This window comes from Syzygium oleosum, unplaced genomic scaffold (genome assembly GCF_021117445.2).
Source record: "Syzygium oleosum isolate NSW1041296 unplaced genomic scaffold, Sole_v2.1 Sole_v2.44, whole genome shotgun sequence".
NCBI lineage: Eukaryota > Viridiplantae > Streptophyta > Magnoliopsida > Myrtales > Myrtaceae > Syzygium > Syzygium oleosum.
This window is the reverse complement of record NW_026607528.1, coordinates 64,692-179,746: the sequence shown is the minus strand read 5'-3', so window position 1 is coordinate 179,746 and position 115,055 is coordinate 64,692. Positions and strand designations below refer to the sequence as shown.

The following is a 115,055-nucleotide window of genomic DNA, read 5'->3' as shown; positions in this document are numbered from 1 at the left end:
TTTTTTGTGGTTCTCGACACATTAGTTGTTCTGGCGAATTTGCAATTAGTGTAATGAAAAGCAGAACTTTCGTCGTATTGTATGCTTAACCATTGTCACTAAGAGCACTCGTTGATAAGACCTTTTTTATCTTATGGTGGTGCCGAGCAGGAGATGTAAAATTGGGGTGACGACATCATGAGGCTCGTGAATTCAAGTCATGCACTCGTCTGGGAAGCGTTTATAATAGGTCAATGGAGATCATTGACTTTTGTCGTATAATATGTTGGAAAAATATTAGATATTATAAAAAATAAGAATTATTGGAAATCTGTTGGAAAAGATAAGAAAATAAGATCAAAATATCTTAGGAGTGTAAGCACTATCCTTAAGAATAATTCCGCCCCTCGGAGTACAAAACTCGGTGTGACAGGCTCCAGCTGCTATCCTCCCAAGATACAATAGACATTCTTCTTTATTCCGCACAGAATAATAGAAGGAACAAGACAACCTTATATGTATAACCCATCAAGTAAAGGAAAGATATGAGAAAAGAGAGCCGATAGAAACCGTTATAAATAAATTGGGAATTATTGAAGGATAAGATGATCGTTATATAGCAGTTATAAAATAATGAAGAGTTTATGAAGAAATAAATCAAATGTTACATTTATAATGAAGAGTTTATGAAGAAACAAATCAAATGTCACAAAACCGTTACATGGCCGTTAGAAGGCCAATATACGGTCATTGCAAAACCATTACAAAATATTAGCTTTCATGACGGTCATAACTACTATCAAAGCCGAGACTTTCAAATATTTTAAAATTGCTGAAATATGCAACAATCCTCCACATATTTAAAAAAGTTTTGAAAAGAAAAAATAGAATAATACTAGGTTATTGGAGTGTGATGCATAGTAATTGGTGCTTGTTAGACTATGAACCAAACCTAGAATTAATCAAATATAATTCACAAAATCATTGGTGACGTTTGAAACTTCTATGGACCAAGAATTTCTTTTTGTGAATTATAATTTTCACCAATCACATTACACTCCCATAAATTTTGTAATTCAACGCGGTTTTGCGATAATAAGCCATGCATGTGCTTAGTTTATTCATAAGTGCTTTAGAGATTATTGCTAGTAATTCTCATAGGAGCGGCCCCACTCCATACTTTTATAGGTGATTCCATCAAGTATATTCTGTAGTTTAAGACACTACCAAATAGCTAAGGAATTCATTAAGAGCTTAGCTCAGCCTCTTTTTCCTTGCAGTCTTGCACTATGCTCACCTTAGATTAGACAGAAAATTTTAATAGTGCATCACTAGATCAACAAGTGACTTGTTATTACCCATTTGAACCTAATTCACGGGATTGCTGATCACATGGGTCGGGTTACCATTATTGTTGATTTTCTTCAACTGGCTTAAGTCCCATTCCCCTCGATGTATAGTCAGAGGATCGGCTAAAATCACTTCTGACTTTACATAATCAATGGCCATAATTCCATCTTTAAGCAATCGTTTTACCACATCACATCTCAATCAGACGTGTCTCTTTTTACCATTAAAAATTTTATTCTTTACAATGCCTATTACCACTTCACAATCACAATGCATAGACACGAAAGGTGTCAGTTTCATTCCCAAAGGGACATCTACTAAGAAGTTTCTCGACTACTCGGCCTTTTTTCAAATGTGAGTTTGATAAGGACATTCTATTTCCTAAGAACTTGAGCAGTTCTCAATCATTAAGATAAATATTTCTTTCTCCTTCACGTACTAGAGTGCAGGAGGATAAAGCATTTTGTCTGTACATGTATGTCTAGTAACTTTTGAGTCTACCGCCCATTCTTTCACATTAGCCACAATATTGACTTGGGAAATGACCACGGCAATTATGTCTTTAGAATCATATGCTTCAACCATGTCGAATTTTGATTTAGCAGGATTGCCATTTCCCCCACAATTTTGGTTGGTTGATTTCCAAGTTACAACACATTCACCACTGAGCACATATCCACTAGTGAATTTTGTCTCTTCTGAATTTAAGATCTAGTTCGCATCATCATATCCTTCTATTACAGCGGGATATCCACTATTTATAGTTTTTTTTTTTAAAGTAACCTCTCCACATATGCTCTTGAGTAAGTATTAGGCCACTATCACTTCTTATGAATTTAAGACCCAAAATAAGATTAGCTTCTCCCAAGTCCTTCGTATCGAATTTAGAAGTCAAAACATATTGTTTCATTCACAATATCAATACATTACCAAAAAATGCGGTAAAAAATCTTGATTCACACCTTCAAAAGAGTTCTAAAAAATTAATGACTACTTTAGATATTTTAGGCAGAATAACAGAAGGTAAACAAGAAGAAACAAGCAAATTATCAGTATACTCCTAAAGTCAAATAACACCTATTTCAGAATTTATAGGCACAATGAAAGGTAAAGAGAGGACAATTTCTGTGTTAATTTCAGTGGTAAAACACCGAAATTACACATAGACAGCATCCATTGTTTCACTGAAAACAATTATACATAGCCTGGTCCAACATGGACAAGCTCTCCTCACCCTTAACTTTCAGATAAGATTACGTGGAGGTGGAGTCAAAGAAAAAATTGAAGGGCAAATTCCTCTCATATGAATCTAATCAAACAGGACACAAATAGTTGAAATCTTACTTCGACAATAATAGCAAAACTTAAAACGAGCGAACCAACTGAAGAAGGGGGAAACATAATGAACTACAAATGTTTGGGTTGGAAATAACTTAACTACTCCCGTAATCCTTACGAGTGATTTCTAGTCTATTTTTAGGTGCTTTTGTAATGAAATTACGGAATATTTATTTCCACATGGCATTCACGCGACAATAAATGCAAAGAGCAACCACAAATAGAATTTACTGCAACATTAACATAGCTTGAAATATTTTGCTGAGAAAATCAACGGGGACGATGTATGGTGCTTAGACTGTCTCAGCGGCCCATGCCACTGCGATAAAAAAATGGATGATGGGTGTAAACCAGAAATATACACACGTAAGGTTACTGAAAATCCAAAGAGCGAAATGTTGGACTTAGCTTATTTGTTGGAGACGAAATCCTTCAAGCGAGATGAGCATGTTCCTATAATCCCTACTTGAGCACCATCAAATTCCACGAGACACCATCACTAGTTCTTCTCTAAGACAATTCATCGAAAATCTTCCAAGCAGTACTGATAATCCCGATACTACACGGAGAATCGAGGTGGCTGCCTTGAACTCCATTCGGTAAACTCTCATAATCTGTCGCCCACATGCTATTGCTCAGCCTCACCTCCACTTAACACGAACCATGCCCAAGCTCGCCGCATCACTTCTCATGTTGAGACATCACTGAATTGCGTTGGGGCTCACACGTTGTAAAGCACGCTAAAAAATTATCTTTAATACTGTTGAAAAAAATTAGATAATATGAAAAAAATAAGAATCGTTGAAAATCTGTTAGAAAAGATGAGAAAATAAGATCAAAACATCTGAGGCGTGCAAGGCACTGTCCTTAGGGACAATATTTTCTCCTCAAAGTACGAAACTCAGTGCGATAGGGCTCTGGTGGCTATCCTCATAAAGTACTCCGCACAGAATAATAGAAAAAGCAAGCACAATGTTATGTGTATAACCCAACAATGAAAGAAAAGATATGAGTAGACAAGGAAATTGTATTTTATTTTGATGTCTCTCTCTTTTCTCTCTTTTGATTGTGGTTTGAAATTTTTAATTAATTTTATATCAGATGAAAGAGAGAACCGTTAGGAAACCGTCATAAATAAATTGGTAATTATTGAAGGAGAAGATGGCCGTTATATTACCATTATAAAATAATGAACAGTTTACGAAGAAATAAATCAAATGTCACAAAACCATTATAAAGCCATTAGAAGGAAAAACCATTAAAAAATTATTGGCTTTCATGGCGGTCATAATTACTATCAAAATCGTTATTTTCAAATATTTCATAACTGCTAAAATATCCAACAAAGTATGCTTAACAATACCCTAAAAGTTGCTCGTTAACTAGACCCTTTTTGTTTTATGGATGGCGCCGAGCGATATCGAGAAGGGAGTGACGAAATCAATCGAGCACGTGAATTGAAGCCATGCATTCGCAAGGGAAGAGGTGAAGTCAATGGAAAGTCACTGTACTTTTATGGGCCGCTTGTGGTAATTGGGCATATGAATAACGATGGTAGTACACTACTAGGTTCCGTCGTGCAATTAGTGAAACAATAATGCCAAAACGAAATAAAGCAGCCTGCAACTGATGAATTCATTGAACCGTTCCAGGTTGGTCTGAGGCATAACATCGGATCGCGCTTTCAAAAGTTTAGTCGAGGTACACTAGCAATATGTATCCGCGATCGTTTCAAGAGTCTCGTCCCGAAAATCATCGATTGAAACGGGACGAGAGGCGTTGTCGTGATTGGATTGGATTACTCAGGTGATGTGATTAGTCCGCACACTCGATGCCTTCCAGTAACATTGCACCAGTGAATTCACCCATCAATGCCCACTTCGTCGAGCTAGTGGTGAACGACTCGAGAAACACGCATTGTCATTGCACACTCAAGAGACCGACACGTCTCTAGTTTGGAATTCGTCGTGACTGATATTTCCAGGACACTTATTAAGCGACTAATTAAGGAAATTATTACAATTCTCTATACATCAATCGTTCTCTTGAAATATATAATTGAAGTATCGAAAAGCGAAATTTTTGCCGTGTAGGCTTAAAACCAATGCTCTTTGAACAGGGGTTAATTCCCTAAAAAAATCCTCAACTTTAGGTATGGTCCTACTTTTGCTCCGAATTTTTTTTTTATCTCATAAAAAATCTCCAACTTTAACTCTAGTCCGGCGTGTTCAAAAATTGCCATCGACTTCTTCAATATTGTCAACATCATAAGGTGAGAGTGTTGATGAAAATGCATGTTTTGATAGTGAATTTCGAGTAAATTAATGGCGGCTTTTTGGATTTGTGGGCAGATTTAATACTCGTGAGATAAAAAGAAAAAAGTTAGGGATAATATTGAGACCGAAAGTCAGTGGAGTTATGAAATCATCCAGCTCACGAATTGACGTCGTGCCTAAAAGTCAGTGGAAAGTCATCGACTTTTATGGCCCCCATGTGGTAATTTGGGCATGAATAACGCGGACTGAGAAGTGCACAAGAATTCGTCACGCAACTAGTGAAACAATAATGCACAAACGAAACAGAGCATCCTGCGGCTAATGAATTCAATTAACCAACCCGGGTTGATTCGCACGTAACATCGTATTGCGCTTTCAGAACTATAGTCGGCATATTCGGGATATCTTGCTCCGATAGTTGTCGGTTCGAACAAGACAAGAGACTCCTTCTGTAGCGATCAGATTGGATTAGTCGGGTGAATTATTTAATCTGGGCACTTAACAGCCGAGTAAGTTACTCAATCGGTCATAAACTTACTGTATGGATGCCAATTAATTACTAAACTTTTTAATTTTGTCGATTAAATTTCGATGTAATTCTTCTGGCCAATTTTCGCCAGAAAATGGTTGACGTGGTGGCTGTCCGATATGGCACACTGCCACGTCGGTTATTTTCTTGCATAAATTAGTCGGAATGACTACATTGGAAGTTCACATAAAGGTTTAGAACTAAATCTGTAAATTTGAAAAGTATAAAATCGAATTGGTATCCGTAATTTTGTACTGATTATTGGACAATTTCCCTGCTCAACACGGTCCAATGAAATCAGACAAGTGAATTCGACCAATGATGCCCACTTCATCAAGCCAGCATTCAACAACTCAGGAAATTCTGAGTGATTTTCATGGACTTCATCGCGTCCACGAAGTCCATAGAAATTAAACTTGTGTTTTGGTTCTCACGTGAACTTCTGACATACGTGCGCCAGATCATTCTGGTTTTATGACCAGTGAATTCATTTTGACCTGCATAATTTAAAGGAGAATTACTTCCGATGAACTGGCATGACAACGCAGGGCAACTTTACAGATTTTCGTTCTCTTCAATTTTCTCTTGGCTTGGTAAGTTAACGTAGCAATTAAAGGCGCGTTCATTTTACGAAAAATAAATAATTTAAAAAATATTTTCCTATATCGTTTACAAAAATAAATTAACGGAAAATATTTCATTATGCACAAATATGTTTAGATATAAACTGTTATTAATGATGAAAATATACTTTATTAACTAATTATTTCAAGTTATATAAGCGATTATTTTTAGTAATATGCTTTTCAAATTGTTCGTTTTTCGTAACACAAATTGAGCCTAAATCATCCTGTACGAGATAAAAGCTAGAGACATCAATGAACAAGTGAAAGGACTCAAGACTGATGTAAATACAGTTGTCCGGTGACTTGGTACACATCACTGAAACGACGGGCCAACGGCCGGTTCGTTGCATTTGAATGCCTTGGTGACTGGGTTTGGCCTGTTCTTTGCATTTGAATGCCTCGGTGACTAGGTACGCATCCCCAAAGCTGTCAAGTAACGGTTCATGGTAATTTTTGGACTTCCTAATTTTGCCTTTCGAGGTTGGAGGGTCTTGTCCTTTCGTGAATCTGTTGAGTTGTGGACCATCGAGACGGTTGGCCTAATTGTGAAGAAGTTACTTGTCATCCACGAGATGAGATTCGAGTTGTGAGTAAGTCACCGAACGCGTCGTGTTAAGTTGGGTAGTTGTAACATACTTCTTATGGAGAGACACTCTGGCCCGCTAGCATCTCGAGGGGGCGGGGAAATGCCCTGAGAGGGTCACTTACACCGGTTGTCCCTCCTCACCCTTTTATTCATAAGGAAATGATTTTTAAGTCATGTTTTCATATAATTCATTTTATATAAATCAACATCGTCTTCATTTTGACAGGCCACTAGAATGTTGTGTATAAAATAGCTTATTATTAAAGGAGATTTAAATTTGTCATCTCTTGCTCTAAAACCTACACATACTATGCGGTCGACGTAAATCGTCATTTCAAAAGCTTGAAACGACATACGATGACATTGTTACCTTCTCATTGACGTATGCCTTCTCGTGACACAATAACCTTTGCGACGTTATACATTACAGATTCCCTCTCAAAACACTAGTCACAAGTTCTCTATTCCTGATGAATTGAATACCATCAGTCCAATTGAGGATTTTTATCAATGCCTGAGTTGTAAATCATATTCTCCATCTGAAATTGAAAACATTAATACCCGCTACAAAATAAATTTTGGTTTGTTTCGGAGGAAACTTCATGATATATGACAATGTTTTCCGGAAAATCATTTTCCTAGGAAAATGTTTCCCCTTTTCAAATCGGGGAATTCATTTTCCTAACTTTAAGCATGCATATTTTCATTGACCGTACATAATTTTCGGTCGATCAATCATTTTCGACATATCAAACACATAGGAAGCCTCCTGACTCTTTTTTTGTTGTCCTTTTCCACAGCATTACGGATCCACTACTGGGTCCTTTTCTCCTCTTCCTTCTTTTTTTCTGCACAGGACAAAAAATCTAAGTGTAGTTACTCTCTGGGGGAAGAACATGTACAAACTAAGGGGTACAACGCGCTCACAGCCCAGTCAAAACGAAGTAAATGTGTGGACAGGTGGGGGGGACTTAACCGTGCGTGTTGTTTCTTTTTCGACTTTATACAAAGGAGAAAGTTATGCTTCCAAGCCACGGTCTCAAAAGTCACACCGAGTCAAGGGGCACGAAAGGCACAAAATGAATAGCTCTCTCTCTCTCTCTCTCTCTCTCTCTCTCTCTCTCTCTCTCTCTAATGAGTTGTCATGGCGATGGTGGTCCTGCTTCATGGGTTCGAGACTTGAGAGAGTTGGTCCTTTGGGATGGTACCCTCGTCCGGGGAGAACTTAATTTGGATGAATTGTGCACTCTCTTCTTTCGGCGATGCTGAATTTTACATTAAGACTATGGTAAGTTGGGACTAACAAATTACTATCACTGGAATTTGTTGTCGGCTAAGTTCGTATACCAGAAATGAAAAATCAAACGTTAGGAAAACTAACCAGAAAGCGATGCAACCAATAAGCGGAATGTTGATCCAGGCGACGAAATAACGTCGTGTCCTTAAGGCAATTTGGCCCTCAATCGACTGCGAGAATATTGGACAATCGTCTCCCCGGATAGAACGGATCTCGTTCCTCCGGCGGTACGTATTCGGAGGACTCCTTCGAACGCAATTTCGCAGAATAATCGCACGAAATGATGAAGTGAAAAATGTCTAGAGTGCGTCGGGAAAATGTCTCGCGGGAATATGAATGCTACGAAGTGTCACTTTTCCCGAACTCAACTGTTCGGTCATATTAAAGTGGCGAAAATGAAGAGTTACGAGCTTCTTCGTGAACAGTAGCGAAGAAGGTTCACTTGAACTGGTTTGGTTCGTGAACAGTCACGAAGGGCTTCGGTTTTCGTTCGGGCAAACCGAACCTCACGAACAGACATGTTTGTTTGTCCAAAATAAATAAATCAATAATTTCTAAACAACGTGTGTCTGTTCGGAAAATAAAAATAAAAACCGATAGAGAATGGACCCGGACCCCAAACCGAGCCGAGCTGGCCGGACGGACGGCGGCGGCGCGGGGGGGACCGACCTAGCTTGGCGTAGGTCCTCTCCCTTCCACAAAAGTGGGGTACCCCTTGGGGCCCAAATCCATTTGTGAGGCTCAACTATTTGAATCCATCTCTCATCTCTCTTTTATTCAATGTGGGACACTTTCATCCGCACACTTTTCATTCAATTCTATGGGATTTGGACGCAAAAATCTCAATAATCCCCCACATTAATGAAAAGTTATGATATCATGACTCTTCGTGTATACATGAGATGCAATGTACGATTAGTCCATGAGAAAACGTTGCATCAGGATAAGTAGTCTGAGACTTTGAACTTTCCTTAGTGAAACCTATCGGACTTACTCGGTCAATCAGTAAACTTGATGTCTTTGAACTGTCGACCTTTGGTGTAAGCCTAGACAATAGAAATCACACAACTGTTTCTCAAACAAAATTGGTTCTCACTGTTGTGTTCGTTTTGGCCATGAACACCGCCTGGTCTCATGAGTGTTTTAGAGAATTCGGCCTTTTCAATTCTCACAGAAGCGGCCCTCACTTCACACTCACATAGGTGATTTCTGAACATATAGTATATCACATACTCAATTCAGAATCATTAAAAGCTTTTGCTTAACCTTCACCTATTAGTACTGTCTTAATCCGGGAATGAGTAAAAAATTTGACAGTACTCTACACTGTCGTCATAACTTAGTTGTCCCTTTGAACCCAGATCTTGGGATCTCCAGTCAACTAGGTAGGGTTTCCGCTATGATGACTTGTTGATAGGCCTTAAACCCATTCCCCTTTTGTCAATGGATCCGCAATATTATCTTTTGACTTCACATAGTCAATGGTGATAATTCCACTAGAAAGAAGTTGTCTTACTGTGTCATGTCTTCGACGTATGTGTCGAGACTTACCGTTATACATGACATTCCTTGCCCTTCCTATTGCCGCTTGACTCACAATGTATACAAACAATGGCGACCTTGGTTTAGGCCAATTAGGAATATCTTCCAAGAAATTTCGAAGCCACTCTGCTTCTTCACCGGCTTTATCCAAAGCAATAAATTCCGATTCCATAGTGGATCTAGCAATACAAGTTTGTTTGGATGATTTCCAAGACACTGCCGCTCCCCCAAGTGTGAATTCATATCCACTTGTCGATTTTGTGTCTTTAGTGCCGGTTATCCAATTTGCATCACAGTATCCTTCAAGTACCGCCGGATATTCTGTGTAATTCAAAGCATAATCTTGAGTATGCTTTAAGTAGCCCAATAAACGTTTCATAGCTTTCCAATGATTTTCATTTGGACTAACTGTAAAACGACTTAGCTTGCTAACCGCACAAGCTATGTCCAGCCTAGTACAGTTCATGACATACATTAGACTGCCTAGTATACTAGCATACTCATTTTGAGCCTTACTTTCACCAGTATTCTTTGAAAGATGTAAATTAACATCTATCGGAGTCTTTACTGGTACAATATCTAGATTCTTGCATTTTTCAAGAATCGTCTCAATATAATGGGATTGTAATAGAGCTAATCCTCCAGATGTCTTATGGATTTTAACTCCTAAAATAACATCTGCAACCCCCATATCTTTCATATCAAATTTACTTGTGAGCATGCGTTTGGTCGCCTTAACAACCTCACTATCGCTGCCCATTATAAGCATGTCGTCTACATATAAGCACAAAATGGCAAAACCATTATGAGTGTTCTTAACATATACACATTTATCACACTCATTAATCTTAAAACCATTCAACAACATGACTTGGTCGAATTTAGCATGCCATTGTTTCGGTGCTTGTTTCAATCCATAGAGTGACTTGATAAGCCGACACACTTTCTTCTCTTGTCTTGGAACAATGAACCCTTCGGGTTGTTCCAAATATATTTCTTCTTCCAAATCCCCGTTTAAGAAGACCGTTTTAACATCCATTTGATGGATTTCAAGCCTATACACCGCTGCTATGGCAATTAGCATCCTTATAGATGTAATTCTAGTAACAGGTGAATAAGTATCAAAATAATCAAGACCTTCTCGTTGCTTGTATCCTTTTACTACAAGCCTAGCCTTATATTTATCAATAGCATCATCCGCTTTCATTTTCCTCTTGAAAATCCACTTACATTGTAGTGGTTTATTACCAGTAGGAAGATGAATCAATTCCCATGTATGGTTTGACAAGATGGATTCAACTTCACTATTGATAGCTTTTTTCCAGAACGGGGCTTCTGGCGAAGTCACAGCTTCTTTGAATGTCTGAGGCTCATTCTCTAACAGATACGTTAAGAAATCAGGTCCAAAAGACGTGAAAGTCCTTTGTCTTTTACTACGTCTAGGTTCATCCTCCATTGGATCACTTCTAGATATAGTATCTCGAGGCCTCTTATTATTATCAATTGGCTCATATACTATATTATACGGAAATATATTTTCAAAAAACGAAGCGTCCCTTGATTCAATAATCGTATTAACATGTATATCTGGGATCTCTGACTTGTGAACAAGAAAACGATATGCATTGCTATTCTGAGCATATCCGATAAAAACACAGTCAACAGTCTTTGGTCCTATCTTAACCTTTTTAGGCTTAGGAACCGCAACCTTAGCCAAACACCCCCACACTTTGAGATAATTCAAGTTAGGCATTCTGCCTTTCCATTTCTCATAGGGAGTTTGTTGTGTCTTTTTGTGAGGTACTCTATTTAAAATAAAATTTGCTTTGTTAAGACAGACTTCCCCACAAATTCTGCGGTAAACTGGAACCTGTTCAACAATGCATTCATTGTTTCCTTTAGGGATCGATTTTTTCTTTCCGCCACACCATTTGATTGTGGTGTATAAGGAGCAGTCATTTGGTGAACGATACCAAACTCGGTACAAATTTCCTCAAAGGAAATTCATATTCACCTCCTCTGTCACTCCTTATCATTTTAATTTTCTTATTCAACTGAGTTTTAACTTCGGACTTATAAGTTCTAAAAGCATTCACAGCCTCATCTTTGCTACTAAGCAAATAAACATAATAATACCTCGAGCAGTCATCTATAAATGTGATAAAATACTTATTACCACCTCTTGACGGTATTGATTTCATATCGCATATATCTGTGTGTATTAAATCTAAAGGTTCTGTAACTCTATTATCTACAGAATGGAAAGGAGGCTTAGAAAATTTAGATTCAACACACACTTGGCATTTCTCACTTGGACATTCAAACTTCGGCAACAGTCCCATATTCATTAATTTCTTTATCGACTTATAGTTAATGTGTCCTAATCTAGCATGCCATAAATTAGGAGACTCAAGCACATAAGCAGAAACAACTTTAGTCATAACATCATTGGGTACAATAGTCATTACATTCAACTTGAAAAGACCATCACTAAGGTAACCCTTTCCTACATACATCTCATTCTTGGAGAGTACAAACTTATCAGACACAAACACCAGCTTGAAACCATTCTTGCTAAGAAGAGATCCGGACACTAAATTCTTGCGTATGTCTGGCACATGTAGCACATTGTTTAGTGTCACAACTTTCCCAGATGTCATCTTTAGAGCAATCTTTCCGACACCTTCAACCTTACAGGTTGATGAATTACCCATATAAATTTTTTCATCACCCCCCACAGTTGTGTAGGACGAGAACATCGATCTGTTTGCACAGATATGACAAGTTGCTCCGGTATCAATCCACCACTCCTTGGGGTTTCCCACCATATTACACTCGGATATCATAGCAGTTAGATTGATATCATCAACACCATTGGAAATTTCTTCCACCACATTAGCCTGAGTTTTCTGTCTTTTCTTGGCTCTGCAGTCTTTGGCTCGATGTCCAGACTTGCCACAGTTGAAGCACTTGCCAACGAACTTCTTCAGGCCTTGGGTGAATCCCTCTCCAGACTTGCTAGGCATTTTCCTCTTCTTGTTAGGTTTCGATCCTTCTTCAACAACATTGGCCTTTGAAACCTCTAGGTTCTTCCCAACTTTCTTCTCAGAGAGTCTATTGTCTTTCTCAATCCTCAACCGAACAATCAAGTCTTCAAGTGACAATTCCTTTCTCTTGTGTTTGAGATAATTTTTGAAATCTATCCAGGATGGTGGCAGTTTTTCAATGAATGCAGCCACTTGAAATGTCTCACTTAGAGTCATTCCTTCAGCATAAATATCATGCATAATCACTTGAAGCTCTTGAACCTGACTTAAGACGGTCTTTGAATCAACCATCTTGAAGTCCAGAAATTTACCGACAATGAATTTCTTCAATCCGGCATCTTCGGTTTTGTATTTCTTGTCCAGACTATCCCATAACTCCTTAGCCGTTTTTAGCGGACTATAGACGTTATAGAGAGTATTGTCCAGACCATTGAGGACATAGTTGCGACACAGGAAGTCAGAATGATTCCATGCATCCACAGCAGCCAACTTTTCTTTATTTGTCTCTCCAACGTCCAATTTAGGACCATCCTCATTGAGGAATCTAGCCAAGTTCAAGGTCGTGAGATAGAACATCATCTTTTGTTGCCATCTCTTGAAATCCATACCATTGAACTTTTCTGGCTTTTCTCCGTGATTCGGAATAGGGTTGACCGGAGTCGAAGTCGAAGCCATTTCTGAAATACAAATACAGAACATATTCACAAATAGAATCGGAAATATATGACTACGAACAGAATCTTTTGTTCATGAACAGAATTGAAAATTTCTAATATGAACAGAAACGAAAAACTTGTTCATGAACAGAATTGAAAATTTTAATACGAACAGAAACGAAAAAATTTGTTCACGAACAGAATATACAAACAGAATCGTATTCCTATACGACTATGACAAGGAACATACGAACTATACAAAAGTTCGACTTAAAGGAACGGCAATCTAGATATTTGACAGAAAAAGTCAATGAACAACGCATAAGAATATACGAACAGAACCGAAGCAAATTCGTCTTAAGATTGTTGTCGGCTAAGTTCGTATACCAGAAATTAAAATCAAACATTAGGAAAACTAACCTGAAATCAGTACAACCAAATAAGCAGAATGTTGATCCGAGCCCAACGAAATAACGTCGTGTCCTTAAGACAAATTTGGCCCCTTAATCAGTACCCGAGGATATTGGACAATCGTCTCCCAGAATAGAACGGATCTCGTTCCTCCGAAGCGGTACGTATTCGGAGGATCCCTTCGAATTCAATTTCGCAGAATAATCGCACGAAATGATGAAGTGAAAAATGTCTAGAGTGCATCGGGAAAATGTCTCGCGGGAATATGAATGCTACGAAGTGTCACTTTTCCCGAACTCAACTGTTCGGTCATATTAAAGTGGCGAAAATGAAGAGTTACGAGCTTCTTCGTGAACAGTAGCGAAGAAGGCTCACTTGAACCGGTTTGGTTCGTGAACAGTCACGAAGGGCTTCGGTTTTCATTCGGGCAAACCGAACCTCACGAACAGACATGTTTGTTTGTCCAAAATAAATAAATCAATAATTTCTAAACAACGTGTGTCTGTTCGGAAAATAAAAATAAAAACCGATAGAGAATGGACCCGGACGCCGAACCGAACCGGACGGACGGACGGCGGCGGCGGCGCACGAGCGCGGGGGGGGGGGGGGGGGGGACCGACCTAGCTTGGCGTAAGTCCTCTCCCTTCCACAAAAGCGAGGTACCCCTTGGGGCCCAAACCCATTTGTGAGGCTCAACTATTTGAACCCATCTCCCATCTCTCTTCTATTCAATGTGGGACACTTTCATCCGCACACTTTTCATTCAATTCTATGGGATTTGGACGCAAAAATCCCAACAGAATTACGAGTTAGGTAAGACGTACAGGAGTGATGTCGGTCTCTATTACTAATGAATTTCAATTAGCGGAATCCAAAAAGGCTGGTCTAAAATGGAGAAATTGTTAGACGGTCTTGGGTCTCTCTCATCCCAAAAGTTAATTCAAAAAGTAAGGTTTTCCCTCACATTTATAAACTGACCACCAGCTTCTTCCACAACCGATGTGGGATAACCCCAACAATCTCCCCCTCACACATTAGGTCTTGAGTCAAAACCTTAACAACTGATATCTCCCGTATAATTGTTAAGTCCAGACTTCTTAGTAACTTTAGCTCTGATATCAGTATTGGGTGGTCTTGGGCCTCTCTCATCCCAAAAGCTAGCTCAAAGGATGAGACTTTCCCTCACAATTATGAACTAACCACCAACCCCTTCCACAACTGATATGGAATAACCCCAACAGAAGCCGCATGCTATTTAGTAAACAGTCAAAAAAACATTTGATATGGATGGAGTTACAAGAAGGGCAAAATTGACATGGAAAGCTCTTTCATAATGTTGTACGGGGTAAAACCCGTTTGAGCATACTTCAGGCTCATAATCCATCCTTTTTATGGGTTCTTGAGGGTCCTTTATGAGGATTCTTTTGTCATATATATTAGGGTTAATACACGTGTTGCGCGTGTCAATGTACTTAGATAGTTGGGGTGTGATTACCTAGAATACGTGAGGAAAAATTATTTAAAAAGTCCTAAACCTATTAGTCATAAACATTTTAATTGTGCCAATTGAGTCCTAAACTTTTTCACGTTTTGCCAATTGAGCCAATTCGGTCAATTTTGGCAAAAATCGCTGATGTGGACGCCAGCAGTCTTACGTGGCATGGCCAGCACTGACGTGGATAATTATTAATAATATTTTTAATATTTTTCGATTTTTTAATTTTCTTTTTTTTCTTTTCTTTGTTTTTATTCCCCAACTATGGTTAGGTGAGGCGAGGGCATCGGACCCTTCGCCCAAATCCAAGCGAGGGCCGACACCCTCGCCTGTTGGCTGACGAGGGCCGTGACTCCTCGTCTGGTCTGGGTGAGGGCCACGATGCCCTCGCTAGCCACAATTGGAGAAAAAAACAAAGAAAAGAAAAGAAAGAAAAAATAAATAAATAAAAATTTTGAAAAAAATATTAAAATATTATTAAAATTTGTCCACGTTAGCGCCGGCCGCGCCACATAGGATTGCCGGGATCTACGTTAGCGATTTCCGACCAAAATTGGCCAAATGAACTCAGTTGGCAAAATCTGAAATGGTTTAGAACTCAATCGGCAATACTATTCCGATCAAAAGAAATTGGCATGATTAAAAAATTTAAGACTGAATTGACAATAGTGAAATAGGTTTATGACTTTTGGATAATTTTCCCGAATAGGTGGTTGTAGTCGTAGGGGTAGTGCCAGGTATTTTTAGAAGTATGCGAGTGGGCCAAATGTCATTTAATTTCCCGATGGAGATATGTTTACCTAGGAAAATGAGAAGGTCCGTCACCTACCCTTCGCCTTGTATAAAGTTTATGCCCTTGATCTTCAAAACCATCAAACATAAACACAAAATGCAGTTCATAATTCCCTCGAAATGTCGAAATGTTCTTCATGAAGAATGAGGGTTTCCATTGGATATAAAATGGCAAAATCGATAGGATTGAACTCTTAACAAAAACATTCATGTAGACATAGTCGTCTCATGCGATGACAACATGCGGTTTTGCTCTGCGTAGATGTTTTTTTCCTGGTCGATATTTTGGTGAATCTAACCTTCGTAACCATATACAATAAATAATGCATGACAATTATCTCCCACCACAATAGTCTTTACTATCTTTGACTTCTTTCTACCCTTAATGAGACGGGGTCCCAGCCACCATGACAATGTTTGCGTGTCATTTTAGTGGATTCAATCATGAATTTTACATTCAGAACATGACAAAGGCATCAGACTTTTTGCATACACCACCATAAAAGCAAAGCTTATATTTTCCCACCGGTCCTCTTGATTAATGGATAACAAGATAAGTATCGCCCATAAATGGATTCCTCCAATCGGAGATGTAGAAAAAGGCAAATCCATAATGAATTGTATGCATTGTCGTTATCATCGAGTGGCTTATGGAGAGAGTTTTTTTTTTCTTTCTATTTTTCCGTCAAGTAAATAGATAGTGTGAATAAATAAGCCAGTCCGCCATAAAGATGATGATTGGGGTACGCATAGGAGTATGCTTTTGACACGATTACAAGGGTCTCACACCTATTACGGAATTTTCGGATGGAATCACTGACTACTCACCTTATCCATAGATGTCCAAACCCATCCTGACAAATACCACAAGAGCACCGCAGCTTGATACAAACCCGTTCGCCGACACAAGAATCCCATGTTGGCCTAATATCCTAAAAAACCTCGAACTTTAGTTTTTGCCCAATTTTACCTTTTGTCTCATAAAAAACCTCCAACTTTAGATCTTGTCCCAATTATACCCTAAACTATTTCTTATCCCATAAAAAACCCCCCAACTTTAGGTCGAGTCCCAATTTTACCCCAAACTTTTTTTTTTCTAATGAAAACCCCTCAACTTTAGGTTCGGTACTAATTTTACTCGAAACTTTTTTGTCTCATAAAAAACTCCAGCTTTAGGTCCAGTTTCAATTTAACTCTATTTTTTTGTCTCATAAAAGATTACAAACTTTTACATGAGTCTCAAATTTGCTTTTCATTAACTCTCCGTCAAAATCGCGCTTAGTGATTTTGCACTCAGTCTTTGATCTCCTGTGCTTTCTCTCACGTCAGAGAGCTTGCGCTTCGGACGCTCGAACAGCTCGTGCTTTGGATTTTTCCATCTCTCAGTTGTCAACAAAAAATTTTGGACAGAGGGTTAATGGGGACAGATTCGTGACTCAAGTAAAATTTTGTGATTTTTTGTGAATCTACAAAAATTTTAGGGTAAAATTAAGATTGAACGGTAAAATTGGGACAAGACAAAAAGTTTGGGGTTTTTTATGAGATAAAAAAAAGTTTAAGGTAAAATTAGGATAAGACCTAAAGTTGAGGGTTTTTTATGGAACAAAAAAAAAGTTTATGGTAGAATTTGGACATAATCTAAAGTTTGAGGTTTTTTATGAGACAAAAGGTAAATTTGAGATAAAAGCTAAAGTTTGAGGTTTTTTAGGGTATTAGGACTCACGTGTTACTATCGCAAGTGAGTTTGCACTCGAACTCGTGACCTTGCAAACCAAGAGTTGCGATCCCGTACCATTAAGCCATTATTGTTACCGACATTTATTAGAAGTTTGAAAAAAAAAATTCGCGGTACCTCAGCACCACTGGCCAGAGTCATTTGATCCAAATCTATATACATCATACACGGTAGTTAGAAATAATAAGGGGAGGTGGCATATAGCCCCTACCATTTATGGGGTAGGTTAACAATTTTATTGTGGAGTTTTGGGTGGATGAAGGGGGCTGACCCTTTCAAGGGGGTTGGATTGCAAAAAGCTGTGTGTACTTGCCTCCCCTTTTATAGTTTGCCGACGGTTTATTACTTTAGTACAGAAAAGAAGAACACAGAGACACCCAACTTTTCAAACTCCCCCCAGAGCTCACTCTTTATATTCCGCAAGATCCTACACTCCATCATCGTCAGCACCAGTCCGATCGTGACTTAGATTTTCTCTCCCTGTCTGCGTCTGGACAAAGAAAGAAATAAAGAAACAAGACAGAAGGAGATGAAGATGGTTCAGTCCAAGAAGTTCCGGGGCGTGAGACAGCGTCACTGGGGCTCTTGGGTTTCCGAAATTCGCCATCCTTTGTTGTATGTTACCTCCTCCTCCTCATCCTCTACCTCATTCTTCTTCTTCTTCTTGTTCTGCGATATTGCTTCGTCACCACATTTCTGAGTCGGCCTCATTCGCCGACAATGTGTTGATGACCAAAATATTCAAGCCCCCATAAGTTTCTGGTAATGTTCTGGTTTTATAAAATGATTCGAGTCAGGCAGTTGGGAACTTGACTTTTATCGCGTATAATGAGTCAATGACAGTCCAAAACACAAAAAAAGAAGTTTCTCGTTAGGATCGTGAATATTCATCATATATCAGTTCATTTCCCACCATGGATCTATTTATCATGCGTGTACTCTCAAATTACAGGAAGAGAAGGGTGTGGCTGGGGACGTTCGAGACAGCCGAGGAGGCGGCACGAGCCTACGACCAGGCCGCCATCCTGATGAGCGGCCGCAACGCGAAGACCAACTTCCCAATATCTCAAACCCCGAACGGCGACCCGAAAACGGGCGATGGCGGCAACAGCAACGCTGCCACCGCCAATTCCTTGTCTTCCTCGAAGCACTTGGCGGAGATCCTCCATGCGAAGCTCAGGAAATGCAGCAAGACGCCGTCGCCGTCCCTCACCTGCCTGAGGCTCGACACCGAGAACTCCCACATCGGCGTCTGGCAGAAGCGCGCCGGCCAGCGCTCCGACTCCAACTGGGTCATGACCGTACAGCTCGGCAAAAAAAATGCCGATGCCATTGGAGAGTCTGGAGACCCTCTGCCACTTCCTCATCCTCTTTCCACTTCTTCTTCCACTTCTTCTTCGTCGTTGCCGTCGTCGTCGTTACCGCCGCCGCCGCCGCCGCCTTCGGAGTCGATGGTGAGAGGGGGCTTGGACGAAGAAGAGAGGATTGCCTTGCAAATGATTGAAGAGCTCTTGAACAGGAACTGCCCTGACCCTCCTTTTGGAAACCCAGCGGAGGAGGAGGATAGTTTTTATCTCTAGTCCTTTAAAAATGGTAAATTTAATGTGGTTTTATGATATAAATAACAAATGTATCGTGTATAGAGTATTGCAAGAATTCGTCATACTTTTGGAAATGATAATTGTAATGTATTGGTGAACATAATGATGCTCGAGATAAATAATGTTTATAACGACTGAAATTGGGGGTAGATGAATAAATTGAGGGAATTGTGGGGATGTATAAGTAAATATGTTAAATTGTGGGGCAAAATGTGTGGTTTGAATGCAGGAAAGAAAAGGATGGGATGGTTATCATGGTTATCACTTGACAGCATTTCTTATAATTTTGTTTCTTTTTGTTTGTTTTATTCAACTACCATGTCATATATTGCGAGATGTTATGCTACTGCATGCGTCATTTGGCTTCTAGGAGGTTATATTAAGGTTTTTTATGATTTCGAAATATTTTCATATACCGCTTGACAACGAATCTTATATATTATTTATATACACGTGGTCTTCCTTCACATACTGACTTAAACTTTTGAGTTAGATTTCATAACATGGTATCAGAGTTATTGTTATCATAAGAAATGTCCAAAGAATAGCGTTGCATCAACTGTGATTGTGGCTTAAGTTTTTAAGTTGAACTTTTTAACATAATATTAAAGCTATTGTAACGTGTCATGACCTCCCCAAGTGCGGCCATCAAGGGGCAAATTTAGGTGTCAATATAACGCCAGCTGCACCGGTCGCATTTCCTACCGTCCAAAAAACGGGTCTTATATGCTCTTATATACAAGTGATTTCCCTTTATTTATAGGTTTAAACTTTTGAGTTGGACAGTCTAACATTAGCAATCACATCCTCTAATTTTATTTTATATGACTAGATCATTCTACCAGTAACATCATTAAGATTTATAGTGTCATTTGATGCAACTACGTGACCAAAAAATTGATCCGGTCTAGCCGCTGCAGCCTCCCTTTCAATTCGTTTTCGACTTCCCCCCTTAACTAAGCATGTTAAATAAGTTAACTAAACGATGATAATTACCCACGTTTTTCTTAGTGGAACAGGATAATAAAATTCTTCCTATATATTTAAAATGAAATGGTTTTCTTGCATTAATTTTTTCTTTGCACGACGCATGCCATGGTGGTCAAATTGCCGCATTAACATTGCCATGAAAATATTCTGAATAAATTTGCTTGCAGCTGAAAATTTCGTGGGAATGTCGTTACTGGTCCAGCCAGCTGAATGTCCGAGACGTGGGTGTATAACTTTGCCGAGATTTGACGAAAGCTCTCCTCTCCCAATTTAGGCGTAAATCTAAATCTGGGAGCTTTTCACTTTTGATCTAAATATAGATCTGGAGTTTCTTAGAGACATTTGATATGTGGTGGTTCAACATGTTATTGTTGTCTTCGTATGTTAATGGTGTTGAGGACGCTAAACTTAAGCGCGCACTGCAAACCGTAGTTTTTAGATGGGAAGAGCTCGGCATGTGCCCATCACCATTGATGATTCCGATTATCTGCTGCTGATTATTTTTTTTATGCTGTGACAAATCTAGTATTTTGGGATGCAAGCGTTCTTATAGCTGCAAGCTATGCTATTTTGTTTTCTGGGTTTTGTTTTGTTTTGCGACTTTTTTGGGATTTGCTTTGCTTAGAAATTTTCTATGTTCTCTCATGTTTGATTATGACAAATGAATGAAATTTTCTTTTGACAAAAAAAAATATCCTGATAAAGTTAATAATGAAAGATTAATTAGATGATTTGGTTTGAAAAAAAGAAAAAGAAGTCAAAACGACGAAATTGCAAAATGCCATAAACTATAGAATTAAATCTAGACTTAACCTACTTTCATCGCCTCGGGGGAGGTATGTATAAGTGATGTCAATTGCGACTTGTGTCTAGTAATATTCGAGCGAATTGGTAATCTCGATCATATTAGATGAAATTAATGTTGGATTTAATAATTAGGCCAAGATTTTGTGGTGCACGTAATTGATTTAACAGATTACTTCAATCACATATTAAGATAAAGCAAGATGCAAATCACCGGGTCCTTCTGTAAATCCACCAGCTCCTACACAGTTTTCGTAGGACGAAGATCCTTTATCATGCGCGATGTCTCCATTGGTTGACAAAACTCTCAACCGTCGGTGCATTGGGCCATAACTTTTACAGCTACCCTTTTTCAAATTGATCGATGATTTGAACGAACGAGACGCCAGCAATATTGCAATTACTAATTATTAGAGGATCTCATCCCATTCCTGCATTATGACGAGCTCGCTCGATCAATGAATTGATCGGTCATTCGTATAACAAATGCATCAAATATTTTTTTTCATGCCTTGATTTCCTATCGTTGAATATATTCAAGGGTTAATATTACGAAAAATCTCAAACTAGTATACTTTTGACAAATCTACCCCAAACTAATTTTTGGGTCAACAAAAACCCCAAATCGGTATACTGGTGATAAATTTACCTAAAACTAATTTTTGGGTCATTAATTCATCATAAACCCCAAACTGTTACATTCATGACATACCTACCCTTCATGCCAAATTTTACCGTGAAATTATTGAGCTTCATGATACATGACAATAACTCAATTGATATGATAAGCCCACTTGAAATATATATATATATATATATATATATATATATCAATTTGAGGTCAATTTGTCATTAGTCCACTTTAATTTATGGTAAATTTATTATAAGTGCATTAGTTTGGAGTGTTTTGTAATATTAACTTTGTATTCAAAAGGGATTCACGTTATTGTTGTTGTGGTATACACGTAAACTGTGTAGGCAAACGTCCGACAATAAGTGTGAGGATGACCCAGGTAGGCGGTTCCCACCCTAGAATCGGGAACCGCCCGCTAATCTTTTGACTCACCCGGGAACCGGACCACGGTGGTCCAATTCCTGGGTGGGTCCATGAAACCGACCGGGGAGGCGGAGAAGGGGTAGGGAGTGGCGGAGGAGGAGGGGAAAGGCGGGCACGGATCCTCGAGTGGGGTGGAGCAGAGGTAGGAGAGGGCGAGACGAGGGGTGAGATGAGTACGACGACCACGAGGTGGAGCGGGAGTGGAGGAGGGTGGGGAGAGCAGGGGGAGCGAGAGTCGGGTTCTTACGAAAGGGTCAAATTCAGGCGTCGAATGAAAAGAGTGAAAGATGGTGGAGAGAAGATCTACATCTCTCTAGAGAGAGAGAGAGAGGATGGACGCAAATTGTGAAAGGTAATAATGGACATTGGTTCGAGGCGACTCGCTCCAACGAGGCAGGCTGTGAAAGATGATGGATGCAAACGGTGAGGTATGTTTAGAAATCAAGAACGGAGAAATTCTCCTTTGAAGGTTCTTGGAGCCCAGCTCAGCGAGAACGAAGAAATGGCCATGAACGTGTAGCTCTATTTAGAGAGAGAGAGAGAGAGGGGGGGGAGAGAGATCTTGCAAGGGTCTACTTTTTTTCTGGAAGAAGAGAGAGAGAGAGAGTGCCGTATTAATTGAAGAGAGTGAGGATGCAGGAGCTTGAACGAAGAGAGAGAGAGAGAAGAGGAGACAGAGCTGCTGGACGCATAAGAAAGAGAGGAGAGAGCGCTATTAATTGAAGAGAGAGAGAGGATGAGGGAGGTTTGAATGGAGAGAGAGAGAGAGAGAGAGAGAGAGTGAGAAAAGTGGGAGAGAGTGATGGACGCGCAGAAGAAAGAGGAGAGTGAGAGTGCCGCAGTAAATGAAGAGAGAGAGGAAAGTGGAGAGAGATGATGGTTGATCCGTGATCGTGTAAAGACAGAGGAGAAAGAGAGGGGGGAGGGGAGAGACAGTGTTGTATTAATTGGAGAGAGAGAGTTTAGTATTTTTCCTTTTTATCTACTCTACTCTAATTTTTAATTCACTTTCGGAATTTTTATGTTAACAGAGCATAAGAGTCAAAATTCGCATCTGAAATTACACGTCTTCACCCCTACTCCCTTGATAAGTTGTGGATTCAAACTCTCCACCTTCCCCCTTCCCAAATAGGAAGGGTGGCCGCCGAGACAAACCCCAGTGATTGAGTCTAGTACTTAAAAGCTTAAATTTAAGGGTTAATACTACGAAAAATCCCAAACTGATATACTCCGTGATAAATTCATTCAAAACTATTTTTTTTACCACGAAAAGCCTCAAACTGGTACACCTGTGACAATTTTTCCTCGAACCAATTTTTTTACTACCAAAAACCCCAAACTGGTACACCTGTGACAAATTTACTCCGAACTAATTTTTTTACCACCAAAAACCTCAAACTAGTACACCTGTGACAAATTTATCCTCCGTTAATTTCTGTTAAATTTTACTGTCAAATTGCTAAGTTTGATGACACGCGGTAGTTAACGGGTGTACCAATTTGGGGTTTTACCCCTCTGTTTGTCACAAGTTTACCAATTTGTGATTTTTCGTAATATTAATCCAATTTAACTGACATTAACGGAGGGTAAATTTGCCACAAATTTACTAGTTTAGGATTTTTAGTAGTCAAAAAATTAGTTTGGGGTAAAATTGTCACAGGTGTACTAGTTTGGGATTTTTTGTGGTAAAAAAATTGGTTCGGGGTAAAATTGTCACAAGTACACTAGTGTGGGGCTTTTGGTGGTAAAAAAAATAGTTCGGGATAAATTTGTAACGAGCGTACCGGTTTAGGGTTTTTGGTGCTCAAAAAATTGGTTTTGAGTAAAATTGTCACAGAGGTACCAGTTTGAGATTTTTCGTAATATTAACCATAAATTTAAATATATATATATACGTGTACTGGTCCGGTCCGGGTGGGCAGGCGGTCGATTCCACGCCTGGAACAAAAAATCGACCCGGTACCCACCGGTTTCAAGAAATAAGAACCAGAAACCGGATCGATCCCCGAGAAAATCGTCAGTTCTGAACCGATTCGATCCAGTTATTTTGCACATCCCTATTCGACAACCCGTTTTGTCGCTGGTGTAGAAATGGAAATACGAGGATGGGGGGGTATGCGGAGATTGATATTGACGGACACGACGAAAAGTCTCCCGGCAGCAATCGTGCACTCGTCACTTCACTAATGTCGTGTCCTTTCGTGTGTTGTGTGGGTGGGGCCATATTTAGTACCCCTACTTTGCGGTTCCCGCATGTTTCCTTTCTCGTGTCTCTGCGGTCAAGAAAGGGAAGCTCCTCTGTTCATCAACACCTCACATCTTACGAGTGCAAAAGGAAGCAAAAAGGTGATTGCGATTTCGAGTCGTTTCTCCAGCGCGGGTGGACAAAATCAAACCCCCCTGCCGTTCGGATCTTCCCATCATCAACGGTTGTGGAGCCTGAGCTATGTACCTCGAATGTGATGGAAGGGGTCACTGAGAAATGGTCGGTGACTCGGAAGTTATCTGGGAATGGAGGAAGTCATGAAGACGTGAGAGCAATCGAGTATGGAAATTGCACACGGGCATCTATAGGGCTGAGCATGGTCCGGACGAGCGGTTCTCACCCTGAAATCGAGAACCGCCCATTAATGATCGGTTTCGAAAAATTGAAATTGGGAATTGCATGTTGGTTCCACAGATCCACTCGGGACCCAGACCACCGGTCCGATCCGGTTCCCGAGTAGGTCCATGGGGTACCCAATCCCAGCATATTCACAACCAGACTACAAACATGGTGACCAAGTGCATTCCCTGAAATTATCTGCTAACAAAGGCTCGAGTAAGCAGAATCACAGTTAGAGCAAGAGCAAAAAGCAACAACAAGCCAAAAACCGACAAATCCCGAACTAAACTTCAACATAATTTGAAGTACCCTAGGTCGGAAATCGAATTCACCAACAATAGCCAAAAGAATGAGTACCCTCAAGCAGAAAATTTCACTCGGTTGCGAGTCTGCAACTCAACGACAGAGTTGAAGGCGAGGCGAGGCGAGGCGAAAGCCTAATGCGAAGGAGATGCGAGATATGAGGGAGGGCCGAAGGTGAGGCGTGAGTCGATTGCAAGTCCGCGACGCAATGACAGAGTTGAAGGCATGACCACGTGAGACTCTCACGGTAAGAGTGAGATGAGGCTAGGCTTTTTTCTTTTATTTCTATTTTGAGGATCGTAAGACATGAGTAGGACTGTAGGATAAATGGTAAAAGGCAAGTGAGAAAAACTCACTTTCACTTAAAGTAAATAGTAATCTTTTAATATATATATATACACACCGGTCCGGATTGGTGGGTAGACAGTTCCATACCTGAAATTAGGAATCGGACCAGTACTCATTAGTTCCAGTAAATTGGAATCGGGAATCGCCGAATATGGGCCGGTCTAGTTCGATTTTGGGCAGTTCCCAGTGCCTCTACACACTCCCTAGTCTATCTAGTAACCGTTTGGAGGAGATTCAAGATCTATAAATGGAAAGAATGCAAAGGAGGAAGACATGCCAAATTCTCGCATGGGCTTTCTTCGTGCTCGTCGCAAAGTCCTTTGATTTTAGTTTCGATTTTCGAGTCAAGCTAACGATCCGTAATGTGTTTTGTGAATATCGTAGTAATGTCCGTGCTGTTTCCATTTGAGCGTCAGTAGTTTCCTTTATCGACTTCAATCCTAGTCATTTCTACGTTCCAATGATTTTTTTTCCTCGGCAATAATTGCACTTGGTTTTTCTCCCTTTGATTTCATTTTCCTCGCTTTAATTTCCTTTATCCTATGCGCCGCCCCTTTATTTCGCTTTAATTTCCGCTAATTCCACTCAAATTTCCAAGCAATTTACTTTTCTTTGTCAAGTAGGTCGATTTCCATGAACTCTATCCATACATTGTTTGTAGGAGGTCGCACGACTTGCACACATTCAAACCATCAAATCCATCTTTGAAAAACTTGTTTTGCGAAGGTTTGATAACTCTGTAGTCGACTTAGAACCCAAAAAAAAGTTCATTTTTTGTTTCTCCAATAGCCTAAAAGTCAGATTGTCCTAGAGAGATTTAGCTCCAACCCCCTTATATCAATTGTCATGGGGTTGTATTAAGATGTAAAGGGAGAATTTCAAATATCATCTCCATATTTTGCACCCAATCAATTTACGTCTCCAACATTAAAACGTGTTGCTGACACTGCTAGAAATATTGTGCATGTGCAAGAACAAAGAGAATGACTAATGATTGCCATGCGAATGGGGGTAAACGGGCCTTTTTTCTTTGACAAGAAAATCCAATTTAGGCATCTAAATTCTAGGCGCAGAGAGATATCTTACTAATCTCATATACCAGATAAAATGCGACTAGAGCTCGAGTAGATGGCCCAAATATAGAATGGTTTGCATTTGAAATCATTGGACATCGAACTTGTGCGCCGTGCGCCTAATTCACACATAAATTTCCGTGCTTTAGTAAAAGCAACACAACTCTAGGAAAGATTATTACTTGAAGCCAATTCTCAGTCTCATTCGTTACTGATCCAAACGCTGTCATCTGAAATGGACTTTCGGAATTAGTGATCCAATTTTCTCTATCGATTAAGCTTAGCAATTTTTTTTCAAGTAGAGTTTCGAATTGTGGGACTCTTCTGCTTCTTACTTTCCTGCACGACAGGCTAGGCTGTGCTGTTGCGCAACTGACGAAGCTTTTCATGATTCTGACTAGCACCTAACCATTTGTCTTGATAATATCTGAATGCCTTAGACACTCCAGTCTCAACTTGTCACATGGGTAGCTGTGGGATCTCCTCAATGCCTAAAACTCAATTGACGATTTCCGAAATCGAGCTGTCGCATTAATTCACGTTTCGTTTCCCTGTTTTCTTATGCCTTTCGTTCGTTTCGTTTTCCCGTTTTCTTATGGTACGAGGCAGGGAAATAAGTGCCCCGAGGACCTTGGGAAGGTCGGGTCCAGGTGGTAATGGCGAAGAGACATTCGATGTACTCCTGATTCGAATATAATTAGGGAATAAAAAGACGATTAAAGAAATAAGCGCAAAATTATCAAGCTAATGGTTATTGCACATATGTAGTAAATGTACTTCGTTGTTTTATTAGCACGTACAAGCGAGCTGTTCGTGAATTATTATGCGCGTTCATTTCCCACTTGAATGGGGTCCCGAGTCGTTAACAATTATAACCCATCAGGTCCTATGCATTTATGTGATTGATCAATTACCCGAAACTTTGTATGCCTTTAATGGTGAGAAGATTGTCCAAAAAGTCCTAAACTTATTGCATTTTTGCCAAAAATTACAAAACTTGTTTACGTCAGTGCCGGCTGTGCCACGTAAGATGGTTGGCGTCCACGTCGAGGATTTCTAGCCAAAATTGACCGAATGGGCTCGATTGGCAAAACATGAAAAGGTTTATAACTCAATTAGTAAATTTGAAAGGTTTAGAACTGAATTGGTAAAAGTACAATAGATTTATGACTTTTTTGGATAATTTTCTCATTTTATAATTCTTTTTATACTTGGAAAATAACATTAGATGTGGGTTTTTTCGAATGCATAGGAGGGAGAGCAATGAGTGTGAGATTAGATGAAAGTGGGTTTTGGGTTTTTTACCCACTCCCTACTGTATCCCTTTCAAAAAAGATTCTTAAATTATTATATGATGCATCTAATTTTTACTTCTCTTTTTCATTTTTCCATCACTTTGTTTTTCTTATTCTCATTTGTTAGTAAGTTAATTTTGGAAACATAAGTAAGTTTTAGCGTTCAAAAACATAACCACAATCGCTGTTTCATTTTCCCATTTCTTATGTCTTTCGTTCGTGTTCGTTTAACTTAATTGTGGTGACATCGAGTCCCCACGCCTAGCCCCAAGTCTTGTATCGTGGTACGAGGGAAACAAGTGCCCTGAGGACCTTGGGAAGGTCGGGTCCATGTGATAATGGCGAATAGACATTAGATGTACACATGATTCGAATATAATTAGTGAATAAAAGAATAATTCGAGAAACGAGAGAAAAAAAAATATCAAGCTAAGAATCATAGCGTATATGTAACTCGCCACTTTAAATTTTGTACTCCTTTCAAAAGGACTTTCATATTTTATATGACGCATCTAATATAAACTTTTTTCTTTTTTATTTTCCATCACTTTTTTTTTTTGTCTAATGTCCATTTTTTATTAAATGGATTTAAATCTTAACACATAAGTAAGTTCTAACATTCGGAAACATGATTCTACATAAGCTAACGTATCGTCAAAAGATTTAGGACTAAATTGACATAATTGAAAAGTTTAAAATTAAATTAGCAAATCATCAAAATGTTTAGGATTAAATAGGCATAATTAAAAGGTTAATGACTAAATTGGCTGCCATACAATAGGTTTAGGAATTTTTGGAGAATTTTCCTGAATTGAACAAGATCATCCCGATTATGTGAAATTCAATCTAAAGGAAAGAATGAATTCCCGTTAGGTAATTAACATGTGAACTCATTAGATATCATCTTTTTTTGCTTTGCTATGTTAATTCATCATTTTCTATATGCGATCTGATGGTCGCGAAAACGGCACCCCAAGATCTCCATAACTAGAATCTAGATCACTGTAATAGAGAAAAAGGGATTCGCGCACCTGATTTAGAATCCATCGTTCTTGATGTGGAATAGCGACGATCCTCAAACTCAAGCACTTTTCCTCTACTGCCATCTGTATCACTAGCTCAATGAGACTGCCCCTCATAATAGCGTTTTGCTCCTTATATGAGTAATTTGTGCATCAGGGTTAGAGAAGAGACTTGAGCATTATTTATAGAGTTTTCAGCTACATGCCCTCTTATCACAGTTTAGGTTTTAGTTGGCCCACACTAACTAGTCATATATTAAACTAATTAAGAATTTTTATATCTTACTTCATTAGACCAATCCCGTAAAACAGTAAATTATAATTTTAATTAATGTAGCCCACATTAGAAAAATTCTTACACAATCATCTTTATACTTTATAAGCGCAATTGAACGGATGGAAATGATCGACGACTGTCTCGTCTTATGTAAAATACATACATTCTAAAAAAATAATCCGATTCCTTATATCATTATTAAAGTTTAAAATGTAAAGTATATGGTGCTATCGTTATGAATGAGCTGGTAGGGTGCATTCTCTACTCTCACCCACTTTTCGTTAGTTACTCCCGTTCACTATTATCTCTTTTTTAATGTTTTTCTTCCCTTTTTCCCCCTTTTCAATCACCAATGCATCTTTTGGCCAAAAAAAAAAAGTATTACTACAATAATTGATCTATTCTAGATCCTAAATGAGATGTTTAAAGGGACATATCACATATGTGACTTCCTTCCTTTTTTTCTTTTTTTAATTTGTTTCCCTTTTAACTTTCATTTCACTATATTTACTTAAAAGTACAGTTAAGAATTTTTTTGTTGATAATGTATAAGTCTCGAACTTTCTATTTAAGATCCTACATAGAATATGTTAACACTATTGATACATAACGTTGAGATTTTTAATATAATAATTGCATATGCCTTATACAGGGAAAATTGTCTAAAAAGTCGTAAACTTATTGTAGTTTTGTTAATGTCCTAAACATTTCAATTTTGCCAATTGAGTCCATCCGGCCAATTTTGGCAGGAATTCACTTAAGTGGACTTCAATCTTGCCACGTAAGACCGCTAGCGCTGATGTGAACAATTTTTAATATTTTTAAAATTACTTATTTATTATTTTCTTTTTTCCTTTTTTTTCCTCTTTTTCTTCTTTATTTTGTTTACTGTGGCTGGTGAGGGCTAGATTTGGGTGAGGCTAGCCTCGCTAGCCGTAAGCGAGGCTGCCTTCCCCCGCAACCGGCAAAGCTGGTCTCGCCCATGGCCGTGCACTACGCACCATAAGAAACGGAGGCCACGCGTCATCCCTCTTAGCTTCGTGTCCAACCCTTCTACTTCTGCATTTGCCATTGTCAGGATGGCCTTTGCATCACGAAGGTGGTCGCGACCCTTGTCTAGAAGGCCATTGCGGTCGTGGGCGAAGGCGGCCTCGCCTACGACGGGCAAGGCTAGCCTCGTTCATAATGGCCCCTCCCAGTGGGCAAGGTCGGGCCCTCCCTTGCCACATTAAAAAAAAAATAAAGAAGGAAAAGAGAAGAAAAAAAAAAGGCAAAAGGAAAGAAAAAAATAATCGAAAAATGTAAAAATATTATTAAAAAATTTCCATGTCACTGAATTTCGGCCAAAATTGGCCATATGAACTCAATTTACATATTGTTTAAAGGTTTAAGACTCAATTGGCAAAATTGAAAGGTTTATGACTGAATTGGTAAAATTGCAATAGGTTTAAAATTTTTTGGATAATTTTCCCGCCTTATACATTATCGTGAATTCAGTATTTGCATGGGAGACACGTAATTATTAATTATCTTATTTTTTGACTAATCAAGTCAACGATACTTTTAGAGTTAATACTGTGCCATTTAATAGATTATTCCTTTGGTTTTATTGTGACAAAACATGGATAACCGCAGAAGCAATCATTTTAAGAAGTCTCCCAACTCCATATTTGACATGTGGTCTAAGATGTAGAGGTAATTTTGAAGTTATATTTTCATTGTACGTTATAAAACCATCAAAACTTTTCTTCGAAGAAGTATTTGGATAAATTGAGATTTATAGAGAGTGCTACAAATGTTGAAAAATTAAAAAACGGTAAGCAACCTGCAATATCAAACTATAAATAATCAGTGTATTGCGTATTGCATAAATTCGTTATACTTTAGAAAATAATAGTTGAATGTGTTGGTGAGTACAATGCTAGAGATAAATAATGTTCACAGAGACTAAAGTTTGTGATTTTTCTTTCATTTATTTTTACAACAAGCGGTCATTTCTAGGAAAATATTTTTCAAATCATCGATTCTTCACGAAACAAACGGAGCACGAGATGTTATTCATCTGAAAAAATAACACAGAGTATCCTAAAATAAGTGGATTGGCACAAGACGAGCTGTAGGTTCCAAAATTAGAAATTGGTATCAAAAGGATGGACAATAAGATGGGGCAAATTGATTATGCGCCTTAAAATCAAATCCTATTAAGTCTAATTGCTCATTAAGTTAAAAAATACCGTCTTATTTGAAATATTCTTTCTATTAGTCTCAAAATCCAATTAGACCTCATCGATAGGATGGCAATAAATTGTTTATCCAAATCGCGCATTATTTAAAAAAAAAAATTTGTACTGGAAATTTATCATTTAATACTTTAAGAAAAATGCTACTTGGCAAATTTATTTTTGAATGGTGATCAGCATCCACTCTTCCTTACGAGTTCCGATAGAAAGGTTCGAGACTTTTTGTTCGTGTTCTAGGATTAGGCTTGCTTATTCTTTTTCTTTTCTCTTCTTTTTACATGCTATGTCATTGAGATGGACAATCATCCTCCATCGATGCCGAGTTATTTTACCGCAGAGTTATTGCGCGAAGTGGGGGCGTGAGAGGTGGAGACAGAGAGTCCGGGGCAAGTCGATGACCACCACCAGCAGTCCTGGCGACGGTAGCGTGATGTAGCCAGATCGCCGTTGCCTCTCTGGTAGTCGGGTCGGAGGGCTCGTGCTTGTGACGAGACATTGGCCTTGTCCAAATTGAAGTTAGAGGATTGATGCAACGGAAAGGCATTTGGGTCTTTTTTTTTTTTTTGTTGCATGTCTGTCCTATTTCTAACTCTTCTCTATCTGACTTCGCTCTGCCTCTTTGCAAAGTGCAGTAGTCGAATTTCGTACTTATGATACTAGCGTCCCCACCCACCAATTCCCTTATCCTTGGGCCGCGAGCTCTGTGGGTGCATTTGGGTCGTGTTCGTCGACGGGACAATGGGCTCGAGGCCCAATAAGTGGAGAGGCAGCAGGCGATGTGCTTGTTGAAGGGGACATGGGTGGAGCCACGGCCTTGGACATGCTGTTCATTAAGGGTGTTGAAGACCAAGAGGCCCGTTTTTGGGCGTTGAGCTTGATCAGGCGGGATCCATCGCGTGGTCCTGGATGGCGGGTCCGAGAGTGACATTGGCGGGTCGAGAAGTGGCAAAGTCGGGGCAAGCCGCCCCCCGCCGAAGAATCGCCGGAAACCTCGCGATGATGAACCGTGCGGCGGCACGGAAGATGCCGCTCGCAAGAACCGTGGCCGAGCAGAGTCCGAGGATTCATGGCCCCGTGCTGGAGTCCGAGGCCATCGGAGGAAGCGACGGCTCCATCGTCGGTCGGGTGGTGTACAGTGACGGTATCAGACTGGATCGGGCCGGTCGCAACGGGTGCTTCGATGCAAATCGTCCAAAGGGGTGACAGAAACAGTGCCATGTATCTGACGGTTTAACCAAGAAGATCCAACGGTGGTTACTAGGAACAACTTTTTTCCCCCTAATTTCCTTTAAGAGCATCAATTTTACTTCGGGTCGCAATTCTCATCCGGACTTCTTTTTTTTATTGTATAGAATATATGAACAATATTAGCTCATATTCCAATTCTAGATCAATTATTTTTAATGTAAAAACACACAAACTTTTAGTCTGTACCGAAATTTGGCCATTGTCGAGTTCTCATTGTATGTTACTCAAATTTTTTTTTTTTGTCTTGCATAGTGATGTGCAAAGTACAAGTGGAACGACACGGTGTCATCGGGCAGAAACTTGATGATGGCCAAATTTGGGTACCAAATGAAAGTTTGTGTCTTTTGTAAGAGAACAAAAAGAAAGAAGAAGAAGATTTGGGTACGAATTGAGACTCGATCTAAAGTCGGTATTTTTTACGAGACAAAAAGACAAAAATACGGGCCAGAATATGAACCCTAACTAAAATTGGTATCGCTTTACGAGACTATAACAAGTTTAGACCAGAATTAAGACCCGATTTAGCGCTTTGAAGGGAATTACACCCTTTTCTCTCCTAGTCCTCAAAATTTGAAGGAAAAGGAACATAGGACAACTTAAATAATAATTTATGAGAATATATTTAGTGTTTACTGCAAAGTTTGAAATCTATTGAAGATGTCCGGTCAACGAGCGATCCATACCTCATTTGATCATCTATTACGAGGGAGGGTTCTCAATTTATTTCTATCATGCACATCCTTGTTTGCAGATATACTGAAGGATATTTTCCCATAAAAATTAAATTACGAACAAGTTGACCCGAAAAAAATCATTTTTATAAGAATATTATTCGTGTCGAACGAGGAAAAAATTATGTGAGACTAAAACGAAGCTTTGGATTGGAGTGTTTGTCCATCATAGATAGATTGTAGCTCTGTCAAATGAATAAAATAAAAAAACATTTCATTATGATTTTTACGATATTTTATTTCTCGGCGGTTTTAGATTGCGTAGGTAAACAACGACTCATAAAATCGCGTCGCGTCCTTTGTTATACTAGTTTCTTCGTTGCTTAGCTAGACGATCTTGTTAGTATCATTTCATAAGAAATTTATTCGTATTGAACGATAATTTATATGTGAGGCTAAAAGAGGCTTTTGGATTGGAGTAATTGTCCATAATAGGTAGATTGTAGCTATGCCAACCGAATAAAATAAAAAGATTTCATTACGGTTTTATAGATTACTTCGAGTCTCGTAATCTTTTAAATTAGACGAACGACTCATAAATCTATGTCGCGGCGGTGACGGTCCTTCATTATGTCAGTTTTTTTTTTCTTTTTTGGGGGTCATATTTCATTATCTTAGTTTCTACGTCGCATGGCTTGAAAATATTGCCGGTTCTGATTGCTCAGCTAAATAACCTCGTAATGTAATCATTCGATCACCCTGTGTGACGAAAAATCGTTAATCAGAGCGTTGGAACCTTCGCATTCCTCCGTAATTTTTTTCCCTTTTTCTGTAATTTAAGTTAAAAGGGGGTGCTTTTTTTTTTGTTAACTCAAGTTTAGTCCTATGATACATAAAAAAAAAATAAAGAGCGACCTCTATAAATTAACCCGACTTCTCGTTATATTTTATTCATCCGCGTGATCTAACGATCCTTGCGAAGTGGGTCAACGTAGGACGGAAGTACCTGATAAGGGCGGGGCCAAAACGGCCTTACAAAAGGCCAGGCCCACCCCGGCGCGGCGCCCCGCCCCCCGGCCCACCGGGGGAGGGGGGCGCGGCGCCGTGCCAGCGTGGCGGGGGCCCGGTAACTCGCTTTCGGGTTACGGGTACAATCGCCGGGCCACCCGAGCCGGCGGAGCCGAGCCGTGGATAAATCTAGGGGTCAGCCCCACCAGCTCGACCCGTTATGATCTGACGCGCACGCGCCGACGGCGACTTTTCTTTTCGGAGGAATCTGCGAATCTACCCGAGCATCAAATTAATGTCGTTGAAACAAAGATTTGAAGGAACCCGTGGGCCCCCCCAACCCCCACCATTTGTTTTATTTATTTTCTTCGAAAAAACGATAATAAACGGAAACTAAAAGCACGACTCAATTGACTCTCCGGAGACCGCTCGGACCGCTCGGTGGCTCGCCCCCATCGGCACGGCGGCTGCGGGGGAGCGGCGGAGCGAGAGGAGGAGGGGGCGGCGGCGGCGGCCTGAGAAGGAGGGGGGCGGCGGAACGTGTCGTGCCGGAAAATTGGGAAAAAGGTCGGGGAAATAATAATAATGATAATAATGATAATAATATAATAATGAAAAGGGGGGGATTTGGAAAATCGAGGACGGGCGGGGGGAGGAGAATATCCGAGCGGCATATCCGAATCTTCCGAGGATTATGCTCCGTACTCGTGGAACTCTCCGAAGCCTCCACGTGTCAGGCGCGCGCGGGGCCCGCCGCCCCCCACTCCCACCCCCGCGGGGGAGACTTTTCCTTGCTTCCCCGGCTCTTTTTTTTTACCCCTCCATCTCCCATTTGACTTTGTTGTTCTTGTTGTTTTTTTTTCTTTTTCTTATCTATTTGTGTTTTTTTTGTCGTCGTCGTCGTCGTCCGAATTTCGTCGAAAACAAAAGCTCGTCGTGCTCACATTGTTAAGCTAAGCAATCGAATCAATGAAAGAAAATATCTCTCCCCATTGTTTCGCCGAAGGGCGGCATTTTTTCGCATTTTTTTTAATTTTTTTGTTTTTAGGTATTTGATTAAGGGTCGATCCGGTGAAACAATAGCGGACAAATTTTTTTTTTTTTCCATTAAATCGTGTTTAAGCGTTAAGAGAGAGTTCACGACGTGGTCTTTGTCGTCTGTTACGGGGATCACATGGGGTGAGATGTGCCCCGTACCAAGTAAAATTTGGGGGGTTATTTATTTACTTACTTATTTATTTATTTTTTTAACTAGGAGAGAGAGAGAGAGAGATGAGGTGCGGGATGGATATTCCAGATTCTTTTGGGATTATACCACGCGTCATAAATATGCCAAGACCCAAGAGGGTCCCGCTCTCGGCTCGGCGCGGCTCGGCCCATCTCGTTCGAGCCGCCGGCCAAACTGTCGGCTTAGCCGCTTTCTCATTTTTCCAGCTCGGTCCTCCGCTTTTTCTGCTTTTTCCGAAAAAGAAGAAATAGTTACAACCTCTTTTTTACCACGCTCTTTTCGGGAGCTCCTTTTTTGTAGTTACCACCGCGCATCCAAAATCCTCCAATGCAAAAGCGTCAATCGGCGACGGCGGGGAAAGTGAAAAATCGCGCGATAAGAAAATGCGAAGATGGACGGCACAGGCAGTATCGACTGGTTCAGATAATAAGCCGTTCGTTATCGTCTTCTTGTCTTACGCCGCGCGCCAACCTGATCGATCCCCGCTCGAGCCAACCCGAGCCGAGGCTCGCGGCATCGGCGGCGGCGGGCCCGCCCGCGTGCCGACAGTCGCTTTCGTACGGGACCGTATCTGTTCGGTACAGTTGTACATTCTTGTATCTCGGCACAGCCTGTCGCGTCATGCTTTGACCCCGGAAGATCCCGCGATACACTCGCGCGCTTCACAAAGCATCCTCAGTGCTCGCACTGATGATACTCGAAACGTAAAATCTTTGTCGTCTCGGAACAGTGTCGGGTGCTGGCTGACCTGTCCGAGCTTCTCCTCCAAAAAAAAAAAAAAAACGTACAAAAAAAATCGATCGCGCAAAATTAGCATTACGGCTTCGGCGACACCCCCGCGCGGGGGGGCTGCGAAATCCCATCTTCGCCCCTTCGCTCTATTATTCTCTCCCCCTTTTTTTTTTAACCTCGGGCCGCGTCATATTTCGGGCCGATGACGTCACTGGAAAAACGGCGAAAGGACCCCGGGATTTTCTGTGTTTTTTTTTTTTGCAGAACCGATCCCGGCGAGCAAATTTTATTTTATGGCCACTCGAAATATAAGAATTACCTGTCGAGTCCCCCCCCCCCCCCCGCGATGGGGGGTCGCCTTTTTCTCCCCGAGGACGGTTATATACTTTTGACTTCTCTCCCTCATCAGCTCATTCCGGCCCCCCGTTTCACCTGTCGCCAAACCAGCCACGATCTCGAGCCACTGCACTACATAATAAATAAATAAATAAATAAAATAAGAAATCATTTTATTAATAGAAGCACTACAGATAATTACTAATTAAGTAGCTAAATAGGAAAAACAAAGAGTTAATACATTAAAAAAATCCAAAACTGGTATATTTATGATAAATTTACCTCCAAAATAACCAAAAACGGGATTTTCGATGGTCGTTAGTTCGTGGTAAATTTGCCACGTGTGTACAAGTTTATGGTAAATTAATTTTTGATAAATTTATCATAAATGTATCGGTCTGGAGATTTTCGTGATATTAATTGAGAAAAGAAGAATTAATCCAGGTAACGCGTCTCCGCCTTCCACGTGGCGGTCTCGGACGGGTCCGGGCAATTTCGAGAGGGTGGAAAAAAAGGAACGGGAAGATTTAAGTAATATTTTTGGGGAGAAAAAGGAGGGAGGGAGGGGAGGGAGGGGAGGGAGGAGATGTTAACACTTAGAAAAACCAAATGGCCGGATATTCCTGGCACAAATTAACGAATATTCTTGGCCTTCTTCCGCCATTAAAGTCCCCCTCTCCTCCACCTCCGCCTTTCCCCTCTCATCTCCCTCCCCTTCTTTTGCCGAAGAAATTCTCTCTCTCTCTCTCTCTCTCCCTCCCTCACGCGTTTCCCTCATCGCCGGCCGAGCAGGGGAACCACCACCACCACCGGCGGGCAGGCGGGCAGGCGGGCAGTAAGGCAGCCACCAGCCATGAAATTCGGCAAGAGCCTCAGCATCCAGATCGAGGAGACCCTGCCCGAGTGGCGCGAGAAGTTCCTGTCCTACAAGGAGCTCAAGAAGCGCCTGAAGCTCATCGACCCCAAGGGCGGCGGCGACCGCCCCGCCAAGCGCCCCCGCCTCGACGAGCCTCCGCCGGCGCCGGCGGCGCCCCCCTCCTCCTCCTCCTCCGCCGGGGGCGCCGAGCCCGCCCCCGCCGCCGCCGGGGGGGCCGGCGAGGGCATGACGAACGAGGTGGTCGAGTTCATCCGGCTGCTGGAGGACGAGCTGGAGAAGTTCAACTCCTTCTTCGTCGAGAAGGAGGAGGAGTACATCATCAAATTGAAGGTACTCCTTCGCTTCCTCCTTCCGTTTTCCGATCGGATCTTTGTCCGTCTCCTCTTCGCGCGCTCGCTTTAATCGGCGGCGCACCGATTCCCCGCCGATTCCGGGCACCCCCTTTTCCCCCTGCTCGCTCGTTCCCCTTCCATCCGTCTCGTCGGACGCGATCGTTTCGCAACCGTCCGAGATCTCGCCCCCTCCCGGGACGACGTCGTTTCCGGGGAAATCCGCTTTTACGAACGGCGCTCGCGTTTCGCTTCTAGTTGACACTTGACATGATGATGCCGAAAATTCCATGTGTCAGTTTTTACTTCCTCGGGTAAGTTCTAGCTTTAGAAAGTTCACGTTAACGTGGAATTACCTCGTGATTTGGAACGACGCACTTTAGTGGTCATGGTACTTCGAATATAGTAAGGTTAAAAAATATATAACGTGGAGCTGACCGGGACCACAGATTAGTCGACGGAATGCCGTGACTCATATGCCCTCAAATCGGCTTCGGTGGGGTCGGATTCGTCGCGTGGCGCGTCTTGGCACGTGCGACTTGGTCCGGGATTGTGCAATTTGTTGCTAGGTAGCATGGTACGATCGAGTACGATTGAGGTACGAAATCACGTGGGGGCGTCGCGATTATGATTGAAGTTAAAGTATATATTTCGCTAGATTGTCGAGGCATATACTGCATTACTTGCTGATTAATATATATATATAATGTGGAGCTGACTGGGATGACGGATTAGCCGACAAGAGAGATTCTGGGAGTCCGTGACGAATTTATCTTGCTTTATTCGCGCCTAACAGTAAAAAAAAATTTTGTTTGTCATCTGTCGCGATTATGTTTAAGTTAAAGTATATATTTCGCTAGATTGTCAAGGCATATACTGCATTACACGTGCTAATTAATATATAATGTGGAGCTGACTGGGATGACGGATTAGTCGACACGAGAGATTCTGCGAATCCATGATGAATTTATCTTGCTTTATTCGCGCCTAACGGTAATTTTTTTTTTTGTCTGTCATCTGTAGCGCCACGTGACCATTTAGTTCGGATCGGATCACGTATAGTGATATTGTGTATGACGCACTTAGTTGCCATGTGTGGTAAATGAGCATTGGGGCTACTTTGGAAGAAGTTGGGTGTTGTTGGGATCATCATCCAAATCCAAGTGAATTGGAATACGTCTTTTATGGTTACTTAGTGGTCAAGCGACGTGACGTTTGACTGGGACGACAGATTAGCCGACACAAGAGATGCTGCGTTGACCAATCGAACTTCGTTTTATTTATTTTTTTAATGTTATCCGCGATGCGTGCCTATCAATCGCTGCCACGTCGCTCTTTCCATTGTATCACGTGTCGTTCTTGTATTGCGGCGAAATTCTCGTCGATTCGATTGATTTTTTTTTTTTTTTTTTTGCTGTAGAAATCATGCTTATAGAAGGACTTGTATCCGGCTCTAGTGCACAATGCTTGTTAAATCTAGGATATAGAGAACCGTGAAATGGCTTGGAAAATTTTGAGTGTTCGGTACCTGTTCAGATGTTTGAGATGTGGTACTGATTAGAGTGCCACCTCTGGAGACTAAAGGGTAGTTTGATGACTGATGTTCGCATTGTGGGTTATCGCAGGAATTGCAGGATAGGATGGCAAAGGCCAAGGATTCCAATGAAGAGATGATCAAGATTAGGAAGGAGATTGTCGATTTCCATGGGGAGATGGTCTTGTTAGAGAATTACAGTGCCCTCAACTATACAGGTATCTCATTCTCAGTTTTGAATTGAATATGTGCGTAATGCGGAATGCATTTCGACTCATTTTTGTCGAGCAACCCGCAACCTTGGATACACCATTGCTGCGTATTATTCTGGTAGACTTAGTTGTGTCGCATAGCTGGTTTCAGAAGAGTCATTACAGTGCTTCCCGATAACTTTCTCTTAACGGACAGACTGCTTTAGATTAGTACTAAGTAGTACCATTTGCAGGCCAGTCTAGGATGCAGTTAAACATCTTCCTGGAATTGAATTGCTTATGGCATTCCCCTGGTCTCTGTGTGTGTCCGTCGAGCTATCGGTTTACCGATCAAGCAAAAACAGAATCATAATCGGTTCCCTTTTGGTCGAAATCAAGAAAAGAAACTGTGATCTGATGATTATCCCGACGGGGCTTCTGATTTGCGCTTTCTATTAGCCCCTCAAATTGTTTCCTAAGTCTCTGGATTTCTTTGTGGTCACAGGGCTGGTGAAAATCCTGAAGAAGTATGACAAAAGGACCGGAGCCCTGATCCGCCTGCCCTTCATCCAGCGGGTCCTGCAGCAGCCGTTCTTCACCACCGACATGATCTACAAGCTGGTGAAGGAGTGCGAGAAGATGATCGACCAACTCTTCCCTGCAAGCGAGCCTCCTCCACCCTCGGCAGAGGCGGCTAGATTGGACGACGACGGTGGCTTGGACCCCACGACCTCCGTCTCCACTGACACCGACACCGACGGCATGCTCAGAGTGCCCAAGGAACTCGCCGAGATTGAGCACATGAAGAGCTTATACATGAAGAGCACGATATCGGCTCTGCGAGTCCTCAAAGAGATCCGGAGCGGCAGCTCGACGGTCAGCGTCTTCTCGTTGCCGCCGCTGCAGCTGAGCGGACCGGAAGAGGCGTGGAAGAAAGTCCCGCTCCTGGAACAAGAAGCTAAATAGCTGTTCTCTTTGATAGTTTCTTCTCCTTTTTTTCACCTTTTCACTCTTCTTAATAGCTGCATACAGTGTAATGTGCTATGAGATTTCCTGGGGAACCAAAGTCTATACAAGCTGCATAACTTGTGTACCGGAGGATTTGTGTCCCTAGCAGAGTTCTTACTGTACTAAAAAGATCTGCTTAATATCTTGATGTGTGGTTCGAGCTGCATCAGTATCGCCCTTGCCTTCGAATTTGCATTTTGTTTGATCTTTAGATGCTTTCTTTTAGATTCATAGAGATATGTTCACTAGAAAGTCTTGAAACTTGTCACCAAAGTGCAATTAAGTTCTAAAATTTGTAAAACGTGTAATCAAATTCTAAAACTTGTCAAGTTGGTTCAATCGTATTCTAAAGTTAACATCGTTTAACTAGATTAACAGAAAATGTTGATGTGTCTTATTTTATTATTATTTTTAAGCACGTGGCAATGAGTGACATTCAACAAGCATCACATTAGAAAAAATTAAAAGAATATAGATTAAATTAGATAAAAAAGCTAAAAGTTAAAAAAAAAAAAAAGGAGAAGACCCATGGCGACGAGGGGTTGTGGCCAAGCCCTCGCCAGTGGCCGCTGTCGCCACAGCTGTCGAGAAGGGCCAGCGACCCTCACCGGCTTGGGCGAGGCCCCGGCGAGGGCCTGCAGGCCCCGATTTGGGGAAGGGTCGTTGGCCCTCGCCCCAGATTTGAGTGAGGGTCGCCGGCCCTCACTCAAAACTGGGGCGAGGGTCGCGCCCTCCCCCAAATCGAGGCCTGCAGGCCCTCGCCGGGGCCTCGCCCAAGCCGGTGAGGGTCGTCGACCCTTCCCGGTGGCCACCGGTGACCCTTCCAGGCGACCACCGGCGAGGGCTTGGCCATAGCCCCTTGCCGCCATGGGTCTTCTCCTCCTCCTCCTTCTTCTTTTTTATTTATTTATAATTATTTAGCTTATTTTTAAAATTTAATTTAAATAAAATTAGTATTAAAAATTAAAATAAGCCACGTAGGATAAAAAATAATTTTAAAACAGCTACATCAGCATTTTCCGTTAGTAAATTTGACGGTGTTAACTTTATGACTCATTTGAATCAATTTAACAAATTTTATGACTTAATTGAACTTTTTGCAAGTTTTATGACTCAATTGCACTTTCGCGAGACTTCCGGTGAACATATCCCAGATTCATAATAATAAGATTCATGGCAAAACTCCGTTCTCTCTCTGAATCTCTCTTCGCTCCAAAGCCTATTCCGATTAACGCCCTTCTCGCACCCCGGTGGGTTGGCTTGAACGATCGCTGCCGTCCCTCCGATCCTGGTGACTATGACCAGGAGATGGGTTTCGGTTCGACCCCGATCGTGATTGAACATCTCCCATTTCTATCTGCTCTTAGGCACCAAATCTTTGGCGATTGAAAGCTGATCCATAATTCCCTGTTCCTTTCACATTAATTTAAGTTATTTCTTTTCATATTGATTAGATAAAAAGAAGAAGAAGAAAAACTTACTAATCCCACTTACCTATCACATGACGTTTCCAAAATGTTCAAAATGGATTCATGCAACATGTGAAGAGGTCATCAGTGATTATTCAAACACATGTTGCTTAATTGTGCTAATTAATTGTTCAAGGGAGCTGTTGCATGCCCTTGCACGGTATTGCCAAAATTCAACATCAAGAGGTGGAGCGACATTGCTTGCGATTATTTATTTATTTATGTTGTGTTGACTAATGAGCAAGTACAAACTGATCGATAAAGTTTTTTTGGAAAGATTAAAATAATAAACAATTAAAGGCGCCTACTTAGATTACGTGAGTTGGATAAAAAAAAAAACTCAATTTGCCGCTCATCTAACATTGATATTCGAAAAAAAAAATTGAAATGGATTCAACTTTAACTATAATATTTAACCTATGATATATTTTGTACAATTTGAATTTTAAATATTTGATTGGAATTTTATTAGTTTTAGCAAAAGCCAGTCCTATCGAAATGCCCACCAACTGTTCGATCAAAGTCGTCAAGGCATTTCTCGGCTGTATTTTTTTCTTTAATCTTTTATTTTGGTCTTTCTTGTCATAATTTAATTTGATATTGGAAATCTTCTCTTGAATCATGTCTTCTGTTAATTATTTTCGTATGGTTGTCTTGTGGTTAAAATTGGATTTGCGCTATGTGGACAAAACTGTTAGTAACAAAAGATGGTTTAAAAAATGAGATTAAAGTATCTCTTTTTTTATACGGCCATGATTATAAATACAAAGAAAATTCGGTAAAAATAAAAATAAAAATATTGGGTCTTCTAATTTCTCTTCTTTTTTTTGTTTTTTGTGGTCATATGGGTCTTGTAATTGAAGTCCAGCAAGATGGGTAGATTTTCAGCATTCGAAATCTGTAGTACGTCTATAATATTACTTTGCCGTTTTCATATTAATCAATTTGCTCTTTGTTTAATATCTCACCAAAATGAAAAGAGAATATTGGCAAATATTTTTTTAAATCTCAGGCACAGGTTCAAATCATAATAAACGAAACTCGAAATTAAAATCGCGATTTACCGAAAAAGAAGAAGAGGAAATTACAATCATGCAATGCATGGGCAGAGAACTGCTTTTAACAAAACGAATGACATATAATTTCTGATTTATGTAATGTATCGGTCATTGATTTACATTGATTAAAATGAAGAAAACCTTGCAAAGCACGGGGCAACATAACTAGTGTTAAAGTAATCAATGTATGACTTACCGCACGAGCATGACATTACAATTCGCAGTTTGTTCCTGTGGTATGATGACGTTTTGGTTAACTTTCAACAATGCCTATCCAAAGAGGGTCGTTAGAGCCAGCAGTTTTTTCATTTATAAGAGAAAACTATGATTGATGTGAAAACTGTGCTCTGTTTTTTGGCATCCTTAGTCACTTGAGACTCCAAAATCAAATGAGAGGAGGTACTTGTATAGTCTACACCTATCTTGATTTACTTTTATTAATTACAGAATTTTCTTCCAACGAGAAACTCCCTCCAATCATGCCGGCTCACGAATTATGAACATCGCCTACATGCAGACCGTACCAAACTTAAACGCGAACGATATCCGTGCTTGTAAATTCATCGATTAGAGTGGTCGGAGAGAGCCCTCCAATTAGAATCATTTGGATGTCATGACCAAGCCCAATTCATTCATTATAACCTCATATTGCTCGATCATGTGCTGCAGCATCGGCCCATTAAAACAAGAGAGGCCCCCACGAACCAAGTCAAGTAACGCATTGCGCTTATGAAAGTCGCATTAAACTCGAATCTAAGAGCACCCTTTTCATTCCCAAGCCCGTTCGAAAAATGATAAATGACATAAACAGTCCATGAACTTTGGCCCAATATATAATCTGATTCCATAACTTTTAATTTGTTCGATGTAATCCTTGAACTTTAACCCAATGTGCAATGTAGTCCCTGAACTTTTAATTTGTTCAATGTCATCCTTGAACTTTTGGTAAATTTTCAATTCAGTCCCTGAAATACATTGAACATTTTCATATAGTTCGGGGACTGAATTGAACAAATTAAAAGTTCATGGACCACATTGAATCTTAAACTAAAGTTCAGGGACTACATTGAACAAATTAAAAGTTCAAGGATCAAATTGCACGTTGGGCCAAAGTTGAGGGACTGTTTGTGTCATCGTCCCTTCGAAAAACTACCCTCGCCAAAAAACAAGAATGAGCGATCGAGTTATATTGTGGCAACGAACGGAAAGAAATGCATAAGCACCGAGCGATGCGAGCGAGAAGGGAGAAGCAATTACTCATTGACAATATGAATTCGATTGATTCCGCCCAAATCGCCTCCGCATTCGGACGGATCCAGAAGGATTCGAAGCACGCGCTATGGATCCGTTCGATCCTTTCCTTTGTTCTCCCTCCATCTCTTTTTCTCTATTCAAGGAAGACGCGCGTCTAAAATCCTTCGTCCGCCCGTAGAATTCCCTTGACCAAACACGATGTTAGGACTAATGCTGCTATATTTAAGTTAGGCATGTATCAAACCTTCCCATTTGTGCTGAACAAAGCTTGAACCACCTCTATCTTCCATCAACACCGTTTTCCATATTTTTCTTTTTTAGCATCACATCTTTTAATCAAACTTGCAAGTGTGTAACGAGTTGATTTCTTTTTTTTTTCATCGATTCGACAAAAATCCCTTCTTTAAGATGCAGTACAAATTACCGGCCTTGAAATCTTAGCATTGTGACTTTCGATGTTTGCTTTGATGAGACAGGTTTGGGTCTCTATGCTAATTAAGCAAGCTATACTCAAGTCTCAAGACAGATATTAACGTTGTGTACTTAATTATGTTTCCTCACTAATGAGCAAGAGCCGAAGTTCCTACTAGGGCCACTCTGCCTGTTTAAGTATATACACCTGGTGGGCTGACATGACTGCATTTTTTTATTTAACGTGCCGGTACCCGCATGCCCAATTTCCCTAATTTGAATCTTTTTCATCTCCAAGAAAAGGGAATACCCTCTTTGTGTTTAACGCTCAAGGGATGCCGAGATCCGAACGTGGCCTCAGACGAAGCAATTTCACCTCTTACTTAAGAGGAAGCTTCATCCACGATGAGGCAAAGTTTAAGGTTGTGTTACATCTTTTCTCGGGTAGCAAAAGGAGGGCCAAAAGCCAAAGTTGCATAAACAGACTCTACGAATATCAGAACTTCCTAGATTGATCAGCTTATAATAGTGATTCTAGATCCTTTGGTGTGTGCTTCGGCTCAAATCATAATTAGCCAATCAATCCGCCCAGTAAACACGTGAAAGAATCAAATTTCACCTCTCCAAAATTTCCTCTTCCATGATAAACGAGTTTTCTCGTTCGATAATAGTTTTCACCGAAGTGTTAGAGGTGGCACAGCCCCGTTTAGTGGAAGTGAGATATACCTACTAGGACCGAGACGCAGCCGAATTTTGTGACCTTTGCATTCATGAACTATCAGCCCATATTTAGGGTGCGCATGGCAACGATTCTGTGCCCGGGAACTGATTCTGTTCAGAAATGATTCTTTTTTATTCTGTGCTCGGGAACTGATTCTGAGCATTTGAAGGCGTTTGGTAACGACTCAAAATTTCCATTCCTGAAATAATAAAAGAACAGAAATACGTTTGGTAACGGCATAAAATTTCTTTTTATTAATAATATTTTAAATATTTTAATATTTCTTTCTTTTTTTCTTTACTTTTTTTCTTCTCCTCCTTCTTGGCTATGGCTGGTAAAATATTTTTTTATTAATAATACTTTTATTAAAAATGATTTTTTATTTTTTTGGCCATGGCCGGTAAAATATTTTTTTATAAATAATTTTTTATTAAAATATTTTACTAAAAAATATTTTTATTGAAAATATTTTTTTCTTTTTTTTCGCCATGGCCGGTAAAATATTTTTTTATTAATAATATTTTAATAAAAAATATTTTTATTGAAATTATTTTTTTTATTTTTTTGCCATGGCCTGGTCGCTGGCCATGGCCGGTAAAATATATATATTTTTGTATTTTTTTATTAAAATATTTTAATAAAAAATATTTTTATTGAAAATATTTTTTTAAATTTTTTTTGCCATGGTTGGTAAAATTTTTTTTATTAATAATATTTTTTTATTAAAATATTTTAATCTCGCTAGATACGGCGAGGGTGGCCCTCGCGCCGGACATTAGAAGCTACATTAAAAATCAAGAAAAAGAAGAAGAAAAAAAAACTGATTCTCATTTTTGTTCCCAGAATCAAGAAGCTACTTTTTTTTATTCTTGATTCTACTTCCAAAACTGATTCTGGGCACAAATTTGCAAGAATTTGTGTCCAGAATCAAAAAATTAAACAAACGGATTTCTATTCCCAAACTGATTCTGGGAACAAAAGAACAGAATTAAACACTATTTGGCAAGTTGCCATGCGCAGCCTTAGAGCCAACCACACTACAACACTGCTGCAACACCAGCAATCAACGGATTGTTTTTCAATCAAGAGGTCGAGAAGAGGCAACTTCTAGGCATAAACTTTAAGGTTCCCAAATTCGTTTATGGAATGTTTAGATCGATTCTCATTGTCTGCGAAAATGTTTAGACATAAATTGCTGTCGATAATCAAAACAGTTTTCTTCAACTGATTATTTCAAGCAACACGAGCAAACGTTTTTTTAGGAAAATTATTTTACAAGTAATTCATCTCTCGCAAAACAATCGTAAACAAAAATTGCTTCAATTAAGCAAACACAATACAAGCAGTTTAGAGGTTCATTGTTATAATAATCTCTTGAAGAAAAGCTAGACCCGTCTATCACTAAACTGTTAACGCTTATTTCAGAATTAGTGACAAGAGGGAACATGGCAAAATTTTGTTATGAAATAGCTGGCAAGTATATATGTACGGGAAGTCCTAAAACTTGTCATGAGGGCATGGTAGAATTTTACAACCATACAAAAGTAATTAACAGAAGACATGATTCAAGAGAAGATTTCCGATGTCAAATTATCGACCCATACTTATAGCCCACCACGCCAGCAATCAACCGGTCGTTTTTCAATCAAGAGGTCGAGAAGAGACGACTTCTAGGCATAAACTTCAAGGGTCTCATATTCGTTCAAGTAATGTTCATATCGATTCTCGCCGTCCATGAAAATGTTTAGATATAAATTGCTATCGGTAATCAAAATAGCTTTCGTTGACTAATTATTTCGAGGGTACGGGCAATTATTTTTCAGGAATATATTTTTCAAATAATTCATCTCCAGTGAAACAATCGGAGCCAAAAATCACTTCGGTTAAGCAAACACGATACGAGCTATTGAGAGGTTCATCGAAAACGTCGATAATCTCTTGGAAAAAAAAGCTAATTTGATACGAAGTAGCTGGTTCTTAGGATGATATATGTTTGGGCCCATGCTCGACAGAGTTCCTTGCCTCTTTCTCGTTTTTCCTCTTTTTGTTCTTTGTCCTCCCACGGAACCGAAACGTTGGAAAGTTGCCACACAAAACAGTTCCACACGTTTCCTCTTCGCATCGCCCGAAGCGAAATCTCACCCAAGAAACCACAACTTGCGAAATCCCAAAACCAAGACCAAGGCCTCGTAATCTCGAGTTCTTGTCTGCTTTCTGTGTTTCGCCCCGCGCCGACCGTCGTGAGTTCTTGTTCACTCCCTCCCTTCGGCGGCCTCCCCCTCGCGCCACCGCTTCCCCGTTTGCGTTTTCTTGATACGCAGAGCGAGTCATGGGAGCTTCCAGATAAAGCTCGCACGCCACCCATACGGCAGGGCAATATAATATCCCCCACAGCCCAGCACACATCATTGTCTTGCCATTCTTTTATTGCCCATAATCGGTAGTGTAGTATCATACAGCCTGTGCCCCCCGTCTTGAAGATTACTCTTGCAGCCTCGTTCCAAGCCAAACCCACCAACGCTTTCTTACCAGACTTGCGTGAACCCTCCCTCTCTCTCTCTCTCTCTGTGTTGTTTGATTTCCCGCTTGGGGTACCGTACACTCTTCCATCTCTCGGGCAGCGTCAATGGCTTCTTTAACCCCGGCGCCGCACTCCACCTGCTTCTTAAGCAACGCCCAGTTGAAATCGCCTCCTGCCCAGGTTCTCTTTCCCCTCGCGAACGCTAGCCTAGGGACTAGTTTCTTGCAAAAAGGGTCCTTTCGGGCGGTTCGCAGAGTCGCGAAGATGCCCCCGAAGGCGGTGGTCGTCGCGGCGACGACGGCGGAGAAGCCGAAGAAGAGGTACCCCGGGGAGGCGAAGGGGTTTGTGGAGGAGATGAGGTTTGTGGCCATGAAATTGCACACGAGGGATCAGGCCAAGGAAGGAGAGAAGGAGGTGAAGGAGCCCGAGGAGAGGTCGGTGGCGAAGTGGGAACCGAGTGTCGATGGGTACTTGAAGTTCCTGGTGGACAGCAAGTTGGTGTATGATACGCTTGAGAGGATTGTGGAGGATTCTGCTTTCCCCTTCTGTGAGTGTGGTTGATTTGTTCGTGGTTTCTTTGGGGTTGTCATTGGTTCTTGGTTTGTTTTTCGGTGTTATGATCAGGTCTGATTGATTTTGTGTGGTTGTGATGACTTATGATTATTGGGATGCTGGTTTTGAGTGGTTGGATGATGCTTTTGATATGGTGAGATGGACCTGTTAGAGATATATGGCTGTTTAGATGTCAAGCTAATCTCAGATACGGATGATTGTTGGATAGTTTTTCCTTTTATCCTGAAGGAGGATTAGTGGTTTCCCTCCTAGCAGAAAAAGGTGTCGCTCCTTTCTGAGTTTCTTTGTGTGCCGTGCCATTTTCTTGCTTCTGTGTCTTATTGCTGCAACTAGTCATTGTTTGAAAATTATGGTGCGAAAAAGTTGTAGTCTTAGCAGAGGAGGAATGATCGAGTCTCTTAACAGTTTGAAACACGCAATGGCACGTTTCTTTCTGCCTGACGAATTTAGCGAATGCGTGCATTGGATGAACTTGTTCAAAAGCTTGTCCTTTTCTTTTCTTGTGTGTGATGGGGGATTTCTTCCTGCAAGGTCATGCACATTAAATGTTCTTCTCGGTTTAAATTTTTTTTTTTAAGATTTGCAGCTCTTTTGATGGTATATTGCTGGCAGCAGATAAAGCAGCATCAAACCTCTTGTTTTCATTCAGAAGTAGGACTCCTCTGCATTGCAGTCCACATTTAGTGCTCAGATATTAGTAATGCCATTTTGTGTCTATTGCCAGCCAAAGCTGGTCTATTGTGATTTAGGATCTTAAAGGAACGTAGAATTAGGATGTTGGATTCTTGGTTCTCGAACCATTTTCTTTTCCATGTGAGAATGCTGCAATTGGCTTTTCAAATGTGCTTGTTTATTATTATCACTTTGTTTAATTGGGAGGTGCTTCTGTTTTTTGGGGAAACGAAGAAGGGGGGGTACTTTGTACTCTTAACACGTGATTAGCAAAATAACTTCTCTGATTTTTATCTACCTATTCTTGTTCTAGGTTGTAGACACGAATGCGAAGAAGTATTATGTAACACGGTCCTCATTCTAAACAACTAGTTCTGTGGAATCAGAATATTATCTGGCTGTTGCATTTTCTTAGTTGAAAATCTGCTTGAAAACTGTTCTTCTGGTGCTTGAACTTCAAACATATTCTGTACATAATTTCCAGGATCCTTTCGGAACAAGTCCTTAGTTTTTCAACTTTCTCCCAAAAGAAAAGAAAAAACAAATCCACTTGGTCTTTATTTAATTTTGTGACTTGAGAATAAACTTTACCTATTTTTAGGACACTATGAATTCACTGCAACCTGCTAAATGCTAGAAATTAGGACTGACCTTTGTTGACATACATATGCACCTGTTTTTCCTTTCCGTGTGCATTTATCTTGACCTTAGTCATGACCCTGAGCCAATAGGAATCTTTGAATTGTTTTGAGTATAGATGCTGAGTTCAGAAATACTGGTTTGGAGAGGTCAGAAAAACTGGCGAAGGATCTGGAGTGGTTCAAAGAGCAAGGTTATAACATTCCTGAACCTTCTTCACCCGGGGTGACATATGCCCGTTATCTCAAAGAATTGTCTGAGACAGATCCTCAAGCATTCATCTGTCACTTCTACAATGTTTACTTTGCCCACAGTGCTGGTGGTCGGATGATTGGGAAAAAGGTAAAGCCCTAAGGCTTTGAAATCAATCGGTTTATTTCTGTTTCAATTCATTTGTGCATAAATCAGTGTATTAGATGGATATTCTTCATACTCGAAGAGGTCAAATATGCTGTCTCGAGGCTAGTCCAAACAGAAGAAACTAAATTGCATGTTAGCTTAAAGATTATGAATGCCACCGAATACTCAACCATTCTGCCTCCCCCTCCTTTACGTGGATATTGAAAGCTGTGCTTATTCTTATGCGTTGTGGGTCTTTTAAATTTGTCATCTTTTTCTTGGATCCTACGGAGAATGTGTTGTACAATGTTGAATTAGAATTAGATGGCAATAGGCAATTTATTCTTTGATCATTAAATATAATTTTGTAGAGAGGCACCAGGGGGTTGCCAAAGCCATATATAGGATTCCAAGCCCCTAAGAGCTCATCCACAAAGAGAGAATCTATAGTCTGTCAAAAAAGCAGTTACCTCGATGAGCATCTTTCAACTGCGCCAAAAGTATAAAGCCAATCTTTTTTATTTATAGAATCTGCCGGGACCCAATTCATCCATCTAAAAGTATAAAAAGTTATCTATATCTGATCTGCCATGTCAAGGGCAATTCGGAAGGAGGTGAGTGACAGATAACCCGTCCTTCACTCAGAGAAAGGATTGGTTTTACGAAAACTTTTCGAGATTCATTGGCATCGTTATCCTACCCTGCTGTCTACTTCCCTGAGCATCTTCCGACTTTTCTGGAGTATCTTTTATATGCTCGATCTGCTTACGGAAGTGACATTTCATTCATCTCTAAATTTAATCTTGTTTTAGGTGGCTGAAAAGATACTTGATAACAAGGAGTTGGAGTTCTATAAGTGGGATGGTGAACTTCCCCAACTATTGCAGAATGTGAGGGACAAGCTGAACAAAGTCTCTGAAGTAATTCCTCGGCACTCTTCATCTAAATCGTTTATTTATGAGACTAGATCTGTAAATGGTCTCCGCTATTATATATTCAAATGAAAAACTTAGTTCCATGGTTTTGACGTGTAAACTGCTTGTTTTGGTGTTTAACGTGTAATTTCACATGTCGTGTCGCCAGAGCTGGACCAGAGAGGAGAAGAACCATTGCTTGGAAGAGACTGAGAAATCATTCAAGTACTCTGGCGACATTCTTCGTCTGATACTGTTGTGATGTGCGTATGAAAACCAAGTGTTGTACCGATCTGTTGTAAGTAATGGGGCAAAAAGCCTGACAGTTTACATTTGTGTTTGGACCTGCACAATTTCTTTGCAAACCGCAAGCAAGTCCTTCGATGTGTTGGTTTTAACCTGTCAAATGTGACCCCTGAATTCTTTTCCTCACGCGGAGCATAAGGTTCTGCTGTACATAACTTTTCACATTGAAAAACTTGGCTAATCGTTTCTTGATTTATGAAGCTAATGTCTCCCGCATATAGGGAGACATGAATTTCGTTTATGAATGGTTTTGCCCCTTGACTTTACATTGACGTATACTAGCGTGTGGAGTGTTTGTTATTGATGGAGTATCTGATTGGGATTTAGGATGCAGTATCTTGGAACACTGGCTGTGCGAAGTGTTACTGTGCCTGTTATGTTCTTGTTAGGGTTGAACCCTAACCTCCTAAACTCCTGCCTCGTTCCGAACCCTTTTCCGACAAGGCCGAGTCTTTGATGGATTGCACAGTGAGGAGGTTATGGTCGAGTCATGTCACGAACGCAACATAGACGAGTCTTCATGGCGTATGTTCACTAGAAAGAGGCTTCAAAACAGTTTAGGTCCCGTTTGGTTCAGCATTCCCAATGCTCATTTGGGCTCTAAAGTCCCTTGGCCAAATGCAAATGGTGTTTGGCAATTTTTTTTACTCACTTTAGAGAAATGCAATTACATTTGGAATGTTACCGAAGGACCTTTGGCCAATGCTTCATCAGAGATGCTTTGGGAAGTTGCATTTTCGGAATGCAACTTGCACTATTCATCGACACTGGTCATCTTCCCTAAACCGAGGTCCGGCGGCCGGCGACCGCCGCCTGAGGGCTAGCCCGACTCCGGCAACCACCGCCTGGGGGTCGCGAGACCCCAGGCGGTGGTCGCCGGCCACCAGATCTGGTCGTCGGCGGTTGGCCGGCGACCAGATTTGGCCGGCGGTGGTGGCCGGCGGTGTAGGTCAACCGGAGCTTTTTTTTTTAAAAAAAAAAATTAGCAAAAGTCCTTTAGATTTTAAAAAACGCTTACCAAACACTACTTGCATTTCGGAAAATCCCTTTAGCTCAAAGGTATTTGCATTCCCCCAAAAGCATTCCCCCAAAGTCGAACCAAACGGGGCCTTAGTGCGCATTAGAAGCTGATTGCATCTTATCGAGCCATTATTTTACCATATGACTGTCCACAAGAGATTCATCGAAATAGCCTAATCGAATTCAAACAAATTGGAATTTCGAGATGGTTCAAGTCATTTCAGGATGGTGGGTCCATTTGGGGTTTCAACATAGATAGGACGGTAGTCGTGGAAACAATTGAAAAGATTCAAATAGAATCAAAATTTTATTGTTATCATTGATATCGTTAGCACTATATGCTTCCTTGATCTTAACACGACAATCTATTTGTAAATATCATTTTTACTTTCTAGTACTTGAGGATAATCCATAAGGATGGAAAAACCAAGAACTGAAATTGGAACAGTTCACTTCGGTCTCATTCGAAACCATGGCGAGTCAGCTTATGACGAACATAGATTCACCAAGTTCCCAAAAAGACATTTTCGAGTACAATTGAATCATACAGATCCCTATCCTCTCTTCCTGTTACTAGCAGGTGCTGGGTAAGAAACTAATAGAAGAATAAAATATTAGTATGAGAGTGTCAAAACCAGCGCCTGTAGCTCAGTGGATAGAGCGTCTGTTTCCTAAGCAGAAAGTCGTAGGTTCGACCCCTACCTGGCGCGAGTTCTACTCCATTTTCTTATCATGAGTATGGCCATGTTTGTTTTTTTTAACTTCCGTTATTCCCCTTCAAATTTTCTTCAACTTTTATGCTTGTCAATGATTTGCGTCTGTGTGACTGTGCGTAGAAAAGGCATGGAACTCGCAACGCTGGAGCTTCGGATTGCCAAGCTTGAGAATTATGGCCAAGACTGATGGACGAGGACTTGCCCAAGAAGGGTTTGCTATGACCAGCGACAAGGATGCCGTTGCAAGATCGGCGTCTCTTCTCGAACCACGACAGGACGTCAACTCAACGCTGCCGATCACATCGGCTCGAAAGAAAATATGTTCCAGTCTTGTCGTGCCTTAACCACTCCATCAAATACCTCTTCCATATATAAGCTTATATGAGAACACTAAAGAACTGAATGTATTTGGTACATAACGGACATCATCCTTCTCCTATCGGGACTTCAAAACAGCACATTGCGTACTATCCTTATGAAGGGAAATTGTATTCTGAGGCTCGTGCACATTACCGAAAATAATGAATTTAGTGAAAAAGAAGAAATTCATTCGTCGAATGTGCTCATGAATCCACCGAGGAAACCAGCTCCGTTGCAGTCCCCGCACAACATCTCCTTTTTGCCTCTGCAAAACAAATTCGAAGTTAAAACCACATCATGAATTGAGGGTAAAAGGAAAGAGAAAAAGATATTGCTAAAACTGGCCATAAGCAAATCGGTACCGTGACTAAACATATGGGAGAGAGAGATTGCTCAAGTACCTGCAAAGCCAACATATCGCGCCGGCTTTAAACTGTCCGTTGAAGTGGTCTACAGAGTTTACTCCAGTCCCTTCACATTGGGAACACTGCACTGCACCTGGTTTCACGGAGGAAAATCAAAATCTTCTATTCCAAATACCGCGCTGCATCCCACTAGAATACTAGCACTTGGTAATAAAGCAAGCCCGACATTTTTGCACAGAAAATGATCATCCAAGTAGACGAGTTTCAAGTTTCTATGATCAGATGAACTAAACAAATAGAGACACCAGATGCCACTTCCTCGGAATTTTTTTTCTGAATATTTCTGAAAGCTCGTCCTCGACCATAACGACAGCCAATTGATGGAAGATGAGAGAAACCAAGAAAACAGTTTGCCTTGTCTCTAAATGTGAGTGCATTTCTCCCTAACTATGTTGCATCTCAAAGGGACTCTTTTTTTCAGGGACTTTTTTCATGTTGAGCAGTGGAACAAGTAGAAAAACACTTGTATGATGGTCCATTTATCATAAGAATTTGCCATATAAGCACAGAGGAAATCTTAACATCGTGTTAAAAATTACAGGCCATACTCCAAAAGGAAAGCTTACTATTCAATGCTTCAGATATCATGTAATACAATGGATATAATTTGTGTATCAGGAGCAATAAGCTCATAAATGTGCATATCAGCAAAGAATGTTCATGTCAGGTACAAAATATTACATCACAGTATACAGATCGGCAGTGTATAACATAGTATTACAATAGTGGATGTGGATAGTGGAGAGCACTCATTGTGATTTTATGCAGAATGTAGCTAGTCTTGAACATTACGACAAAATTTAGGAGTCAGTAAACAGTATTCAAGAATCAATACTTGGCCATTACCATTTCCATCACAATTAGCACAAACAATGCTTCGGGTTTTCGTGCCTGGACTATTCTCTGCAGCCTGTAAAACCACGAGACAATGTTCAAGCCAAAGAAACAAAAAAACAATCATGGAGAACAAACTCAATACGTACAAATTCAAAAAGGTCATTCAAAAAGGATTTTGTTGAGAAGTGCCCTCACGTCACTTGTCAAAACACCTCAATGAAGAAAATTTGTCATTTCCAATCCACTATCTTTCTTGTGTTGTGTGTAATCAGTGTATTGAAAGTAAAGATGTTTCCTTATTAAGTATGGTGAACAAGTGCTCTAGGGCCACTTGTTGACAAGACTCATCTAACGAATATCCATTTTACATGTTACTTTTGTTGTGAAAGGTTATTTCTCCATATTTGCCCTCTTGTTCAAGCTAACAATCATGTGATTAATCCTTCTATGTTGTACAAACCATTCAAATAGCCAGAATATCAATGGCGCAATACTTTTCACTGTCACTGTGGCGTAATCCAGCTTGATTTCTTGCACGAAGTTATAGCCACCCGATAAACTTCCAAGGAACTTCTCCCAACTGCAAATTGCTCACAACCAAATGAAAGATCGATACAATCCACCCCTGTTGCCCATGGATTACATAATCGCCCAAGCACAGGTTACATAATTTGCAGGGGATGTCCAAGAAAGGTGATTTCCAAAAAGCTCGCGGAAATCGCACCCTCATTTGGTATGGACCAACTCAGAGTCATCTCATCACTAAACACCCAAGAAGTTAATGCATCAAACAATTCATCCGTTTGCTTCAGCATCAAAACCCCTCATCTCCCATATACTAAAGTCACCACAATTCAAGAAGAAAGATTAGCATCAGAAGCTATCACCTTGACTTCCAGAGACTGAAATCTTGCAGTTTTAGTCCCAATACACGCATCATTGACTCTCAGAACTTTCCCAGCAACCGGATAGCCAATCACTGCTCCTGCAACGCCCACCCCGCAAAACAGAAAAAAGATCGAATGTCAACTCAAGATTTGACAAACAAGAAAATCAAGAATTCAATGTCACGTCCACATAGGACAGGAGGATGAGGAAGAGAGGAAGAGGAAGTACCCACTCTGGGTGGAGGCCGGACAGAACAAGTCGGAGCAAAGCATAGAGAATTCGCCATGTCAAAGAGGATGCTCAAGCTCCCTCGTGCTTGTGTTGGACCGAGTACAACCGGGAGAACTCAACCTAAAAAACGAGAGGAGATGAAAATAACAGAGCAGCCGAGGTGTTTTTGCCGCTAATGCCCAGGATAAGGCGCTCGTGGTTTCAAGAATGGGGACAACCACAAACATAAACTTACCGAAATACCCTCCACACCCATGGCAAGCAGTAATTGGAGTAGAGGGGGTTAAGGGTAATATTCCACTGTCTGCAGCGAAAACATTTTCTTTTTTGGGGGTGCAGTGGTTCGCTTGCGCTTGCAGAACCAGAGCTCAAATTTTCTTCTTTATTTGTAAAACAGGTGAGAGAGAGAGAGAGAGAGAGAGAGAGTATGGCAAGTGCTCTCTTGTCCACCAGTCTCTTCCTCCCGTCAAGAAGTAAGCAAATCAAAGCTCGTTCATTTACAGTTTTTGAAGGTTCAAAAGCTCACCTTTTTGAGCTATTTGCTGTTGATTCGCTGTGCTGCTTTCGTTGGGATTGAGGAACAGCTTCTTGTGGTCTCTTACATGCGCCATTTTGAACAGATAGAGGAGACACTGGTGGGTTCCGCGTTAGGAGCTCCAGGAGCTCATTTCATGGCGAGTTGCTTTCCAAAGCCAATCTTGTGAGGAGGGAAATCAGCAGCAGCGCGAGAGGACGCCTTGAGATTGCCTCCGTGGTTGGTTGCTCTTCTTCGCCTCTTCTTGTCTGTTGTCATATCTTGAATTCAGTCTTTTTGCGTTCAAAACTTGGCTTAGCACAATAATGTTGTTTTGCTGGGTGGGACTCGTTGTTGTGATGTACAAGAAAAGGGCTTGTCTTTAACTGTTTTGGTAATTTTGATACTTGTGAATTTGGAGCTCTTCGGGGAGCTATGGCCTGATACAGTTGGTCATTGTAATGTATGACGGCTTGGGAGGAAGGTCACCCAGAGAGAGACTGTAGTTCCTGACCCTGATTATAGAATACCGATTGTCTTACTCGGTAAGTGCCCTATAACATTGCTTTTCTCACGTTGAAGTTTGCTTCTACTCGCTCTCCACAAACTTAATTGTGATAGGATGATTCAGGTGAACCTTCAGAAGTATGTAATCCTCCTGTCGTAATATTTGATTTGGGGCTTATCATACTGGCTACTGAACCAATCTTGACTGTTTCATTTTTCCAAATCTTTAGAATTCGCTGCTTGGATGTTCATATATACTGTCATTAAGAAAAAATAGATCAGTTGCTAAATGGTCAAACGGCGACGAAGAAGCTAACAGGAATGTTGATTTGAATCAGGTATGGCTGGTGGATTAGCCTATACAAATAATCTGTTACCTGCTGCCCCTGTTGGTCTACTTGGTCTGCTCTTATTATTTCAGGTGATGTTACAATTAAGGCATATGGATTCTCTACCGGTACGGTGCTCCCCCCGGTGCCTCAATAAATCTCAACCAATGATTCATGAAAATGAGACTTTTATCAACGGTTGAAATTTGTTGAGACATCAAGGGGAGCACAGCAAGTAGTAGAGGATCCTCACCCATAATTAAGGATCAATATTTGCATGTAGGTTTTAAAGTGTAGTAGAAAATTCTTGTCTGACATGCCACCCAAATTTGCTTCCTTAGTCAATAACTAGTTAAAGATTCTGAGTTTCCTTCGACAATGTCTGCTTATTAATCAATGCGAATTGTGATTTAGTTTGCCTAAATGCTGACTCTATTTTCTTTCTTCCCCTTCTGATCCAGACTACTAGAGTGAGATTTGTCTTTGATAATGAGGCTCTGGTACGTTTATCGATCTTCATCGCAAGTGTGCAATTCATGCATGAGCTAATTGACAAGAAAACTAATGTGGTGTTCTTGTCTCTATGTGTATTGTGATAGAAGAAGATTCTCCTGACCTATATCTCTATTGTCTGAATTTTTTGCACTCAAGCATGGTTCTGGCCCTTCACTATTTTGACTTAAAAAGTTCAAGGTGGACCTTGGCGATTGTAATTCTGGAAGCTGAAGCTGCTGCTTTTGTTATTCTCTATTTAAGATCATCCTCAGTTAGAGAGTACTTTGAGCTGATGTGTCAATCTGAACTGACTCCACCTATTATGCAACAATTGGAATCTGAAGATGGTTTAATACCATGATTCACTAGTTTCTTCCATCGTATGTTTACTTTCATTATTTCCGGAATTCTTCCATTACTCATATTATGTCTTAGTAAGTGTAGTTTAAGGCTTTGAGCCATGTCATAGTAACTTTAGCTTGAGCCATGACCACCCTAAAGAATTTCCCTTCATTTCAAAATCTCAAAAAGATCAGTTAGTTGTTACAGGAGGATGATTCTTCTTGTCAAGTCATATGCTATGAGATTGACTCAAAGTAATTTTAGGCTACCCAGCTCCCTGGTTTCATGGGTTTTGGATTTTATAAGAAACATGACATAACTTACTGGTTGCATAAATTCACCGCATGGTGCTATAATATTTCATAATCTTAGGAGGTGAAAGTTGGAGAGGAGCTTCAAGAATCAGGTGAAAATGTCTTTGTAGGGGGGAAAAATCGGTGGAAGTAAGTATTTAGTTGCTCCAATAACTTGGGAAAAAAAACTCCTTCCTGTTATAATAGAAGCCGCTGCTTTGCATTCTGCATCTCTTCAGATACTCCACCTTTGTGAATTGGGAGCTCTGGTGGCCAAATTTTCCTATCCTTGTGTACTTCAAAGAGACACAAACAAAACCCGAGGGACAAGTGCATTTCTTTCCAGTAATTTTTGTAAGTAAAAGATATAAGTAAATTGCAATTGCTGCAAAACCATGCAGCATCTTGTTCAGCTTCTCACTGCTTTTAGGTTGTGGAGCCAGTGAAGGTTCGAAATCTAATCTATGACTATTTTCCTTGAAATATCAGAATGGGAAGCAACTATATGATGTCATGGTGGAGAGAGCTGGTCCTTCGAAAACAAGTGGGCCAAAATAATGCTAATAGAGTTTATGCCAAAATCAAGCCATGCCATATCATGTGGGACTTTAAATTGACGAGGTATTGCACTACATACTAAAAATTGTCAAAGTTTGTCAAATCCAAGAACGAGTCATGTCTTTCTGGATTCTGTAGCAGCTGTATTTCTTCACTCTTTTGGTTGCTAGCTTCTTCATTGTGATTTTTGGAAGTTTTGAGACTATCTTGATTGTCTTTCATCATCAATCTCTTAGAAAAGATATTTATTTGGCCATGTTATTGACTTTATGCTGCATTAACCCAGAGGCTTTCTTTGCGGGAAAAGTGCCAAAAAAGTCCTAAACCTTTTGCATAAGTGCCAATTTAGTCCTAAACCTTTTTTTGGTGCCAATTTAGTCCTAAACCTTTTGCATTGGTGCCAATTTAATCCTAAACCTTTAGTGCCAATTGTCCTAAACCTTTAAATTGGTGCCAATTCAGTCCTAAACCTTTATTTTTGTGCTAATTTAGTCCTTCCGATCAACTTTGACCGGAATTTGCTGACGTGGACGCCTGCCGGCCGGCGGCCGGTCACCGGCGCCGACGTGGCGCTGACGTGGACAAATTAAATAATATTTTAATATTTTTTTTGAATTTTTATTTTTTCCTTTTTTTCCTTTTTTTTTCCACTTTTTTTGGTTTCTTCTTCATTGGCCGGTCGCCGGTCCGGCGACCGGCCAGAGGCCAGTGGCCGGCGAGCTCGACCTCGCCGGCCACTGGGGAGGGCGGCCTCGCCCGGCGAGGCCGAGCCTCGCCATGGTCGGGCGAGGCTCGACCTCGCCGGATCTGGCGAGGTCGGGCCTCGCCCAGCCGCTAGCGAGGACCGACCTCGCCCGACCATGGCGAGGCTCGAGCCCTCGCCGGAGGCCGCGGCGAGGGCGAGCCTCGCCCCGGCGAGGCTCGACCTCGCCAGATCCGGCGAGGTCGGGCCTCGCCCGACCATGGCGAGGCTCGAGCCCTCGCCGGAGGCCGCGGCGAGGGCGAGCCTCGCCATGGTCGGGCGAGGCCCGACCTCGCCGGATCTGGCGAGGTCGAGCCTCGCCGGCGGCTGGGCGAGGCTCGCCCTCGCCAGATCCGGCGAGGTCGGGCCTCGCCCGACCATGGCGAGGCTCGCCTTCGCAGCGGCCTCCGGCGAGAGCTCGAGCCTCGCCATGGTTGGGCGAGGCTCGCCCTCGCCGGATAGTGGCCGGCCTCCCAGTGGCCGGCGAGGTCGAGCTCGCCGGCCACTGGCCTCTGGCCGGTCGCCGGACCGGCGACCGGCCAGATGAAGAAGAAACCAAAAAAAAAAAGTGGAAAAAAAAAGAAAAAAAAGGAAAAAAATAAAAATTCAAAAAATATTAAAATATTATTTAATTTGTCCACGTCAGCGCCACGTCGGCGCCGGTGACCGCCGCCGGCCGGCAGGCTCCATGTCAGCAAATTCCGGTCAAAGTTGACCGGAAGGACTAAATTGGCACAAAAATAAAAGGTTTAGGACTGAATTGGCACCAATTTAAAAGGTTTAGGACTTAATTGGCACCAAAAAAAAGGTTTAGGACTAAATTGGCACCAGTGCAAAAGGTTTAGGACTGAATTGGCACCAAAAAAAGGTTTAGGACTAAATTGGCACTAATGCAAAAGGTTTAGGACTTTTTTGGCACTTTTCCCCTTTCTTTGCTAATGGAATTATTTGAGTCACCCGGTGCCATTTGAATGTAATTAGTATTGTCGCACAAACGTCATTCTTTTCCTCCCATGACATCTGGGATTCTCTCTTTTGCAGGAAATGTTTCAGAGTGCTCGGTTAACCAAAGATTCACTATGAGAATTACGTGCAAGACAGTTTTCTCGTGTGCATATGTACCTATGAATGTTTTCTTCTAGAATGGTAGTAGCCAGTTCGAGTTGCATTGGTTATGTACCTTTATACATCACAAAAGAGAAAGGAATCTGTATATTTATAGCGCTCCTCTGATTGTTTACATGGATCCTGTCCTCTCGTTTCTCGTATCCACATCCAACTTTTTTATTCATGGAGGTGCCGTGAGACCGAATTTTTGGTAAAATGGAGAAGCCTATGTTCTCTTCTCGTTCACGTATAAGGACAAACTCAAAAACCATGAAACTGTCAATTTGTATACATACTTCACCAATTAAACCAGACTACCAGTAAGTACATTCTAATTGTGGTCAAACTGCTTCATTCTCATGGAGCAATAAAATCACAGGAAAAACCAGGCTACAAGTGAAAAGGTGTCGAATATGCCTCTGTAAGGTCTGGCCAACAATTAATTCTGCATTCGCTCGTACATCGCAAGGTCATTTGTTACAAATACAAAGTATGAATTGCAATAAATGAACATAATAACAAATTGGGTGTTGGGGATCCAACAGAAACAGATCCATCCCTAACTATACTCGACAAGAAAACCATAAAGTATCTGTGCTTCCTCGCTCAATAACTGGCTCCTTCAATGGACGGCTGTGTCTCATTACACATTCCAAATCTAATTCTCCATCTAGGAACTGAGTGGAAATTCTGTCCGAGGGTAGCTCTTACAGGCAAAACTCTCACAAATAAGTCTGCTAAAGAACTGTCCCTTTTCATGCTTGATTCAGTGATCTTCCGTCAACAAGGCTAGGGTTAATTAATCCACTATCAGCCTTTCTTGGTGCAATGCGCGTCTGTACCATGCTGGGTGCAATGACGATACCCAACAGAGTGAAGAAATTCTCGAATCTCTTTGGAACTGCTGTTACTTGCCTGCAACAACCGTTCGTCCTCCTCATAAATCAAATATGGTGCCTCGCCTGCCTTTCTTGACAGCAGCTTCACGGCCCCCTTCAGAACGTGGTGCTCCCAGCCCTGAACATCAATTTTGATGAGAAGCACGGGTTCTGAGTCTGGTATCACTTCATCCAGTGGGATGGACCTTACTTGAAGTTCTATTTCTTCATTGGACTTGAATGCCAATTTGGCACCGGCTGCTGAGACAGCACTGTTGTCGAGCCGACCAACCAACTGAAATCATCAGTCAGCCTAGACATGATCAGCACAGCAAAAAGCATAGCCAGATACCAATAATAAAAGAATAACTGTACGCTCAATCTTCTAGTAAGAATGACTGCATCAGTATCAGGAACTCAAAACATGATCGGATCAGATGAGATCCATGACCGGAAGGAGCTCATGCAAATTGTCCTCCCTATCATTTCAATCTCATCATAGAACTCAAACACATATAGTTTTTTTTTATTAGAATGAAGCAACACAAGAGTCTTGCATCATCGCTGTAGTGCCATGGTCTCTCTTGCACCGAACTGCATACTCATTCAGTCTTAACGGGTTCAGCGAGTATTATAGAGACCACATCCTTATTTCTCAATGTTGTAATTGTTAGTCCACAGCTTCAATGTAAACAGAAAATTTCAATGTTGGTACCCATCAATGGATACACTGTGCCCATTATTGTCATTTCAAAATAGGAGAGCTCAAGACGTTCATTGTTGAACTTGCAAACAGGGAATACAATTTTGAGAGTGTAAATAGTCCGAAATGCACTCTATCTTCTAGTTCTAGCCGCACATTGATGTCTTTTCGAATTCAATAATTTCATTTATGCACAGAATGCATCAAAGCACTGAAATTTTCTTTCCAAAGGCATTACAGAAGATTGAGGGCCAAAGCCTACCACTCACGTTACATCCCATTTATTAGGCCAAACCAAACCAAGCCAAATGGAGCCATATTCTATTAGCCTTCCATTGACATTACCACAGAAGTTCCAGCAGATACCTTATTGGATCGGAAATTTACCTCTCCACCAGTTCAACCTTTGTATGACATGCGTATTCCGATCAAACCATGTTGCCCCTAGGCTAGACTCTTTCAAGTGACATATACACTGACTGGATGAATGATAAACTACAAAATCTGAAAATGCACCAACCTCACTAGCCTCCTAGAAACAAGAGTCTCCGCCAGCAGATAAAATTCATTTCATTTTTTCTAAGAACGAAACTAACTGATGATACAGATTAAAAATTTCAAACTTAAGAGCAATTCAACTAACTCAACAAGCATAAAGACGTCACCTTGTGAAATGTGATGTTCCCAACCCTATCCGACGCAGCGGCCTCGAACAAATCCATCAGCTCCCCAGCCCGATTCATCCAAATCCCATCACAAATCCTCTGCAAGTTCTCGAAAACCGGCTCGAAAGCCAGAACCCTGAACCCCATCGCCGCGGCGGCGAAGCTGGCCATCCCCACATTCGCACCAACGTCCACGAAAAACCCATCTCTGCCCTCGCCTCGGAACCCCTCCAGCAGCTCCTGCACCGTCACCGATATGTCGGGCCGCCGGAAGGCCTTCCCCTTGAGGGTCCGGACGATGTTCTTGTGGGGTTTGTCGGGGAGGGACCCGAAGTCGGAGAGGGAGTAGAGGAAAGGGTGCTTGACGCCCTCGACGACGTTGGCGATCACGGGGTGAGCCTGGGGCGACGCGGAGCAGTCGAAGGGGGAGATGGCGGAGGGTGAGGAGAAGCGGGACTTGGGGGAGAGGGTAGGGGCGGTATTGGGAAAAGGGTTGGCGGGTCGGACGGAGAAGAAGTAGAAGATGAGGAGGAGGAGGGAGGAGGAGGAGAGGAGGCAGAGGAACTTGGAGGAGAGGAACTGGGGCTGCTTGTCCCTCCTCCATGCGTTCGCCATTGGAGGGAGGGAGAGGAGGGGGATCTTGGCTGGGTGAGTGCGAGATCTCTTGCAGGGGGGAGGAGTTTCCTGGGGGAAAATTTCAAGATTGGATCTTGCGCACTGCGCCTCTTTAACTTGGGAAAGACTTGGCTCTTTTTCTTTTGGATTACAGTTGGTAGAGCGAAACTGGCTTGGTTTGTTCTAGACTTTGGATCAAAGTTCTTAATATTCTTCTACGCAAGCTCTTCAGAAGTGAATAAGCAGACGGGAATAGAGCGGTTTGATTTATGAAAAAAAAAGAGGTAGAAAACTCCCAATACCCACCATGAGTGATCGGTTTCAGATTAGGAACCTAAAATTAGACCGTGCAAGGTCGGTCTCAGGGACCATGGAAGGGGCAATTGCATGCGTATGTCGCGATTCAGAAGGAAGATTGATGGAAGGCCTTGCGCGACCAGTCCGAGCATCTTCCGCCCTTCAAACCGAAGCCCTTGCCTGTCTCTATGCCCTCAAACACTTTGCTGATCGGCCTCATTTAAAACTAATGCTGGAGTCTGACTGTTCAACGTTGATAAGCTGTTTGAGAGATTCTTCCCTCTGTCCTTGGGATGTTGAGCCAATTATCACTGATTGTATTGGCCTCTTGGCTTTTTTTGAGAGTTTAGAATTGGTTCTTTGCACCCGTGATTCAAATAGATTAGCAGACTGGGTTGTAAAGGTGTCAAGGTATAAAACCTTTCCTCGAAACTGGGTTTGTAACCCCCCTTCCCCTCTTTGGGAAATCCTGTGTTTTGATGCCCCTTACTCTTGTAGGTGGGCCCGGGTTTAATGAAATGATATCTCTATTTCGATAAAAAAAAAAAAAAAAGGTCGGTTCACAGTTTGTGCAATCGGAAATTGGTCCACCCAGTCCTAAAATCGGATTGGTTCCAAGATTCGTCTCGGAACCAGTGATTTTTTCTTCTTTTTCTTTTTTGAGTTTCTTCTATTCTCTACAAGTAGGGAAAAGAAAAAAATAATTTACTAATTATGATTTGCTTCAAAATAAATAAATGAAAAAATAAAGAAATCTTGATCAATCCGAGCAGTCCGTTCCCTTATGTGGAATCGGGAACTGACCCATTCCCCGGTGAACCACCCAAAATAGGCCAATTCGGTTTGGTCTGGTGTGATTCTTGGGTTGGACCAAGACCGATGCACATCCTTACTAGTCATATCTCTTATTGTGAATGACAAAACATGGACATTACATATATTTAATTTGGGTTAGTTTTAAGTAGATGATATTCATAACTTACGCCTCTCATTGGATAACATGGTTGGAGGCAGGATTGCAGGAAAATAGCACTAGCTAAATCGAGCTCACAGTTAGTTCATTAGATAGATTTGATTTAGCAGTTTTATTCGATGAACAACTTCGGGCCATTTCAAAGATTTACAATCCGGTGATCTTTGTGCTCCCAATGGTTGACATTGGCAAGGACTCAGAAAGAATATAAAGCATAGTTGACAAGTGCCAAGTAGGCCATACTTAACTCCATTGGTTGATTGACACTAGAGAATCGTCGTGCGATCGATCTCGCCCTCGACACCTTGGTCGGCTGCACCATCCTTTGGCGTCAAACAACTCGTTTCTTACTTAGGTCTCGTCAAGGGAGCCGAACTGCCCAGAGACGAAGCCAGCATTACGAGCGAGGCCCTTTTTTCGCACGTCTCTGAGCTGTTCGATGCCGAAGAATGGTGCGGCCACGAAGGTGTCGGGGGCAAGATGTATCCATTGGTTGATATATAAATTTAACACGTGTACCCCAAATGATCACCACCATGTGTGCTTATTTAAAGTATTTCTTTTGGATGCTTTGTCTAATGTTGAATGAGCCTGATAAAATTTCAATTTTGGTCCTTGAACTTATGCCTAACTTTCAATTCAAATCCCTCCAGCTCTAAATTCACTTGACTTAGGGTGCGTTTGGAATTGGCTTTGCCAAGGGCTTTGGGCATCCAAAGCCCCTTGTGCTAAAATTTAGTGTATAGGAACAATTTTAGAAACTCCCCTTCAGCAAAAGTGAGCCTTAATGTATCCATTGGAGTCAACACGTGTTTGATGTGGTAAATCTTCTTGCAACCGTAGGTTATCACCTCATGGAAATGCATGGGATTGAAAACCACGAAAGCACAACCGAACCTTGAGTAATGAGATTTCTTAACATGAACACTGCACTCGAGTTTTTCATGGGAAACTCGTGGTGGCTCCAATGGATACATCAACTGCAATTCATCAAATTTTGAGTGAGAACGACTTGATTACAAAAGTTGTGCATGTTCAAAGCTGGATTTTACATAATAAGTTTGAGACAATGCTGAAATTTTACCTAATTTCAAACTAATCAGTCTGCTGACGAAGTTACCCATTCACTTCTTACAACCTCATCTTATTTTTTTTCATAGCTCAAGGGGACACTAGCTCAGAGGCTCCACTATTTGGAGGTTAATAAAATACCTTTTAAGTCTCATGAACTGATTTAATTTAAGCCTTTGACTTGTACAAGTGACTCTAATTCATAGCAGTTGTATGCAGTTAGTGGGATTGAAATATGTTTGTATTGGAAATCTCCTCAAAGCTCAACCAAGGTTGTCAGACAACCTCGTTACCTCGGAAATCTACAAATTTGTAATCTATTTACTACCATTTTTCTATTTTGTAAGAAAACATATCATCAAATGACCAAGCTTGAGTGAAGAAATTTGTCACGTCAGCTTGCGGATTTCATGAGACTTGGCGTGAAGATCATGTAATAGGCCATTGAGCAGATTTAACAAACTTGCCGTTGTTGTTTTCCTTCTTCACGAAAGGCCCTCTTCTCGGGACTTATGAATTTGTCTTTCCTTGTGTTTCATGCTTCTTTTTACTCTCTTCTTTCGTTTCTTTCACTTCCACATGCATTTGCTTTCTTCAACCGGTAGAGTTTGCTCTGGAATCTCTCTCTGTGTGAGGAAATCCTGGCCTTCTCTTCAAACTCAATTTTTCCATTGATTTTGCTGAAGAAGATCCGGTGCTTCTTGTTTCAACCCTGTCCTGGATGGTATCAGTTTCACTGTTTCTTCTTCTGCATGGTATCATACGTATATATTGAGTATTGACATGATTCTCTCGTAGTTTCTTGAACTTAGGGTGTTGATTTATGGTAGCATGTATGTTCATGCCACAGCATGCATGCCGGTTTGATCTGAATTGTTGCTTTAATGGTCTCTTATGATGCTAATATAATGTACATACTCTGTTCATGCATGCCTGCATGCCGGTTCTATCTGAATTGTTGCTTTACTGATTAGGTGAAATGAATATATTGAGATAAATGAAGTGCTTTTTGTTAAGGAATGATTGGGAGTTCTAGTTCTTCAACACACAGAACATTCAAGTTGATTTTCTTTTGCTGAAAATAGCAATTAAAGGCATAGGCTGCTACTTGAAGCTAAGTGAAAGTCCACAGATCACGAACATTTTCGACACTTTTTCTCCGGCATATGCAGGAAAACAGTTAGCTTTTTGAATCATATGATATAGCTCATGCTTGTATTTGATAAGAAAGAAAGATTAAAAGAGAATGGTATTTATTCTCTTATAATGGTATATGAAACAATGTACATGAGAAGCCTTTATATAGGCTTAGAGGAGTAAAGGAGCCTAGCATTCTTCCTATGTGGGACCAAAGAGAAAGAAGAGATGTAAAGGAAAACCTACAAAACTATACAACATGTTCTAACACCCCTCCTCAAACTCAAGGTGGATCAAATAACGAGAGTTTGAAAAGAAGAAATTTAAATCGTTGTGATGTAAGAGCCTTCGTAAAACAATCGGCAAGTTGATTCTCAATTCCAACAAAAGGAAGTGAAATAGTGCGAGCTTGGAGATGATGACGAGTCAAATGACAATCGATCTCAATATGTTTGATACGCTCATGAAAGACTGGATTTGCACCGATATGAATGGCACTCTTGTTGTCACAATGTAGAGGAGTAGGATCCAGAAGTGAAACTCCCATATCAGCAAGTAAGCGGCGAAGCCAAACAATCTCAACAGTAGTGTTGGCCATAGCACGATACTCGGACTCTGTAGAGGAGCGTGAGACAATATGTTGTTTCTTGGAACGCCAAGAAATAAGTGAATCACCAAGAAAAATGCAATAACCAGTGATAGATTTGCGATCAGCGACATTGGAAGCCCAATCAGCATCAGAATAGGCACGCAACTTGAGAGCAGAAGAGGATGGTAGAAATAAGGAACGCGATCAAGTGCCTCGAAGATAGCACAGAATCCTTAGAACAGCCGCATAATGAGTTGTTCGAGGAGCAGCAACAAACTGACTGACAACATGAACAGCATAGGCGATGTCGGATCGGGAGATAGTAAGATAAATAAGACTACCAACCAAAGTCCGATAGCGGGTGACATCAGAAAGAGGTTCTCCATCGTCTGGGCAAAACTTTTGATTTAGCTCAATAGGAGTGGCAAGAAGACGTGAATCGATAGAGCGACCCTGGACATAATATCGCCGGTATATTTCTCGCCGAGAAATGAGAATACCACGTGAACTGCGAGCAATCTCAAGTCCAAGAAAATAGCGCAGTGGTCCTAGATCCTTCATGGCAAAATGTTGCTGAAGGTGTCGCTTGGTATGCTCAATATGGTCACGATCATCTCCGGTGATGACCGTATCATCAACATAAAGAAGAAGAATAGTGCAGCCTGAAGAAGAGGTATGAACAAACATAGCATGATCAGCCTCACTTTGAATAAAACCAGCAGACTGAATAGCATCACTGAACTTCTCAAACCAAGCACGAGGGGCTTGTTTGAGACCATAAAGAGCCCATCGCAAGCGGCAAACCTGTTCAGAGGTATGAGCAAGACCAGGCGGAGGTTGCATAAAGATATCTTCCTGAAGATCACCGTGAAGAAAAGCACTCTTCACATCAAGCTGAAAGAGAGGCCAACTGCGAATTGAAGCAACAGCTAATAAAGCACGGACAGATGTCATCTTTGCTACGGGAGCAAAGGTCTCCTCATAGTCGATACCATACTCTTGCGAGAAACCTCGAGCAACCAGTGAATCATCTGATGAAGTTGCGAAACGTGCCGCTGAAATTCGAGCATGGAATGTTGCTGATCGGAAGGCATGGGCTATCATTTTTGGTTCTATTGATCCTGCTCTTCGCCCACAATTTTCTAATGTTGTTGAGGCGAAAAGTTTATGGGATCAGCTTGCCGAGATGTTCACCCAGACAGAGGACATTCGAGTTTATCAGTTGGAGCAAGAAGTTTACAGTGCTATGCAAGGGTCTCGCTCTATTTGAGATTTCTACAATTACATGCACTCACTTTGGAGTCAATCGGATATTCTTGCTCCTATTCTACTTGCCCATCATGCACAGGCCCTGCTCGAGGTGTCCATCTACTCGACTTCAGACTCAAGATAGGCACTGTCTACATTCTTTTCTTATGAAGCTCGGCTCTCCCTATGAAGGTGTTCGCAGCCAACTTCTTCACCGCTCTCCAAGACCATCCCTCCTTGACGCTGTCAAGATAGGCAACTGCTTTTTGAATCATATGATATATCAGCGCCGAGGAGGAAAGAAGACCAAGACGAGTTTCCTCAAACTGTAATTCTTTGACAGCGTCAAGGAGGGATGGTCTTGGAGAGCGGTGAAGAAGTTGGCTGCGAACACCTTCATAGGGAGAGCCGAGCTTCATAAGAAAAGAATGTAGACGGTGCCTATCTTGAGTCTGAAGTCGAGTAGATGGACACCGAGTACAATTCAGGCATGATGGGCAGAGAATAGGAGCAAGAATATCCAGTTGACTCCAAAGTGAGTGCATGTAATTGTAGAAATCTCGAATAGAGCGAGACCCTTGCGTAGCACTGTAAACTTCTTGCTCCAACTGATAAACTCGAATGTCCCCTGTCTGGGTGAACATCTCGGCAAGCTGATCCCATAAACTTTTCGCCTCAACAACATTAGAAAATTGTGGGCGAAGAGCAGGATCAATGGAACCAAAAATGATAGCCCATGCCTTCCGATCAGCAACATTCCATGCTCGAATTTCAGCGGCACGTTTCGCAACTTCATCAGATGATTCACTTTCAAGAGCACCAGGACAAGGACAAAGTCCCTCAACATGCTCAAACAAGTCGCGGTAAACAAGTGCTGCCATTGCCGATGGTTTCCAAAGAGAATAGTTTGAACCATCGAGTTTGACGTCAATACGGTCACTAGAATCACCCATGACGACAGAAAAAGAAATCACTAGCAAAGCTAGAAATATGGATTGAGGTGATCGAAAGGATCGAGAAAGAAGAAGCGCGGATTAGAACGAGCAAGGATGATGGCCCAAAAGCCCTAAACTCATTATCTTAATTTCTGATGCGGAAAATCCAATTTATGGCAACCGCAGAGATACTTTAAAAAAAAATAATGAGCTCATTGTCTTAATTTCTGATGCGGAAGATCCAATTGATGGCAACCGCAGAGCATACTCTTCAAGACAATGATCTTGGCTCTGAGACCATGATAAGAAAGAAAGATTAAAAGAGAATGGTATTTATTCTCTTATAATGGTATATGAAACAATGTACATAAGAAGCCTTTATATAGGCTTAGAGGAGTAAATGAGCCTAGCATTCTTCCTATGTGGGACCAAAGAGAAAGAAGAGATGTAAAGGAAAATCTACAAAACTATACAACATGTTTTAACAGTATTATGGCGCGTGGAGCTTTTGTACAAGGAAGAAGCGGGAGCAACTATGAGATCGGCAACAATGGAAAATCGTTCCTTCAGCTAGTGCTCACACTGAGTTCTGAAAAACTTCATGGTGAGAGTCTTACGCATAAGCTTTTTTGGTCAGGCCCATGACTGTGTTGTTCTGTTATTTGCGTTTAAAGTACAATGAAAACTCATTTGTGAATGACTGCTTTGCAACTTTGCAAGGGTACATTGGCTCGTTTTCTCATCTTTGGAACGATTTCTCGTGGCTTTGGCTCTGTGATTGTCTTCGGAGACTCCGGGTTCTTCAGTGTCTGCGATTATGGAAGCGTTGGTGATGGCATTACAGAAGATGCAGGAGTAATACTTTTTCCTGTTAATACTTTATCCACTCGATTTGGTCTATAACTTTTTCTCACTATGTCGGATTTGACATTGTCTCCCACTTGTTGCAGGCATTTCTTGAAGCTTGGCATGCTACATGCAGCGCGCAATTCGAGAATCCGACCATGATCATTCTGGATAATTACACGTTTCTGGTACATCAGCTTCCATTCAGCGGGCCCTACAACGCCAAAAATATCACATTTCTTGTATACATAGATCAACTTCACTCTTTCACCTGATTATCAAATTATTCAAACTGACCATTCCAGAGTGCAATAAAATCATTAACTCGATTCTCTTTCATTTTTCCTACATGTCAATTTCAACACATGTTTCATTCAATTCCATAGGTATTAGGGGATATAAAAACGCACCTACCTTGCCTAGAGAATGGACAGATCTCGACCCTAGCTCATGGATCACATTCCGTGGCATAGATCAGCTTCATGTCACTGGTTTCGGCACAATTGATGGACAGGGATCAGAGTGGTGGAAGCAATCCTGCAGATATAATTCACATTTGGTACATGAAAATTTCTAAGTATATTTTTCATTCTGCTTGTTTTTTCTTGGCTCGGGTCATGCAATGGACTGCAATTTTTCAGGAAGGATACACTTCTCTGGCACCGATAGTAAGTCTTCAACCTATTACCTTGCATTGACAAACACTAATTGACATATTGATAGGACATTGATGTGTTTTTGTAGAACAATTGTGGCGATTTTGTAATTGGTTCGCAGGCTATGAAATTCCTTTGGTGCAGTGCGAGCAGTCTTAACAATATAAAACTTGTAAACAGTTCTGAAACCCATGTGTTAATCAGGGGATGCGGCTTCTTTAACATCGGCAATTTGTTGATTGAAGCTCCGGAGATGAGCCCCAACACCGATGGCATTCACATTCAAACTTTGCAGCATGTGTCCATTGCAAATACAGTCATTGGAACTGGTAATTTCTGCAATTCCTCCTGTTCGGTCTTCCTTATTGCGGTCAGAAGTCACGTATGTTCGTCTCTGTGATTTCTGTTTTCCTTAAAGTTGGGCTTGTGATCACCAGGTGATGATTGTATATCCACTGGAGACTACACTTCAAATATGTATGTCTCATCTGTCACATGTGGACTGGCCATGGTGTAAGGTGAAGTCCAATTCTTCATGCTATCTCTGTCAATGTGATTGTATGATGGAATCAATCATGATAAAAGGGCATCGGATCATGAACACAAACATCTCTTTGGGCAATCTTAATCTGGAAAATTATCTACATCGTGATTCTCCAAGACTCATGCATAAGATGGCTATAGTTTGTTATCAGGTATTGCAGTATTACAGATGATGCACCAATCTTGAACCTAAAAAGGAAATGAACTTTGCGTTTGTCCGATAAAATGAGGGTCGTTTCGTTCTTGCGAAAGTCAAGAAATTCCTACCCCACTTCTCGTTTTTGTCATTACTTTGTTTATGCTTTCTACAGCATTGGAAGTTTAGGCCGAGGAGGGAATTTCGTTCAAGTCGAGAACATTCACGTGAGCAATGTACATTTTAAGCATACTACAAACGGTGCTCGGATCAAAACATGGCAGGTAATGAACAATGAGTGCAAATTGCATTCATCCGAGATGGGAATTTCGTTTCATATTTCTGTTCTGTTTGCACTTCCTCGATATTCCTTTGTGTTGATGTAGTGAAGGTTGGGAAGGGATATGTACGAAGGATCACTTTCGACCATCTTAAATTCGACTCGGTTAGAAACCCGATAATCATCGACCAAAACTACTGTTCTGCCCGGGGAGCATGCCAAGAAATGGTAAATCCCTTTCCTATAGTGATGCTTTTCTTTTCCATGAAAGGCGCAAATCATTGAGGCAGTTTCTTTCTCCCTACGAATTTTTGGACGAAGCAAACCGGAGTTCACTTAAGTGACGGGGCATATATTGGCCTTTCCGGGATTTCAAGCATTGATGTCGCTATTAATCTGAACTGCAGTCGGAGCGTCGCGTGCACCGGAATAGTACTTTGAATCGATAGAGCTGACATCTGCAAACATGGATAGGCAAGTCACGTCTAGTTGCCTCAACGCATACGGGAACACCATTGGAGTGGTTCGACCGGATCCGTCTCCAAAGTTTGACAGAAGCCCATTAATCTCTTTGTTCTACCGAGAGAACGGCATCTAACTCTGTCGACTTCTCAAAGTTTCTTTGGCTGTTGCAGAGAGCTCCCATGTATCCTCAGCAGTTGTACAGTGAAAGCTGTCTGGGTTGTGTCTATATGTACCCATTTCTCGCTGAAAGTGCTTCTCTTCACTGGCATTCTCTTTCTGCACATAAATGTTTCTGCATTATTTTGTGATTGTATGTTCAGAATCAAGATAGCTGAGCTTAGGAATCAATATCATACAAGAGCCCAGACACCAGTTGATAGTGATGGACTTAGCTAAGCACCTGGGCGCACGCCACGTGTGCTCAGAAAACCCGACGGGAGGATGGTCCCGACGGCAATGGAGAAGGGAGAATGACCCTCGGAACAACGGGCTTCAGCCGGTTTTACACCACAGGTGGTTTGATGGATAAGACCTCCACTAAAACCTAATCCTGTTGGAGGAGGAAAAGCGTTGCACTACCTAGAAATCAAGCATCCATTGGCCCTTTAAGGACGGTTTAACGGCCACGCAAGACATGCGACACCACCATTTGAGGATGTCTAGATTTATGATTCACTCCATAAGATCTCTCCCAACCGACCCCCACTTAAAAAACCAATGTCTTCCGCCCGGTCAATCACTCTCCATCCTTGTCGGATCAGAAATGGGCCTAGTTCGTTTATGAATTATGAATTGCGTATTTACTTAAGGGGATCCTGCTCTGATATCATCTGTAACGACTTAGCCTGATCCACGTGAATCCAACCCCCGAACAAAGTAACCTAAGCAACCACACAAGGTGGTGACCATTTCTGAGGTGAGTGTTGACTTATGAATCACTTAACAGGTCCTCTCCCAACTGACATGGGACTTGAGATGTCACACATATGTTATGGTTTCCTCACGTACTAACTTAAGTATGGGAGGTCCAATCGAGGTCAAAAATCCGAACGCGTCAACCCATTTTCATGCATGCAAATCCATTCCCGGTGAAAGTCTTGCCCGACTCGAAAGGATCCATCATGCATTAACATCAATAGTTTCGTCGAGAGGAACAATGGACAAAATTGATCAACTTTGAGCATCATCTACGATTACCTCATGCCCCCTAAATTTAACACCACCAGTATGCATTGTAGTCTTCAGGAAATGAAATCATTCTCGTCCAGAACTATACAGTCTATAACTGTATCAATTTTCACAACATTCAAACATTGGTTATGTCTTTGATATGCTACGCTGACGTTCCGTTTTCACTTGTGCCGAAATAAGACTCTGCAAGTCGAGACAATTGCAACGCGTCCGGTATTATAGGTGACCTGCTAAAGTGCAGACGAACTACAGATTCTAGTTCTAATGGCACAAGTTTGCCATTGTCCACAAGCACATATCTGAATGTGGAGAAGAGTTAGGTATTGTTCTTGAAATCTACGAATTTTTTTTTCTCTTCTTTAAAATTGTTAACGAGTTAGGTAATTTTTTTGACTTAATTTGAACAGCAATTGAGTTATGACATATTAACCGGAAGGATCTTGACAATTGCATAAGATGACCCATATGCAGTTCATGTGGCCGGCAATTGCTCTGACGACTTTGTTTTTCTGAATAGCGGATTGTCACGAGGAATCTTCTCTTGTTGCGAGTCCAACATATTTCTTGATCCCACTTCTTGTCTTTTTCGTTGACTTATTCCTATAATGTTTTTTTTTTGGGGGTCAGACTATTCCAATAATGTTCACTCGTAGCAAATATACATTAACTTTCTCGAATTTTCAAAACACAGTAGCTGAAAGAAATGCTTAAACATGAAGAGAAACTCCAATCTTTTCTGGGTACCACCGTACAAGTGCAGAATCAGTCCTTCACATTTTGATTGTACATAGTTCTCAACGTTTAGAAAATGTGCAATCTAGTTTTAATCTCACTGTCGATGGGTTTCCAATATTGAAAATCCTATGTTTTTAAATGTCACGTGGCCACTAACCCAAGAGCTATGTATGATTTTTGACGGTGAGCTTAGGACTTGAACGCACCTTTTTTTTATAATGTTAAAGACTTAATGGATCGAAATATAATGTTAACGGCTCAATTAATGAAGTTCAAAACGTTCGGTATTTTCCAACGTTGGAAGCGCGTGTATTGATTCTTTAGTAGTTGGTTTTTGAACTTTTGCAGATACACATACTTCAGTAATGTGCTGACACTGCCTCTGTACGATAATTTTCAGATGAACAGAAGAAAATTTTTATTTTTTCTTCTGTCTTTCCATATTTTGGCTCATACAGACATATCGGCAAGAGGGATATTCGTAGGAGCTGTTCCATGCACATTTTATTTGGAAAAGGACGGGGGAAATAGTTTTGAGAAATCGAAATCAATCGAAGGCAAACCAATGATATGTCTATAAATACAGGTACATAGATGGTCCACATTATAAAAGAGATCTACGCATATAAAGATAAGAATTAGCTTTTGCCGCTTCTTCTGCTGCTTCTTCACTTGTTTTCTTGAGCTTCTTTCAACAAAAGGAGGCAAGGCAACCATGGAAGTGATGACCAAGTACTGGACCATAAAGACCCACATACAGGATGCACCCAAGGAAGCTGACTTCGACCTCAAGACTTCAAAGTTGGCTCTGTCGCTCAAGCCTGGCTCGAAGGAGATGATTGTGAAGAACCTGTACGTGTCCATCGACCCGTACCAGTTGAACAGGATGAAGAGTTCCAGCTTGTCGCAGAAGACCGGCGGTTTCGCTGTGGGAATCACTCCTGGTCAGGTTAGTCACTCTGTTCATAAAGTAGCTAAGTCTGTTTTGACATTGTTGCTGTTCTGTGAATCAAATTAATTTCTTTTTATAAAATACAATTTTTTGGGTGAATTTGTAATGCTTCCGGTGCCTGCAATGATGACTATTTTTGTTGGTGAAAAATAAAACGACATCATCGCGAAGACCAAGCTAATCATCAATCATTCTCAATAAACGCAACCAAAGAGAACTCACTGTTGTGAAAAGATTGACTTTTATGGCAAAAACATAAGTTGGGCGTTTTGTTTTATAAATATTGTGTAAACAGGAAATTGAAGCTTTTGGTGTGGCAAGAGTTGTGGCCTCAGAGAATCCTGAATATGAGAAGGGCGATTTGGTTGTGGGACTTGTCACTTGGGCAGAGTACAGCAAGATCGGAAGCAATGGGATGATCAGGAAGCTTGATCCAATGGGGTTTCCTCTGTCTTATCATGTTGGGATATTGGGTAATCTCTTTCACCATCTTATCTCTTTAGCTAGTCCTGTCACTTGATATAATGCCCTTTTCTGATCCTCCTGTATTTGTTCATCCAGCATTTAGTGGGCTCACAGCCTATGCCGGGTTCTTCGAGATATGCAAGCCGAAGCGAGGTGAGAAGGTGTTTGTATCGGCAGCATCAGGGTCGGTTGGGAACTTGGTTGGACAGTACGCGAAGTTGCACGGGTGCTATGTCGTCGGTTGTGCAGGAAGCAAGCGAAAGGTCACCCTCCCCAATGCCCAACATTACAAGTTTCCCCAATGTTTTCGTCACCAAAAGATGTTGAATAATGATGAACTTGTTTTGTTGTTTCAGGTACAACTGCTCAAGGAAAAGCTAGGTTTTGATGAGGCCTTCAACTACAGGGAGGAAACTGATTTGAACTCAACTCTCAAAAGGTCAGATTCTTCAGAGTGTATCAAGAATCTAGATTGTATATTCTCTTATCAAAAGAAAAATCTAGTAATTTTTCTGGTGTTTGTTTTTGTCAATCGACAGGTATTTTCCTAACGGAATCGATATATACTTTGACAATGTGGGCGCCGAGATGCAAGAAGCGGCGATTGCTAATATGAATGCCTTTGGCAGAGTTGCCGTGTGCGGAGTAATATCCGAGTATACAGATTCGGGGAAAAGAGCCGCGCCCGACATGTTAGATGTCATTTACAAGAGAATAAAAATCCAGGGCTTTTTAGCCGGCGATCACATTGGCCTTTTCCAGGATTTTGTCTCAACCACCAGCGACCATCTCCGCAGTGGCGAGTTGTGCCCGCTTGAGGATATCTCGGATGGCCTGGACTGCATTCCCTTTGCTTTCACAGGGCTGTTTCGAGGCGACAACGTCGGGAAGAAAATTGTTAAGATTGCAGAAGAATGAGAGTTTGCTAATTAGGATTTTAACTTAATCAAATCAGTGTTCGGTATCTGATTCATTCGAGTATACATATCATAAATTGCCGGAAACTTTTTATATCTTTTATGACGGGAATCCTGAAATGGAGAATGGCAAAACAATTTGATGCAGATCAGGCAATAAAAACTTCAGAAATTACAAAAACTAATAGTCCTAAGTAAGATATTGAAGTACCGAGTCAACAGAACATGTTTTTTTTTTTTTTTGTCATGAACAGAACATGTTATGTGGAAGGTTTTTGACAAATGGGTGATTGTCCAAGTTTTTGCATTTATCTTAGGCAGCATTTTATTGAGGTTGGAGATAGCTTAGTGTGATTTCTCTCTATGCTATTACAACCTCTTTAGTTGCAACTATTACACTGAAATGTAATAGAGCTTTAATAAGGAATATAATGATTGGTTTAATTCAAGCAAATGGTTATACTGATTGGTTTCATTAGTGACTTGTAATAAGAAGGAATAACATCAAAATTCTCAAAATACTCCCAAAATCATAATCAAGGGGACTATAATAAATTCAAACTTTAAATAATGATTCACGAGCTTAATACCTCACAGAAGTAACGTGTGATTACATTGTATTTAATTATGAAAATTCAACCACTGAGGTTTGCCCTTCCTACTTGGGAAGAGCGAGGTGAGGAATTTGATTCTCCACCTTCTCAGGAGGCTAGGGGTGAGGACTTCTAATTTCAAATGTGGGTTTCGACTCCTAAGCTCTGCAAAGAGGCATGGCAAAAGTCTACGAGTGAGTTGAGAGTTAGAGTATGACAGACAAAAAAAAATTATGAAAATTCAAGTAATCGTACCTTACAGTGAGCAGCAAACATTATGCTAGTTATTGTAGTATGAACAACCTTTTGTAAATAACTATGTATAATCAAGATATCATAGTTAAATTATATCGATTATTTAGATATTATGTAATATATTATTTATTATTCATATACTATTTTTGTATACCAGAATAAGTACGACAGGGGTTATCAATATCAATATAATATTAGCAAATTAGTTAGAATTAACATAGATTTTAATGATAATTAGTAATCTAATATTGACTGGGTGAGTAGGAAAAAAGAGGGGCACTTTTTAGAGGGTCATGTGATAGCTATTAAGTCATAGCTATTACAACTTGTAATAGACCTGTAATATCAGTAAACGGTAGTAGCTACTACTGTAAGTGTAAACAAACATTGTAATAGGCAATCAACTTGTAATATGCCTGTAATTTAACAGTCATTAGTGCAGCTAAACATGTTAATGTTGCATTTCCTCTAATGTTACTGTTGGGAAATACGTCATGTGATAGATAGACAACCACGAAAGATTTAAAGTGATGTGCTCAATAACATCAATTTTAGCGATGATAATGTAAATTACCCCAAAGTATAGAATTGACTCATCTCCCATAAAAAAAATTTAGGACAAAATTGACAAAAACGCAATAGGTTAAGGAGTTTTTGGACAATTTTCCCAAGAAAGACATACGATTCACTTTAGGCATCATGTCATCTAGTACATGTTGTAGGAACACAATTACACGATGCAATGTATTATTCTACATAAAACTCGATAGTAAGAAAATGACAAATGTTGATTGAAAAATAATTTTGGGATTGCGCTTATAAGTAAAGTCGAATACGCAATAATTTATTCTAAATATTTTAACTACTAATGTATGCAGTGAAGTACATTTTAGAGCCGAAAGAAATCTTCTCTACGCATGACTATTCCTTCATCTTTATTTAATTAATCACAATTTGTCACGAGTAATTATCTGGTCAATGAAAATGGAATCTTCTCTTGTTGCGGGTGTTGCTTGTTCTTGATCCTGCCCTTGTCTTTTTGTACGTTAGGAATCAATCTAAGTATTATTAGTATACTAAGTTTAGGAATCAATCTTCTCAGTATACTCGACATCACTCTTTATGTAGATAAATCTCGAAAATATTTTTAATTGGAATTTCGAAAGAAAAAATCTTGAATGACGTTAAAATATCAATATGTTGAAACTTTTGAAATAATCTTATTTAAATTAATCAAAGTTTACACGACAAAAATAAAAAGTAAAAGGTAGAGAGGTCAATTGCATGCAGAAGTTTTATATATATATGGTCCTATAGTATAGAAAGACTTGTCAATTTCACCCAGACAAGAATCTGTCTAGTCTCCTAGCTTCAGCTTCTTCTTGTTCTTCTGCAACCATGGAAGTGGCTAACAAGTATGTGACCCTGAAGACCCACACGGAGGGTGCACCCAAAGAATCCGATTTTGAGCTCAAAACCTCACCTTTGGCACTATCGCTCGACCCCGGTTCGGACGAGATGATCGTGAAGAACTTGTACGTGTCCATCGACCCGTATCAGTTGAACCGGATGAAGCGTTACAGCTCGTCGCAGAAAACTGGTCCCAGTTTCGAAGGAATTACTCTCGGTGAGGTGAGTGTGTCTTGTTCATAGCAGCTAAATATATGTTCACAGGAAAATCATGTAAATGTGATGGGAATTGAAAAAAGGCATTGGGTTTTCTTTGATTTTGTCTTAAAATCTGTGTGCAGGAAATTGAGGCATATGGTGTGGCAAAAGTTGTGGCTTCAGATAATGTTGGATTTGAGAAGGGTGATTTGGTTGTGGGAGTTGTTACTTGGGCAGAGTACAGTAAGATAAGAAGAAATGGGATGATCAGGAAGCTTGATCCATTGGGGTTCCCCTTGTCATACCATGTTGGAATATTGGGTAAATTTCTCTTTCACCAACGATTTCTTATGATCATAATCTTTTCAATGACACATGATTTCTTCTTATTCAAAAGAATTTTTGTAAGACTCTGCCGGGGAAATTTGGATTTTGGCATGTGCACGCTTAAGTAGCTGTGTTATTCTGGCAGAAAAATGTTTTAATGAACTGATTTTAACAGAATATACATAAGAACTCCAAATGGTATGTCTTAACAAGGACATATTACAGCAATATGTCGCCGAAGGTACACATTTGAACAAGGACATGTCTTAACAGAGTCAAGAAATGTAGGGGTTATTTGACCTTCGATCCGTACCTTGCAGAATGCGCTATAGTTGGGTGATACAAATGATGTCTCAAGCTATGTCAAGTTCTTGATCTCTGCCTCTCAGGAGACATCAAATTAGAAAACATTTGTTTGCACTGATGCTTCATACTACCAACGTTTTGTTCCCTTCTGCCAGAAGGCTTCTGGTTGTGTTTCTTTATGGGTTTTTGCTTGTTCCTTCAGGATTCAGTGGACTTACAGCCTATGCTGGGTTCTTCGAGATATGCAAGCCAAAGCGAGGCGAGAAGGTGTTTGCATCGGCGGCATCGGGGTCGGTCGGGAACTTGGTTGGTCAGTACGCAAAGTTGCATGGGTGCTACGTTGTCGGTTGTGCAGGAAGCAAGCAAAAGGTCACTTTCCCTATTGTCCTACATTACAAGTTTCCCCAATGTTTCCGTCACCGAAAGATCATGAATCATGAACTTGTTTTGTTGTTACAGGTACAACTGCTCAAGGAAAAATTAGGTTTTGATGAGGCCTTCAACTACAGGGAGGAAACTGATTTGAACTCGACTCTCAAAAGGTCAGATTCTTCAGAGTGTTTCAAGAATCTAGATTGTATGTTCTGTTCTCAAAAGAAAAATCTAGTCATTTTTCATGTGTTTGTTTTTGTCAATTGACAGGTATTTTCCGGACGGGATCGATATATACTTTGACAACGCGGGTGCCGAGATGCAAGAAGCGGCCGTCGCTAACATGAATGCCTTTGGCAAAGTTGCCGTGTGCGGAGTAATATCCGAGTATACAGATTCTAGGAAAAGAGCCGTGCCCAACATGTTAGATGTCATTTACAAGAGAATAAAGATCCAGGGCTTTTTAGCCGGCGATCACATAGGCCTTTTCCAGGATTTCATCTCAGCCACCAGCGACCTCTCTGCAGTGGCGAGTTGTACCCACTCGAGGACATCTCAGATGGCCTGGACAGCATTCCCTTTGCTTTCACAGGGCTGTTTCGCGGTGACAACATCGGGAAGAAAATTGTTAAGATTGCAGAAGAATGAGAGTTTGCTAATCGGGGTTCTCACTTAGTCGGATCAGTGCTTCAGTGTCCGATTCATTCGAGTTTACATTTCATAAATTGCCGGAAACTTTTTACATCTTTTATGATGGGAATCTTGAAACGGAGGATGGCAAAACAATTTGATGCAGATCAGGCAATGAAAACTTCAGAAATTACAAAAACTGGTGGTCCTAAGTAAGATATTGAAGTACAGAGTCAACAGAACATATTCTGTGAAAGGTTTTTGAAAAATGGGTGACCGCCCAAGTTTTTGCATTTATCTTATGCAGCATCTCATTGAGGTTAGAGATAGCTTAGTGTGATTTCTCTCTATGCTATTGCAACCTCTTTAGTTGCAACTATCACACTGAAATGTAATAGAGTTTTAAAAAGGATTATAATGATTGGTTTCACTAATGACATGTAATAAGGAAGGAATAACATCAAAATTCTCAAAATACCCTGAAAATCATAATCAAGGGGAATATAATAAAGGGTTGTGCTAACGTAACAATCTTTGAACTATTGTGAGAGTAACAGCATGTTGTGAACTCCAAATTCTTGAAGAAGTAGACCCCACAATAATTTCTATTTATTTGTTATTTATTTTTTTGTAGTCTTAAATAGATTGTTATTCTCACAGTTGATTAAGGACAGTCACATAATCATATTTCTATAATAAATTCACACTTTAAATAATGATTCATGAGCTTAATACCTCATGGATATTATTAGATTAGTAACATGTGATTATATTAACAAAAACATTGTATTATGATTATTGCTTTACTAGTCAATCATGAGTGTAATTTACCCCTGTATGTTTTGTGATATTACAAATATATAAATAATTTTTGTCTATTAGTTAATAATTAAATTATGAATAGGGATAAATGCACTGAAAGTCATTAAACTTGTCATGAAAGTGCAATTGAGTCGTAAAACTTACATAAAGTATAATTAAGTCCTGGAATTTGTTAAATTGGTGCAATCGAGCCATTTTGTTAACTCCGTCTAACTTGGCTAACGGAAAAAGCTGATGTGACTTAGTTTAATTATTTATATTTCTTATGTGGTGATAACGTGGCTAAAACATGAAATATAAGATTGAAACAATGTTATTTTAGTCCTTTTAAATACAAATTTTATTTAAATTAAATTTAAAAAAAAAAACCCCGCCGCTGCCGCACCATTACTAGGAAAGTCTGGCATTGGTGGGGGAATGGTCGGTCGGGTTAGCCACCTGGCAACCCCGCCGACTGCAGGCGAGGGCCTGCAGGACGTTGTCCAGATTTGAGTGAGGGTCGCGGCTCTCATCTAGATCAGGCGAGGGTTTCTGGCCCTTAGCCAATAAAAATGTTTTCATTATCTACTACTATTTATATATAAATATTTTCGTAAACGATAAAATAAAATTTATTCATTCATTTTTATGAGTGATACAAGTTATCGTTTTTAGGATAATGTTTCACAAATCATTCATCTTTTGGAAAATAATTTATCAAAAAAATGAGTAATTTGTGAAACATTATCCTAAAACGATCGCTTGTGTTACTCACAAAAATGAATCAACGAAAAATATTTTCATTATCTTCGAAATTTTTTAGACATAAATAGGATCGATAATGAAAATATTTTTTGTTAACTAATTATTTCAAGCGGTCCTTTTTAGGACAATATTTTCCAAATCATTCATTTTTCATCGAATCAAATGGAGCCTAAGAGAAAGGATTCTTTGAAAATTTAATAAACATGTGTAGTGAGAAACTAAATTTATTTAACAAAATAAAACAAATTGGAGAAACATGTATGATACACTTTAAGTATCATGTCATAACGACAAAAATGAGCGATGCAACGTATTATATATCAAAATCTCGAGATTAAGAAATTGACAAAGGTTCATTGAAAAATATAGTTGGTATTGCTCTTATTAATAAGATTTAATATGCAACAATCTATTCTAAAAATTTGAGCTGTTATTATATGGAGCGAAATACATTTTAGAGCTCAAAACATAAATAAATCACAATCATGTCATCTTGTACTTATATTTCGAACTACTTTGTAGAATAATCACCCACTTGAGCAAGTGGCTGATTATTCTAATCGAGTAATTGTGCAATTGGAAATCGGTGATCACTATCTGGCCAACGGAAATGGCATCTTCTCTTGTTGCGGGTATTTCTTGTTCTAGATCCTGCCCTTGTCTTTTTGTCTTTCGTGTTTATTTATTTTTATTTTTTTGTATTTGTCTTAAACCATATCTAGTGTTGACCAAAAAAAACCATATCTAGTATCCTTAATATTTTTGCAAAGGACAATAACAATCACAATCACTAAACCGGCCTTTTGCCTAGTATGTGGTGCTAAGTTTATTAAAACCTGTCTATAAATGTAGAATATCGAGTTTTGCGGTAGAGTATAAGTTAACATTTAACATAGTGATTATATTTATAAGCTCTTTAGAGTTCGTCTTATTATTAGTATACTAAGTTTAGGAACCAATCTTCTCAATATGCTCGACATCACTCTTTATGTAGATAATTCTCGAAAATATTTTAATTGATTTTTGAAAGGAAAAAACTTAGATGGCGTTAGAATGTTAGTATCCAAATATGTTGAAACTTTTGAAATAATCTTATTTAAGTAAATCCAACTTTAAACGATGAAAATAAAAAGTAAAAGGTGGAAGCCGTTAACAGTTTTTGGTAAGTAGCACCGTGGTAGATTACCACTGCAACGGTCAATTTCATTGAGATGTTTTACATAATATGGTCCTATAGTTATAAATAGACTCTTCCCTTTCACCCAGACAAGAATCTGTCTAGTCTCCTAGCTTCAGCTTCTCCTTGTTCTTCTGCAACCATGGAAGTGGCCAACAAGTATGTGACCCTGAAGACCCACATAGAGGGTGCACCCAAAGAGTCTGATTTTGAGCTCAAAACCTCACCTGTGGCTCTATCGCTCGACCCCGGTTCAGACAAGATGAGATTGAAGAACCTGTATAAATCCATCGACCCGTATCAGTTGAACCGAATGAAGCATTACAGCAAGTCTCAAAAACCCGGTCCCGGTTTCGAAGGAATCATTCTTGGTGAGGTAAGCGACTTGTTCATAGCAGCTAAATATATGTTCACAGGAAAATCATGTAAATGTGATTGGAATTGAAAGAAGGAATTGGGTTTTCTTTGATTTTTGTCGCAAAACTTGTGTGCAGGAAATTAAGCCATATGGTGTGGCAAAAGTTGTGGCTTCAGACACTGTTGGATTTGAGAGGGGTGATTTAATTTTGGGAGTTGTTACTTGGGCAGAGTACAGTAAGATAAGAAGAAATGGGATGATCAGGAAGCTTGATCCATTGGAGTTCCCTTTGTCATACGATGGTGGAATATTGGGTAAATATCTTTTTCACCAACGATTTCTTATGATCATAACTTTTCCATGATACATGATTTCTTCTTAATCAAAAGAATTTTTATAAGACTCTGCCAGGGAATTTTGGATTTTGGCATGTGCCCGCTTAAGTAGCTGTGTTATTCTGGCGGAAAAATGTTTTAGCCAACTGATTTTAACAGAATAGACATATGAATTCCAAATGGTGTTGAAGCCATATGGTGTTGTATTACAGCAATATGTCGCAGAAGGTACACATTCGAACAAGGACGTGTCTTAACAGGGCAAGAAATGATGTAGGGGTTATTTGACCTTGGATCGGTCTCTTGCAGAATGCGCTATAGTTGGGTGATACATATGATGTCTCGAGCTAGGTCAAGTCCTTGCTCTCTGCCTCTCAGTAGACATCAAATTAAAAAACATTTGTTTGCATTGATTGTTCAGACTACCAACGTTTTTTTCCCTTCTGGTTGGGCTTCTTTATGGGTTTTTGCTTGTTCTTTTAGGAAACAGTGAACTTACAGCCTATGCCGGGTTCTTCGAGATATGCAAGCCGAAGGGAGGCGAGAAAGTGTTTGTATTGGCGGCATCGGGGTCAGTTGGGAACTTGGTTGGACAGTACGCGAAGTTGCTATGTTGTCGGTTGTGCTGGAAGCAAACGAAAGGTCACTTTCCCCATAGTCCTACATTACAAGTTTCCCCAATGTTTCCGTCACCGAAAGATCATGAATCATGAACCTGTTTTGTTGTTACAGGTACAACTGCTCAAGGATAAACTAGGTTTTGATGAGGCCTTCAACTACAGGGAGGAAACTGGTTTGAACTCAACTCTCAAAAGGTCAGGTTCTTGATTCTTCAGAGTGTACCAAGAATCTAGATTGTATATTCCCTTCTCAAAAGAAAAATCTAGTCATTTTTCTTGTGTTTGTTTCAGTCAATTGACAGGTATTTTCCTGACGGGATCGATATATACTTTGACAACATGGGTGCCGAGATGCAAGAAGCGGTGGTTGCTAACATGAATGCCTTTGGCAGAGTTGCCGTGTGTGGAGCAATATCCGAGTATACAGAGTCGGGGAAAAGAGCACCGCCCGACATGTTAGATGCCATTTACAAGAGAATAAAGATTCAGGGCTGTTTAGCCGGCAATCACATTAGTCTTTTCGAGGAATTCATCTCAACCACCAGCGACCATCTCCGCAGCAGCGAGTTATGCCGGCTCGAGGACATCTCGGATGGCCTGGACAGCATTCCCTTTGCTTTTCACAGGGCTGTTTCACGGCGACAACATTGGGAAGAAAATTGTTAAGATTGCACAAGAATGAGAATTTCCTAATTGGGTTATAACTTAGCCAGATCAATGCCTCAATATCGGATTCCTTCGAGTTTACTACATGAACCTACACGACTATTGTCATCTCTGTTAGTACTATTTTACTCACATTACTACATATTATCAATAAATATACGCATTGCATTGGATAATTTATTATCATATTTTACCAAAGGAAAAATTTTACATGAGGTTGCACCGGCATCACCAGATGATATATAGCAAATCAATCGAGATTCTCATTGCTACCCCCGCCAGATGACTTCCAATCTGAATGTGGGGGTGAATTTTGTGATTGAAGTGTTAAAGTATTAATAAAATTGATTGTTGTGTCGACAATTCCTCCGTGAAAACAGAAAGAAATCAACAAGAGTGAACAGGAAAGCAGATCTCTCTATGAAGATCTGATTAAATGCTTGCAGGGGAAAAGTGAAGACAAATGCTCCATGCATTTAACGAAGACAGGAATCATTGAAGAGTTCTCCACATATTTCTACGCTTGTTTTCTAACGCATTTATTATTTGTGGACTTTTGTTGCTTCATTTAATGTTGTCAAAAAGAGTGCTCGAGACTCCATGGCTCATTTAATGTATGTTGATATTTTGTCGCTAGGTAATTAGTGTATGAGATGTTAGTCTTTAGCATTAAATGTATCGTAGGTGTTCTACTATTATATAAGGACTAGAGGGTGAGTGTTATATGATAAGCCGTCATAAAGTATTTTAAGAACAATTTCTTTCTCCAACTTGTGCACTCGTTTTAAATTTCCAAAGTTGTCATTATCCCTTTTGGTTCCAACATAAAGGTGATCATAGGGCAGGCTCGTGCTTGATAGGCGTCCAGTTGAGGCCTGATTAGGTGCTTGATTATTATTGATTTCTTAACCAGATCAGTTTTAGCTTCTTCAAGTCTCTGCATTTGGTTTAGTCTATAGTATTACCGCTTGATTATGATTGATTCATACTGTGCTAGAGTTGTAATCAAGTTGAGTCGAGTTGTCATTCATATTAGTGTTATAACCAAGCCGAGCCGAATCGATGCAATTCAATGATCAAACTCGACTTGACTCAAACATGTAAGGCTTGGTACCCGATTCGAGCTTAATCAAGCTCGACTTCTCAAACTCAAGCGTGACTTAATTTAATATTTAATAGGCTTAGAATTCAGCTCAACTTGATTCAATTAGCTGAGTCCTTTTTGTGTAAGCTCAAATTCAACTTGGACTTGAGCTCGAGCTTGAGTTGGGGTCTGAAAGTTCAATGAAATTGATAAATAATACGAATTTTTTTTTGTGTGTATAAAATGTAAAATTGCAGGCATCGGTTGAGCTTGGGAATTACTACAGTCTAAGAAGGGATTCCTTGAAAATAGTGCTATTTATCACATGACAGCTAGACTAATGTTGGATTTCAACCGGCTCCTATAATTCGTTTGGTGCTCGTTTATTTTGTTCTCAAGTATTCTTCTAATTTATCTTTTTTCGGTCTTGCAAATTCAATAAACGTGTATAGTGAGAAAAAAATTATTTAACAAAATAAAACAAATCGGAGAAACATATATGATACACTTTAAGTATCATGCCATCTACTATGGAAAGATCACCAAAAAAATCATAAATCTATCGCAATTGTGCTAATTTAGTCGAAAACCTTTTTTTTGCCGATTGAGTCTTAGTATTATTAAAAATTATCCACATCAGCGCCGTTATGCCACGTAAGACGGTCGCAGAAAACTGATCCCGGTTACAAAGGAATTACTCTTGGTGCGGTGAGTGTGACTTGTTCATAGCAGCTAAATATATGTTCACAAGAAGATCATGTAAATGTGATGGGAATTGAAAATAGGAATTGGGTTTTCTTTGATTTTTGTCTTAAAATCTGTGTGCAGGAAATTGAAGCATATGGTGTGGCTTCAGACAATGTTGAATTTGAGAAGGGTGATTTGGTTGTGGGAGTTGTAACTTGGGCAGAGTACAGTAAGATAAGAAGAAATGGGATGATCAGGAAGCTGGATCCATTGGGGTTTCCTTTTGTTGTAATATTTGAATGGCTTCGAATCAAGAGAGCAATCAAATCGGACTTTGAGGCGTGATATCACTTTCCTTAAGGATTTATTTGCCCCACAATTGTTGCTAATGGTCACCGGAAAAAATCCTCCAGGATACAACAAAGTCTCAAAATGAGAATACTAGATAGCAATTCTAGTATTTCTCCAGGATCTCTCTAGGAAACAATTGAAAATGATGGCCGTAGTTTTTTTTCGAAAGAAGACTTGAAAATTGATTGATTTTCCTTCTTGCCAAAAACTGACATATATAGAAATCGGTCTTCATAGGCAACTCTTCACGAAAGGTTGCAAAGCTAACAAAGATTTTCTTTCAGAAGAAGTTGCAAACTGAACAAATGCAACCCTTCGGAAAAGGTTGAAAACTGAACAAGTATAATCTCCAAAAGTTGTCTTGAAAAGACACATGTAAAATTCGGAATAAAATAAAATAAAAAATATATATAAATAAAATTCCGAATTTTCATACTTTCGAAAATTATTTAATAAACAAAAAACAACCTTTCAACTAATAAAGATTAAGGAGATAACCTTACGAAATAAAATAAAAAATAAAGGGATTAGTGCTAAGTGCGCCAAAATCGCGCACCCGCACGCGGGTATTGTGTGGACTAGCACACACCCCATTGTCTTCACTCTAAGGAGTAAGAAGACACTCATAGTTATAAAATGGCCCACTTACCCAAAACTTTCCTATGTGGGACAAAGGAAAAAGCATTGTTTTGTTTGTTTTACAAACAAACATCCAACACCTTTGTCATACCATGTTCGACTATCGGGAAAGTTCACCGACAATTTCCTATTATCATAATATTTTCAAAGACACGAATTTCTTCTTAATCAAAATAACTTTATAAGATTGCCGCACATTTGCGAAGGGATAGCAATGGCTCTAATATCATGTTAGAAAGATCAACCAAACTTGAGCTAATCGGTGAAAGGAGACCACATGAATATAAAAGCATTTAGAACCTGTTGTCAAGTGATGTGGGATAATATTTCAATAGTTATTATGGTAGAAAAATGTTGTAATTAACTGATAATAACAGAGCGACCCAAAAAAAAAAACTGATACTAACAGAAGAAACATAAGAACCCCAAATGGTGTTGAAATCATCTGATGCATTGCAGCAATATATCACAGAAAGTACCCATTTGACTTATATAGTGTAGCACATTTGAACAAGGACATGTCTTAACGGGGCCAAGAAATGATGCAGTGCTTGTTTGACCTTGGATCAGTATCTTGCAGAATGCGCTTAGTTGTGTGATGCAAATGATGTCTCAAGCCATGTCAAGTTCTTGATCTCAGTCGCTCAAGATAGATCAAACAAAAAAAAAGTTTCCACTGATGCTTCAGGCTACCAAACGTTTTTTTCCCCTTCTGTTTGTGTTTCTTTATCAAATTTCTGCTTGCTCTTTCAGGATACAGTGGACTTATAGCCTACGCTGGATTCTTCGAAATATGCAAGCCCAAGCAAGGAGAGAAGGTATTTGTGTCTGCAGCTTGGGGATCGGTCGGTAACTTGGTCGGACAGTATGCGAAGTTGCTCAGCTGTTATGTGGTTGGTTGCGCCGGAAGCAAGCAAAAGGTCACTTTCACGATTTTCTATGTGACTAGTACTTGACGTGAGCCCACTTATGAATCTCCCAAGTTTTAAACTTGTGTCACAAGTAGAACTGCTCAAGGAAAAACTTGGCTTTGATGATGCTTTCAATTATCAAGAGGAAACTGATTTGAATTCAACTCTCAAAAGGTCAGGGTCCTCAATTTTAATATGCACGGATGCATTGACCACCTTCTTCTCCAGAGTTCTGGGATAAATCTAAGTTCTAAAAGAAATTCCTATATCATTTTGCTTCCTGCGTTGCCAATAACAGGTACTTCCTCGACAGAAACGACAAATACTTCGACAATGTGGGTGCTGAGATGCTAGAAGCTGTGGTGGCTAACATGAATACCTATGGCCGAGTTGCCGTCTGTGGGGCGATATCTGAGTACACAGATCCTGGAAAAAGAGCCGCGCCAAACATGTTAGATGTTATTTACAAGAAAATAAAGATCCAGGGTTTTCTAACCTGGGACCACATGGGCATCTTTGAGGATCTCATTTCGACCAAAGGCGACAATCTCCGCAGCGGCAAAATGCACCCGCTCTAGGACATCTCGAATGGTGTGGAGAGCATTCCCTCTGCTTTGGTAGGACTATTTCGTGGAGATAATATCGGAAAAGGATGGTTACAATCACAGAAGAATGAATTCGCTTTGTTAAACAACTTAACCAGAGAGTCCGTAATGTCTGTGGTAATCATTATAACTTTCATGCAAAAGTTTTCGGTTTCTCTACCTAATCTCGGCAACAAAAGTTTTTAAATGGTTAGCGGCGAATTCACTTCCGATCAAGTTCATCCTGGTTGAGCAGGAAAGATGAGTACAGTGAAAAAACTACAACTAGTAAGTGACGTCGGGTCACTTGGTAAAGTAGCTTGATACGAGTGATAATGAATAAGAACCTATCCAAAAGGTTGGAATCCTTGAGGCCAATGCAGAGGAGCATTTCTAATGCTAATTAGAGCATTATGATCACAATATTATTTTGGGCTACCGTCTGAACTCTCCATCCAGACAGTCATCAGAGGAACTTCCATTCTCAGAGTGATGACTCGGACATTTATCACGAGCAATCCCATTGTTGGAGCCATGACATCCGTAGTTTACTCGAGCATGGAACCTGGACCAAAAATAACACGAATTGTACAAGAAAAAATATGTTGTTACATAGAAAGAAACCGAGCAATCTTAAATGGATCACAATGAGTGTGCCGTCACGAACTAATGAATCCTACCCAAAAAGTTTGTGTAACTAATCTCTCTTACATTTAGATTCCCCAAGGGAGTGTCAGTGTAACATAGGATGACCAAAAAAAGATTATAAAGCGTAGGATCCCTGTGAAGCACTCAAAATAGGGATGACACAGTGACAGAGAGTCTACAGTAATATACTCAACAACATGTGAAGATAAACCAGTATACATACTACTGATATATACAATCAACATTCCATGCACAAATTTGATCTAAATTGTCTTGAGGTACACCAGACATGTATCGAAGTTGGATCTTCCATACCGCAAAACCATATTTACTCTGCCTCTAGCGATGGATTAATCAACCTTGTAACCCTTCCATGTTAGTTCCTTCAGATTCATTGGCTACGTTTCTGCCAGGATACTGATAAGAATTTGATGATCCCTGCAAAAGAGAAAAATTGTAGCATAAATTCTTTAAAATGTGGCATGAAAGTGTCAAATTTCTCATGATGCATAAGGTACCTGACTCAGTACACCTGCATATGCTGTGTTGCGATATTCAGACATCTACATTAATCAGTAACATCAGCTATCAAAAGGAATATAAAAAGAATGCTACAACAGTGGGACGGTAGATTCAGTTTACATAAGTGCTAGGCTCAGTAAATGCGTAAAAGCCACTCGCAAACGCAGGCGAATGGTGAACACTTGTTACATCTCGATAAGTAAAATGGTCTCGCTAATCAAATGAAAAAACATATCTCAGGCCAAGAGAAGATACCCCATTATTGAGACTTGGATTTGTAGTTGGACCCCCAAAATTGCAAGGCGAAAAACTTGACTGCTGACGTGAATGTGACAAATGAGTTGGTAAATGGGCTTCATCCAGAGTAGCGCTAACAACCAGCTCTTCAATACAGAATGAAATTGTTGTTATGTGGAGTGTAAAGTAATACAGCTCAAATAATTAATGGAAGTAAACTCATAATGCAAAATATTATCCCAATCACCTCGACTTTGAATTGCGGTTGAGGTTGCTCCTTTCGATGATTTCTTTTGTTTTTTCTTTGACTCAATCTCGACCCCATCACCCCTTACTCCCTTCGCTTTCCTTGGAGCGTGATCTGATATTGACGTTTCACTAACGGAGTAAGAAACCTCATTACCATTCACAACCTTATCGCTGTTATCTTCACCATCTTTTGTCAAAAGATTGGATTTGTGCCCTAGAATTTCCTCCATCGTCTTGTCCAAATTTCGCATTGCAATTCTCATTGTATTTTCATCTTCAGCACCCGAGTTCATAATAGCAAAAGCTTTTTGCATCAATGTAGAATAACGACTCATCTTTGATGAACATGGTGACACTTGTGGAGAGTCATTATCCACATTACAATCCTTGGCACCCTTAGTCCATCTCTTCAAAACATAAGCAGATGGGATTTTTGTAACCATAATGTTCCCGTTGAGTACATACAAAGCATGACGGCACAACCACCCATTTGATTCAAATAATTTACATCCACAAGAGACGGAAAAATTAGCAGAATCATATCTCACAACATTTTCCCCATGAACCCCATGGCAGACTAAAGTGTATTCAGAGACTACCCCATCAGAAGTACAACGCAAAACTCGTTCCGACATACTTTGCAAAAATTCCTCATTAAACTTGGAAAATATGGTGTGAGTGTACGCCAAAGCGGCATGTGTCAAAATCTCATTATTTGACACAAGCAATTTTGGCTTACCTCGAGAATTGTGATCATCTCGAACTTCAATCTCCCTCATATATTTCACCTGTTGTTCATAGTGGTGGACAAATCCGATAAGGTTCATACTATTAGCAGGCATTAGCCGGAAGATATTATTTGTGTTCTCACTCCTTTCAGTTGATCCAATACCACATGAATATATACCACGAGCAAAGACCGCACTCCATTTATTTCTCGATTCATATAGTCTGTTAAGCCAAGAATTGTCCTTAGTGCCCCATTCCTCTTCCATTTCCTTCCAAGTGGATTCGAATACAGACTCTGTTTCACATCTATATAGTAGTTTTGAGAAATATCTGTCCCTAAACTCAGGCTTCTCATAAAGATTGGGGATGTTTACAGCAGCATGTTTTGCAATGTGTGATGTGCATACACGATGCTGTGCATTCAAAAACACCTTTTCAACAGCTTTTTCCATAGCTTGATCTTGGTCAGTGAAAATCGTTTTGGGTGCCCTATTTCCCATTGCCTCCAAAAATGTCTCAAATAGCCATATAAATGAATTTACCGTCTCATCTAACAAGAGAGCACACCCAAATGAGGTATTCCTCCAATGATGATTAACCCCAACAAAAGGTGCACATATCATGTTATATTTGCTAACGCGATATGTGGTATCAAACATCACCACGTCACCAAAACAATCATAATCAAATTTAGACAAACTATCTCTCCAAAATAAGTTGGTCAATCTACCATCTTGATCTATCTGTACAGCATAGAAAAAGATGGGATTTTGCATCTGCATGCACGTGAAATGATTCAAGAGAGTTTGCCAATCCTCCCCCCTCACGATACTTGATCTTTGAGTTTGCAAGAAATTATGGCTACCACGCAAACTAAACCCCATATTTCTACTTCCTCCATCTTCATTTTCCAAAAAGTTAAATGAACTGAAATTTACAATACCAGCTTTCGCCATGTCAGCTAAGACACCTTTACTTGGATCAGAAATCATCCTTCCACATCTGATCAAGTGCCTTTGATTTTCCGGAAGAAATGCATGGTTATGCTCAGACATGTACTCTATGACTTCATGAACGCCATTTTCAACCTTAAATCGAATATGTGCAAGACAACCACACCTATTCTCAGTCCTTTCCATCTTTTTTTGCTGGTCGGGTGGAGTGCAAGAGAAACCCTCACAATTACACAGAAATGTACGCCGAGTGATTTCTCCTTTGGAATTTCTAGCTTTTTTACCCTTCCGAACTCCAAATCCCTTACGTAATGCATATGCCACATATGTATGATATGCTTTGAGTTCACTTGAAAAGACCATCCCCACTTTAAAATCGAAGTTTTTCGGGAGATTGTGTATTGAGTGGTGAAGATGGGCATCGTCACATTCTACAGTACAGAAAAGTTTGCGTAGAAAATCATCAAAACATGAGATTCATAAGTTGTAAAAGCATAAGTTTGATTAACAAACTATTGGAGGTCATTAAAGATTTCCCTACAAAGTAGAGATCTACACACCTTCTGCCATCTCCTTGCTTGCATCCTCTGGTTCCATATTATCTCTCATCCTGGTACTAAATTCACAAAAGTCAGACACAAAGCCCCCAGTAACCCACAAATATGATCCACAAACACAACCGTCCCATAAACTGTATAGCGACAACTACTGAATAGCAAAAATTGGACCTTCTCCTTTTCCTAGAGAGAATCCAATTTCTGATCAAATATCAACCAGCCACCCACAGATTACCAGCTCATGAAGTATCAAGAGATGCTCCAATTTCATTGTTTCAAATGAATGCAATTCAAGATACCAACTTAAGGGCTAAATCAGAAGCACAAATCTCATTGCTGTACAGAGTAACACAGTACGGAACTCTCACTAAACTACGAGAGAGAGAGAGAGAGAATCTAAACCCTTAAGAAGAAAGACAGCAAAGTGGAAACCAGCACGTTCATATGCTTCTTCGGGCTCAAAAGAAATTGAAACTTGACAAGTCCAACAGTGAAATGAACTCGAGACGTGAATGCTGCGGAGGAGAGAATTAACCTGGGGCTCCTGAGAACGACAAGAAGCTGGAGACAACCGGCACCCCCAGAACGACGGCGGCGACGCTCGACCGTACCACTTCCGGTGATCTTCACGGCGGCGCCGTCCCGATCTCCGGCCTCCTCCGTTCGACCAGAAAGGGAGAAGGATCGGAGCTGGAACGAAACTCAAAGGGCCGGTTCCAAAAATGGTCGAAATTGCCCATTACTTGTATTTTTACTGATTTGATTTGCTTATATAAAAAAAAAAAAAGAAATAAAGGAAATTAAAAAGAGGTTATTGTGGCTATAAGAAAGTTTTTCAATTTTTACCTTTCTATCAAGGAAGGGTCACTAGTCACACTTGTGAATGTCGCTGAATTTTTATGGTATCAATTACTAATTTCTTGTCTTGAAAGCTTACTAGTCATGTTATTAAGCTATCATCGTTAATACTCTTTCCTATTAGATTGGTGATTGATCAAAGAAAGTACTAGTTATTGAAATGGTGTAAGATGTTTTTACGTGAGAAATCACTATCGATTTCGACAAGTTGTCCGCCGGCCATAGAGAGAGTTTGAACTTACTATTCTTAGTATAAAAGTACCAGCCAAATAATGAGAAAAATTACTAATTATTCGGTAAGTACTTGTTTTGCCCACATATAACCATATTAGTATGATGAAGAAATTACGTCCCATGATCACTATCAAGGAGGAAGGTCCCAACTGCTGTATTGCAAAGTCTTTTTTAGTTATAAGTTATTAATGATATAGAAAACTACTACTTACATTACATGTACATATTTACCTTTTTTCTATTAGTAGTTACTAACCGCTTGATGCATTGATATATTTTTCAATATGATTCAATTCCCAATAACGACTCTGCCAGAATCACAACCATTTATCGTGTGGTCTATGTGAAAAGTTGTAGATCAGTCAAATCCGATATGAATGTCCTTGCTTGAGATCCATTATATGGGGATATATTCTTATCTAGATTTGAATAGATAGATCGGGTGTAATCGCGTGAGATTTGTCCGAGCCCATAATATTAAGTTATCGTGATTCGATATATTGACCTAGTTGTGAGCAAATATTCCATGGATCTATTATATATTAAACTCAATATGGATCGGACCTAATGGGATTTATATAGGACCTATTAATTTCGATTGTCCAAATTTAGTTTAGCACAAACACTACGCTCATATCATTTATAGGCAAATTAATTAATTACATTCGATACATATAGACGCAGTACATGCAATTTATTGCATCACGTGGTTCTCACGTGTAGAATAATGCTTTGTGTGTACATAAAAATATGAGATAAATGCACTAGAAGTTCAAAAATTTGTCACGAACGTACAATTGAGTCTTAAAAATTTCAAAGTTCAATTAAATTCTAAAACTTTTCAAATTGATGCAATCAAATCCTTCCATTAACTTCGTCAAATTTGATTAACGAAAAATGTTGACGTTAGTTTTTTTTATTTTCTCTACCCTTTGTGGCGTTGACATGACTAAACTGCGTATTCTTTTTTTTTTCTTTTTTTAAGTTTGCTTATTTTTAATATAAATTAAATAAAATTTGTATTAAAAAATCAAATAAGCCCTTGCCGCCGCCATCCCACCATCGTTGAGGAGGGCTGGCGATGTGGGCGAATGGTTTGCGGGGGTCGCCGAGCCCTAGCCAAAGGCCAACAACCCTCACTTAGATTCCTTTTTTGTGTGTTTTTTTTTTAAGTTTGCTAATTTTAATATAAATTAAATAATATTTGGACAAAATTGATGTCGTTTTAGTTTTGTGTTTCATGTTTTAGTCACGTTATTGCCACATAAGTGAGATAAAAAAAAAATAAAAACAAAGTCAAGGCAACATTTTTTGTTAGCCAAGTTAAACGGAGTTAACAGAATAACTTGATTGCATCAATTTGATATATTTTAAGACTTAATTGCACTTTTTAAAAGTTTTAGAACTCAATTGTACTTTAATAATAAATTTTAGAATTTTCTATGCATTTCTATACAAACATGAGAAAATGACATTAAAAGTGTCAAAAATTATGTACGGCGCGCTCACTTTAATACCAAAATTTTTTATTCGAATAACTTAACTGTTACTTTAAAAAAATCTTAGACAAAGGAATCGACCCAGTTGGCGGTGAAGTTGTTGGGGTCGGAGATGATGCCCTACTTCAAGGCTTGGAGAGTGATGTAGGCATTGTGGAGGCTTGGGTCCTCGAAGTAGATGGATGGGTAGACGGCAATGCTCTCTTTGCGGTTGCCAAACTCGTCGAGGTAGCGGAGGAGGTGGCAATGCTGGGTGTAGTGGGTGGTGGCTCCATGGGCGGTGGTGGACAGGATGGTGAAGGAGGAGAAGAAGGCGAAGAAGATGTAAAATGAATTTCGGAGAAACGCCGTCCTTTTACACAAGTATTTATCCATGTAGACTGGTTTTTATGAGAAAATGCTACCTCAAATAAAATTTTGAATTATAAAAGCGACGTAATTTCTCACCGGAAGTACTTAAGTGATCGTTTTTTCTTTGATTTGGCACTTATGTGGGTCGATGAAAACTTTTGGCATTAAAATGAGCGTCATACGTAACTTTTGGCTCTTCTGGCATCCTTCTCCCCTCTGTTCCACATTGCTCAACACCCTATCTAATTTCTTCTTTACAAATTCTTCCCCTTCTCTATTGTTTAATCAAGTGAAGGCACTTCCCTTGCATCCAATGTCCATTAATACACAAGAGTTCAAAAATCTCCTAAAGCCATTAGATGATAATGTTTTGCTTTTCTCTTCCCTTCTTTCTCATAGTAGTAAATTATTTCATTAAAATCTTCCAAAAAAACATAAGGAAGGGAATTAAGAGAGTTTATCTAGTGAAGATTGATAGAAGGGATCTCTCTTGATAATCATTAGGGGCATGCACTAACGTAACTCTCACCCACTTTTTATCTTCCTGAAATTACAAATTAAGTCCACAAAATCTACTGAAGCAAACTCTATATCAATTTTACCTAATCATCCCATAGGATAGCTAACCCACCTCCAATTCGTTAGATTAACAACAAAGTGATTTTAAAAACTGAGACGCTTCTTTACTCTTTTTTGCAATTGCTCCATGATTCTTAGTTTCCACCAGAAAAAGTAAGTTGCGCTTCTTTTGAGCAACGAAGGCTCTAAGATTCTGGATTGTCAAGGGAGTGCCCAAACCTTGATAGATCAAACTTAGTAGCTCCATTTTTCATCCGGTGGCTTATTAGAGCTAGCCACCAAAGCATATTATGTTGCTTCCTCTGTCACTAAGATTTGACTGTCAAGGAGTTGGGACTCATCTAATAGCAAAATTGTCCAAAAAGTCATAAATTAATATTGCACTTTTATCAGTTCAGTCATAAAATTGAATAGAAAATTTCAAAAACAAAAACAAAAACAGGACGAAAAGATCCGAAAAAGATCCTTTCAATTTTGCCAATTGATTCGACCCTAAAAAAATTGCCAATTGAGTCCTAAACCTTTTCACAGTTTGCCAATTGAGTCCATCCGGCCAATTTCAATCGGAAATCACTATCGTGGACGCCGGTAGTGCCACATAGGAAGGCTGGGGCTAACGTAAACAATTTTTAATATTATTTTTTTAAAATTTTTAATTATTTTTTCTTCTTTTTTCTTTTATTTTTTCTTTCTTTCTTTCTTTTGTTTTCTTCCAAGTCTAGCAAGGGTCGGCGAGGGCCTCGCGACCTTCGCCGTACTTGGAAGAAGAAAAAGAAAAAGAAAAAAAATTTCAAAATTTCAAAAGAATTAATATAAACTCAAAGAGCTTTTCCCGATAAGCTCCATCGAAAGCCTATGGTGAAATTATGATGGCATTACGTTAATAGAGGGACAATATCACAATTCAAACGTAAACTGAATCTCTTACTTTCATGATTCCTTAAATTTCTAGCTCTTTCCAAACTTACTTGAATATTTTTATTTTTCTTTGTAAGTTAGATAATCTGTTATCTCACATAAAAATCAAAATTCATTTTCTCAAATGGATCAAATATTTAAAAGCTCTTTCTCTAAATACTTGAAATTTATATTCATTTGGATTACATAAAATTTCCACATTATATGTTGTTGGCCAGCCCAGCGGTCCCGAGAAGTTCCTTTTGAATCCATTGCTACCTGGATGTACCTTCCGTCATTTATTCTTCTTTCAATTTTCAGTATCTCTATTGTTTTTCTATTAATTTCATTTGCATTTTGAATTTGTAACCTTTATTACATAACACTTTAGTCTTGGACAATAGATAGCCCTTAGAAATAGTTATGCATATGATGATCGTAAAAGAGGGGTTTGCAAACAAATGTCTAGCATGCACTCTTTTTAAAATGGCAACCATGCATTATTTTAGGGAAAAGTTTTAGCATCTCGATGTTATAATTTCTAGTCATACCTCAACTGCATTTCTTTTTAATAAATAAAGTTGTCGTCATGAGGTTCATATGTATACCCGATCGTTAAGAATAACCTTGGTTGCGGCAATAATTATGCATGATATGACCATGGAAGAATGAGACAAGTGGAAAACATGCATTTAATAGTGGCAAGCATGCATCATTCAAAGATAATATTTAGTCTCTTAAACTTTTAGAGAAAAAGTTTTTAATGATTGTAATTAAAACATTTATCTTTAACCATCTTTCAAATGTCATTTCTTGCACGCATGTAACATGTACGTTCATTTGCTAGTATATAGTAAAATAAACTCGAAAAACTTTTCCTAATAAGTTCCACCAAAAGTCTATGGTGAAATTATAATGGCATGACTTTAATAGAGGGATAAAATCGTAGTTCAAACAAAAACTAAATATCTAACGTTTTTTTTTAGTTAAATAATCTGTCATTTCATATAAATTAGAATTCACTTTCTCAAATAGATCGATTCTTTAAAAAAATTTTATCTAAATACTTGAATTTTATATTCATTTATAATAAAGAAAAGTTTTCATTATATATCGTTGGTCAACCCGGCCGCCCCAAGAAGTTTCTTTTGGATCCATTTATACCTAGAAGTACCTTGTGTCGTATATAACTTTTCTCTACCTTCTTCTTTCAATTTCAGTTTCTCTATTTTTTTTTAGTTTCATTTGCAATTTGAATTTGTAACCTTTATTGCATAACACTTTAGTCTTGGACAATATAGATAGGCCTTGGTTATGCATGTGATGAACGTGGAAGGAGTTTGCAAACAAATGTCATGTACTCTTTTCAAAATGGCAATCATGCATTACTTTACGGAAAAAAATTTAGCATCTCGATGCTCTACAACCTATCTCTTTAATGAATAAATCCGTCGTTTTTGAAGTTTATATGCATATTTAGTTGTCGAGAATAATGTTGGCTATGGCAATAATTATGCATGCATGACCATAAGGGACAAGTGGCAAACATGCATTAATCAAAGACAAGTTTTAGTCTCTTAAACATTTATCATTTACCATGCTTGCATTAAAAAACATTTACCATTGACCATCTTTCAAATGTCAGTTTCTTGCACACATGTAACGCGTGTGCTCATTTATACAGTACAATAATGGCATAATGTTAATAAAGGGATAAAATCATAATTCAAACATAGACCGAATCTCTAGATTTCTTAAATTTCTAGCACTTTCCAAACTCACTTGGATATTTTTATTTTTCTTTGTAAGTTAAATAATCTGTCCCTTCACAAAAATTAAAATTTACTTTCTCAAATAGATCAAACCATTAAAAGCTTTTTTTTTCTCTAAATACTTGAAATTTTTATTTATTTGGATTAAAGAAAAGTTCTTCATTATATATTGTTGGCCTACCTGGCCACCCCCAAGAAGTTTCTTTTCGATAAATCCCTACCTAAAAGTATCTTGTGTAGCATATAACTTTTCTCTGGTTTCTTCTTTCAATTTCAGTTTCATATATATTTTTTAATTTCATTGCATTTTGAATTTGTAACCTTTATTACATAACACTTTAGTCATGGACAATAGATAGGCCTTAGAACTAGCTATGCATGTAATGAACGTGGAAGGAGTTTGCATTAATTTACGGAAAAACTTTAGCATGCTCTAATTCTAGTCACACCTTAAATGTCTTTCTTTTTAATGAATACATTTGTTGTTTTGAAGTTGATATGTATATTTTCTAGTCGAGTATACCGTTGGCTGCAATAAGTATGCGTGATATGATCATTAAAGAATGAGACAAGTGGCAAACATGCATTATTCAAAGGAAACTTTTAGTCTTTTAAACATTTATCTTTTGCTATGTTTGGAATCAAAAACTATTATCTTTGACCATCTTTTAAATGTCAGTTTCTTGCCCATTTGCGAGTATATAATAAAAAAAACTCATAGAACTTTTCCTACTAAGTTCCATCAAAAAGCCCATGGTGAAATTACAATGGCTTAACGTTAATAGAGGGACAAAATCGTAAATCAAACTTAAACTGAATCTCTAACAAATCAATTCACGACTCCTTAAATTTGTACCAATTTCCACACTTGCTTGAATAATTTTATTTTGCTTTGTAAGTTAAATAATTCACTATTGTATTAAAATAAAAAATCACTTTGTCAAATAGATCAAATCTTCAAAAACATTTTGACTAAATACATTTTTTTTAAGACGGAGAATAAATGGGTGTTTTAGTAAGTGTATCCCTCTCACACCCCACAGTATATAATATTCATTTTGCAGAATAAAGATTTTCTCATTGCAGTGCTCAAACTCAAATAATATTGATTGAAGAAGAGGGCCTCGCTTTGTGCTTCTTTTCATCACCATGAACCTGAATCCGGAACTTGTGCTGTTGCTGCTTCTATTTTTCAGTCTTTCTCCATGTGAGATGGCAAATATTTCCGACGAGGATGATTTAGATTTGGAAAGCCAGGTTAGAATAATGAACAAGCCATCCATCAAGACTTTTACGGTAATTTTCCTTCAACCCCCTATTTTTTTGCAATAATCCCATTTAAATTTCACGGAGGTATTGCAATTTATCCGGTTAATCTTCGAAATACGATTGTTACTCTGCGATTGATTAACTCTGTTTGATTTTATCAAGACTAAAGAAGGAGACACAATTGACTGTGTTGATATCAACAAGCAACCAGCACTTGATCATCCCCTACTGAAGAATCATAAAGTTCAGGTAAAAATTGATCATTTTCTCTCAAATCAACTGATGAATATGTGGACCGATGTTGAATAATTTAGGTTAAATGGTCTACTTGATACTTCTATGATCAGTTTTTTCTTCTTGTAGAAAGAGCCGAATCTACACGTGAGCTTGCGCAAAACTTCTCCGATTACAAAATCGGTAAGATCTGGGTTGAGAGAGCTTTGCCCCATTGGAACGGTACCCATTCGTCGAGTAACAAAAGAAGATTTGGTGAGCGCAAGGTCCCTGCCCAAGATACCATCTGTCGCAGCAATGGGGCAAAGTCCTCATTCTCCAAATCAACATGTACTATCGCTCTCTCCCATGCTCATATGCATATCTACACATATACAATAACATCAGTGATTTTTCTTTTCCATTCTACTAATGAGGTTATGTGTCTCTGAATTTTATGAGACCACATATCAAATGTCCACTTAGTACAATCTCAAGATCTATTCTTTCCATGATTTGTGTAGTAAAAGAAAATCAATACAACTTTTAAAGTAAGATCGGTAGGCATAGGTGAATATGAGATTATTTATCATTTCTAGGTGGTTAACTTACAAATTATCATTTGTAGGTGGTTTCTCTAACAGACCTCATGGTAGAAAATATTAAATACGGAGGAGGTGGACGTGTGACGGTCTACAATCTAACTACTACTCCTGATCAATTTACTTCACATCATGTGTGGATTGAATCTGGTCCCTCGGAGAATGTTAGCATGATTATAGCTGGTTGGATGGTAAGTGATTTTTCAAGTAAGTTAATGCCATAAATTTTTTTGGACATAATAAGTTTAATATATGGTAAAATGATTTGAGAGAAAATTCTCTTATTTTTCTAGGTTGCTCCACCATTATTTGGCGATACCATTTCTCGGTTGTTCACGTATTGGACGGGTGAGCTGTGAATGATTGTTAATTCTTAATTAAAGCATTTTTCCCTTATTTTCGAAATCCAAACTAGAAATTGAAGATTATTTGAATCTCATTGACTAAAGCATTGTCCTCATAAGGTGATGGCTATCGCAATGGGTGCTATAATGCACTATGTCCGGGTTTCGTCCAAGTGAGTAGGGAAGTAACCCCCGGTTTTATATTAAAACCTACTTCTACTTATGGTGGAGATCTATATGAGCTTGCAATTGATATCGAACAGGTATGTTTGATCTTTTTCATGGTACTTAAGGTAATGATTTTTTGCTAAAATATATTAGCTACTAAAAGTTTTGTTCTTAAAATTAAAATTTTTCGCTATCATTCTGCCCTACTGAAAGTTATCCATATAAGCATATAATCCATCATTGCATCCATGTTAGATAATTTTTGCAATTTTTTCCATTAGCACTTATTATCAATAGCTCTTTATAATCAGGATCGAAATACTGGGAATTGGTGGTTGGTTGTGCTCGGGGCAAAGATTAAAGTAGGCTACTGGCCAAAGGAACTATTTTCATATTTGCGCGATGGCTCACAATACATAGCTTGGGGAGGAATTGGCTCAGCTGGAAGCGATGGGATCTGTCCCCCAATGGGAAATGGTCACATGCCTGATGATAATTTGAAGCATGCTGCCATCTTTCGACAACTCCATTGGGTTCGATCAGATGGCAAATCCCTACCTCCTTCGGATAACACGAGGGAGTGGGTGGATAGATCCAATGTTTATGGTTTGGTGAACCATCACCATGTGAAACAAGATCGAAGTGGCTATGCCATTAGTTTTGGAGGTCCGGGGGGTTATTGCAGGGGATAGAAAATTAAGATGACAAAGCTATCTTGAGCGATTCAAATAACAAAGCTATCAATTTTCTATTCCACACTTTATTATTTGTAAATTAGTGATTTTTATTTTCGTTTCCTTCTTCCCGTGGTAGATAAAAAGCATCTATTTTAATTTTATCAACTCCCTTTTACGATTCGTATTTCACATTTTCTTTTCCTTTCTTGAGATTGAGAGTGAGATTGCAATTACCAGCGGTCAAGATTAGTATGGATAGACTTTAATATAAAAATAGGCATGCTGGTATAGATAAAATCATTTATTGTGCATATAATGATTATAAATGACTTACTACAGCAAACTATATGATTAGTGGCAACAATTGCTGTGTCACGGCTAATATTAGAGATGTTACTGCTAATGGTCTTATTGCCAAATTTCGAGTCATCGCTACCCGCAAATAATAATGTGATTAATAGGTACCCTACTTAATTTTTTATCCAAAAAGAATTTGACCCTAGATCTCACGGGTCAAAAAATACGTATGAATATAGTTGGCAAGCATTTATCAAGTAATTTTTAGCAATACTCATTTTGTCGAAACCTATAGGCACAAGGAGTTTCTCAATCTTTTCAAAAATAGAATCTATCAATTTCCATTTATTAAGAACTGTGTCAATTTAAAAAGGAGAGAACTGTTAGATGTAAAAATTCAGTCAAATTTCCTCATTAATTAGCGTATAAAAGAGAATAAGAATAGAACAAAATATGAGACCTCCGAAGAGGCAAAGTAGCTTGAACCGAACTGACCTATTTGATAAAGTCTTATTCTTGAAAAATATTTGGTGGAGATGGGATACTACGTCATCAGCCCATTAAAAACCTACCAGCTCAAAGATTGTGTTACTTAAGTGTCACTTTAAAAAAATCACTTAAGTGCCATCGTCGCCGGAAATCTAACGTGACCATTTTTTTATTACTTTCTCTATCTGGCATGGCTCACCGACGTGTTCAATCAGCATATATAGCCCAAAATAACGCCATCTATGTGTTTTGCCCAAAATTTTAAACCCTAAATTGCAATTTGCAAGGAAATTCCCAAATTGGAACCCTTAAATCGACCACAACCCCACATCCGAACCTTTTCGATTTGGCCCCCAATGCAGATGGAATGAACGAGCTTGAGGGCGAAGTATAACCTTTTCGATTTGTCTCCCTCGACGTCGTCTCAATCTCTTGCTTATCAAAATTGAGGGCGAAGTATTACCTTGTCAAACAAGCAAATCCTTGTCGTGGTTGGTAATCAAGTTGGTTATAGAAGCTCCTGGAAGTGTGGATGACGGAGATCGAAGCTAGCGAGGGAGTAATGAACGAGCTTGAGGCACTTCATGTTCCTTGGCCGAGAAGTAGGGCAAAACAGATGACTTGCGTGCGGTGGTCGATATGGCCTTGAAGGTGCGATTGTTAGTCACAAACGGCGATCAAACTAGAGAGCTGATGTCCTGGAGGCGTAAAAGATGGTGATCGGCGCCGGCGAAGAAGGATCGAGCAAACGCAAAGCATCTCGGTCGCTCAAATCTGAAAAATAGAACAGAACAGAGGCACGATCGAGACTCCGAGGCATGAACAGCTCGATCGGCGATGGCTACTACGTTCAGAAAGTGACAGAAAAGAATTACCAATGATGCCACTTAAAATAAGCTGGCGAAAACTTAAAGCATTGAAGTGAGCATTGCACGTAACTTTCCACGGTCCTAGTGTCCTTCTCAAGTCAAGCCACGACATTCAATGACGGGGTGGATTTGGTCCACCTAAGAAGTTCACCCCGTAGGTGCGAAGATAAAAATTGGTCTTTTTTCGTTGGAGCGGACACCAAGAAGATGAACCAGACGGACCATTGCCAATGACCCAGAAGGCCATCACGGCCAGCCAAACCACCACCCTCGCTTCCCTCGCGAGAACATGCACAACTCTAAGCCAACTCAAGCAACTCCACCTCCCCGGAAACCCATCCGCCATCGGACCTCTGCTCTCCGCCGCCGCGACTTCCGGCGACCCTTCTTTCTTCTCTTACGCCCGCTCCGTTTTCGAGCATCTCCGTTGCCGCAGCACCTTCATGTACAACACCATGATCAGAGGTCACGTGCAATCCGGGTCCCCTGTTACGGCGCTGTCGTTGTACTCGGATATGTTGCATTCTGGGGTCGAGGGCAATAACTATACTTACCCGCCACTGATCAAAGCTTGCGTCTTTATGGGTCCCGATTCGAAAGCTATTGGTTTGCTGGTCCATGCACATGTCGTTAAGCTCGGGTATCGTGCCGACCCTTTTGTGGTTAGCGCGTTGATCGAGTTTTATTCGTCGGTATGCGATTTGGAGAGTGCGCGGAAGCTGTTTGATGGAAGTACTGTGAGGGATGTGGTCACATGGACTGCACTGGTCGATGGGTATGGGAAAGCGGGGGACATGGAGAATGCGAGGCACTTGTTCGACGAGATGCCCGAGAGAAATGTTATATCCTGGAGTGCCATGATGGCAGCTTACTCTCGAGTCAGCGACTTCAAGGAGGTTCTCTCTTTATTCAGGCAGATGCAAGGAGTGGGTTTTGAACCTAATGAATCTGTTCTCGTTAGTGTACTCACTGCTTGTCCACATCTCGGTGCTGTTACTCAAGGGTTATGGGTGCATTCATACGCTAAGCGGGTGAATTTCATTTCGAACCGCATATTAGCTACGGCACTGGTCGATATGTACTCGAGATGTGGTCTTGTGGATTTGGCTTTGTCAGTTTTTCACAATATTTCTGATAAGGACGCCGAAGCATGGAACGCTATGATCGCCGGGGTCGCTCTGAATGGAGACGTAGTGAAGTCTCTTGAGCTATTTAAGAAAATGATTGCACATGGGACTCAACCCACAGAGACCACGTTTGTTGCTCTTCTCACGGCATGTACTCATGCCAAGATGACTAAAGAAGGCCTTAAGCTTTTCGAAGAGATGGGTAACATCCATGGCATTAGGCCAAAGTCGGAGCATTTCGCATGCGTTGTCGACCTTTTGGCCAGGTCGGGTATGGTGGAGGAAGCCGAAAAGTTCATGGAGGAGAAGATCGGAGGACTAGGAGGAGCGGATGCTAATGTGTGGGGAGCATTGCTACACGCGTGTCGCATTTATGGGAATGTAGAACTCGGGAATAGGATCTGGAAGAAGCTTACTGATATGGGCATAACTGATAGCGGGACTCATGTACTCTCGTACAATATTTATAAGGAAGCTGGTTGGGAGAATCAGGCTAATCACTTAAGGAAGTTGATCTCGGACGCCCGAATGAAGAAGCTACCCGGTTGCAGCGTGATCGAAGTGAATGGCGTCGTTAAAGAGTTCCGTGCCAGTGATTTTTGTCATCCACAGGCACTGGAGATGTGTAAAGTACTTGATTCTTTTTCCAGCATGGTAAACTTGGAGGAGTTGTAAATCAATTGAAATGTTCTCCTGGACAGTAGGGGTGTAAACGGTTCGGTTCGGTTCGATTTTCTTGAAAAACCGAACCGAACCGAACCGTTAAGGGTGCCTCCTTGAACCGAACCAAATAGGAACCGAACCGAATTGGAACCGAACCGATAAGCCGATTTGGTTCGGTTTGGTTCGGTTTGGTTCGGTTTGCTTTTCGGTTTCTTCTTCCCTTATCTGTTTTCGCACTTCTTCCCTTCCCCCTCCTCGTCTTCTTCTTCCGCTCTCTCTTCCCTTCTCTGCGAGACTGCTTCTTCTTTCTTCTTCCCGTCAAGAAGCAGGTCAATTGATGACCCACCACCAAAAGGCCCCACCAGATCACCACCGGAGTCGGCCATGGACACTCGCCGGAGACCGAACTTCCGGCGACTGAACCCGCTCTAACAACAAAAAAGCGAGGACCGGGACTCGGACGACCCGTTTGGTTAATGGCGGCCATCACAAACACCTCGGAGCCGCCGTCGCCGGCCCAGGTGGACTCGATCTCGATGTCGGCATCGGCCGACGAGCTGACGGCCGAGGCCGTGAACAAGCGCTACAAGGGGCTTGTCATGCTACGGCCAAAGGCCGTCAAGGGGAAGGGCGCGTGGTACTGGGCGCACCTCGAGCCCATGCTCGTCCACAACGCCGACACTGGCCTCGCCAAGGCCGTGAAGCTCCGGCACTCCCTCTACGAGGCCGTCTTCTCCGCCTCCAACCCGTCGCGGACCGCCTCCTAGCACCTCAAGCGCGGCACCTGGCCCAAATTCAAGAAGCCGGAGAGAAAAATGTCTTTCGTCACTTTTTGGGAGATGATAATGATGCGAGCCTGCGAGGGAAGAGGAAGAGAGAGAATAAAGCAGGAAAGAGAGAGAGAGAGGAGAGCAGTGAGAGTGTGAAGACAGAGGAAGAGAGAGAATAAAGTAAAAAAGTGAGAGAGAAAAGTCAGTGAGAGGTGAGCAGTACTCCAGTAATGAACAGTGAGATTGAGGAGAGAGAGCGCGAAGGGAAGAAAACCACATTAAAAAACCGAAATCCGAACCGATTTGAACCGAACTGAACCGAACCATTGTGTTAACCAAATTCATTTATTTATTATCCGAACCGAAACCGAACTGAACCGAAAATGCATGAACTTTCGGTTCGGTTCGGTTCGATTCGTATCTCGGTTCGATTTTTCGGTTCGGTTCTGACACCCCTACTGGACAGTGATTTGGGCTAGGACTTCAGAGAGTTTTGGTAGGATTAGCCATTCTTTCGATCTGTAACATTTTGATTCTTGTATCAAGCTCAGTGAGTTATCAATTTGGCATCCATCCATAAGAATTGCATCTTTGATGGGTTCTTGTCTTCCTAATCAAATCAATATCAACCTAAATACGAGCTCCCATAATCATTGATAAATTTGACATTCTTTTACCTGGGAGACTCCTAATCTAGCGAGACATGAAAACTCACTCTCAAATCTCAGGCTGTCAGCTACAGCTTTAAAGGTGGGCCCCACCGAAAACCTAAAGCTTAAAAGGAGCTTAGTTCTAATCTTGATTCGACTTAATCTAATTGGAAAAGAATTTAGGTAAATATTCTTGTTTCTCGAAGCATAATATAATTACTTCTGAAAGTACCAAAAAGATTCACTTCAGGAGAACCTGATAGTATTCATATAATAAGACAAGAACCATGTAGATTTGCTTCATCATGTAAAATACTCCGTTGGTGGGCTTTGGTTTGTGTTCCTCCATATTGAAGAGAGCTTTCACTTCATTCTCTCACCAACCCGCGCCTTCATGATCACCCGCCATCTCAAAACCAGGACACTCCACAGAGCAGCAAGCCCACGATCGTATCGTTCAAATCGATCTCTCTTCGCTAGACCACCTTCGTCTCCCTCGTTCGACCAAAGTCCTCTCTCCAATAATGCATTCTCCATCAACCGTTCGATGGTGGATTCCATCCGCAAGAGACACCCGACTAAAGCTCTCTCCCTCTTCAAGAAGCAGCTCCAGCTGGGCTTTCCTGGCGACGTCGACGAGGCCACCATCTCCCTGGCGCTCAAGGCCTGCAATGGAGACCTCGGGCTATGTCGCCAGGTCCATGGCTTCGCCATCTCTTCTGGGTTTGTTTCGTTCACCACGGTTTCGAACTCTCTGATGAATGCTTATGCTAAAGGTGGGAACTTTGACCGAGCTCTGTACATCTTCGAGAACTTGGAGCGGCCCGACACCGTTTCTTGGAATACCGTTCTATCTGGTTTCCCGGATGGTGAAGACGCGTTGGGTTTCGGTGTTAGGATGAATTCGAGTGGGGTTGGTTTCGATGCGGTTACATGCACTACTTTGCTTGCTATTTGCTTGGATTACGAAGGGTTCCTGTTCGGACTGCAGTTGCATGGTCTAGCGATTAAATTTGGATTGGATACTGAAGTTTTTGTGGGCAACGCTCTTATAACTTTGTATTCGAGACAGGACATGCTGGAACATGGCAGGAAGGTGTTTGATGAAATTCCCAGTAGGGATATGGTTTCGTGGAATGCGATGATATCGGGCTACACGAAAGAAGGAAGTTATGGGGCGGAGGCGATACGGTTGTTTATTGAAATGGTGAGGGAAGGCATGAAGCTTGATCATGTCTCATTTACTAGCGCTGTTTCGGCTTGTGGCTATGAGAGAAATTGGGAGCTTGGGAGACAAATTCACGGCCTGACGATAAAAGTTGGATATGAGAAGCAAGTCTCTGTTGGTAATGTTTTGATCTCTAATTATTTGAAGTCTGAGGCCGTGGAGGATGCCAAATTGGTATTCATGAACATGAGCGAGCGAAATGTTGTCTCGTGGACTACAATGATCTCCATGGATGAAGATGCCGTGTCTCTTTTCAATTAGATGAGAGTGGATGAAGTTTACCCAAATGATGTTACATTCGTTGGACTTCTGCATTTCATAACAAATAACAATTTGGTCAAAGAAGGCGAAGAGATTCACGGATACTGCTTAAGGACTAGTTTTTGCTCAGAGTTGAATGTTTCCAATAGCCTCATCACAATGTATGCAAAATTTGGAACCATGGAAAATTCGTTGAAGATTTTTGAAGAGCTCAACTATAGAGAAATCATATCTTGGAATTGCTTTGATATCTGGGTACACCCAAAATGGACAGTGCCAGGAAGCAGTCGAGACTTTCTTTTCGGCGACAAAAGAGCTACAGCCTAATGCATACACATTCGGCAGTGTACTGAGTGCCATAGGAGCTGCTGAGGCTATTTCTTTGAGGCATGGCCAAAGATGCCATTCCCATCTAGCAAGGAATGAAGGTTATTGTGGCTATAAGAAAAGTTTTTCAATTTTTACCTTTCTATCAAGGAAGGGTCACTAGGCACACTTGTGAATGTCGCTGAATTTTTATGGTATCAATTACTAATTTCTTGTCTTGAAAGCTTACTAGTCATGTTATTAAGCTATCGTCGTTAATACTCTTTCCTAATAGATTGGTGATTGATCGAAGAAAGTACTAGTTATTGAAATGGTGTAAGATGTTTTTACGTGAGAAATCACTGTCGATTTTGACAAGTTGTCCGCCGGCCATAGAGAGAGTTTGAACTTACTATTCTTAGTATAAAAGTACCAGCCAAATAATGAGAAAAATTACTAATTGTTCGGTAAGTACTTGTTTTGCCCACATATAACCATATTAGTATGATGAAGAAATTACGTCCCATGATCACTATCAAGGAGGAAGGTCCCAACTGCTGTATTGCAAAGTCTTTTTTAGTTATAAGTTATTAATGATATAGAAAACTACTACTTACATTACATGTACATATTTACCTTTTTTCTGTAAGTAGTTACTAACCGCTTGATGCATTGATATATTTTTCAATATGATTCGATTCCCAAGAATGACTCTACTAGAATCACAACCATTTATCGCGTGGTCTATGTGAAAAGTTGTAGATCAGTCAAATTCGATATGAATGTCCTTGCTTGAGATCCATTATATGGGGATATATTCTTGTCTAGATTTTAATAGATAGATCGGGTGTAATCGTGTGAGATCTGTCCGAACCCATAATATTAAGTTATCGTGATTCGATATATTGACCTAGTTGTGAGCAAATATTCCATGGATCTATTATATATTAAACTCAATATGGATCGGACCTAATGGGATTTATATAAGACCTATTAATTTCGATTGTCCAGATTTAGTTTAGCACAAACACTACGCTCATATCATTTATAGGCAAATTAATTAATTACATTCGATACATATAGATGCAGTACATGCAATTTATTGCATCACGTGGTTCTCACATGTAGAATAATGCTTTGTGTGTACATAAAAATATGAGATAAATGCACTAGAAGTTCAAAAATTTGTCACGAACGTACAATTGAGTCTTAAAAATTTCAAAGTTCAATTAAATTCTAAAACTTGTCAAATTGATGCAATCAAATCCTTCCATTAACTCCGTCAAATTTGATTAACGAAAAATGTTGATGTTAGTTTTTTTATTTTCTCTATCCTTTGTGGCGCTGACATGACTAAACTGCGTTTTCTTTTTTTTTCTTTTTTTAAGTTTGCTTATTTTTAATATAAATTAAATAAAATTTGTATTAAAAAATCAGATAAGCCCTTGCCGCCGCCATCCCACCATCGTTGAGGAGGGCCGGCGATGTGGGCGAATGGTTTGCGGGGGTCGCCGAGCCCTAGCCAAAGGCCAACAACCCTCACTTAGATTCCTTTTTTGTGTGTGTGTGTGTTTTTTTTAAGTTTGCTTATTTTAATATAAATTAAATAATATTTGGAATAAAATGATGTCATTTTAGTTTTGTGTTTCATGTTTTAGTTACGTTATTGCCACATAAGTGAGATAAAAAAATAAAAACAAAGTCAAGTCAACATTTTTTGTTAGCCAAGTTAAATGGAGTTAACAGAATAACTTGATTGCATCAATTTGATATATTTTAAGACTTAATTGCACTTTTTAAAAGTTTTAGAACTCAATTGTACTTTAATGATAAATTTTAGAATTTTCTATGCATTTCTATACAAACATGAGAAAATGACATTAAAAGTGTCAAAAGTTATGTATGGCGTGCTCACTTTAATACCAAAATTTTTTATTCGAATCACTTAACTATTACTTTAAAAAATCTTAGACAAAGGGTGTAACGTCCTGAATTCGATCCACTTTCGCAATCAATGAAATTGATGTATTTCTCATTTCGTTTTGGTAAGTCTCGCCCGGAACTGATCATTCTCGGAATACAGACCAATAGGTAAAGGCCAACTGAGAAAACGGTACATGGACCCAAGAACTCGATCGTGAATTGAGTCCGATTCCGAGAAGCGACGAGGGAATATTTTGTACCAATGTGGGCCGATCCAAGGAGTGTGACGGATTCGATTTGGCCAACGATGTACGATCGGATCGCGAGTGATTCCGCACGACCGAGAGTACACGTGGCGAACGGTCCCGAACTTATTCTGAACGATCGCGACCCCCGGAACTAGTGATAAATCCTCGTGTTCTCTGGGAAATCGAGACCGTCGCGACTCGAGTAACCCTAGGTCGATACGCGTAACCCCTAAACAGCCGCCCGTTAGTAAGAGACGCTAAAATCGCAAATTGAGCGAAATCGATCGTAGAATTGAGTCCGGACTTCGGTGTCGAATTTCATGGGCGTACGCGACTATTTTGCAAGGACGACGTCATTTTTGTGTGGCCAGTTATATTTGGGTTCGATAGAGTCGAAAATTGGAAATTCGACCCGGGATTGGAAAATTACGATTTTACCCCTATGCCTAATTATAATGTTCCGAATTTTGAGATTAATTGGTGGATATTTGGGGTTTAATTTATGGTCTAATCAGCCCCAATAATTCAGAATATTATGGACAAGATTGCCCCTCCATTATTGGACTTGGATCAACCTCAACCCTTGGATTAGGGGCATGATGGTCTTTTGTGCATTAATAGTTCAACCACCCTACTAGCTAGCAATGTGTATATCCCTCTCTAGTCTCTCTCTCTCCCCCTCATTTCCTCCCATCACCTCCGGCCACTCCCCTCCTCTCTCCCTCTCCCGCGAGCTCTCCCTCTCTCCCCCTCTCGGCCGCGTGAGGCTCGCCGGAGCCGGGGCCACCGCCAACCACCACCACCCCGCCTTCCATCACCACCAACCCGACCATCTCTCTCTCTCTCTCTCTCTCTCTCTCTCTCTCTCTCTCTCTCTCTCTCTCTCTCTCTCTCTCTCTCTCTCTCGTTGCGCCTCTGTCTAGCACCACCGCCTCCCCTCTCCGCCGTTTGAACCGCCGTTGCTTGCGCCACCGAGGAGCCGCCGTGTGCCGCCGTGCCTCAGCTCAGCCCGTCCATTTTCCCCACCTATTCAGCTCAGTTGGGAGCTTAGGAATCCAAGTGAGTACAACCCTAAACCCTAATTAAGCTAATGTACATTTCTAGATGAGTTTTAGGGGTTAATTAGGGTAATTTAGGGGTTAATTTGTGAAGGATGTTAGGGGCTGATACTGTGACTAATTTGAGAGCTTAGTGTGATGATTTAATTGAGGTTTAGTGGCCCATATCGTGCTGTGTAGTGGCTGAGCGTAGGCGCCGTGATTCGGGGCGAAAATGTAAAATTGGCGGGTGTAATTTGTGAACAGAGTAGTGGCTATTTTCATGGTGATTCTTGTGGCCTAATGTGATGATTTGGAGATAATTTAATGGCCAAGGGTGGACTCTTCATGGCTGATTTGGTATTGGATTGATTCGGGCCATAATCGGTTAATCGAGATTTTAGGGCGAATCGCCAAAGGAATTGTGATCGGCCCATGAGGAGGCTGAATTAAGTAGGGCTTGATTGTGGTTGTGTAATGCCCTATGATGTGCTTGGCATGGCCAATTCGTGAATTGCTTGGTAAACTATCGGCATGTGTAGTTTTGGTGTTTTAATTGCGTGAAATTGGGGTGCCAAATTATTTGTTGCGATTGATTTGGTCTGATTGGTCTATTGAGCTTGTTGTGACATTATGGGAATAAATAGCCAATTCATATTGAGTGCCCCGTGTGAATTTCACGAATGCCAAGTGTGGATATTGTGGCCTTATGCGTGCATACTGAGTATTGGCATATCATGTACATTATGCATGTGCGCACGAAAGGCATGAGCATGTGATCACCTAATCGCCCTGATGTGTTTTATGCGGGGTTCAGATAATAACTGGTGTATGTGAATGTGTGATCACATAAAGCCTTGATGCGTTTTACGCGGGGTATTGAACCCGTCCTGAGGCGTGTTACGCAGGACGATGTCCGGACTACCGAAAGATGACCAACCTGATGCGTTTTACGCGGGTTTTGTGTCATGAGCCTGATGTGTTTTACGCGGGCCAGAGATCGATCTCGAAGTGATAGACCTGATGCGTTTTACGCGAGTCGGACCTGATGCATTTTACGCGGGTCGGAGGAGAATTGGTAAATTGCAAGTGTGCAAGAGTACAAGTGTGCGAAAGTGCATTGATGAGACATGAGCACGAGTATGAACATGAGCATGAGCATATGCCTGACATGCGTTGTGACCAAGTGATGTTATATACGTGCCACGATTGGGTTATGTGCTATTATTGTGAATTTATAAAGTGTCTAACATGCAGGATCACTTAAATATTGGATTTGGGCCCGAGGGCCTAAGTCATTTATGTTTTGGATTGTGTGTTGTTTAGTGCTCGTCAGGAGATGCATGTTAGCCTAGCTTAGATTTAGGGGGCCTACTCGCTGAGATTTATTCTCACTGTTGTATAAACCTAACTTTTCAGACTCCCGGCCTTGAGATGTCTGCAGTACCTATTCGTTTTGGGATCCCTTACCGGATAGACCGGGAGGAGACGGAGTACCTCGTAGGGAATGATGATACATATGTTAGATATCTGACTACAGTTTGGGTTGATGCGGGCGAGCAGCTTGACCAGTCCCACATGTACTTAGGTTGGTGTATCAGGGATCTCACAGGGACTTACGGACCCCTTCGATCTTTTGAGGTCCCGTTTAGTGAGTCAGGGGATGTTGACCCTCAGTGTCCCGATGGGGACTTGGCGAGCCCTGATCGTGCGTCCAAGGAGAGCTCTAGTGCTGACTTAGAGCACGGGCCAAAAGTTTGTGAGATGGACGAACCAGAGCAAATGG

General features: G+C 40.3%; 11 protein-coding genes, 1 long non-coding RNA gene, 1 other non-coding gene and 3 pseudogenes across 23 annotated transcripts; 13 read left to right on the top strand and 3 right to left on the bottom strand.

Moving 5' to 3' along the window:
* Positions 1-17,952: 17,952 nt before the first annotated feature.
* On the top strand, positions 17,953-20,598 carry LOC115692899 (ethylene-responsive transcription factor WIN1). 2 transcript variants are annotated; one of them, XM_056306442.1, is made up of 3 exons: positions 17,953-18,274; positions 18,612-19,252; positions 20,418-20,598. In XM_056306442.1, exons 1-2 carry the CDS (start codon positions 18,189-18,191, stop codon positions 19,237-19,239), a joined length of 714 nt encoding a protein of 237 aa, XP_056162417.1. In that variant the 5' UTR covers positions 17,953-18,188; the 3' UTR covers positions 19,240-19,252; positions 20,418-20,598. The 2 variants fall into 2 exon arrangements, with proteins under 2 accessions (XP_056162417.1, XP_030475732.2); XM_030619872.2 differs by lacking the exon at positions 20,418-20,598 and having other exon boundaries at positions 17,957-18,274; positions 18,612-19,710.
* Positions 20,599-37,124: 16,526 nt separating this feature from the next.
* On the top strand, positions 37,125-40,602 carry LOC115669249 (SPX domain-containing protein 1-like). The gene is made up of 3 exons (XM_056306543.1): positions 37,125-37,704; positions 39,329-39,455; positions 39,934-40,602. Exons 1-3 carry the CDS (start codon positions 37,351-37,353, stop codon positions 40,392-40,394), a joined length of 942 nt encoding a protein of 313 aa, XP_056162518.1. The 5' UTR covers positions 37,125-37,350; the 3' UTR covers positions 40,395-40,602.
* A 6,791-nt stretch (positions 40,603-47,393) lies between these two features.
* Positions 47,394-51,414, top strand: LOC130136275 (heme oxygenase 1, chloroplastic-like). The gene is made up of 4 exons (XM_056306534.1): positions 47,394-48,417; positions 49,873-50,096; positions 50,906-51,013; positions 51,177-51,414. Exons 1-4 carry the CDS (start codon positions 47,976-47,978, stop codon positions 51,267-51,269), a joined length of 867 nt encoding a protein of 288 aa, XP_056162509.1. The 5' UTR covers positions 47,394-47,975; the 3' UTR covers positions 51,270-51,414.
* A 1,556-nt stretch (positions 51,415-52,970) lies between these two features.
* On the top strand, positions 52,971-53,043 carry TRNAR-CCU (transfer RNA arginine (anticodon CCU)). The gene has a single exon. It is a non-coding gene; the product is annotated as a tRNA-Arg (tRNA).
* Positions 53,044-53,397: 354 nt separating this feature from the next.
* LOC115692926 (protein BUNDLE SHEATH DEFECTIVE 2, chloroplastic-like) lies at positions 53,398-55,946 on the bottom strand. Of its 2 annotated transcripts, none has more exons than XM_030619918.2 (5): positions 55,788-55,946; positions 55,559-55,650; positions 54,681-54,744; positions 53,811-53,907; positions 53,398-53,674 (listed from the first exon to the last, which is right to left on the bottom strand). In XM_030619918.2, the coding sequence occupies exons 1-5, from the start codon at positions 55,843-55,845 to the stop codon at positions 53,596-53,598; spliced, it is 390 nt and encodes a 129-aa protein (XP_030475778.1). In that variant the 5' UTR covers positions 55,846-55,946; the 3' UTR covers positions 53,398-53,595. The 2 variants fall into 2 exon arrangements, with proteins under 2 accessions (XP_030475778.1, XP_030475777.1); XM_030619917.2 differs by having other exon boundaries at positions 55,559-55,656; positions 55,788-55,923.
* Positions 55,947-56,126: 180 nt separating this feature from the next.
* LOC115692916 (uncharacterized) lies at positions 56,127-60,842 on the top strand. 2 transcript variants are annotated; one of them, XM_030619902.2, is made up of 9 exons: positions 56,127-56,263; positions 56,411-56,544; positions 56,777-56,849; positions 57,150-57,232; positions 57,602-57,640; positions 58,350-58,420; positions 58,510-58,624; positions 58,760-58,891; positions 60,612-60,842. In XM_030619902.2, exons 1-8 carry the CDS (start codon positions 56,218-56,220, stop codon positions 58,826-58,828), a joined length of 630 nt encoding a protein of 209 aa, XP_030475762.2. In that variant the 5' UTR covers positions 56,127-56,217; the 3' UTR covers positions 58,829-58,891; positions 60,612-60,842. The 2 variants fall into 2 exon arrangements, with proteins under 2 accessions (XP_030475762.2, XP_056162491.1); XM_056306516.1 differs by having other exon boundaries at positions 56,152-56,302; positions 56,789-56,849.
* A 262-nt stretch (positions 60,843-61,104) lies between these two features.
* LOC130136263 (uncharacterized) lies at positions 61,105-63,597 on the bottom strand. The gene is made up of 2 exons (XM_056306515.1): positions 62,924-63,597; positions 61,105-61,850 (listed from the first exon to the last, which is right to left on the bottom strand). The coding sequence occupies exons 1-2, from the start codon at positions 63,536-63,538 to the stop codon at positions 61,488-61,490; spliced, it is 978 nt and encodes a 325-aa protein (XP_056162490.1). The 5' UTR covers positions 63,539-63,597; the 3' UTR covers positions 61,105-61,487.
* A 6,753-nt stretch (positions 63,598-70,350) lies between these two features.
* LOC130136276 (uncharacterized) lies at positions 70,351-73,420 on the top strand. Of its 3 annotated transcripts, XR_008815251.1 has the most exons (7): positions 70,351-70,643; positions 70,739-71,302; positions 71,495-71,619; positions 71,709-71,985; positions 72,145-72,253; positions 72,361-72,477; positions 72,571-73,420. It is a non-coding gene; the product is annotated as an uncharacterized LOC130136276 (long non-coding RNA). The 3 variants fall into 3 exon arrangements; XR_008815250.1 differs by having other exon boundaries at positions 71,709-72,253; XR_008815252.1 differs by having other exon boundaries at positions 71,709-72,253; positions 72,356-72,477.
* Positions 73,421-75,343: 1,923 nt separating this feature from the next.
* Positions 75,344-77,051, top strand: LOC115692902 (NADPH-dependent oxidoreductase 2-alkenal reductase-like). The gene is made up of 5 exons (XM_030619877.2): positions 75,344-75,589; positions 75,888-76,065; positions 76,154-76,320; positions 76,414-76,496; positions 76,597-77,051. The coding sequence occupies exons 1-5, from the start codon at positions 75,356-75,358 to the stop codon at positions 76,973-76,975; spliced, it is 1,041 nt and encodes a 346-aa protein (XP_030475737.2). The 5' UTR covers positions 75,344-75,355; the 3' UTR covers positions 76,976-77,051.
* Positions 77,052-79,178: 2,127 nt separating this feature from the next.
* Positions 79,179-81,153, top strand: LOC115692901 (2-alkenal reductase (NADP(+)-dependent)-like; annotated as a pseudogene).
* A 2,797-nt stretch (positions 81,154-83,950) lies between these two features.
* On the top strand, positions 83,951-85,803 carry LOC130136232 (2-alkenal reductase (NADP(+)-dependent)-like; annotated as a pseudogene).
* A 266-nt stretch (positions 85,804-86,069) lies between these two features.
* LOC115692920 (2-alkenal reductase (NADP(+)-dependent)-like) lies at positions 86,070-90,250 on the top strand (annotated as a pseudogene).
* Positions 90,251-90,731: 481 nt separating this feature from the next.
* Positions 90,732-94,650, bottom strand: LOC115692914 (protein FAR1-RELATED SEQUENCE 5-like). Of its 6 annotated transcripts, none has more exons than XM_056306535.1 (6): positions 94,474-94,650; positions 93,942-93,997; positions 91,698-93,812; positions 91,469-91,596; positions 91,210-91,254; positions 90,732-91,159 (listed from the first exon to the last, which is right to left on the bottom strand). In XM_056306535.1, the coding sequence occupies exons 2-6, from the start codon at positions 93,988-93,990 to the stop codon at positions 91,046-91,048; spliced, it is 2,451 nt and encodes an 816-aa protein (XP_056162510.1). In that variant the 5' UTR covers positions 93,991-93,997; positions 94,474-94,650; the 3' UTR covers positions 90,732-91,045. The 6 variants fall into 6 exon arrangements, with proteins under 6 accessions (XP_056162510.1, XP_030475753.2, XP_056162513.1 ...); XM_030619893.2 differs by having other exon boundaries at positions 90,732-91,129; XM_056306538.1 differs by having other exon boundaries at positions 91,210-91,232.
* Positions 94,651-101,340: 6,690 nt separating this feature from the next.
* Positions 101,341-103,416, top strand: LOC115663959 (uncharacterized). The gene is made up of 7 exons (XM_030585917.2): positions 101,341-101,424; positions 101,560-101,646; positions 101,761-101,814; positions 102,239-102,403; positions 102,506-102,560; positions 102,677-102,819; positions 103,036-103,416. The coding sequence occupies exons 1-7, from the start codon at positions 101,341-101,343 to the stop codon at positions 103,414-103,416; spliced, it is 969 nt and encodes a 322-aa protein (XP_030441777.2).
* A 1,870-nt stretch (positions 103,417-105,286) lies between these two features.
* Positions 105,287-106,858, top strand: LOC115663960 (pentatricopeptide repeat-containing protein At5g66520-like). Its single transcript, XM_030585918.2, has one exon. It carries the CDS (start codon positions 105,287-105,289, stop codon positions 106,856-106,858), a length of 1,572 nt encoding a protein of 523 aa, XP_030441778.2.
* Positions 106,859-108,728: 1,870 nt separating this feature from the next.
* On the top strand, positions 108,729-110,259 carry LOC130136249 (pentatricopeptide repeat-containing protein At4g32430, mitochondrial-like). The gene has a single exon (XM_056306449.1). The coding sequence runs from the start codon at positions 108,814-108,816 to the stop codon at positions 109,753-109,755; it is 942 nt and encodes a 313-aa protein (XP_056162424.1). The 5' UTR covers positions 108,729-108,813; the 3' UTR covers positions 109,756-110,259.
* Positions 110,260-115,055: the final 4,796 nt, after the last annotated feature.

Excerpts from the sequence above, each read along its gene's own strand:
- LOC115692899 (XM_056306442.1), top strand. The coding sequence starts at position 18,189 with ATGAAGATGGTTCAGTCCAAGAAGTTCCGGGGCGTGAGACAGCGTCAC. Across the intron at positions 18,275-18,611 it reads GAAATTCGCCATCCTTTGTT|GAAGAGAAGGGTGTGGCTGG; the intron begins GTATGTTACCTC and ends CTCAAATTACAG.
- LOC115669249 (XM_056306543.1), top strand. The coding sequence starts at position 37,351 with ATGAAATTCGGCAAGAGCCTCAGCATCCAGATCGAGGAGACCCTGCCC. Across the intron at positions 37,705-39,328 it reads AGTACATCATCAAATTGAAG|GAATTGCAGGATAGGATGGC; the intron begins GTACTCCTTCGC and ends GGGTTATCGCAG. Across the intron at positions 39,456-39,933 it reads CAGTGCCCTCAACTATACAG|GGCTGGTGAAAATCCTGAAG; the intron begins GTATCTCATTCT and ends TTGTGGTCACAG.
- LOC130136275 (XM_056306534.1), top strand. The coding sequence starts at position 47,976 with ATGGCTTCTTTAACCCCGGCGCCGCACTCCACCTGCTTCTTAAGCAAC. Across the intron at positions 48,418-49,872 it reads GGATTCTGCTTTCCCCTTCT|ATGCTGAGTTCAGAAATACT; the intron begins GTGAGTGTGGTT and ends TTTTGAGTATAG. Across the intron at positions 51,014-51,176 it reads AGCTGAACAAAGTCTCTGAA|AGCTGGACCAGAGAGGAGAA; the intron begins GTAATTCCTCGG and ends TCGTGTCGCCAG.
- LOC115692926 (XM_030619917.2), bottom strand. The coding sequence starts at position 55,845 with ATGGCGAATTCTCTATGCTTTGCTCCGACTTGTTCTGTCCGGCCTCCA. Across the intron at positions 55,657-55,787 it reads CCGGCCTCCACCCAGAGTGG|GAGCAGTGATTGGCTATCCG; the intron begins GTACTTCCTCTT and ends TGGGCGTTGCAG. Across the intron at positions 53,908-54,680 it reads TGCTAATTGTGATGGAAATG|GTGCAGTGCAGTGTTCCCAA; the intron begins GTAATGGCCAAG and ends CCGTGAAACCAG.
- LOC115692916 (XM_056306516.1), top strand. The coding sequence starts at position 56,218 with ATGGCAAGTGCTCTCTTGTCCACCAGTCTCTTCCTCCCGTCAAGAAGT. Across the intron at positions 56,545-56,788 it reads GCCTTGAGATTGCCTCCGTG|GTCACCCAGAGAGAGACTGT; the intron begins GTTGGTTGCTCT and ends CTTGGGAGGAAG. Across the intron at positions 57,641-58,349 it reads TCTTTGATAATGAGGCTCTG|GAGGTGAAAGTTGGAGAGGA; the intron begins GTACGTTTATCG and ends TCATAATCTTAG.
- LOC130136263 (XM_056306515.1), bottom strand. The coding sequence starts at position 63,538 with ATGGCGAACGCATGGAGGAGGGACAAGCAGCCCCAGTTCCTCTCCTCC. Across the intron at positions 61,851-62,923 it reads GGAACATCACATTTCACAAG|TTGGTTGGTCGGCTCGACAA; the intron begins GTGACGTCTTTA and ends TGATGATTTCAG.
- LOC115692902 (XM_030619877.2), top strand. The coding sequence starts at position 75,356 with ATGGAAGTGATGACCAAGTACTGGACCATAAAGACCCACATACAGGAT. Across the intron at positions 75,590-75,887 it reads TGGGAATCACTCCTGGTCAG|GAAATTGAAGCTTTTGGTGT; the intron begins GTTAGTCACTCT and ends TTGTGTAAACAG. Across the intron at positions 76,066-76,153 it reads TTATCATGTTGGGATATTGG|CATTTAGTGGGCTCACAGCC; the intron begins GTAATCTCTTTC and ends TTGTTCATCCAG.
- LOC115692914 (XM_056306535.1), bottom strand. The coding sequence starts at position 93,990 with ATGAGAGATAATATGGAACCAGAGGATGCAAGCAAGGAGATGGCAGAA. Across the intron at positions 91,597-91,697 it reads AACCGCAATTCAAAGTCGAG|AGCTGGTTGTTAGCGCTACT; the intron begins GTGATTGGGATA and ends TCTGTATTGAAG. Across the intron at positions 91,255-91,468 it reads ATCCAAGTCTCAATAATGGG|ATGTCTGAATATCGCAACAC; the intron begins GTATCTTCTCTT and ends TGATTAATGTAG.
- LOC115663959 (XM_030585917.2), top strand. The coding sequence starts at position 101,341 with ATGGCAAATATTTCCGACGAGGATGATTTAGATTTGGAAAGCCAGGTT. Across the intron at positions 101,647-101,760 it reads TGAAGAATCATAAAGTTCAG|AAAGAGCCGAATCTACACGT; the intron begins GTAAAAATTGAT and ends TTCTTCTTGTAG. Across the intron at positions 101,815-102,238 it reads CTTCTCCGATTACAAAATCG|GTGGTTTCTCTAACAGACCT; the intron begins GTAAGATCTGGG and ends TATCATTTGTAG.
- LOC115663960 (XM_030585918.2), top strand. The coding sequence starts at position 105,287 with ATGACCCAGAAGGCCATCACGGCCAGCCAAACCACCACCCTCGCTTCC.
- LOC130136249 (XM_056306449.1), top strand. The coding sequence starts at position 108,814 with ATGGTGGATTCCATCCGCAAGAGACACCCGACTAAAGCTCTCTCCCTC.